The sequence below is a fragment of the Triturus cristatus genome, chromosome 7 (assembly GCF_964204655.1).
Source record: "Triturus cristatus chromosome 7, aTriCri1.1, whole genome shotgun sequence".
NCBI lineage: Eukaryota > Metazoa > Chordata > Amphibia > Caudata > Salamandridae > Triturus > Triturus cristatus.
Window position 1 is genome coordinate 1,614,044,848 of NC_140590.1, and position 135,068 is coordinate 1,614,179,915.

The 135,068-nt window shown below is 45.8% G+C and overlaps 1 protein-coding gene across 2 annotated transcripts; it reads left to right on the forward strand.

Moving 5' to 3' along the window:
* Positions 1-29,528: 29,528 nt before the first annotated feature.
* DUSP15 (dual specificity phosphatase 15) lies at positions 29,529-114,380 on the forward strand. Of its 2 annotated transcripts, XM_085619509.1 has the most exons (7): positions 29,529-30,234; positions 32,228-32,261; positions 44,563-44,645; positions 44,761-44,810; positions 68,939-69,013; positions 89,386-89,557; positions 112,746-114,380. In XM_085619509.1, exons 1-7 carry the CDS (start codon positions 30,214-30,216, stop codon positions 113,370-113,372), a joined length of 1,062 nt encoding a protein of 353 aa, XP_085475635.1. In that variant the 5' UTR covers positions 29,529-30,213; the 3' UTR covers positions 113,373-114,380. The 2 variants fall into 2 exon arrangements, with proteins under 2 accessions (XP_085475635.1, XP_085475636.1); XM_085619510.1 differs by lacking the exon at positions 68,939-69,013.
* Positions 114,381-135,068: the final 20,688 nt, after the last annotated feature.

Below are 135,068 nucleotides of genomic sequence, written 5' to 3' on the forward strand. Positions count from 1 at the left end.
TCCATCCATCCAGGCTACATCCATTCATCCACTCTACATCCATCCACCAGCCCAACCATCCCTCCATCAATCCACTGTGCTTGCCATCCATCCACTCCACCATGCATTTTTTCACTCTGCCATCCATCCTTGCATCCATCCACTCTTCCATCCATCCACTCTACCATCCATGCATCCACTCTGCCATCCATCCCTCCCTCCACATCCACTCTGCCATCCCATCCATGATCCAGCCAGACACTCGGCCATCCATTCAATCTTCCATCCTCTCTTCCATCCATTCACTAATCCTTTCACCCACTCAACCATCAACCCATCTTTTAATCTGCCATCCTTTCACCTGTCCATCCACCCATTCATCCCTTTACTCTGCCATCCATTCACATCCACCTATCCATCCATCCTTTTACTCTGCCATCCTTTCATCTGTATATCTGCCTCTCCATTCACTCACTCACTCCACTCATCCATTCATTCACTCTACCATCCTTTCACCTGTCCATCCACCTATCCATTTACTCACGTATCCATCCATCCCTTTACTCCGCCTCACTTTCACCTGTCTATCCACTTATCTGTTCACTCATCCTTTCACCCTTATTCATCTACCTACTCATCCACCATCCTTCCTTTCATCCTTCCTTCCATTCAATATTTCTTCTATCTGTTTCCCCATCTTTCGTTCTTCCTTGCTTCTGCTTGCTCTTCTGTTGACACTGACGTTGATTATGAACTTTTGTCTGCTGAGATGCAGATGGAAGAGACCCATAAGGCACCTCAACCCCGCTGTAGCTGCTAAAGCTGGGGGTTCAGGACGCCCCTGGCTGAGAAACCACATAGCAGTATTCAGCCATTTCCAAACTGCGTGAGACTCCAGGAGCCAAAACCTTCGTATACAACAGAACCTTGTCTTTATTGGCCCTTCTCGCTTTGGTCTTCCAATGCATTATGGGTCTTTTTGGTCGTTTGTTTTGGCTCCTGAGATCTAGGCTACCTGGTGGAATGTGGGAAGAGGCTCGGCGGCGACTATTCCTGCCGAAATCAGTCTTTAACTTGCATACTTATCCGGTGAGCGAGTGCTCCGGCCATTCCAGAAGTTTCTATGTCTGGAAAGGGATTGGCCAAAGGGTGTCGCGCGTGGGTGCCAGCTGCAGTAATTATACACGCACTGAAGGCTGGTTACATGTTCTTCCCTTTGCCTTACACAAAGAGGTCCTTTAATGCAAAGTTGCATAACCAGTTTGGATGAGAACAGGAAATTGCTATGTAGCAGGGCATGTTTTAACATAACATTTGCTTTATTGTGGCATAAGTATCTAAGACAAGCAGGGTTCCGGGGAAGTCCTGTCTGCGTAGAAGGCACATAGGCTCCACCTGTCTTGTCTACTGCTGCGTGTGTCTCATCGCTGTTGTGAAAATGTGTCTGTCTTTGGACTATATGTCCTCAACAAAGTCACACACTTATGATGGAAAGATGCAACTCGCCTCTGTCTTTCAGCCGCATCTTTTATACAGTTACAAATAAAGGGTGTAACCCAAATAAGCCACTGGGACCTGGGTAATGGACAGTACAGTAGAAAGAAGTGGTCCCAGCAGAAAAACTTCTAAGAGCACACACAATTAGATACCAACAGGTATTGAATTACTCATACTAGAAATTCATGTTCAATATTATTTAATCATATCAAATATCCTAAGATGTTAGCAAGCCAGCAAAACATCTGGAAATTATGTACAACATCAGTGCCCCATTCACAGGATGGAGGGGGGGGGGTACTGTTGGCCAAACTGGCATCAACATGTAACAAACTCGGCGTGAACGGATGCACTCGGTCGTGGACAAGCCACTTTTTTGTAAATAGTACTGTGATGCTTATAATTGTCACTACCTCTCCTCTCACTTTCAACCCTCACCTGATGCACACAACTCCCCCCCCTCCATCCCTTGAATGGGGCACTGCTGTTGTACATCATTTCCAGATGTTTTGCTGGCTTGCTAACATCTTAGGATGTTTGATATGATTAAATAATATTGAACATGAATTTCTAGTGTGAGTAATTCAATACCTGTTGGTATCTAATTGCGTGTGTTCTTAGAAGCTGTTCTGCTGGGACCACTTCTTTCTACAGTACTGCATCTTTTATACTGTCAGGGCAACCAGAGTGGTGAACGCCTACAAGCTGGATGTAACAGTCTAGGTCCAGGAAAGCTTGCTATCACAATGAAGTTCCAACAGTAGTGTAGGCAGTGCCGGATTACCAAATAGGCAAAGTAGGCACCGGCCAATGGGCCCTACTCCTTACAGGGGCCCCGTGACAACGGATCAAAATAATATTGATTTGATCTTGAAAGAAAATTACAATCCGGCTTTCTTAAATATTGTTTCCAAAAGATCCAAAAAAAAAGAAATGACTCTCAGAAATGAAAACTCTACATTAAAACTCTATAGAGAAAATACTGTATTAATGTAATGTCCCCATTAACAACTTAAAGTACATAAGCCAAGACATCAGAGTCACATAACAGTTTGTCTCTTAAAAGTCCATCTTCTGGCAGCTGGCAGTTTGTAAAAAAGAATCTGGTGCATTGGGTATTCAGAAATAATTTGGGAGGGGGGCCCTGAAATTTCAACTGGGGCCTTCTTAAGGTTTAATCCGGCACTGAGTGTAGGGATGTGATGACAATATCACTGCAGGTCACCAGGACACAGCATCGGATTGGGAAGGCGGGCAGTCGGGTATTGGCCGATGAGCCGGTGCCTAAGGGTCACCTGTGGGCCGGTTTTTGTTAGCTCTATCAACCGGCACACAGAGCCTTACTGTCTGTTCCCCTAATTTTATATCCGGTATATCTTCTTCCTGCGACAGTAACTTTTCCTACGCCTTCCAACTGGAAGGTGCTAGATGTAGAAAACAAAAACCATAGACAAATAATTCCCAAAAGGGGAAAAAACGTAAAAGGATAAAGAAGTAAATCCCCCTCCCTGAACCCACCCCCCAACCCGTACCATGGTGGCGGCAACATACATGTAGTGGAAGTATCTTGAGATATAATCCTCTATTCAAAATTGGAAAAGATGGAGGGCTCTAATGGAAGAAGGACAAACAGCCTATGGGAGGCCTCGTGAGAGGGCCACTTTTTTAAGGGGTGCCCGGGCCAAATTGTGATCCCAATCCGACCCTGTCAGGACACCATCTTTTCAGTGAATAGCTTTTTATTTACAAACCTGTGCAACCAAGAACTTTTGCTCCAGTTTCTTCAACACAGAGCTAACTTGTGCATCACCCTTCTGGATAGCTCCACAGGGACCACAGTCTCCACAGTTCCACAGAGACCACAGCTCCGCAGAGACCACAGCTCCACAGGGACCACTGTCTCCACAGATCCACAGAGACCACAGCTCCGCAGAGACCACAGCTCCACAGCTCCACAGAGACCACAGTCTCCACAGTTCCACAGAACCAAATGGCCTTAAGGTATCCACCCTGTGAGCTCTGAAAGCAGCCGGTGGCTGTCGCTCTAGTGGAGCGTTTGGCCAGCAGCGATTAATACCCAGTGCAGGAGGTAAAGCTTGAACCAAAGCTTTCTGGTTGTTGTGCTCCTTGCTGTGACTGTCCAGTGAAGGTTGAGTGGTGTGAGTTCAGTCTTGAATACATGGGTCTACTTTAAGCTCCTGTTGGGGTGTTTGAGCAGGTTTTGTCCCATCCTGTGCATGGATGCTGGTAGGTGAATGTGCCTGACTGGCGGTTTCAGATACACTAAGCTATGGCAAGCAGCAGTCGCGGGACAGGGCTTGGATCTGCAGTAGGGCAGAAACAAACTCTATCTTGGCCTGTACATTATTCTAACATCATGAACTATAATAAGTGGCAATAAACAATTGAGATGAGAAAATATTGAAAGAGACCAGTTTGACACCAAGCAACTGTTTTCAGGAGAGGTGCGGCGCAGTGGCCAGAGCGGCTGACTCCGGAGCACTGGGCTCTTGGTTCGATCCCCGGCACCAGTCACCGGCACCGGCTCAGCTCAGCACTATGTGATTCTGGACGACAGCTCACTTAATATGGCCACCAGCGCCTTGAGACCCCTTAGGGGTGATAAGTTTGCGCTTTCCAAAATACTGCATTTATTTTCATAGCAATAATCCCTACGACAGACATTACCTTGCTCTGTTCTATCCTGGGATTGCATGATGCCGTCAGAGGTAAGCAAACACAAGCAGATGATGTACGGAGTGCTGAAACTTTTCAGACACTCTCCCCCAGTCACAGATCTGGGTTGAATCGATCATCATTCTTTAGCTCACTTTGCCACCCCAGTTCAGACATGGCTATATGCAAATCAGTCTGACCCTGTGCTTCATGGGAACAGTACAGCCCGAACTGCCAAGCCATGTCTTCCCTGGACCAGAAACAAGCATCCTGGGACCGGTTTCGGGGTAACCCCCTGCAGCAGCCAGGCTTGCTTGAATCCAGTGGCAAAGTGAGTAAGCGACCCACGACTTGGCATACCCTACCAACTTAGGGATAACAAAGCAAACACAAGGAGACGATGGAAGGAGTGCTGAAACCTTTCAGACACTCAAGCTTGCTGGGATGCAACACTGTGGTCTTGGGCAGCTGAAGGTGGTAGTAGGCAGGTCAGTGCAGCTTGTAACTAGTGACGACATACTGGTTTTAGGTGTCTACTGCTGCTTTCTTGTATAATGGATGTTTACTAAGACATCTGTCGCCCAGTTCGGTTATGGCACTGGCATATGGGGGTATAAATATAACCGGACAATATTATAATGACATAGATATTGTTTACAAAATATTGCCCCATTGGAGTTAATAGTAGAAAATCCACACACCATGGAGCGGTGGTCTTGTATATAATATTTAAGCCACCATTATTTTTGTTAATATTTTTATATTGATTTTCTGCCATACAGCGCCAGTTGGAACTGTAACGCTGAATGGATGCAGCATGGTGAGATCCGATTGGATTGGAAAGAAGGGACGTGGGCAGAAGCAAACTCATGGAGGGAAGAGAGAGGAAGCGGCTCGTGGGCTTTTTAGACAAAAACATATTTTTGCTTTTAGACAATTTTTTATAAATATATTGGCTTAGCAGCTCCCCCAACAATATCATTTTACAAAAGCAATACTCAAACAAACCTGGGCAAAAGACTGGCAGTCAATGCCAGAACAATTGGCTTTGCTCTCTGGTGTACTTTCTTTGCCCCCTATCTTGCATGGCTCCGGGTATACAATCAAGACAAGTAACATAATGACCCTTAAATGTATCCTGAGGCTGATTGGGTGTGTGTGTGTCTTGCCCTGCCTATGGTAGGTTGGTTAACTTCAAAGCCAGGTCTTCAGATCGGAGTCGATCATGGTTCTTTCGTTTGTGAATTTGCCCGTCTCTTTTTTATGTCTAAAGAGCTTTGGTCTAGAGCAGTCATACATTTTATTTATAAAGCACAATAATGACAAATAACAAAAGTCTTAACATACAACTATCAACAAGTCGATGCTAAAATAAATTCTATCAATGCAACTGTTCATCATAGCATTTCAGAGTCAATCTGTAGATTTATATATCTACGTCTCAATGGGATTTCTTAACTTAGTTTTCTTCAGAAGGGGCATACGTATTTATTCATCAATGCAGCATAAGAACAAATGTTATTTACCTGTAAACTGTGGTTCTCCAGTATTGGTGTCTTTCGTAGATTCACATGCTTGAATATTCCCCGTCGTCGAAGTGTGAGTCCCACGGTACATTAAAAGCAATAAGTCTCATGTATATAGATACATACATAAACCATATAAGAATAAAATACATATATAAATAAACTTTATATAGTTCAAAATAACATATCAAGTCAAAAGTACCATAGGATAACATTGACACATAGGAAAGCATTGAAAACAAAGAATCTCTTTACTGACATATCCATGTCGTTTTTATAGTCCAAACTCTAGCCAATCAGGCGCAAGCACCCTCTAGAACCTTCTCCTCAGAGGCTCAGGCCCTCAGATTTTCATAGCACAAGAGTGACAAAAGAGTCTAATGAGGAGAAGAGAGCCTCTGAGGTGAGGAGGGGGGTCGCATGTGAATCTATGAAAGACACCAATACTGGAGAACCACAGTTTACAGGTAAGTAACATTTGTTCTTCTCCGGTATTGGGGTGTCTTTCATAGATTCACATGCTTGAATAGAATAGTGAGCAGTACTCTGCAGCTTGAAGAGGCCGTATCAACGTTGCATGAAATACAATGACATTGTATGATAAAAATACACAGCTGATAACAACCCAAGGAGGAGGGAAGTAACAGAGGCTCACCTTATTTGAAGAGGTTACGAAGAACTGCTTGGCCCATACCCGTATCAGCTTCATTGATTGCATCCAGGCAGTAGTGCCTTGTGAAAGTGTGCCTGCTGGACCACGTAGCTGCCCGGCAGATCTGATGAATGGGCACACCAGCGAATAAAGCAGTGGAGGAGGACATTGCTCTTGTAGAATGCGCCCTCACTCCGGAAGAAAGAGGCTTGCCAGCCTTCTGATGGCAGAAAGATATCGCTGAAGAAATCCAACGTGCAATTGTTGGTTTGGTAACAGAATGTCCCTTACAGGTTCGCCCGTAGGCAACGAACAGTTGATCAGACTGGCGAGAGGGTGCCGTTCTGCTGATGTAAAACTTGAGACACCTCTTTAAGTCCAAAGAGTGCAGACTCTGTTCCGCTGGAGATTGCGGATGAGGAAAAAATGTTTTTAAAATTACGGGTTCATTAAGATGAAAATCGGACGGCACCTTCGGCATGAAAGCTGGGTTAGTGCGGAGGATAACACAGTCCGATTTAAATTGAAGAAAAGGAGGCTGGATTGTAAAGGCGTGAATGTCACTTACTCGGCGAGAGGAAGTCAGCGCAAGCAGGAGGGCGACCTTCCAGGTTAAAAATTTGAAATCCGCTGAATGGATTGGCTCAAAGGGCGCCTTCATAAGTTGCGCCAATACGATGTTAAGACGCCACGTGGGCGGAGAACGCAGAATGGGTGGAAACATCCGGAACAATCCTTTAAAGAATTGCTGAATTACTCTAGATGAATAGAGAGAGGAAGAGCCGTCCTGGCGAAAGCGAGAAATTGCCGCTAGAAAGACTTTTAAGGTGGAGTGAGACAGTCCTGACTGTGCCAACTGCAAAAAGAAAGGCAGAATCTGTGCCGGGAGGCGTGCACTGGGTGGATGTGAACAGACGAACACCAGTGACAGAAGCGCTTCCACTTTAGCTTGTAGGTCTTCACCGTGGAAGGCGCCCGCGCCCTGGCCAGAACTTCTCTGCAGGCAGGTGGAATGTTCAAGTGAGCAAATTCAAGGTGCTCAGGTTCCAGGCAGACAATTCGAGTGAACTGGGATTCGGATGGCAGATCGGGAGTGGGGAGGGCAGATTTAAATTGAAAAGACTTACCGAACGACAACCTCGGCTCCGGAGCTCTTCTTTCGCCAACACCTACAGGAACTGGATGCTGCAACTCCCTTAACCAATCCTGGCACTGCACCCATGCTGTGAGAGCAGAGCCCTGATTGGAGGGAGCGGCCTCACTCGGCACTCCACAGGGCCCTGGAGGCCTACACTTACTCTAACCCAGCTGTGCTAGAGGTTTCAAATTGTGCACGTCTGGCTGCCGTCGCAAGACAGCTGGAAAGGGACATGCGCACTTTGAAAAGTGCATAGCCAGCCCACCCTCCTCCCTGCTGCCGTCACTAAGCAGCGGCCCCAGCCCCATCCTGACACTTTGTTCGGAGCAGGAGATAAAAAATGAAATGGTAATAAAGCGCCATTTTATTTTTCATCACGGGAGCTTTGGGGGGGAATTTAAGTGGAGCGATGTTCCTCCGCTCCAACCGAGGAGCCGCCCCTGTCTGCCTGTCGTGATTCCATCTTATGCCTCTTTCTTCAGTCGCCATACAATGTGAGTTTCTTTATCTTAGACTTGCAGGTTCTTTTTCATCACTGCTTTCTCCCTTTGCCCCTTTTATTCCAGGCATTCTCTCACTCCCTTTCCTTTTTTGCCGCTACAGATCGGGGTCAAAGTCTGATGACAAAAAATAAGCATTGTTCCTTCCTACTCATCAACAGAGCCGTTTAATAAGGGCCACACCCTACATACAGCTGGATGGTCTGGGCACGCAAGTACTGGTGCAGAAGTTCATAAATCCATATTCCAGAACTGGATCCATCAGAAACAAGTATAATTGCTCAAGAAAAATGTCAGCCATGATCTGGCCTAGAGACAGCTTTAGCATCTTACCAGCCTTATGTTTTCCAGAAAGATTGTAATAAAATTCCTGATTAATTATGCATTCATCCAGGAGGGGCTTACAAAAGCCCTCTTCAGCCCTCTGCCTGTTCAAGTCAAGTGTCTCATATACAGCACTGGGCAGTGGGCCAGACCACTTCATCCTTCGGCTGCCTGGCCCTGTGAGTGACGCCATTTTGCCTAATTACAGGTAGACTCACTGCCTCCTGAACGGAATGCATTTCAGTGCCAGGGCTGGCGTGCCCGGGCCGCTGGGCCACCCCTTTCATCTTACACGTCTCCAGTTTTCACGCTTGCCAAAGCAAGACCGACTGGCCTGGGCAATGCTTGTTCCAGTCTGCCCATGTACCAGACAGCGTAGACTACGGAAGAACGCGATGTATGAGGGCACACCTCATGCATAGGGGGGGGGGGGTACAATCATTTAGATTTTACTCATCCAAGAATACTTCACAAAGGGCGGCCAATGGGCCCTGGTATAATGTATATGAACACTATGAAAAAACATGAGCGCAGAAAGTGCCAAAGTGGGACTAAATAAAACAGAAAGAAATCGTAACCGTAGCAGACACCCCTACGGAGCCACGAAGGTGGTTTCGCTGTATTACTTTTGAAGCCTCTTTAATCTCTTTTTGGAATCACGACAGAAAACCCAAGGCTGTTTGCTCCTCTGGTGAGACCTGAGTTAAACGTGTAGGTGAGAATCCTAGGAACTTTAAAACTACTTGTACTAGTGCCTAGAGGCTTTTAAAAGAAACAGAGGTGGGACCACTGTCAGCCGTACAGTGGGGAGTGGCTTGTAGAGAAATAAGGGGGCTTATTTGCAAGCCCCTTGTGCAGCCTGTTCGTCACTTTTTTTGAAGCAGTGGAGGCGTTGTGTGCTGGTCTGTATTTACAAGGCCACGCAACGCCACCCTGCGTGGCTTTCATTGGCCTTGTAAACATGGCCCCTTTTCACGCAACACTTTGCGTGAAAGAGGCGTGCCATGGGTGCTGCTGTGAGTGTTACCACGCAGCACCCATGAATTCTGCCGCATTCCCAGATTTACAACATTTTTTAAACCTGGGAATGCGTCCGAATATTACGCAGGGGAGGCGTGAGGAGGCGCAACGAGGAGAAATGCTTATATTTTTCCAAATTTTTTCCTCTTTGTATGCGTGCTGCATTCTGAAGCACACACAGAAAGTGGAAAACACCATCAATGGTGCATGGGTGCATGCGTTGGCGCATGGCAGCCAATTGTGCACCAGCGCTGGGGAAAGCACAGGGTTGCGTCATATTATTGTAAATATGACGCATCCCTGTGCTTTCAAAATGAAGCAGCTCAGCGCAGCAAAATGGCTTGTGGCGCCAAACTGCCTCCTTTTGTTGTAAATGAGGACCTACCTTTCCAGGGAGGTTAGTGCCAATGCAAGGTCTGCTGCGCTTTGAAATAACCAATTACAGAGACATGCCTTATAAGTGACTGACTCACCAGCGCTGCCCCTTTCACCACTAAACTGCATTCCAGTGGCATATGTTAAAATCTCCTGATTTCGAGATACACCAGCCCTACTCCTGGACAAGAGCTTCTCATATGACCTAATAAACCACATTCATTTTATTTTTCTATTTGTTTTGCAGAGATTTTTTTTTTTTTTATAATCTTTAATTTCTGTTTGAACCACAGATCGTAATTGTCTCCTTCATGAATGCTGGGCTAGAGCCACAAACTGCTTCCTGAACCGGTTTAAAACAGGATTGTACAGCAAATGTCAACCTTGGCTCATAGCCAATGAAGCTGGCCTAACCCAAGTGTACCATGCTCCTCTTCTCCCGCCTCAGGGCTGCGTAATGTTCTCCTTTTGGCCTCCGCTATGCATCGTGATGTTTATATTCAATTTGCTTACTAGTAATGCCATTTTTCTGATTTTTCCTGCCTCGTCCCTGTTTTTAAATTAGAGTAAGCTCCCTATCCCTGCAGACACCTTTTAAAGTGATTTCCTTAAATTAAAGGGCATTATCTATAAGCCTGAGACCCCATATAAGGGCATGGTACCCACCAAGCAACCTGGTACGAGCCAAGCCTAAGTCCAACACTGCGAATAGGAGGGATGGAGCGAGAAAGGCCCGGGACGAGGAAAGAAAAATTGAGTAATGGATAACAAGTAAGTAAGGGTCCCCGTCCCTATATGTCAGGACATACCCAAGCAAGACAAAAGCATCAGTCAAAAGAAAAGAAAAAAGAAGTGAGAACACCAAAGTGTACTTTGATGAAAATTTCTCTTCTAGATATCGCGGATTAATCCTCAGTAATAAATGGTAAGAATTTGGGAGGTAACATCCAGCCTGTAATGTGAAACTAGAGTAGGAGGCACAGCCCATGTAGCCCTTTGACAAATGTCTGTGATGAAGGCACCTTGAACTTCAGTCCGCGAGGCGGCCATGTCTCTAGTGGAACATCCTTTTTTATGTCCATGCAGTTCATTACCTGAGAGGTTATAGGCACAGGACATGGTCGATTCACCGAGTTACTGAGGGTAGAGGAGGAGCAACGTAATCCCTTACCAGCTCAACAAGGTACTCAAAGAGATTTGGTACATTGACCATAGGAAGAAACCCTCTCCAAATGAGAAGAAACAGCTTTGCATACATCCATGGAGTACAAGGCTACCTTTGCAGGAGCAACATAACATAACATTAACATAATCTTAGGGACACATCATGGACCTAGATGAATAACCATCCTACATGGAAAAATATGAAGATAGGGTGCATGGAAAGCTATTAACGCCTACTGCCCTATCTTCCAGGCCAATGGTATGGGGCTAGAAAAATGTTTTAAATGTCATCAATTTTGCAAAACCTCCTTTAAGGGTTCAAAGTGTGTTCCATACGGAAAAGAAAGAAGGAGATGGAGCTCCCTAGGAGGAAGAAAACCCTTTACCTGGACAAGGTGAAGGAAAATCCTGGGTCAAGGAAAATCCCTTGCGAAGATGGGCCTCAGAGGATCCTACCGAATATAAACCACCCCAAGGCTCTCTAAAAGCTTGATGGCCACCCACTGAATCCTCAGAGAAGTAGGAGTCAACCCCCTAACAAATCCTTTCTCAAGGAACAGAGGACTAGAATTGGATAAAATTCCCACAGGACCACCCCTTTTTCCACACACCATTTTTGAAAGGAGGCCAAATGGTGATCTAACGCTTTGCAACTAGACAGCCATCTGGAAACCTGAACAGCGGTACCCTCAACCTCAGATAAAGACAGTTTTTGTGAGCCTGGTGCAAAGCCTAAGACCACCATTCGGCCTCCTCAGATAAACCCAGTTTTTGTGATTCCGGTGCCATGGTACAAAGCCTAAGATCACATTAGGCTTCTTCAGATAAACCCAGTTTTTGTGAGCCCGGTGCAAAGCCTAAGATCACCATTCGGCCTCCTCGGATAAACCCAGTTTTTGTGAGCCCGGTGCCATGGTACAAAGCCCAAGATCACATTAGGCTTCTTCAGATAAAGACAGTCTTTGTGAGCCCGGTGCAAAGCCTAAGATCACCATTCGGCCTCCTCGGATAAACCCAGTTTTTGTGAGCCCCGTGCCTTGGTACAAAGCCCAAGATCACATTAGGCTTCTTCAGATAAACCCCGTTTTTGCGAGCAGATAAAACCAGTTTTTGTGAGCCTGGTGCCATGGTATAAAGCCTAAGATCACCATTAGGCTTCTTCAGATAAACCCAGTTTGCAAGCCGAGTGCAAAGCTTAAGATCACCATTTGGCCTCCTCTTATAAACCCACTTTATGCGTGCCCGGTGCAAAGCCAAAGACCACCATTTGGCTTCCTCAGATAGACCCAGTTTTTGCGAGCCCGGTGAAAAGCCTAAGATCACATTTGGCCTCCTCAGATAAACCCAGTTTTTGCGAGCCCGGTGCAAAGCCTAAGATCATCTCTTGGCCTTCTCAGATCAACCCAGTTTTTGCAAGCCCGGAGTGTAGCCTAAGATCATCTCTTGGCCTCCTCAGATAAACCCAGTTTTTGCAAGCACGGAGTGTAGCCTAAGATCACCATTTGACCTCCTCAGATTAAACCCAGTTTTTGTGAGCCCGGTGCAAAGCCTAAGATCATCTCTAGGCCTCCTCAGATAAACCCAGTTTTTGCAAGCCCGGAGTGTAGCCTAAGATCACCATTTGACCTCCTCAGATTAAACCCAGTTTTTGTGAGCCCGGTGCAAAGCCTAAGATCATCTCTTGGCCTCCACAGATAAACCCAGTTTTTGTGATTCCGGTGCCATGGTACAAAGCCTAAGATCACATTAGGCTTCTCCAGATAAACCCAGATTTTGTGAGCCCGGTGCAAAGCCTAAGATCACATTTGGCCTCCTCAGATAAACCCAGTTTTTGTGAATCCGGTGCCATGGTACAAAGCCTAAGATCACATTAGGCTTCTTCAGATAAACCCAATTGATGCGAGCCCGGTGCAAAGCCTAAGATCATCTTTAGGCCTCCTCAGATAAACCCAGTTTTTGCAAGCCCGGAGTGTTGCCTAAGATCACCATTTGACCTCCTCAGATTAAACCCAGTTTTTGCATGCCCGGTGCAAAGCCTAAGATCATCTCTTGGCCTCCTCAGATAAACCCAGTTTTTGCGAGCCCGGTGCGAAGCCTAAGATCATTTCTAGGCCTCCTCAGATAAATCCAGTTTTTGCAAGCACGGAGTGTAGCCTAAGATCACCATTTGACCTCCTCAGATAAACCCAGTTTTTGCGAGCCCGGTGCGAAGCCTAAGATCACCATTTGGCCTCCTCAGATAAACCCAGTTTTTGCGAGCCCGGTGCGAAGCCTAAGATCATCTCTTGGCCTCCTCAGATGAACCCAGCTTTTGCGAGCCCGGTGCGAAGCCTAAGATCACCATTTGGCCTCCTCAGATAAACCCAGTTTTTGCGTGCCCGGTGCAAAGCCTAAGATCATCTCTTGGCCTCCTCAGATGAACCCAGCTTTTGCGAGCCCGGTGCGAAGCCTAAGATCACCATTTGGCCTCCTCAGATAAACCCAGTTTTTGCGAGCCCGGTGCAAAGCCTAAGATCATCTCTTGGCCTCCTCAGATAAACCCAGTTTTTGTGCGCCCGTTGACATGGTGCGAAGCCTAAGATCACCATTTGGTCTTTTTCTGCACCAACGGATGCATCCTCACAATAGGCACCTGCGAGATGGAAGGAGAGCGAAGAGGAGATGGGGATCCTGGAAGGGTCCACTCCTGCACAGGAGGCATATGTCTGGGCGCTGAAAAGCAATATTTCAAGTGTAAAATAGAACCACAAGGATGATCCTGGAAATCTCTTCTGTTACCTTCACTATAGAGGCTATGATACCATGGACTGGTGGGAGGGAGGGTTAGGAATTGTATATGAGTGTGACACATGTTTTTCGTTGTTTTTAAAACTCTAATAAAATGTGTTAAAAAATAAAAGGCAAACACATTAAAAGAAAAAGGGGTTAAAAGGAATACCTATTTACCTGCGCAGTAAAGGACTAGAGATGTCAAGTCATGCAACGTAAAGGTAGAGCAGATGTAATGACATGCGATGTAAAGTCACTCCTGATGTAAAGCTGCAGTGTAATGACTCCTGATGCAGAGGTCTCTGAATTGATAACTGACATTTGGCAGAACTATGTGATGAGTGACCTGGGACCAAAACCACAAGGACAAACCCACACTGGCCACAGACACAGAGCCACAAGCAGACAGGGACCAAGGACAGAAGTCCACATGCACAGAGACAGGACCACAAGCAGACAGTGCCCAGAGATGGAGGCCCACAGGCAGAGGCATGGGGGTCAGAGACATGAGACCAAAACCAAGGGCCACATGAGGACCAGAGACGCTGGGCCATGAGTAGTTGGAGCCCAGAGTAAGAACTAGATAAATATATTAGGAGGCGCACACCTATTTACACCGATATACTAACTGCTCTGATAAATAACAGGGGTGCTGCAGTGAGCCCAGAGCAAGAGACACATGGGTTGGGTCTGTGATAAGAAGCCAGAGGCACATGTTACATGCTTATGAGGCTGATGAACCCAGGGCAACAGCTGCTAGACAAAGGGTTACAGGCTACAGGCCGTTGGCTACCAGGAAACCCAGAATTATACTGTCCAGAGATAGGGACAAGGACAAAAGCAAAGAAAGCCACAGACAATACAGATAAACGCATGGCCGCTGACAAGGACTGCGGCAGTGATGGAGCGGTGTTTTTCTCTCGTGCCACTCACATTTAGCTTGACTCTTTTCCACACATGTCCCTTGCCGCAGAGTGCACTGTGGAGAATGGTCTCATTGGCCAGGACTAGAGTGTGTGTGAGCAGTGGATGGGCACTGTCTGGTGCCCCATGGTACCATAAAATATCCAGGTTTAGGGGTTCATCGATGCCACGGTGAATACGTCTCCCAAGTAGAGGACGTTAGCTGCTCTGTGCCACTCGGAGACTTCTCTGGCCTGGGTTCTATTGCCACTATGTGCTGCGTTGAAGAAGAGGGCAGGACTGTGCTAAATCGGTGTTTTAAAGTTTCACTTCTGTGCACATTGGCACAGCAACATGGCATCTGCCGGCTGTAAGGGTCAGATAGGGATGAGATTGAGTCTCACCAATCCAAGTTCCTGTCCTGTCATCAGCGCACATGTTAACCTTTTCATAAAGGCTGCACATGTTGCCAGGCTAGTTCTTAGATCCTTGGGGTTGAGAAGGGCATTTAGTGGTATTAAAGCTGAGACTGCATATGTTCCTAATGACCCGGATGCTGGGTACTGGGTCTGAGATTGAAACCTGAGCCTTTCAAGCGTTGTTGGCAGTCTGGGGAGTTTGGTCATGTAAATGTGCTTTGAAACTTCAGCTCACTGCGCCACTGGATTCAAGCTATCCTGGCTGATGAGGGGTGAAACCCCGAAACCGGTCCTATGATTGTCAAGGTTTTATTCCAAACTCCCAGGATCGGTGTGTTGCTCAAATGGGTCCACCTCTCAATCGCTCTACTCTCTCATGCTATAACAGCGCAGAGGGTAAGAATGATTAAGCGAGGGAAGGAAAGGATGGGTACAGCGGGGAGGGAGACCTACAAGTGAAAAACAAAACAAGATTTACCAACCATTCTATCTTCCTAATTTCGAAACTAGTACCTCCCTAATCACCCTTTACAATGTGATGTATACCTGTAAAGGAAAATACTTCTGGCTGTCTTGAAAGCAGACTTAAGCTGTGAGAACCACGTATGCCAGCTCCTATGCATGTGACATAATCAAGACAAAGACACACACGATCAATATCTGAACACTGCACTGCCACGAATACACACTCGCCCCTACACACACACACACACACACACACATGTATGGCTTCGTACCCACCACTATCCGTGTAACAAAGGCATCACAGTGGCGGTGGAGCTCACTCACACCATACCCCTGCTAGGAGAGAAAGCAAGAGCACCAAGGCATATACGATATAGGTAGACACAGAACAATGAAAATAACTTTTATGCAATCAGGGCATTATCTTCATGCCCAGTATTCCTTTCGGTGGATAACGTAGTTTTGTGACATAACACTCCCTGCAAATATTCCAATGCGGTATGCACGCTGCGCACCCGTGTTTCCAAAGCACACCTACAGGACTCTCAAGAGATGTACAGTTCGGCTCTCATGTACTCAGCTAAGGTTGAGGAACTTCCGTTCCCATCCGGCACCATAACCCAATTTAACACTGCGTGTGCCAATCACCTGACACTCCAACAGAGGCACAATAAAGTCTTCCCCCCTTGGATAATGGTGACACCGTCACCCTTACCGCCCTTCTCTCAGCAACTTCAGAATTTAGGCGTTCTAGTGCGTAGGCGCAGGTCGTCGTCTCAATCGTCCTTCGGCAACACTGAAATCGCAACGCTGTCGACTGCCTACGCCCCTCCTAAATGGCTTCCGGGTAGGCGCGTCATCAGTCTGCGCGCGCACCTACCCGGAAGCGATGCTTGGGTCATGTAGTTCTTTTTTTTTTTTTTTTTTTTAATTTTTATTGAACAATAAATCGGTTACAAGCATGGGCCTACAACCACCAGGGCCGGCCGCTAGGTGCAGAGAGAAACATACATTTGTCAAGGCAGCAGTCGATTCCTGGGGCCCAGCCCCGTAATGGCTCCGGATAGTCCTAAGGAAACAGGAGACTTAAGTCCAACATACACAATAACTAAAAGAAAAACAAAAGGCGAGGTATAAGGGCAAACAGTGCGGGTCAGGCTACCTCCGGGGAACTCCACTTCAGACCTTCAAGCAGCCGGCCAAAGGAAGGAGTACCGGAAGGTTGGGGGGGGGGGGGGGTCACGGGAGATGAACGTCCATATTTAGTTATTCCAAAAGGTGCAAGGAACCATCAAGGGTCAGGGGGACAAGGCGATATCGGTGTCCACCAGGGGGGGCGTACAGATACCCCCGCGATACGCGTTCCATTGCCCCCAGATTCTACCCCATGCCCCGGGTTTACCACGGGCCACATACACAGTCTTCTCCCTGAACATACACCAGTCCATATTCTCCTTCCATACGGACACGGTGGGAGGCCGCTGGGAGCCCCAAAGCTGCGCTATATCTCTCTTAGCAATCATGTTCCCCAGGGCCGCCCACCGAGTCTGAGCCGCGTTGTAATCATTGGGCTCCCACACATTCAGGACACAGCGACGCACCTCCGGCAGCAGCACCACCCCGGTGACTTGTCCCATAACCGTATGAACCCGGCGCCAGTATTCCGCCACCTCGCGGCACTCCCACAGGATATGGAGAAAGGTGGCGCTGAGCCCACAACCCCGCTTACAGAGCCCGTCATCGGAAAACCCCATCGAGACCAAGCGGGGACCCGTCACATACACCCGGTGAAGAATCTTAAGCTGTACCAGGCGGAGACGGGCTGGAACGGCGACCTCCTTGGGGGACGACAGTGCAGACTGCCAGTCCTCGTCATCCAATTCCACCCCATCCCCCGTCCAAGTCTCCCGAAGGCGCACCAAGAGGTCAGCCCGGTTATTGATTAGTTTTTTATAAATTAAAGAAATAGTACTGTCAGGGACATGACCGTCGAGTATGCGGTCCTCGAGGGGCGAGGAAACCGGGATCTTGGTCCCCTCCCCAAAGACAGAGAGCAGGGCGTGACGAACCTGGGCGTAGCGGAAGAACTCCCTGTCCGTAAGCTCGTATTCGCCCTGGAGCGCCGCGAAGGTCTTAACCGTGCCCTTAAGCCATAGGTCTCCCACTCTGCTGATACCAATCGTATCCCAATGGTCAAACCCCTTCGTAGTCCAGAGGCTGCCCAGTCGGTCGGAGGCAAACAAAGGAGTCGCACATGTTAATCGCTCACTCCAGCCCATGGCCGCATTGGCGGCCCTCCAGATCCGTACCGCAATCTTAGTAGGGCCCGTAAGGGTCCGTCCAGCCGAGCGGGAGTAAAGTGCCCTGTTATAGTTCCCGCCGGGAAGCAGGAACTTGTCCATCTCATACGCCGGATTCAAGCCAGGCGCATACGTGGCATGGTTAATGGCCGATAGCTGCGAGGCCCAATAATACCTGCGAATGTCGGGAAGCGCGATGCCCCCGTCGTACCAGGGGAGAGTAAGCTTTGCCAGAGCGATACGCGCCCGTCCGTCCCACACCAGCCTCCTCTGCAGGCTCTCCACCTCCCGAAAGTAGGCCACTGGAATGACGTCGAAGGAGTTCTGAAGCGCATAGAGGAACCTGGGAAGGGACATCATTTTAAACAGCGCGGCCCGACCCAGCGGGGACAGGGGTAGCCTGCACCACAGAGCCGTGTCCTCCCGCAAACGCCGAAGTGGAAGCAGGAGATTCTGCTCATAGCGAGCCACCGGGTCCAACGAGACGTATATCCCCAGGTACTTAAAGCCGGTCAGAGATACTTGGATCGGAAGCCGAGGCGGCAAGAGAGGAGGCCCACCGGAGATAGGATAGACGCAGGATTTAGACCAGTTGATCGTGAGACCCGAATTGCTCCCAAAGGAAGTCAGAACGTCAAAGAGAACGTTGAGCGACTGCCGCGGCGAGGTGAGATACAGGAGAATATCGTCCGCATACAGCGAGACCCGATCCTCGAAGCCCGGGGCCCACCGGATCCCTCTAATCGAGGGCTCCCAGCGGAGCCAAGCAGCGAGTGGCTCCAGGGCGAGAGCAAAGAGCAGAGGGGACAACGGGCACCCCTGCCTCATGCCCCTGCCGAGAGCGAAGGGCCGAGAGACCCGCCCATTCACAACCACCTGAGCCATGGGTCCCGTATAAAGAAGCCTCACCCAGCCAATAAATCCTTCCCCAAAGCCGAATTTAGCCAAGACAGCCCAGAGGAATGGCCACTCGATGGTGTCAAAAGCCATCGTGGCATCTAAAGAAACCAGCACGGCCGGTTCGGAGAGGAACTCCGCCCTGGCGAGGGCGCCGTGAAGACGCCGCAGGTTAAGAGCGGTGTTGCGATGCGGGATGAAGCCGCATTGATCAGGATGAATAAGATCGCAGATGACGCTCAACAAACGATTGGCAAGGACTTTAGCCAGGATTTTAGGCTCTGCGTTTAGCAGTGAAATAGGCCGGTAGGAGGTACAGCGGTCTCGCGGCTTACCTTCCTTGGGGATCACGACTATCGTGGCCAGACGCTGGTCGGCAGGAAGGGAACCCGCCGTAAGAGACTCCTGAAACATACGACGGAGGAAGGGCGCTAGTTTATCCGGGCGCAACTTATATAGTTCAATAGGCAGGCCGTTGGGACCCATAGCCTTGCCCGAGCAAAGGGATCGGATCGCAGTTGCTATTTCATCCACCGACAAGGGGGCGTCCAGCTGCTCACGGTCTTCGACGGACAGGCTGGGCAAAGCAATATCCCTCAGTAGAAGGCGAGAGTCTTCCTCATCCCTATCAGTCACCGGGGAGTACACGGCCCGGAGGTGGTCGGCGAAACACTCCACAATCTCACCAGGCTCAGTCACACACACTCCATCCGAGACACGCAGCTCCGGGACCACACGATTCACTCTCTCCTTCTTGTCCAGCCACGCAATCAACTTTCCCGCCTTGTCCCCGGCGTCATACAATCGACCCTGCTGCTCCCTATACATAGTTTTGGCAGCGTCAGTGACAAGAGACCTGTATTCAAACTGTTTCAGGCTGAGGGCATGGAGCCCGTCCGGAGTGACACCCGCCTCCAAGGCCGACTCCAGCCCCGAGATGTCAGTCTCCAGCTTCACCACTGCCTCACTTTTGAGCTTCTTAGCCACCACTATCTGGGAGAGGGCGTGTCCGCGGATTACAGTTTTAAAGGCTTCCCACAGGGACATTGCAGACGACACCGACCCCTCGTTATCAAGGAAGTATTGGTCCATAGCCTTAACCAGGCTGTCGCGAGTCGTAGGGTCTCGCAGGTACCACGGGTTAATGGGAGCGATCCGCCCTGCAGACCGCGACCCGGTGTCAAAGAGCAGCCACAGCGGAGAATGGTCGGAGATACCCCGCGCCAGGTGCCTGACCTCTCGAATCCGACCAGTCTGCGCCGCGGGCATAAGGAAATAGTCTAACCTAGAAAGACTCCCATGCGCCCCAGAGTGAAAGGTGTACTGACATTGGGTCGGATGCATTAATCTCCAACTATCCACCAGGCCGAAGGTCTCCAACAGCCCACCTAGCCATGCCTGGGCAGCGGGGAGGGCCCTTGGTGGGTATCGATCCAGATCACCCGAGACCACCGAATTAAAGTCCCCGCCCATAAGCAAAAGACTGTCCGGAAGCTCAAGCAGCATTCGACCCAAGTCCGTGAAGGTGGAGTTCTGGAGGCCCGGGGGGACGTAAACTGAAACCAGGGAAAGGGGCTGCCCCTCCCACCTCCCAATCAGACACACATAGCGCCCTCTGTCATCCGAGACTATCTTAGTGATCTCCAACGGAAGTGAGGCTCGCAGGAGAATGCCCACCCCCCTGGAACCAGTTGTGAAACCAGAATGGGCCACGAGGCGGTATCCCCCCCTGTTCATTGCATGACAAACATTACCAACCAGATGCGTCTCCTGGAGAAACACCACATCAGGAGTCAGACGACGCAAATACTGCAGTACTACGCCCCGCTTGATACGGTCCCCCAACCCATTGACGTTCCATGACATAAGCCTCAACCCGTCCCCCCCATCCCCTCCAATAGATCAAAGGTCCCCCAGCCCGCAGCACAGTTCCCGAATGTGGACAAAAATCAATACCTCGCCCTGCAAACAAAAAACACACAGCAAAACAACCCCTTCTCCCCCCCAACCCCACCCCAAGTCCAACTCCCCCCACCCTGCACCCCTGCGGGCCAAAAAACCCCCCCAACTTGCAGTGTGCCTGTCGCCCCACTAACCCCATTCTACGAAAAGACCCCGGAGGAGGAGAGGGACCCGTCCCCGCCCGCCCCCCACACGGGTCCTAGTGAAACACAATGTACAAAAGAAGTAAGACCCAGCTGAACAGTGCAAAATGGCAAAATCACGGACCAAAAGTCACTCTAAAGGGGACCCGTCACCTGCGGCGCCCGCAGAGGGCCCGGGACGGCCACCTCTGTCCGGCAGCGAGTCCAACCAGTCACTCACGGCCACAGGAGAGTCAAAAAAGGCTGTCCGATCCCCATGTTCCACTCGGAGTTTTGCAGGGTAGAGCATAGAATACTTTAGGCCCAGTTCACGGAGACGACGCTTCACCCCCTGGAATCCCATCCGCTGTTTCTGGACCAGTTGAGTGAAGTCCGGATAAAAATTAATGGTCGAGTTCTCATGACGAACCGGGCCGTGGATCCGTGAGGCCTGCAGAATCGCATCTCGGTCCCTGTAGTGGAACAGTTTGGCCACGATAGGCCTCGGGGGGGCCCCCGGCCGTGGCCGACCGCCCGGAACTCGATGGGCCCGCTCCACGGCAAAGAACTTACTTAGGCCAGCCGGGGTCAATTGTTGGAGGATGAGTTCCTCGACCACGAGGTCAACCGGGCGGTTGTCGGAGGACTCCGGTACACCTATGACGCGGATGTTGTTGCGTCGGGCCCGTCCCTCGAAGTCCTCCAGCCGCCGGGCCATATGATCATTGACCACCCTGATGTCACCAAGCGCGGCCCGCAGATCCGACACCTCCGCACCGAGGGTGGAGGTCCGTGCATCGAGAACCTGAACCCTCTCGTTAGTTTTGGAGAGATCGGCCCGGATTAAGGTGACATCAATCGCGACAGTGTCGATCTTACGGGCCAGGGCCTCGTATTGCGTGGCGATGGTTTCCCTGATGCCATCAATGGCGCCCATAATATCCTGCAGGGAAAGTTCCGTAGAGACGGTCGTGCCACCCCCGGCAGCGTCCGGGGGGAGGCCAGCAGCTCCAGGGGACCCTCTGCCCTGGGTGTAGCGGTCCATGTTGTTGCTCTGGACCGCTCCCCCGCGGAGGGAGGCCTTAGTCTTACGCCCCTCGGGGCCCCCTTTGCCCCCCATGTGATCACGGACACCCAAGGGGACCTCCGAGCAAGAGGTGTAGAGGCACCAGCAAGGAAGACCAGTGCCTCACCAAAGACCACAATATGGCGGTGTGGGGGACCCAAGGCGATAGGCACTCTAGTGGCAGGTGGAGACAAAGCCTCGTGCAGAGGCCCAGGAAACACCCCGCCACCTCAAGCGCGCTCGCCGGCCAGCCTCCTGAAGTCCAAAAGCGAAACCGAAAGTGGTAGATCGGCAACTGGCACCGCGCTGCAGCCGCTGTTGTTCAATTACGACCCGGCCCCACGGGTCACCGGCACCCCGGTCACCTCCGTCGGGTGGGTCCCAAAAGTTCAGACGACGACAACTCAGGATTCCCAGGTCCGATTCGGTTTTTGAAAAGAGATACGTGCTCAGCTGGTCTTCGTCTCCAAGATTCCATAAACCACGTCAGGATATTCTCAGGATAAATTCCGAGGAGCAGAAAGGGTCCGGGGAGCCCTGTGCTCACGCGACCATCTTGGATGCGCGCTGGGGTCATGTAGTTCTTTGACTGTGCGAAGCCCGTCTCGACTTCACGCTGCAGGCGCGTCAGCCCTAGATGAGGAAAGCGTGACAATGATGCTTGTTTTCAGTTCAGGGAGGACCTGGCTTGGCAGTTCGGGCTGGACTGTTGCTATGGGGACCAGGGTCAAGACTGATGTGCATATGGCCAGGTCTAAACTGGGGTGGCCTGGTGAGCAAAAGAATGATGGATTTAACTCAGATCTCTTGACTGGGGTGAATGTTTTGATTTGTTCTGCATTCCATCCATCAATTGTGTGTCTTTTCAAACTTCAGCAAGGTACAAAGTGACACACCTATTACAAACACAGTATGTCACAGTAAAGCCATGGTTATGACATGAAAAGAAATAATATTTTATTTACATAAAATTATAGATGAATGGTGGGAGCCTCGGGTCTGAGCTCTAGCTGTCCAAAAGCAATTGCAGAAAATAGCATTAAGGCTTCTCTCCTCAGTTCAAAGACCACTTATGATCCTGGACTCAGGGAAACATCAGCTGTGCATTTGTTAGGGTAACCTCCCTCATGGTACCTCTGAAATACAGAAGTTTGTAATTGAGACCAGTTTGTAATAGAGACCAGAGTGGGTCACAAGTGAACCACATGATGCAAGCCAAGAGCTGTGTATTAGTAGTCAAAAGAGCTAGTCAGACGAAGGGCATAAACACAGCCTGGCAGAATCACTAGTTAGGTGAGAATCACTCTTTCCTGCTGGACCATGGTTCTAATCATTCCTTGCAGATTGCACTCAACGGGTGAAACTGGGCACATTCATCTCTTAGATAAGCTAGATGAATGGTGCTGTCCCCTCAGGGTTCATCGTTGTCACATGCTCGGTTCAAGCTCTGTGCATTATTCACGTTTTTATGGGTTTTGGATGCCCGTCTTATCTTTGACCAATGACACTCAGGTCTATATCATTCTTGACTGACTCTACTCTAGTTGGAGATCAAACAGGTGTTGAAAATCATTCACTTTTGGATGTCTTCCACCTTCATGCTGAATGGCTCAGAGACAGATCCCAAGGCGCAAAGTCACTAGCTGCTCTTAAACTTCTATAAATCTTTGAAATGGTCAGAAAGTTAGAAATCTGTGTAAACAACTGGACGCCCAAGCCGTTCTGGTCTCAAAGGTAAACTCAGTTGCAAAGACTCCTCAAAAACCACCTCTTTGTTTTTTAACTATGCATCATCTGGTTCTTGCAATGCTTCCGCTAATTTCAGCGCCGGGCACCCTTACTTGGCAACAGCTGCGCTCTATCGGTTATGGTATGAGTATTTGAAAAGCGCACATCTCACCCGGGAGACAGGTAGATGTCATCATCATCAAAAACTGCTTCTTAAAACTCGGGAGACTATGCTATCCTTGCCTGGCTTTCCATAAAATAGCCTTTCTCTTGTGGCGCGTGCAACAACACCCTGTCGTATAGACTACCGTAACGCCCATTATTGTGTCCTCCAAGAGCTTCTGCTCCAGTAGATGCAAAGGGCTCACAATGCTAGTTGTAGAGCTACCGATGCCTTGAGTAGCCAATGACCCCCCAAATCAGCTACACACACATGTTAATACCCTGGATATCTGTGACTAATCAAGTTAGTTTTAAGGTCTCCTGTCTGGCTGTTAAATGTTTACATTAGTTAGCCCTACCTGTTCTAGCATCCACAGAGGTCCCATTCACCAACCTACAATCTAAGGATGAAAGATAAGGCACCTCTGAAGGGTCCACAGTCTCATCACCTGGGGTGGTCATTGCTTTTTGGTTCAAGCCCCAACTATCTGGAGCTTCTTACCACTGCATATGAGACTTCTCCAGGTCTGACTTCTTTCAAGGAAAAGTTGAAGCGAGACCGTTTGGATAATCAATTTAAGGCCAACACTGGGAGCGCAAGTTGTGGATTGCAGCTCGCGATGCGACGAGAGGGGTGAGAGCAGTCAGAGTTCTATGTGTGCAAAGAGGGTGGGGTTTCAGAATGCCATATGATGGTGCCATGGCTTCAGCCATTCCCTGTAACTATAATAATTTGAGCTGTTTAAAACATGCAAATGACCCCAAAACTGATGTTCTCATGCAGCACTGCTCCCAAAATCTGGCCTTGGTGAGGTACTGTACACTTTTAAAAAAGTCAGTCAGTCCCTGACAGGCACAACCCTTCCTACGCTGTTAATTTCTGACAGCAAAACAGAAGGCAGAGGGACTTGTAAGGTAGACACATAACCACGAACAGGGCAATCCAGTGCCCTCACCCCAAGAGTACGGGTATTAAATGGACAAAACAGCCCCACCTCTCATATGTAGTCACTTGACTTTGGATCAGGTGCAGACAGTAACCTAATCCCAGTAATTACTACTTTAAAATTGGAATTCTATGAAGTGAAAAATGAGCATTGGACCGGCACTGACTGACTGAAGATCCTCAAAGCTGAGGGAGGCAGTGTTTGGAAATGTAATCAAGATGTGCCTGGAATGAGAGGCTGTCATCCAGGTGAATCACCTGATGGTTAACCAGCTTGACAAGTGGGTCACATCTCAGGCCAATATATGACTTCCAAAGACGTGATTCCACCCCTAATCCAGAAGGGTCGACCAATCTGTCATGCGCACTGTAGACCAGTGCTGACAATCTGCATTAGCAGAATTCAGCCCCACCCTTGCGCTGTAGACAATGCGAGCCGGTGCAGTGGCAAATCAATACAATTGCGCTGAAATGCCATTTTATTTATTTGTGTTTTCGCAATGCACTCGAAGCAGGAGGGGCAACACCCCTCCGCCCCTGAGGAGGACCACCCCTGAAAATAAGCCCCAAAATGAGTGCTTGTGCCCACTAACCACTGGACAAAAAGTAACCACTGCCTCCCAACAGCCTTCCTGGAGAGGACTGGACTCGCTCACTCTGTGCTATATTAGGCTGGTGTTGAAAAATAATTTTTTCCAAGACTGCTTTTAGTTCCCAGTTCCACCCAACCCCAAAGTGTTCCTTGCCGCAACCTGTTAACCACATTACCCGTTACAAAAGTGTTTTGCTCTAAAGGCTTTTTGTAGATTAAAGTGTTAATAAATTATTTATTCACTCCTACTCTCTACTTCTCTGTTGCTATCCACTCACCACCCTTCCTGGACAGTCGCTGTTGTTTGTACTCATGTTACCATATTACTCCAACGCACCACGCACTCCAATGTTTGGATTGTGCTGAAAAACATTCAGATGATCAAACATGTACGGGTGCACATACTAGGAAACACCCTCTCTCTGTTTTTAGTTCTTCACAGGAGTGCAAGGAGGGGAGGGGCAACTGTTTCTTAAAGGGACTTTGGGACTAGCAGGATTTACACCAGAAGAATTTTAGGCACTGATTTAGGTTCTTGCTAAAATGTAACTTTTGCCAGCGGCAGTGGTGCTGGAACAATTTTCGGAGTGGGGTGCTGCCATTAATGTTACATCGCTGAAGTCACAGGGATTGTGAAAAATCCAAGCGCCACACAAACTTGTTTAGCAAATGACCATGTCCATATAGCAGGAGAGAGGCAAGGGTGTTGTATGTAGCCAGGGGTGCATTTTGGGGCACACTTTCACACATATTGTACTAAAGCATGGTGTGATAGCACACTGTCATTTACAGACCACATTTTCAATGGAAATGGTTACAAAATAAGCATTGCACATGCAGTTTTACTGATAACACTATATAGCACACAAACTATAATATGTGGAAATCGGATTTTAGCAAATATTTATCATTGCACAACAACAAGTAAAGTGGTTTGATTTATTTTGATCCTATTAAAATCTTTGTTTCCATCACACTTCAGAATTACAAAACAATGTGCTTCGTTTGTGCTTTCCTAACTGCTAAAATATCTTGAAATATGTGTAAGGTGTACAATTCAAAAGGATGACACGGACTCGACTTGCAGGTAACTTGTTCCCGTGTTTATTCTCCCTTAAGATCAAACCCCGTACCAGCGGCGTGTCCAACTTTCCTCCCAGTCTCCGCTCACAACCGTCGAGTAACGAAGGTGGAATGCTGGGCACGACGTCCTGGCAAACAGATGCACTCTGGAACATAGACTCTAGTCTTAGAACACAACATATGGTTCATTTATAGGTGTTTAAATGTTGTTGTGTGTTAGAAAAAAGACTGTCATCTTACAGCCTTTCCTTTCACGCTCCATATACACCAGGAAGATTGTCAGATAATTCACTTTACAGAAATCTTCTAACTTTGCAGAAACAGAGAGGAAAATAAAACCCAATCTCCACGTTAAAAGAATAAGCAGCAATTTATCAGAAGACATAGCATGACATTTGACCTCTGTCTTTGTACACAGCAAAAGTGACAAGATAAAAATTCTGTTTAAAAGGCATCTGTTTTGCTCCTTCACTTTTGGAACTTCAGCATGGTTATTTTGGGGTTGCTTTCGTGCCCCCCTCGCTTCCAGCTTCTATGGCCAGTGGGTGCAATAACTGCACCATTGGCAGGATGTTTGTGTTGGAATTACCAACAGTGGTATTACCACTTCCATATTACCACATAGAGCCTGATTAGAAGTTGACCCTTAATTCCAAGTGATAATTATTGATACCAAGGGTATCTGTAATGCTGGGGCCTGGCATTACAGGGCATTAAGGGTTATTCCTTCTAGGTCCATGTGGAACGAGGAAAATATGTTGAAATCAGTATTATTATAAGCCCAATTTCCACCACTTTTTACCGATTTCTGGGAAGTTTTCCAGCTGCAAATCCACCTGCTACAAGCCATAAATACCACAAAATCTGTGATTCATATTTCTGCTGAAAAAAGGGGGTTTCAGCCAGAATAGGATAGGAATTCTGGCCATCTCGTAATGATGGCCACATGATCGCATACGTGCCAGCCAATTAAAAAAGTATTGGCAAAGCCAATAGGTCTCGCCTATGAGAGCTATTGGTTTGGGCAAATTTTTGTAGCCATGATGTACAGCAGCGCGACAGCTTTACAGTGTGACTAACACTAATATTAAAAAGCGCTGTGATGCAGCCTGAGCTAATGCACTTTATTTCTTATAAAAGCGAGTTAGTGCTGGATGCATCATAGTGCTTTCTTTATTATTATAATGGTGCGCCATGCTGCATAGCATTCACGCTGATATGCAGCATGGCTTACAATCATTGCCAAAGTCGGAAATGACCTTGCTGTACAGTATGAGCAAAAGGCAATGGCATAGCAATAACCTCAGAGGTGACACCTTTGGCTTTTGCCAATGCTTGTTATGTTTTGGCACAACACCCCTGTGATTCGGGGCAAATCAGTTAATCACCCCCAAGCATGGCAAAAAATCACACAGAGAAAGCAATTGTGCCCATGTCCATATCTTAGTGAAAATACAATTGGAAACCGATAACATCTGCTCTTACAATAAAAGCGATAACATCTGCTCTCACAAACATCCGTTTCAAAGGAGAAAAGGGCTTCTTAAAAGTGTGTGTGACATGCTAAAACGTAAGTACAAATAGAAAGAGGTTCAACAAGGACAAAAGGGAAGAAGAAAAGATAAAAGTAGAGCCTCAAACACAGCGTGATCAGTGGAAGGACAGCAATCAAGCTGAATCAATCAGTACTTGGTCCATGCTCCAACTGAAAGAAGAGGAAGTGAAGCCCGCACGTGCTGACCAATTAGAAGGTAAGAAATAAGAGTAACAATAAAGCCAACGAATGTTAAGAAATTGGTGGCTGCAAGCCGCTTGTTGTATACGATATCTCTTGTAGAAGAAAGCGCGTGCGCTGTTGTAGGCGAGATCTAAAAAGAAAAGTGGGAGATTTTGAAAAACAAAGCTGGAGATTGATTTTCCCCAATAGTTTCTATTGAAGCAAAGACAATTTCTGGCTGGAAACAGACAAAACAAAGCAATTTTGAACTTCAAAAATTGGGAATATCCTGCACGAATCAAATCTATTGGCATGTATGTAATTGCAGTATGTCCGCCAGCAAACTTCCTGCCAGCTGCAGATCTATTACTTTTTTTCTGAAAATCAAACAATTTTAGGTGTCTCCCATTTCTAAATCAGGAGTTGGTCTGGTAAGTGGCCTAGGGGCTGTGCCGGCAAGAAGATTGCTGACAGCGGTGCTTAATCTGAGCCGGTGGTTTCTGGTGCTGGGTACTGTCACTTTATCGTCAACGCCGGCAGTTACGACAGCCTGCCACATGGTGGCCCTGTTTGGCTAATTTTGTAATGTACAATAATTCAATAAAGTTTAATAATTAATTCAATATACATTAAAATTACTAATTGCTGCCACTCAAAGCTGTAAGAATAGCTTGAGCAGCAGGTGCTAGTCATTTTCTATGTATCTTAAAAGTCTGAATTGTCACACTTGTAAGAGTGTGATGGTTAGTTGTGTTTGTACTGTCACTGGCAACACTGGTGAGGGCAAAGGGTGGTGCAAGCTGCGGTGGCTTTCTGACAAAGGCCCTGGCCCACTTATGGTTGTTTTTTTTTTTGTTTTACCAATTAAGCAGTGGCTGGCAGCCCTTCGCGTCGTACATGCTTCTAGACCCGTGACTTGGTAGATAACCAGGGCACCTCTGCAAGCTTTCTTTTGTAAGCAAAACGCTTTTACAGACACAGGTGAGAATAACCGGAAGTTGTGTGGTATCACCCGGCTAACTCTAGTACCACCGCTGCATCTCGTGGTAATATCGGAGATGGTGTATTTATCATACCAGCCACTCTTTAGCGCCAAACAAAGGGGCGGGGTGATTTTACCAGTGGAAATAGTGAAGGGGGGGTGGGGTGGGGGGGGGTGCTTGCATTGAACCAGGTTCTGTTTGCAGGGCCGTGCTTATGTGGTTCAGGGGTCCTAGAACAGCTGGGCCAGGGTCGCTGAAGGACACGTACCCGGGGCCCTCCAGTCCCAGACCGGTCATGATGGTTCTGACCGGAAACCGGGAGCCCAGACCTTGACATTGCTCGATTGGAGGGGGGATGCGTAATTTGTTCTGGCCCCGAAATCCCAGGTAACTTGGTAAGTGATTCGCTTCGGGCGCGCGTGGAGTGACTCTGGGAGCCCTGCAACGGGACACACCTGGGCGAAGTTGCCAAACCTCTCTCCGGATTATGAGCACATAGCTGCGGCTGGGTGGAGTTCACTTCTTTTTTTTCCCGTAAATGAAAGTTAATGACCTGCGAAGAAGGGTTCGGAAAGCCCAGAGGAGTCCACTGTGCGCGTGTGGGGCAGGAGCCCCGGGGCAGAAAGGGAGAGCTCGTAGTCTCGGAACAGAACACCTCGGCTGCTACCAAGACCCCCGCCCCCTCTTTCTGGACACGAGAACCGGGGACTGAAGGCCCTCCACCGTATCCCAGCAGCGACCCCTCCATCAGGGTGGCAGACGCTAGCCACCAGATGCACTGCCAGGGCCCCCTCCCACACCTGAGCGCCTGGCACTGGCGACCCTCTTCTAGATAACAGGGTCAGCATCTTTAGACGGGCACCAGAGCCGAGTGCTACTAGTCGCCACTGGATACCAAGGCCCGCCTCCATCTGGTTGCTAGGGCCGGGTTCACCGGACCCCCCCCCCCCCCCCCCCCACCCCACGTGCTGAAAAGACTAGCCTCAGACGATGCACCGCATGACCTTGGACCAGGCACTAGGTACCTTCCCGTGGACACCAGGACGTGCCTCGCCCCCTAGGGACGCGGACCAGGTCATGGGAGGCTGTCACTTATCCCTCTGCTCTGAGTGAAGAACCAGCAAACCCGAGAAACAACCTGGTGGGGAAGGTAACACAGCCGTGAGCTGAGCGGCGCAGGATACGAAACCAGGACCCCCTCCTCTTCATCATCATCTTCCTCCTCTTCCCTCCTCTGGGGCGTTGACCATGGGCAACGGCATGAACAAGGTAAGCTGGTATGATCGCGGACTCCCGCCAGGAGGGCATGATGGGTAGAGGTGGGCGAGCCACTAACGGCTCGAGCCAGGTCCCAGCCAGATGCTTGGCTCTGGCTGAGCTCGAGATCCCCTTGGAACCTCGAGCCCAACTAGAGGTGAGCGTTCGTGGGAAGAGCCAATGTGTGCCGGTGCCTGCAGATGCCAAACATGCAGCATGGGCAACCAGGTTCAAATTCCAGCCTCGGCTCAGCATCCTGTGAATCTCCTGTGCTGGAAAAAAAACGTGTCATATAGTTTGTGTCTGTTGTGAGGTGTTGATATGTCCTTAGGCTGAATTGCATAGTCTGACACTGAGAAATCTGGGATCCATCTGGCTTCCCAGCGTGGCCAAAATGTGTGATCCTAAGCAATTTTTTTAAATTAACCAAGCCCAATTTTTTTGTTCATTATCATATATGACAGCACCTTCAAATGTGTGAGGTGCGTGTGTGTGCTGTAAAACCTCTCTTGTGTTTGATTTAATAACCTATACTTTGACTCCATCCATAATAAGAATTTAGGGCCCATATAGGGCAGTGCTTAATTTGAGTACATGTTTTCTGGTGCTCCACGCCGGTACTAATTTACAGATCACCACAACCGCAGTTAATTAATAATTCAATCTACTTTAAAATGACTATTACATGCTGCCCAAGCCATTCTTATAGCTTTGGGGGCCTGAAATAGTCTGAATTGTCACACTTGTAGGAGTGTTATGGTTAGTAGTTGTGTTGTTACTGTCATCAGCAGCGCTGGCAGGGCAGTGGGTGGTGCAAGCCGCAGTGGGCTCCTGACGAGAGCCCTGGCACTTATGCTTTTTACAAATTAAACACTGCGTGTGGTATTGCGACCCAGAGGAGGAGCATGTGTACGGTGTTGAATTCTGACAGGATTTTGTTCTGGGAGTCTCACTCTTACAAGCTCACACCTATCAGGTAAATAGCGTTGCACTTTCAGAGAGTTTTGTGTTAGTGGCGGGCTCCGACAGTGGTTGGTGTTTTGAGGGATTGCACCAAATAGAGCTGTGTTTCGAGAGATGTAGTTTTAGCACTTTTATTGTGGTATGTGTGAGGGGGTGCGCCCTCAAGTGTAGGTCGAGCATTTCCCCCCAGGTGTAAGGAGGGGTGCACTCTAACAGTCGTTTGTGGAGTTGGACTCTCGAGGTATGTGTGGGTGCCTTTAAGATGGCACCTCCATGTAGAAGTGTTGCACCAAGTTATCACGCTGAGAGGTGTGTGTGGATGCTGTTGCACTTTAGAGGGCATGTTTATGTGTTGGGCGGCTGGGTACTCCTACAGAAGAGGTATAGTAAGGACTGCCCTCTCAGAAGAGGTTCAAAGGTGGGATGCACACTTAGAAAGGCGCATGGGAGGAGGTAGTAGCCTCACAGAGGAGGTGGGAGGTTTGTTGGGGGCAGTGCTTAATTTATAAAAAACATAAGTGCCAGAGCCCTCGTCAGGAGGCCACAGCAGTTTGCACCACACATCGCCACTGCACTTACACAACTACTAACCATCACACTGCTACACATGTGACGATTCAGACTGTTCGAGGCAGCCAAAGCTTTATGAATGGCTTGGGTGGCAGATATTAGTTGTTTTCAATGTATATTTAATTAATAAACAACTGTTTTTTCTGTCATCTTTTAATTACACAAACATCGCCACCATGTGGCAGTGGTCATAAGTGCAGGTTCTGGCAATTAAGTGCCGGTGTCGTGTCCCGGAAACCACCGGCTCAAATTAAGCACTGGTTAGGGGTGAGGGACCGATCCGTCACAGAAGACATGGAGAGGTTTGTGGGATTCGGGAGGTGGTCCTTACAGAGGAAGTGTGTCAGACTGTGGGATCGGGGGCCGATTCTTCACAGAGGAGATGGGGAGGTTTATGTTGGGTGGTAGGGTCAGGGTGATCCCCACAGAGGAAGTGTGTCTGACTACTCTGTTTTGCTTCCTTTATTTGCAGATTCTCCCCAGTCTTTACCTTGGAAGTCTTGTAGGTGAGTAGTATAAAGTTCTACTAGGTGAGTACAGAGGAACTATGATGCGAGAGTACTGGGTTATAATGATAAGAGTACTGAGGAGCTTTCATAGGAGAGTTTTGAGGATGCCAGGTAGGAGAGTACCTATGAGCTCTGATAGTAAAGAAACGAGAGGCTGTGATAGGAAAGTACCGAGGAGCACTGATAGGAGAGTACATAGAGCTCTGGTAGGGGAGTAACAAGGAGCCCTGATAGGAGAGTACCGAGGAGGACTGGTAGGAGAGTACATAGAGCTCTGGTAGGGGAGTAACAAGGAGCCCTGATAGGAGAGTACCGAGGAGGTCTGGTAGGAGTGTACAGAAAGCTCTGGTAGGGGAGTAACAAGGAGCTCTGATAGGAGAGTACCGAGGAGGACTGGTAGGAGAGTACATAGAGTTCTGGTAGGGGGAGTAACGAGGAGCTCCGATAGGAGAGTACCGAGGAGGACTGTGTAGTGACTTAGTCCAGACGTGTAGAGGATTTTTAGATGTTTATTTGTAGTTGGTTACAAGTCATCCAATTCAATCCATTACAAGATAGTCAAGACCAATCATAGACCCCACCCGGAGCAGCCAGGGTGGTGCTCAGCCCTTCTCAACTGACATCTCTGGCTCCCAACATTCTGCACTACATCATAGGATGAACATTCCACTGGCAAAGCAAGAGATGCAATGCATAACAACAAAGCCAGGATATGACATATCCCGTTTTCTTCCATATAAAACAATGAAGAAAGAAAAGAGAACAAAAAGATAGAAGAAACACAAAGAGTACATCAGAAACCCCGCAAACCATTGAGAAAACAGAACAACTAAAAGAAGAAGCGAAAACATAAGTGAAGAAAACAGAAAAGAAAGACACAAGGTGACAAAAGGTGACAATACCATCCCCTTTTCCTCACAACAACAATAACGAAAAGAGAAAATACAAAGCGACTACCTCAAGATATACCTACTGGCCAGGCATGCATAGGAAGAGACAAGTCAAAGCACAACACAATGACCTACAGACCAAAAGCAGACACTAACAAGAGTAGGAGAAACAAAAACTCCAATGCAAAAAAGACATCACGTTAAGAGAAAGACAGAGAAGAACAAGGAAAATAAAATAAAAACCAGAATCCACAGATGACACCAGTAAAATATATCAAAAGGAAAACTGAGCTGTAAAGGGAAATGATGAGACAATCTAAGATAAATCACACAAAATTCCCATTACATTAAAATCTCATTAAAATGTCAAATACAACCTGTGTAGTGTAAACAAATGAGACGAGAGGTGTTCGTGTATGGGCAACTAGTGTGGAGCTTCCACACTGTGCACTAAAGCAACATAAAAGTTAGCTTATCAGGTAGGAACCCGAGTACATGGGTAGGAACCCGTGACAGTGTGCACTGAAAAGAAAGAAATACCCTGGAGGTAATTTCTTGTGCGCTGAGCAGATGTGAATGTAACCCATGTGAGACACCTCATGAAAAGGCAAACATGATGTGCACCATAAAAATGGGAATGTAACCCATATAAGACACCTCATGTAGAGGTCAATATTGTGCACTAGTAGAAGGACAAAACCCTTGCGATACTCCTCGAGTGAAGGTACAGAGATTGTGCACTGTGTGGTAAGGTAAAAATTGTGCACTTTGTGACCGTATTATAACACTAGAGATAATAAACACTGCTCACTAGAAACAGTAAAAAAAAAAAAAGGTCAAAAACTTGACTTGTCACGCTATTAAAAGGTCACTGAGCAGTTTAAGAAAACAGAGTTAACCACAACACAGGAGGTTGAAACACTGTAAAACTGTAACCGGAATGAATCACTGTAAACTGTAATAAATGATACTTTAAAAATTGGCATACATGTAGAAACACACACATATATCATGAATACAATAGCAGGTGATTGGATTTAAAATAGAGTCACAGAATATAACAAACAGGGACAGACTGAATGGCTGGTACGTATTAAAACATAAAGTTGTGGAGATGCGTGTAAATATGTTTCAACTGTCTGGGCCTATATAGTGCCTTCCGCAAGACTTTAATTAATTAGAAGACCTTTTTAAATATAGAATATAGTATAAAATACGGTGTAAATTGACAAATATTCTGTTTGGATTAACAGCCTTGTAATACGCAGTCTGGTGGTATGAATGTTCGCTTGTTCTAAAACATGCATTAATGTCTTCAACAAAACCATACATAGTAGGTGGGACATTCAGTGGCCAAATGCAAGATGACGTGTCCTCTACGCAGGATAATGTTTGGAGGCCCCATAAATTACATCAGTGTAAATACTCTACCATTGGGGTTCCACAATCTCGCATATACTCCAAACAACATATATTCAGTCCAGGCCTTACTTCCTCCTTCTCTTTTTTACCATGGTTACATGTAAGCAAACAAAGACTAAATCTCCCAGAATGCACTGCTTTATTCAATGGAAAGACGGAATACACAGGATTCTGCACACATGGAAAGGGGTGACAACTAGGCCTGGGCGGTGAATTCCGCTCCGTTTGCAGAAACGCCGCAGAGAGGAGTTTTTTCCTTGCTCACACTCACCAACGTTAAGTTGACAAGCACAAAAAATCTAATACTAGACCAACTCCCAGCGAGATTTCTCAATGTGGGGTCAGGACCACTCGCGTTGAGAAACCATCCGTTCATGTTGAGGAAGCTGCAGTTCGAATAGAAAATCTACTTGAGCGGCAGAAAGAAGCAGCGCCCTCTTGAGCTGCGCATGGTGCCGTTCTTGCTGATTTTTCACTGCAGGGTAAACACCAACGGAGCGACCTAATGCACTCCACCGCCGCCCAGGTCTAGTGACAACAGTGCCAAGGAAAAGGGTGTTCTGCTCACACCTCGGAAAAATCCTTGGTTGACAAACGCATTGTTTAAAGATGAATCTGGAAAATGTGTTGCATCAGTAGCACTGTCCAAAAGTTAACAAAATGTAAAGGTCATTTTGAAGGGCGGTCCTGTTATCCCCAAATGCCTTTTCTGAAAATGAAAGCAATGTGGTGTTCTTTAAAATTATAATAGGCCACTAACTCTTACTAAAATCATGATGGAATTTAAATTTTCCCATGCCTGTTTTTTTTTAAGGTTTCTCCCCATATTTTACAAACAGTGCCATTAATGTAGTTCATTTAAAGCACATTGTTCTAGTAACTTTGATCAAAACATGATGTGGTTTAAAGAGGTTTTTTTCTAGGGACAGTTGGCAATATCCACTTTACTGGGTAACAGGTATTGAAGTTTTCTGCATGCACAGTAACCGGTACTGCTGTCTTCTGCATGCACAGTAACCGGTACTGCTGTCTTCTGCATGCACAGTAACCAGTACTGCTGTCTTCTGCATGCACAGTAACCGGTACTGCTGTCTTCTATATGCAAAGTAACCGGTACTGCTGTCTTCTGCATGCACAGTAACCGGTACGGCTGCATTCTGTATACTCCGTAACAGTATTTATTGCTAACTTGCACAAGTCCAATAACCGGTTAGGCCTATTTTTACCTCCCTGACATCAGATATTCACTCATCCGCATTTCATGTTCTCCCTCTCATGTACACTCTGACATTGTCTCACATACATACACAATCAGTAACTGCCTCCTACTGTTTCTCACTCTCATTCACTCTACCATCCACTGTCGCGCACTCACCCTTTTTTAATAGGACACTGTCTCACACTCATTGCCAATCACACAAGGTCACCCAGAGGCAGGGATGTTTCCATACACAGCAAAACACACAAGATGATGGACGGAATGTTGCACATTGGCAAAACATTCACCGCCAGTCACAGATCTGGCTTTAATCCATCGTTATTTTGCTCACCACGCCACCCCAGTTCAGAAATGGTCATATGCAAATCAGTCTTGACCCTGTGCCTCATGGGAACAGTCCAGCCCGAACTACCAAGCCAAGTCTTCCCTGGACCGGAATCAAGCATCCTAGGACCGGTTTCGGGGTTTCACCCCTCTTCAGCCAGGATAGCTTGACTCCAGTGGCGTAGTGAGCACGGGACCCACGTCTGGGCATACCCTTCCCACATAGGGCAAACAGCAAAACACACAAGACGATGGACAGAATGTTGCACATTGGCAAAACATTCACCCCCAGTCACAGATCTGGCTTTAATCCATCGTTATTTTGCTCACCACGCCACCCCAGTTCAGACATGGCCATATGCAAATCAGTCTTGACCCTGTGCCTCATGGGAACAGTCCAGCCCGAACTGCCAAGCCATGTCTTCCCTGGACCGGAATCAAGCATCCTAGGACCGGTTTCGGGGTTTCACCCCTCTTCAGCCAGGATAGCTTGACTCCAGTGGCGTAGTGAGTTTCTATACACACACTGCCACAGCCTCACCCTCGCACACCGCCAGCCACGCTGCCCCACGAGGTGTCATACCGTCTCTCACGCACTAACTCTCTCACTGACTCACTGTCCCTCATCCTTAGTTTTCCTGACCACCGTGGCATGGGGATCACCTTAATCCTTGATGTATACCCATCAGTAGCGCAGCAAGGGTGCCATGGGCCCCAGTCCAAGCAAGCCAAAGGGCCAGAGTAACTGATGGCAGAGGAGTAAAATACAGCAATAATCAGGAGTCAGTGGGCCCCTTACACCTCTGGGCCCCGGTGCCACTGCACCTACAGCAGCAGCATTGATAGCGACATCTCTTATGCCCATTGTGGGACATCAACTGAATGCAATTCCTTAAAAGTGGAGACCTCCTTCTAGAAGGAGTATGTGTAGCCTATTCTATAGCTCCTTCTGTGAAGAAAGCCACGTCGCACCGTATCTTGATGCCATAAGCAGGGCAGGATTGGGAATCCAAATCAGCCCTGGCAAAATTTGTCAGACCAGCCCCTGTACGCTGCATAGCAAGTGCTGTGGGCAAGCCTGACCACTCAAACAGGGGGTATTTTCAGAAATAATGGTGCTTTCTACAACATATTTGTCATTATATATTCAATTGTATTAGCTTTTAAAGCATAGTATATGATGACCTTACTGTGAACCAGGATACAAAAATCTTTACTGGGGCTCTTCAATGATTGCCTCACTATTACCCCCAACAGTGCCTCTCATCTCCCCATAGCCATCACATGTATTTTATTTTCTTTATAGCGCCTTGCATACCAGTATAGGGTGTCGGAACACTTTACATCACACACACACATACAGAGACAATGAATCATACATATGTCAATCAGTGTATAGACAATGTTACATAGGGAAAGTGGACTGCAAGGTGTAGGATTCACGTGTCATCCACACTGATAGGCATTTATTAAGATTGCTTGGTCTGGAGAATCACAAACTCAGGATTCAGAACATAACGCAGTGGTTAGAGTTGCCGTTAGTAACAAGAATGTATTTCTACCCAAACAAACCTTTTTTTAGCAACATCAGGATAATAAATGACTGAGAAAAAAACATAACTTTCTAACCTGTACTATGCAGCTTGCATGCAACTCTTTAATGGCAGTTCATAGCTCACTGTGCTAGATTACGATGGTAACTTATGAACTGCACAGCAACAAAAGAATCTCTGTGACAAAAGCAGTAACACACTGAGTTATGCACATAAAATACTGTTCTTTGATATGCATGTACATGTTCTTTGCAGCAGGCATATTAACCCTCTGTGCTACTTTATGATGGGTTAAAACTACTACAAGACAAAACTCACATCTCTCTCCAGCAGGTACATCAATCATCGGAGTTATCTTGACACTTTTATTGTTGCCTGAAAATTGCTGAGTATACAAGAAACTTTGCAGTGTTTGTAAAACTGCTGCGAAACCAGCCCCCACTAACAAAACAGGCCGCCACCCTCCCAGGCTCACGGGAAACGCCTGATGCATGGTATGGCCAGTCCGACCCAGCAGCTACAGAGCCAAACTACAGAAAAACCACACTGGAGTGTCTCTCACAGCTTTAACTATCTAGCTGACATCTGCTAATATATTCACGTCATGTGGGCTGCTCTCTGGCCTTACTACTTTCAGGTGTTCTCTATACCTGACCATTCCATCTGCTGTGCAATCATCTGTGCCAGAAGCTACTGGTGAGAAAAGGGCACACACACATCTACAGACGCATTAGATTCATGGGGCCGTATGACTGAAAGTTTTGCATATGCAAATAGCTCTTCTGCATGCCTTTAAGGAACTTTTTGCACCATTCCTTTCCATAGAAAGGCTGGTTTTGCACTTTGCATATTTTGCACTTGTGCAACTGTAAAATGCACACAGCGTGAAAAAGGCTTTCTATGTAACTGAAAGGTGCCCAAATGTCGCCCATGAATGATGCATGAGTCTGTTACTCATGCAAAACTCCTTGCATTCGAATCAGATGGATAGCACATGCGCCCAGCCACCCAGCCGTACCAGCCCCTCATGCCCTTAATAATAAGGGGCCAGCCATAGGCGCCCCATGTGCCCAACCCACCAGAATCCTGCCATGTGTATGCCATATAATCAACTAAAAGGAAGAGCCTTGTGTAAGACATGCCCTGTGTCCAGTTTATCACCTCCCTGTCTTCTTTATCTCATGTGTCTTCCCAATCAGATTTCCTCCCCTGCCTTGGGTACTCCATATGCCCAGCCAACCACAGGCCTCTCATGGGATTTCAAGTGCCAGGATCTTCTGAGCACTGACGTGAATATCATTAAGGCCCAGAAGCATGTAAGAGATGATTCAGCTTGTCCTTCTATTATTAGGAAACAGGTTGAACGAGTCACAATGAAAACAATTATTCCAAGTTTGCTGCAATTACCTGTCACACTTGCAATAACAGTCCTCGCCGCGTGCCCTGCTCTGTCTGCTTTTTAATAATATGAGAAATCCCTGCCCACTCCCTGAGAAGGCCAACACCCACTACCCCAGGCAGTGTCCTTAAAACTGGTTTTTAATGAATGCCAAGGCTGATTGCTCAGCCTCAGCACCAGCATGCTGAAAAATTAAAGTCTGTGCCAGCTAGACACAGGATGTAGCATGCACTATCAGAGGCCATGGCCGTGGCCTTGGGAGGCTCGCAACTCTCCCGGCACCGTATGGTATACTGGGGTGTTTGTTATGCCAAAAGAACAATTGATAGCCTGAATGCTGAGCAATGTCAAACATTCACCCCCAAGTCAGAGATCTGGGTTAAATCCATCGTTCTTTTGCTCACCATGCCACCCCAGTTTAGACCTGGCAATATGCAAATCAGTCTTGACCCTGCTCCCCATGGGAACAGTCCAGCCCGAACTGCCAGGCCAGATCCTCCCTGGACTGAAAACAAGCCTCCTGGGATTGGTTTCGGGGCTTCACCCTTGACCAGCCAGGCTAGCTTGACTCCAGTGGCACCGAGGGCACGGGACCCACGTCTGGCCATACCTATGCCACTCGGGGTGACAAATGCAAAAAGAACAATTGATGGACAGAATGCTGATCAATGTCAAACATTCACCATAGTACAGAGATCTGGGCCTAAATCCATTGTTATTTTACTCCACATGCCATTCCAGTATAGATAGATGCCTGTCCCATCCTTACCCCTAAAGCATTTGCCCAGGAAGACCAGTGTTGTTCTCAGCTAAACCAGGATAAGTGGATGCACCCTCCTTTGGAGTTGATCCACCTGCTGCCAATAGGAGAATCTCGGAATGGATAAACTATTCCTAGATCTAATCATCCCCGCGAATACAGGTATACAAAAAAAAAAAAGAAGTTGTCCCCATGGTACTCCCCCCATCTCAGAGCTCTTAAAAGAAACTGCAGGATGGCCAAAAGGGAATAGAGAACGGATTAGGGGGACCTCAAAAAAATAAAATATCAGGAATCAGGCTTTGCTTATTATAAAGAAATTAGATCTGCCTAGGCCTCCTATTATGAAACTAGAATTGATGAAGCTGCCAATGTCCCTAAGAAGATGTTTTAAATTATCAAAGCACTGCTGAAACCTTCCTTCAATGGACCACCCTCTGAACCTTCTAACGATAGGTGAAATGTTCTGGCATCCTTCTCCAATACCAAAATATCAGACATTTACCTCTCCTTTCAAGAGGTGGAGGAAATCCCAAACTCCATATCCCCTACTAATAGTAACCAGATTACCTCTCTCCCCCTGGCTGAATTTCCCCCTTTTACTTTGGAAAACTTTAAACCACTTTTTAGTAAAATTAAATTTGGATCCTCACTTGATATCCCCCCACCAAAAATCTTGTCCTCTGAGCAGAAATCATTTTCCCCATACTTTCAGAGTTGGACATCCTTTCTGTTTAGAAGGAATTGATCCCTCAGCCATGGAAGCACGCCATGGTTAAAGCCATCCTCAAAAACCCTAATCTTGACTCTGCATGCCGGGGATTTTTGTCTAATTTGCCTGCTTCCAGGCATTAGTAAAGTAGCAGAAAAATATGTTTATTGGCATCTGTCTGATTTTATCGAGGGCAACTCCCTCCTAGACCATACTCAAACTGGTTTTCAGCCAAAACACAGCACTGAAACTGCTATTTTGAGAGTGGTGGAGGATGCCAAAAAGAGACTAGATCAAGGAGGTACCGACTGTTATTATACTCCTTGACCTTAGCGTGGCTTTGACATCGTTGACCATACTACACTCTTCGATAAGATTCGCAAGGGTGGTGTTGTAGGAAAATACCTGATCTGGCTTAACTCTTTCCTGAAGGATAGATCCTTCCAGGTTTTTGATGAGCCTTGCTCCTCAGAGAACCTTCTGGTTACTTGTGGAATTCCGCAAGGGTCATTGCTTAGTCCCACACTGTTCAACATATATTTGCAACCTCTGGCGGGGACAGTAAATGCCTTCCGGATATCCATAGTTTTGTACGTGGATGACACCCAGCTGCTCTTCTAGCTCACCCATGACTTGGACCCAGCAGTTCCCGCTCTGGGGCCATGTCTCGAGAGTGTAGCCAGCTGGAAGAATAAATCCTGTCTCAAGTTGAGCAGAGCCAAGACCGAGCGTATGACCGTCGGGAACAATCTCCTTTTGACAACAGTCTTTGGGCAGGTCTCCACCCCCTCCTGCCACCAAAAAGGCAATAAATAGTCTGTGGGGTTTGGTTGGATAAAGCCATTTGCATGGAAACACAGGCCACCAAACTATCAACCAGTTGCTTCGGAATCTTGCGTGTGCTACTCAAGATTCTGTCCCTGCTCTCTCAGTCTTCGAAGAGGCTTGTAAAACAGGAACTGATTCGCTCCCACCTAGATTACACCAACTCGTTCTACATAGGGCCCCCCAAGGCAGTTACGCGAAAATTACAAGTTGGACAGAATGCTGCTGCCCGCATGTTGATCCCAAGGTTTCAGTAAGCCAGACAAGGTTTGGTGGATCTCCACTGGCTGCCAGTGGCTCAAAGAATTGAAATAAAACGCCCTGTGCACTGCACATAGAGCCTTACATGTGCGTGGTCCTCACATCCTATGCCAGTTTGTCATCCCCAACACCCCTAAAAGGCTACTAAGATCCCCCAACTCCCTCCCACCTGGCCACTGTTCCCATCATCAGAAAAGCCAGAAGTGGAGGACGTTTTTTTGTTTTGTTGTGGCCAAACTCTGTAAATCCCTCCCTTTAGCTATTCAGTCCGTGGACAATGAACTAAGTTTTGAAAAACGTCTTAAGACCTGGCTTTTTAAAAATTGATTCAACACAAAAAGTACTGGCACACTGTAGCAAACATTTATTATTATTCTGGAATGAGTGGAGGAAGTGTGCTTTATCACAAACCACCAATGCTCATTATATTATATAGAATCACCCCATCCAGAATGCTACACCTCTTCATCATCGAGGGTTTGTGTAGAGTTTTTCTATCTGTGGACTGACTTCACATTTCTTTCATTCTGACTTTACTGACTTATACAATTTTTAATTTTGTAGCATTCTGGATGGGGTGATTCTATATAATATAATGAGCATTGGTGGTTTGTGATAAAGCACACTTCCTCCACTCATTCCAGAATAATAATAAATGTTTGCTACAGTGTGCCAGTACTTTTTGTGTTGAATGGAGGGCGTTCTGGCACGTTTTCCCTCTCTGGCTCCTCTTTGACTGAATTTTTAAGAATTGAACCTTCACATGGCACCTCTAGTCTTTGTTTAACAGTTCCTTCTCAACTAGCGCTGGGATGCTCACATTTTCAATGTATATGTTAACATCAGTAAATCCTTTGTTGAATTAAATGACCGACTCACTAAAAGTAATACCCTACTAACATGCTTGGCTTCTTTGAAGATGCAATCCTGTCTTAAAACATGTGAAACTAAGTGGCACCAACAACTTATTGCAAGACTCTTAATTCAAACAGAATTATCTAAGTATGTAAATTGTATACCTTGCATTGCATTGTAGCACAGTTTATCTTCAAAAGGGTCATAAAAGCTACTTGTATCCTGTGGAAGGCATTATAAGATTCTACATTGATGAAATGTTAATTGACCCATTTCCGCTACTCTGTGAGCCACCTCCACAACTCTGTGTTGTAATACGTATTGTCCTTTCTGTTTACCCCTCTTATTTCCATTTTGTGACTTCACTTTAAATCCAATTCACCAGATATTGGGCCCGATTCACAGAACTAACTCAATACAAAATCCTAAACTTACTTTTGGTATTCACAGAAGTTAGGATTTTGTCTTAAGTTTGTCTTAAGACAAAATTAAGACAGACTTAAGACAGACTTAAGACAGACTTAAGACAGACTTAAGACAGACGTAAGACAGACCTAAGACAGACCTAAGACAGACTTAAGTTAGGATTTTGTCTTAAGTCTGTCTTACGTCTGTCTTATGTTTGTCTTAAAACAAACTTAAGACAAAATCCTAACTTCTGTGAATACCAAAAGTAGTAAGTTTAGGATTTTGTCTTAAGTTAGTTCTGTGAATTGGCCCCATTGTCCTCCTGCTATTTAGGTATTTATTGCTATAATTGCCTATGTGGAGTTATAAAAATATTTTTTTACTAAATAAATTCTTTGTCATCTTGTAAAACATATCAACTACCTCGATCCTAAACACATGTATTTTTTTTAGGTATACTGTCGGCCTTTTATCTAAAGAGTATGGTTGTCTGTTACAGCTTCCTAGTGCTTCTGTCTGTGCTAGAACATCTGGCTGGAGTAGCCCTCCTTTATAGCAGTCATCTTTGCTTCTTCTTTGTCCAAACCAATACAGAGCCATGTGTGAACAAGGCCACGGTGGACATCCATTTGAAGGGAATGTGGTGATTTCCAAGCAGCCTTTCCCTATAAATGTAAATGACTGTTCTTACCCAGACCTACCAGCCTTTCACAGAAGTTAGCCTCTAGTAACATTTTTCATTTCCTCTATGGGACAGTAACGACAACTTCACAATTTTTCATTTATTCTCCCAAACGCCTTAAAGGCAATTTATCACATATTTTGGCTGTCTCCATAGTGTTATATAGGGCTGAACATATTGCAGAACAGTACATTGGGGGTCCATTATCACCTGTCCCTGGGGGTTAGTTAATGTTTGACAGGTTTCTCTGCCACAAATGTGGTTGAGAACCCTGTCCACCAAACCTACGTTCTTCCTCCTCTCAGGCAAACAGATGTGTTTCGGCTGGTGGAGCCCAGCAGGCTCTGTAAGCAGAACCCTTAGACCAGGGTTCTCCAAAGGCGGTTCTGGGGGGCCGGATCCATGCCAAATTTTATCATATCCCCATTTAGATAAATTAAGTTATCTTAAAAATCTGGCATGGATCCACCCGTCCAGGACTGACTTTGGAGAACACTGCCTTACATTGACGGCCCTACAAATTTCGGGTCGTCGTCCTAAATAACGCAGATCATCCACCCTATATAGGGTGGATATTCTGCTATACTGTTTATCCTATCCGGGACTGCTAGAAAAAGAAAGGCTATCATGAACAGAAAAAAGATAAAAATGACCCCCAAATCATGGGAGGAAATTTCCAGAACATGCCGTGCCATTTTCTCATGCTTTTCGAAACACACTCCCAGTCTGGGAGCTTCTTTTTGAAAAAGAGAAAGGTTTGCCGAGGAGCTACATGGAACACGGTGGCCGCTCAGCAAATGTAGAGTGCCTTCAGAGGAGCCAGAATGGAGGTTGTATCTATGAAGGCACAGAGTTCACTGCCAGGCAGGTGAGGTCACTGAATATTTTGGGCTGTAGCCTGCCACAGCTGTGGAGTACATGCCTCCCCTGGCAGAACGGAGAACAGCGCAACAGACCTTAGCTGACCTCTTCTGTTTCATATCCACAGATTCGAAGGACTGGACGCAGCTCAGGCGGAATGGAATCACACACATCATCTCTGTCCTGGGGAAGCCCCAGCCTCTACTCCAGGTATGCGCCCTTGTATCCCCTGTATGACTAAGACTGAATCTCATCTCAAAGATGTTCTGTCAGCATCTTTTTACCACACAACCTTATCACATGTCACTTTTTCTTTCATTTCCAGGAGTTTACATACCTCTTTATTCCTCTGCCAGACTCACCTGAGATCAGCATGTGAGTACAGTTGCAAGTCATGTGTCAGTATCTGATTGTGGAAAAGAATGGGAATTAGAACACTGCAATGTGGAGCACTCCATTGAATACAATGGAGTTCTCCATGCTTCTACGGGCCTGTAAAGGTCTGCAGAGCAACATTCCAAAGTTGTTTGAACAAAGGCCTCTTGGAGACGGAGGGGACTTCAATCCCCTCAGCCTCTGTTTTATTTGTTAAGACATTCTGCCCTCTAGTGGCATAATGTTCTAATAGCCTTATAGCCCTTCGTAGCTGGGATATACAGGCTATTAAAGTCCCGCTCCCTTGTTAAAGACCCTCGCCGAACGCTGGAGCGGGCCTTTAATAGTCGGTATAGCCCGCTACGGCAGGCTATACCGGCTATATTAGTACATTGGAATGTTGGGAGCTCCATTGAAGACAATGGAGTGCTCCGGGCTTCTAATGGCCGGTAGAAGCCCGGAGTTCCAACATTCCAATGTTTGTTCACAGCTGTTGCTGTGAACAAAACCCTTATGGGGCCCGAGGGGATTTGAATTCCTTCAGGCTCAGTGAGGCTTTTGTTTTATTTATTAGAACATTCTGCCCTCTAGTAGTCGAATGTTCTAATAGCCTTATAGCCTGCCATAGAAGGCCTATACCGGCCATTAAAGGCCCTCTCCCTTGTTAAAGGCCCTCGCCTTGGGCCTTTAACGCTACAGCTGGTCTTTAATCGCCGGTATAGACTGCTACGGTGGGCTATAAGGCTGTAGGGGATAATGGACACAGCTGATTCTGAGGAGGAAAGAGAGACATAACCAGAGGCAATAACTGACATAGATACCATATCACAGGTGTATAAATTATACATGGAGGGTCTAGTGATATGGTTTATAGATAGAGGAAGATGCATGGATAATAATGAAAAGAATATGCAGATTATGAGCTATATAGCTAGGGAACTGACAAATAACTATAGCCGTTGTGAATGTACATATGCTTTTTATAGTAAATTGTATGTATTTGACAGCTTTTGTGTTGTATATATTATGACTTCCACTTCTGGGCACTATTGAGGCCTTCTCCCTGTGTCCTTGGCCAGTCAGTGTTCTCTAGGCAGTATCTGTGGTTGGTATCGTCATCTACAATCAGCGTCCCATGGTGTCAGGAGTTGTACTACTGAATATCAACACCAACAATATCGAGATAGGAGAATATCAAGAGACAAAATATTGAAAAGTAAATGCATATAAGGAAGTATAGATTTACTAATCCTAATTCCATATCTACTTACCTTGAAGATATATATTCAGAGTAGGTACATTCATGTGGAGTCAGGAACAGAGAGTCAAAACTTACCTGTCGACATTTTTTGAAATATTTTGTCCTTGATGTTCTATGCCACTGACATTGTGAGTTCGATATTTAGGGTGCGTACCGGTCTCATGTACTATGACATTTCAACTGGATTACCAAGTTACTCCCACTGTACACTTAACTATGCAAGTAGCCAAATCACACTTCAGCTTGTGATGGAGAGTGACATATAGATACTTTATGGCATAAGTTAATAACTTAATAAACATGTTTATGTTTTTCTGTCAAAAAGAGATTATTCAGTGTGCTGGCCCCTTGGTGGCTGAGAATCTTTAAAATACAAGTTCGCAAGTCAAGTTACAAAAAACCCAGAATCGTAAAGTAGGCAGGGAAAACCCTCTATGTCAAAGATTAAGCTTTTAGGGTGCCCAAGTGCTAGTTCTCAAATTAAAAAAGTTTCAGTATCCAAAATTGGGGCACCTGGATATACTTTTTTGGTGTCCAGATCACTAAAACCAGCTCAGAAGGGATCAGGCATAGAGACAACTGGTGTCAAAGTTAATGCAGGTGGACTAGTGGTGCTGAGGTTAGTCTAGCCTCCACAGTTAGGCCATCAGGAGAATCAGAGTGTGTGGGGGCCTCTCTCAGAACTGACTCTCACAGTCAGGATGTTCAGTGGGCAGGGGCACCTGTGGGATTTGTTACCATGAATCAGTGGTAAATTTGTAAAAAACATAAGTGCGAGGTCTCTTGTTAGGAGGCAGCTTGTACCAGCCCATTTCTCGTGTTAGCATCGCCTAAAACAGAACAAACTACTAACTATGAAAGTGGTGAGGAAGTGGGGGGTAATGGCCAGAGCTGCTGACTTCGGAGCTGCGGAACCAGGTTTGAGTCTCATCTTGTGATTCTGGGCAAATCCCTTAATCTCGCAGTGCCTACCATCAATGAATGGGTCCTTAACTGGTGCTCAAAAGCGCTGGTGTTCATGATTAAGTGCTGGTGCTGAGCACCGGAACCCATGGCTCAAATTAAGCACTGCCCTGAATGCATCCATCAGCTTACCAGTTGGAAGTGGGATTGAGACATAGGATCTAACCACAGTTAGTGAAACCTCCAGAACTGCTAAGGCTCCAGTGAGGTGTAAAGTGGTCCCAGAATCAAATAAACCGACAGCAGTTGACAGGTGAATACCTCAAGACCTAGGTTATGGAGGAATAAACCTACGTGTATGCCTCGGAGGGCTCTCCAACTACACTGAAGATCAAATAATGACACACAAGAATATTGTATCCACTACATCAAACTTACCACTGCTTTTCTAAGGCAAATCTAGGTAACATTATGTGGAGTTTAGGAGTAAATATATATTAACGTTCACAATGTAATAGTAGACTTTGTAGTGGATGTGTTTGTTTCCTAAGCTGAAATTTTAGACTGAGATATAGTGATGTACAGCTGTCTTGGAGGCTTGCAGCGTGGTGCCAGCCCCCACATATTCAGACTGCGTATGAAGCTGGTCAGGGATAACGCTGGTTCGCCGCACCCATAATCCTGGAATTTCCATTGCAGGTCCTTAATGACTCCGTGTTATCCATTTAGTTATGGCCAGCTAAACTGCAGGGACCTCAGGGCTCCTGGGTTGCTAACTTCGTCAAGATGACCTCCTCGCAGTTTTCAGTTCACTCCTCCTTTCTCTTGTAAGTGGACAGGTGCCTGGTCTTCTCCACACTGGGCAGTACAGCTTCCATTTTCTCCAGGGCAGATCGAATCAGCGCCGTTTCCCACATCCTAGGCCTGGTTGTGGCCTTGAGGGGAAACAGAAACACACAAAGCCCTGGCTGTTAATGGTATACTCGATGGGCTGGCACACAGAGCTTCCTCCAGAAAGACAGGTGAAATATCAACTTAGGGGCATCAGTATTCAATTCAGGATTACCAAATAGGCAAAGTAGGCACCGGCCTATGGGCCCCACTCCTTTTTGGGTCCCCGCCACAACGGATCAAAATAATATTGATCTTAAAAGTAAATTTACCATCAAGCTTTCTTAAATTTTGTTTCCAAAAGACAGAAAAAAAGAATCACCTCAAAGAAACGAAAACTGTACATTAAAGACTCTATAGAGAAAATACTGTATTAATGTAATGTCCCCATGAACAACTTAAAGTACATAAACCAGAGACATCAGATTCACATAACAGTTTGTCTCTTAAAAGCTAATCTTCTGGCAGCTGTCAAGTTTGTAAAAAAATCCAGTGCATTGGGTATTAGGAGATAATTTGCGAGGGGGGGGCCTGATATTTCGACTGCTTAGGCCGGGCCTCCACAGGGTTTAATCCGGCACTGTCAGTATTCATCTTCCGGTGGGGTACCAGTGGTAACGCAGGTCAAACTAAGAATCAAGCTATCTTTGAAATTTCAGCTCTCCCCCAGTCTGGAATAAGTGCATCGTCCTTGGCATTTTCCCCATGGGGCCATCCCTGGCTTTTACAGAGCAGGGAACAGAACTGCGACCACATCATCAAAGCATGTGTACTGGAAGTCAGAGGCCCTACTCTGTGCAGCGGGACAACAAACAGTGGGGAGTGATGCCCGTGTACTGTTGTTAGGAATGATGTTCTGAGCTGACATTGTGTGGATTTAACTACGGACACCTTCATGGTCCCAGGGCCAAGCCCCAGGAACAGCAAGCAGGCTGCCAGATTCACAAGCACAACACACCAACATGTAGAGCACAGCTTTCCAAACTTTTCATCTTGGTGACACACTTTTTGGAGAGACATCATTTTGGGACACAGTAAGGCAGTGTAGCGAGCGAGCGTGGCGAGCGAGCCCGAACCGCCCAAGAGAGCTTCGGAGGGGCTCTCCCCCCGGAGAAAAGTTTGAAAACAAAGTGGACAAATGGTGCATTTTCAAGCAAATTTGAGAACACAGCAAGGTTAATAAAGCAATAGTGAGTCTGTTCTAACAAAGACAGTGACTGGCAAAACTAGGTGTAAGGTTAGGTTTGTGCCTGAAGCAAGAATATAATCATGCACACATTGACACATGCCCCAGGGATTTAGGGAACAAAAAGGGCGGGTGCACGCACTGCCAACCCTTCCAACCATGCACAAAGTCCGCCTGCTGCCTTGCTGAATATGAGTTATACAAAAATCCGTTCAGGAAGGGGAAATTGTGAGTGGTAAAACAATCATGCAACTTATCAGCTGGTCTCTGCGCATTAAACTCAGATGGGACCGCTCTCCGTTTCTAAGTGCTGTAATAAACAGGCAATATAATTACCAATGTTTTGGAAGTAGGGAATGGTGAGTAAATCTTGCTGTAATTCTGACTGATGTTTTCAGTCACAGAAAGACACTGCACCAAGAATGTCCTGAAAACCTGACTTCACCCCATTTCCTAGTGAGATTTCTAAGTGAAGCAGGATAAAGTGCTATGAATTTTCCTGATTAACCATGGACCATTCTCTTGTGGGAAACCTGTAACAATGTCGAGTGAGTGACAGAGTAACACGACTAAACAGCATTATGTACAGTTGAATACCACATTCTTCATAAGTCATAGCGCTTCTTTCCAATAAAAAGTCTTATTATAGTAATAATAGTTCCTTCCAGCATGCAGGACCCCCTAACAATGCCAGCAAGGGCGTACAATAGAAGATACATTGAATGGTTCATTGCATGAGAAAAAGAGAAATGTACAAACAATCTACTAATATCTCCTTAATAAAGGTCTGTACAAGTTTTCTTATTTTAAAATGGGAGCAACAATGTTAAACTATTAATGGCTCACAATAAACTATCACATCTGAAATCATAAAAACTGAATTCCATCCCCTGGCGATGCTCGCAAACAAAACAAACTCACCATAGTGACCTGGCTGTCAACCGAAGCCTTCACTTAAGAATACTCCAGAAAACAGAGGGGTATTACAAGACAGCCCCACAAGCTCTACCCCTGACATCCTCATCCAAATCCAAGAGGAAAAATGCTTCTTTGGTACACAACTTAAGACCAAAGGATTGACATCACCCAAGCAGGCAAATAACATAAAATGCATTCTGAAAAATGATATGGGCGAAACCAATAAAACTGATGGCAACATTCAGAACATGAACATACACTAGTAATGCACTTACAGGAGAAGGAAAGTACTCTATGAACCAAAGATGTTATCGCGTTAATCGTTCTAAAAGCACCAACATGTCGAAAGTTACAAAAAAGGCCACACATTTGTGGGGGAGGGGGCAGGGCTAGAGCAAAAAAAACGGTGCCCTCTCTCTATCTCTCTCTCTCTCTGTCTCCCTCTGTGTCACTCACTCTGTCTGTCTCCCTCTCTCTCTAACTGTCTCCCTCCCTCTCTCTCCCTCCCTCTCTTTCTCTCTGTCTCCCTCTGTCTCCCTACCTCCCTCTGTCTCCCTCTATCTGTCTCCCTCACTCTGTCTCCCTCCCTCTGTCGCCCTCCTCCCTCTGTCTGTCTCCCTCTGTCTGTCTCCCTCCCTTTGTCTGTCGCCATCTGTCTCCCGCTCTCTGTCTCCCTCTCTCTGTCTCCCTCTGTTTCCGTCCCTCTGTCTTTCTCCCTCTGTCTCCCTCCCTCTCCCTCTGTCTGTCTCCCTCTGGCTCACTCACTCTGTCTCCCTCTCTCTGTCTCCTTCTCTCTCTGTCTCCCTCCCTCTCTGTCTCCCTCCCTCGCTCTCCCTCTTTCTGTCTCCTTCTATCTGTCTCCCCCTCCCTCTCTCTGTCTACCCCGGACTCCATCCCTCTGTCTCCCTTCCTCTGTCTTCCTTACTCTCTGTCTCCCACGGTTTCCCTCTCTCTCTGTCTCCCTTCCTCTGTCTGTCTCCGTCTTTCTCCCTCTGTCTGTCTCCCTCCCTCTGTCTCCCTCCCTCCCTCTGTCTGTCTCCCTCACTCTGTCGCCCTCCTCCCTCTGTCTGTCTCCCTCCCTCAGTCTGTCTCCCTCTGTCTGTTGCCATCTGTCCCCCACTCTCTGTCTCCCTCTGTCTGTCTCCCTCTGTTTCCGTCCCTCTGTTTCCGTCCCTCTGTCTCCCTCCTTCTGTCTCCCTCCCTCTCCCTCTCTCCCTCCCTCTGTCTCCCTCTGTCTCCCTCTGCCTGTCTCCCTCTGTCTCTCTTCTCTGTCGCTCTCCCTCTGTATCTCTCCCTCTGTCTCCCTCTCTGTCTCCCTCTCTGTCTCCCTCTCTGTCTCCCCCACGCTGTCTCCCTCTCTCTCTGTCTCCCTCTCCCTCTGTCTCTCTCCTCTGTCTCTCTCCCTCTGTATCTCTCTCTCCGTCTCTCCCTCTCTGTCTCCCTCTCTCTGTCTCCCTCTCTCTGTCTCCCTCTCTCTCTGTCTCCCTCTCTCTGTGTCCCTCCCTCTGTCTGTCTCCCTCTCCTTCCCTCTGTCTTACCTGACTCCCTCCCTCTGTCTCCCTCTTCCTTCCTCCCTCTGTCTCCCTCTCTCTGTCTCCCTCTGCCTCCCTCCCTCTGTCTCCCTCTGCCTCCCTCACCCGCTGTCTCCCTCTCTCTCTCCCTCTGTCTCCCTCCGTCTCCCTCTCTGTCTCTCTGCCTCTCTGTCTGTCTCAGTCTCTGCCTCTATCTGTCTGTCCCTGTCCCTGCCTCTATCTGTCTGTCTGTCCCTGTCTCTGTCTGTCCCTGTCTGTCACTGTCTCCCTCCCTCTGTCTCCCTCTCCGTCTCTCTGTCTCTGTCTGTCTCTGCCTCTATCTGTCTGCCCCTGTCTCTGTCTGTCTCTGTCTCTATTTCTGTCTGTCTGTCTCCCTCCCTCTCTCTGTATCCCTCCCTGTCTCTCTATCTGTCTCTCTCGCTCCCTCTCTCTCTCTCTGTCTCCCTCTGTCTCACTCACTCTGTCTGTCTCCCTCTCTCTCTCTCTGTCTCCCTCTTTCTGCCTCCCTCTGTCTCCCTCCCTCTCTCCCCCTCTGTCTGTCTCCGTCTGTCTCCCTCTTGTCTGTCTCCCTCCATCTGTCTCCCTCTATCTGTCTCCCTCCCTCTGTCTCCATCCCTCTGTCGCCCTCCTCCCTCTGTCTCCCTCCCTCTGTCTCCCTCCCTCTGTCTGTCGCCCTCTGTCTCCGTCCCTCTGTTTCTTTCCCTCTGTTTCCTTCCCTCTGTTTCCTTCCCTCTGTCTACGTCCCTCTGTCTCTCTCTCTGTCTCTCTCTCTCTCCCTCTGTCCCCCTCTGTCTGTATCCCTCTCTCTCTGTCTCCCTCTCTCTCTGTCTCCCTCTCTCTCTTTCCCTCTCCCTCCCTCTGTCTCCCTCCCTCTGTCTGTCTCCCTCCCCTTCCCACTGTCTCCCCCTGACTCCCTCCCTCTGTCTCCCTCTGCCTCCCTCCCTCTGTCTCCCTCTCTCTGTCTCCCTCTCTCTGTCTCCCTCTCTCTCTGTCTCCCTCCCTCTCCCTTCCCTCTGTCACCCTCTGCCTCCCTCTCTCTCTCCCACTGTCTCCCTCTCCCTCTCTTTGCCTCTCTGTCTCTGTCTGTCTCAGTCTCTGCCTCTATCTGTCTGTCCCTGTCCCTGCCTCTATCTGTCTGTCTGTCTCTGACTCTGTCTGTCCCTGTCTCCCTCCCTCTGTCTCCCTCTCTGTCTCTGTCTGTCTCTGCCTCTATCTGTCTGCCCCTGTCCCTGTCTCTGTCTGTCTCTGTTTCTGTCTGTCTCTGTCTCCCTCCCTCTCTCTGTCTCCCTCCCTGTCTTTCTCTGTCTCCCTCCCTCCCTCTCTCTCTCTCTCTCCCTCTCGCTCCCTTTCTCTCTCTCTCTCTGTCTCCCTCTGTCTCACTCCCTTTCTCTCTCTCGTTCTTCCTCTCTCTGCCTCCCTCTGTCTCCCTCTGTCTCCTTCCCTCTGTCTCCGTCTGTCTCCCTCTTGTCTGTCTCCCTCCGTCTATCTCCCTCTTGTCTGTCTCCCTCCATCTGTCTCCCTCTATCTGTCTCCCTCCCTCCCTCTGTCTCCATCCCTCTGTCACCCTCCTCCCTCTGTCTCCCTCCCTCTGTCTCCCTCCCTCTGTCTGTCGCCCTCTGTCTGTCGCCCTCTGTCTCCGTCCCTCTGTCTCCCTCCCTCTGTCTCCCTCCCTCTGTCTCCCTCTCTCTCTGTCTCCTCTGTCTCCCTCCCTCTCTCTCCCTCTGTCTGTCTCTGTCTGTCTCCCTCTTGTCTATCTCCCTCCATCTGTCTCCCTCCATCTGTCTCCCTCTATCTGTCTCCCTCTATCTGTCTCCCTCTATCTGTCTCCATCCCTCTGTCGCCCACCTCCCTCTATCTGTCTCCCTCTGTCTGTCTCCCTCCCTCTGTCTCTCTCCCTCTGTCTGCCGCCCTCTGTCTGTCACCCTCTGTCTCCCTCTCTCTGTCTCCCTCTCTCTGTCTCCGTCCCTCTGTTTTCTTTCCTCTGTCTCCATCCCTCTGTCTGCCTCCCTCTGTCTCCCTCCCTCTGTCTCCCTCTCTCTCTCTCTCTCCCTCTGTCTCCCTCTGCCTGTCTCCCTCTGGCTCACTCACTCTGTCTCCCTCTCTCTGTCTCCTTCTCTCAGTGTCTCCCTCTCTCTCTGTCTCCCCCCTTTGTCTCCCTCCCTGTCTCCCTCTGTCTCCCTCTCCCTCGCTCTGTCTACCCCGGACTCCATCCCTCTGTCTCCCTCCCTCTGTCTCCCTTTCTCTCTGTCTCCCACGGTTTCCCTCTCTCTCTGTCTCCCTTCCTCTGTCTGTCTCCATCTGTCTCCCTCTGTCTGTCTCCCTCCCTCTGTCTCCCTCTGTCTCCCTTCCTCCCTCTGTCTGTCTCCCTCCCTCTGTCGCCCTCCTCCCTGTCAGTCTCCCTCTGTCTGTCGCCCTCTGTCTCCCTCTCTCTGTCTCCCTCCCTCTGTCTCCCTCTGTCTGTCTCTGTTTCCACCTTCTGTCCCCCTCCCTCTGGTTCCCTCCCTCTGTCGCCCTCCACCCTCTGTCTGTCTCCCTCTCTCTGTCGCCCTCTGTCTGTCGCCCTCTGCCTCTCTCTCTGTCTCCCTCTCTCTGTCTCTCTCTGTCTCCCTCCTTCTGTCTCCCTCCCTCTGTCTCCCTCCCTCCGTCTCCCTCTGTCTGTCACCCTCTGTCACCTCACCCCAGCTTTCAGGGCACACACACAGCCGCACCCGAGCACTTCACAGGTCTTTAAAAGACCATTTACTTGTTAACGAGGCTTTGTTGTGAATCACCCGGCCCCCATAGAGCAGAGTGTCTAGGAATGCCTCTTAATTAGCAGCAGTTATGTGCTAAGTGCCCGCGACACACCGAAAGCTCTGATGTAGAGCAATCACTATTTTGTGCAGCATTAACCTCTATCTCCACAGGACAGCGTTCGCTCTCCACCAGTCTTCCAGCTACAGATCATGGGCCAGATGTACGACCGTGAGTGTTTGCGACTCGTAATTTTCATTTTTTGCAACTCGCAAATTACAAGTAGCAAACACTGATGTACAACAGTGTCTGAGACACTGTTTGCGAAATTCCCAAATGGGTCGCAAAGGACCTGCCTTATTAATGTTCATGAGGCAGAATATCAAATAAGAATATTGTGGAACGCTAATATTGAGGACACAAATGGAGGGACAAAATATTGACAGGTAAGTGTGTAAAGATTTATTATAGTTAACTCCACATCTAGGTTGCTTGACGACATATATATCTTTAAGCTACCTAGATGTGGGGTTAAGAATAGTGAATCCATGCTTCCCTATATGCAGTTACCCTTTGAAATGTTTTGTGCCCTGATGTTTAGTGTGCCACGATATTCTTATACTTGATATTCAAGAGTACAATCCTGGTGTGTAAGGCCAGCAGGACTTTTGTCTGCTAGAGGTACAGATAAAAAAGCCTTTACCCTTAAAACCGTAATCTTCTGGAACCAAACATAATTCTGCCAACAGGCTGGAGAGAGGGGCTAGTGTGCTCCTTCAAACCTCCGAACATCAGTAAAACCATGGAACATCTGCAGTGGATTCACAGCACGTATAGTCCACTGCAGGAAAATCACAGAGCAAACTGGGAAAAGCGTAACAGGGGCACCGTCTCCCTTGCAACGGAAGAGCAGGGGACCAAATTTTACACCTTAGACATATAGTACAATTGGCAACTTTGACCCTTGACCTCGAACATTCAGTTTATCCACATCAATGATTCATCCCTACCCCTCCATTTAATGCTGCCACCGCGGCTGCATTCACTACTGTGGAAAATGTGTAATATTTTACTTGGCATAAGCCACAGCCATTTTGGCTGTGGTGTCCATTTAAGTTTCCTTTGTAATTCTTCTGTCTTTTCACTTTGCCTGTGCTATCTATTTTAGTTGATTTCCTGACTCAGCCAAAAGCAATGTACGTGCTGAGAGTTTGTAGTTGTCAGGTAGATGGTAACTGTCAATCATTTACTGCTGCTGTTGGAAACCGGGCAACCGGGTTAGCGGTCATCAGGTTCCCAGCACAGTGGTAGCTTGGCTCGAGCGGTTGGGGGTCAGGCACCGTGTTAAGCGTACGTCACACCCTCACAATAACCATGTGTTCATCCGTTCCAAAAACGACACTACACCGTAAAAATTATGGAAGACAAGATGAAAATATATATGTCTTTATCTTATTTTCTCTTAGTTGCAGGCTTCACCTCATAAATACAATACAATAGGATTTTCCTTCAAAAGAGCAGGTCAAATAAACAATACTACTTCCGAATTTCAACAAATAGGTTCAGGTCAACATTAAGCAAGGAATAAATAGAGGTGCAATAAATACAGACGGCAAATAAATACAGTCAGACAATAAATACAGTGCAAGAATAAATTAGTGGAAGACAATAAGTAAAGCACCTTCAATAATTAAGGTAAAGCAATCAATGACAATTACAGATCAGATCACTTTCATGAGGTCACTTGGTCTTACTTTGCCCATACACAGCTTGTGGTCATTTGGATGGCATGGGGGTGTCCCACCTAGATTGATCAAGGCTGGGGCTTAAGCTGAGGCAACCTAAAGATCTGGCCCTCCAAACTACACAGCCCTTTACAGAGGTCACTGTACCAGTCTCAGTTCACCCCTGGCACTCCCAGGCTGGTCCTAACACCCCTCTAACCTCTAGGATGGTCTTTAGGGCTCCACGGGGCCTTAGACGCCCCCTCTACCACTTACTGTCCCTTCCACGACGATCGGCTCCGCTCGGCGCCGTGTCGACGCCGTGAGGCGGCTCCGGATCGATGTCGCTGGGCGGCCTCGACTCGATGTCGCTGGGCGGTCTCGACTCGATGTTGCTGGGCGGTCTCGACTCGATGTCGCTGGGCGGTCTCGACTCGATGTCGCTGGGCGGTCTCGACTCGATGTCGCTGGGCGGTCTCGACTCGATGTCGCTGGGCGGTCTCGACTCGATGTCGCCTTCCGGCGTCGCAGGGACACGGTCTCCCCACTTCCGGGTGTCTCCGGAGTGTGATCTCCACTCCCGACCTCCGGCGCGCTTCACCTCAGTTTCCGGCGACTCCGGTGGGCGGACTTCACTCCCCCGTCGACGCCTCACCTCGACCTCAGGTGACTCCTTACTCGACCTCCGGTGCCTCTCCACGACCTCCGTCGGCGCCCTCACTCGACCTCCGACGGCTCCAGGTACGACGTCTGCTTTCTGTCAGCGCCGCTTCTCTACCTCAGGCCCCAGGTCTCCAGGCTTCTCGACGTCAGGACTCCAGGAGGACACCGCCGAACAGGTCAGAAGCTTGCTGTTCTTCCTCTTTAAGGCCTGTTCCAAATGTTCAGATCCTTACGATGGTTCTTCTGGTCTTGGTCCCACACAGGGCTTTAGGCTGGACTTGGTCAGTAGGGACTAGCATCAAGGGTGGGTTTCTGGACCCCACTCCAAGCACTGGTTTCCACCTCTGCTGCCTTACTCCGACCTCCTTCTATCTCTGTCCTCTCTCCTCTCCAGTCAGATGCCAACTGCCACTCTTAGATGGCCTCCCAACATTCTAAAACTGCCTCCCACTATCACAGGATTCTAGAATGTTCCAGGAGGTTCTAGAAACCTCCAGGGAGTTCTGGTTATGTCTCAGGTGACAATGGATGGCCACCATTTTGTGTCTCAGGCCCTCAGACAGAAGTTCCAGGGGTAGGGAAAATGGCTCCCTGACCCTGCATCAACACTAACAAGTCTGGTGGTTCCCAAAAAGGAAAAAAATTATAACAGGGTTTGAGGCAGAAGTGGGACAAAATAAATAATGACGAGGAGGGACCACCCAAAGGGCTGACAGGTCTAACACGCGTCCCCCCCAGCTGAAAGTGGGGAGAGCTACCCAACCCCTTGGGAGTTCTCAATCACTAAGGCGGAAATACCTTGAGAGACCGTCTGCATTGGCGTGGTCCACTCCAGGCCGATGTTCCACCTGAAAGTCCATTCCCTGTAGGGAGATAGACCACCTTAGCAACTTGGGATTCTCCCCCTTCATCTGCATCAGCCACCGAAGGGGTCTGTGATCGGTCTGAACTAGGAAGTGCGAGCCAAACAGGTATGGCCGCAACTTCTTCAGAGCCCATACCACTGCAAAGGCTTCCCGCTCTATTGCACTCCACTTCTGTTCCCTGGGAAGTAGACTCCGGGATAGGAAGACCACGGGTTGATCCAGACCCTCTTCATTGAGTTGCGATAACACTGCCCCAATGCCATGTTCCGATGCATCCGTCTGGACAATGAACTCCTTGGAAAAGTCTGGGGCCCTTAAGACCAGGGCCTCGCACATGGCTTGCTTCAGTTTCACAAAGGCCTGCTGACAAGCCTCCGTCCAGACTACCCGTCGAGGTTGCTTCTTGGACGTAAGCTCCGTGAGGGGGGCCACAATGGTACCATACCCCTTCACGAAACGGCGGTAATATCCGGTGAGGCCCAGAAAAGCTCGGACCTCAGTCTGAGTCTTGGGGGGTTCCCAGGCCATGATGGCCTCGATTTTCGCCTGGAGGGGTTGCACCGCTCCCCTACCCACCAAGTGTCCAAGGTACACTACCGACCCCTGCCCGATCTGGCATTTACTGGCCTTAATCGTTAAACCAGCGTGCTTCAGGGCCTGGAGAACAGCTTGCAGGTGACGCAAGTGATCCTCCCAGCTGTTACTGAAGACGGCAATGTCGTCCAGATAAGCAGCAGAGAAACTCTCCATTCCAGCGAGGATCCGGTTCACCAGACGCTGAAACGTGGCAGGTGCATTCTTGAGCCCAAAGGGCATCACGCAGAACTGGTAGTGGCCCTTGGGCGTGGAGAAGGCTGACCTTTCCTTAGCTCCATCAGTCAGAGAGATCTGCCAGTACCCGGAAGTAAGGTCAAAGGTACTCAGATATTGGGCAGCTCCCAGCCGGTCAATCAGTTCATCCGCCCTCGGAATCGGATGAGCATCAGTCTTGGTTACTGAGTTCAGTCCCCGGTAGTCCACACAGAACCTCAGTTCCGGTTGGGCACCCGGTGGTACAGCTTTTGGTACTAATACCACCGGACTGGACCAGGGGCTGCTGGAAGGTTCAATCACTCCTAGCTCCAGCATCTTAGTGACTTCACTGTGAATGCTGGCCTTCACCTTGTCTGTCATCCAGTAGATCTTTGACTTCACAGGTGGGCTGTCTCCTGTGTCCACATCATGGACGATCAGGTGAGTCCTACCCGGAACAAGGGAGAACAACGAAGAGTACTGCCCCAGGACCTGGCGGCAGTCCTCCTGCTGTTCAGGAGTTAGGGACGGGGAGAGAATCACTCCCTCCACCAACCCATCCTTCTCTTGAGACGCAAATAAGTCGGGGAGAGGCTTGCTTTCCACGTCCTCTGCTCCGTCAGTCACCATCAGCAATATGACTTCGGGCCTCTCATGGTGGGGTTTGAGGCGGTTGGCATGCAGCACCCGTAGGGGCTGGCGAGGGGTCTTCAGATCCACCAAGTAGGTAGCCTTACCCTTCTTCTCCAACACCTCAAAGGGTCCTGACCAGCGATCCTGGAGGGCGCTAAGCTCTCCTGGTTCGATCACCCACACCTTCTGGCCAGGCTCCAATTCCACCGGATGAGCATTGTGGTCATACCACGCCTTCATCACTGCTTGGCTGGCTTCCAAGTTGCCAGAAGCTTGCTTCCACAACTTAGCCATTTGGCTCCGGAAGGCCAGCATGTAGCTCACCACGTCCTGGGGAAGCTTTCTGGGAGTTCTTTCCCATCCGTCTCTCACCAGGCCGAGAGGTCCACGCACAGGGTGCCCATACAAAAGCTCGAAGGGGCTGAAGCCCACTCCCTTCTGTGGCACTTCCCTGTAAGAAAACAATAGACAGGGTAGGAGGACGTCCCATTTCCTCCGCAGGCTTTCAGGCAGACTTCTGATCATGCCTTTCAAGGTTTTATTGAACCTCTCCACCAGACCATTGGTCTGGGGATGGTAAGGGGTGGTGAACCGGTAGGTCACTCCACACTCCTTCCACATGGCCCGCATGTATGCTGACATGAAGTTGGTCCCCCTGTCAGACACAACTTCCTTGGGAAAACCCACTCGGGTAAAGATTCCCATCAGGGCCCTAGCCACAACAGGTGCAGTAATGGTCCTCAGAGGTATAGCCTCTGGGTACCGTGTGGCATGATCCACCAGAACCAGGATAAACCTGTGACCAGCTGTAGTAGGCGGATCTAACGGACCCACAATGTCAATGCCCACCCTTTCAAAGGGGGTGCTAACGACAGGAAGTGGTTCCAGGGGAGCTTTCAGCTTCACCCCCGTTTTCCCACTGGCTTGACAAGACACACACGTCCGGCAGTAGGTGTCGGACGACACTTTCATTTGAGGCCAATAAAAGTGTGGGACAAGCCGGGTAAAGGTCTTGTCTTGCCCCAGGTGTCCTGCCAAGGGGATCTCATGAGCCAATTCCAGGAAAAAGGCTCGATAACGTTCAGGGACAACCAAGGCCCGTGACGATCCGTGCATGGGTGCCTTGGGTTCACTGTAGAGGAGGCCATCCTCCCAGTAAATGTTGTAGTTCCCCTCAACGTTCCCTGCTGCCTGGGCTTCGGCCTGTCGCCTCAGTCCCTCAAGGGTAGGACACTCCCTCTGGCCCTTGCAGAATTCCTCCCTGGTCGGCCCTCCCTCCACGTGCCACTCGGCCGGGATGGGTAGGTTCTCCAGTTCGGTAACATCCCCCTCCGCGGACTCCTGGTCCACCACCTCCGGTGGCCTATCCGTCACACAGGGCGCGGATGCCGAGGCAGGCTCCTCCTGCCCTCGGTTCTTCCCTTGGTCGGCAGCCGGCTGTGCCTTTGTTCCAGGCTCCCGCCTAAACGAACTCCCCCTCCGGGTAGTCGCAGACCCTGTGCTGACACAGGCCCAGTCAGGTGTACCCAGCATCTCAGCATGAGTCCGGTATTCCACCTCCTTCCAAGCATTATGCTCCATGTCATTCCCCAGCAGACAATCGACTGGCACGGCAGGGCTTACGGCAACTCGAAGCAACCCTGCAACCCCTTCCCATTCAAATGGAACCTCGGCCACCGGATAGTGGCCCATTCTGCCGTCAGCCATCGCGGCAGGGTGGAGTACATTGGGAATCACCTGCTCTGGAGACACCAGTTGGCTACGTACCATAGTCATACTGGCTCCTGTGTCTCTCCTCCCCTCCCCTCTTTGGCCGTTGATGGTGACCCACTGCCCATACTTTGTGGTATTTGCGGGCACCTGGATCTTAGGAACCATCTCCCGTTCTCCCAGGGACACTAAAGTGACACCCGCCCACTCCCTTCCCTTATCTAAAGGCATCTCCTCCCCGAGCACTACACTAGCTACTCCGGGGGCCTTTCCTCCGATGGGAGGGGGTGGTCTTTTCGGGCACTTCACATCTCCCTTATAGTGTCCGACACCACCGCACTCGAAGCAATGGACAACCCTTGGCTGCTGACTCTGGCCAGGATTAGGGTTTCTGGGTGGGTTAGCCCTAGGGGTGAATCCCGTTCCCTTCCCTTGGAAACTATTTTGGGGGCCTTTAGAGAACTCCGTTTTCTTTTCCCCTCCCTCTTTCTTCTGGGGGGCGCCCTGTCCGGTCTTTTGAGAGTCCCCTCCAGTCCCCCTTGTGGACACCTGGGTACTAGCCCAAATGTCCGCCTCCTCAGCAATCTTCCGGGGATTGGTCAGCTTGCTATCCACCAGGTGTTGACGCAGTTCGGGGAAACATTTTTCGAGCAGGTGTTCCTTCAACATCAAATCAAACAACCCCTCGTAGTCCCTCACCTCGCTGCCCTGTATCCAACCCTCTAATGCCTTCTTTGCATAGTCCAGGAAATCCACCCAATTCTGTGTGCCCAGTTTGTGGCTACCCCGGAACTTCTGTCTGTACTTCTCGGGTGTTAGTCCAAACTTCCTCACGAGCGCCACTTTCATGGTGGGGTAGTGGGTCTGCTCATCCTGCTCCAGGGCCAATAATGTATCCCTGCCAGCTGGAGGCATGTATTTATACAATCCCCCTCCCCAATATTTCTCTGGAACCCCATGGGCTCTTAAAGAGACCTCATAGGCCGCTAGCCACTTGGCGATGTCATCTCCTGCACTATAGCTGGCTACTATGTCTTTTGGCAGATAGGGTTTGGGTTCCCTGGTGATTTCTCTGCCTTCGCTGCCACCATTAGGAACAGTGTGTGCCCCGACCCGTAGGATCTGGAGTTCTATCTCCCTGAGCCTCAACTCGTGAGCCATCCTCTGTTCCTCCTTTTCTTTCTCCAGCTTCGCCAACTCCCAGGTGAGCTGTCTTTTCTCCCTCCGGTCAGTTAATTCTGCTTCTAATAAGCCGTTGCTAGAGACACTGCTGCCCTTCCCTGAAAGTGTTCTGGGCCCCGCTAATAGGTTCCCCACCTCAGATTGGTACAAACCAGCCCCCTCGCTGTCAGTCTCTCCATCCCTGTCCTCCTTCTCAACCTTACTTTCTCGTCGTGCCTCCCCCCAAGCCCTCAAGCTGGTCTGGAGCTCACCCTTCTTTGCACCTTGGGGACAAAACACCCCCTCTCGCTGACAAAACTCTCTGAGTTGGGCCACAGTGTAAGTTTCCACATCCTCCAACACAAACTCCATTTTGCCCACTCAGGATAGAAGACAGTTGCTTACAGAAGCTATGCAGGGGGGTACCTTTTGTAATACCTCCTCCCACCACCAGAAGTAAATTTTGAAAAAACAAAACTCAAAATTAGGAAGTCCGCTTGGAGAAAACTCCCGGTGTAGGCCTATGGACTACCCAAAGTTATTGTCGAGTAGACGCAAGCACAGCTCTATCCCACCGCTGAACACCAATTTTATGTTGGAAACCGGGCAACCGGGTTAGCGGTCATCAGGTTCCCAGCACAGTGGTAGCTTGGCTCGAGCGGTTGGGGGTCAGGCACCGTGTTAAGCGTACGTCACACCCTCACAATAACCATGCGTTCATCCGTTCCAAAAACGACACTACACTGTAAAAATTATGGAATACAAGATGAAAATATATATGTCTTTATCTTATTTTCTCTTAGTTGCAGGCTTCACCTCATAAATACAATACAATAGGATTTTCCTTCAAAAGAGCAGGTCAAATAAACAATACTACTTCGGAATTTCAACAAATAGGTTCAGGTCAACATTAAGCAAGGAATAAATAGAGGTGCAATAAATACAGACGGCAAATAAATACAGTCAGACAATAAATACAGTGCAAGAATAAATTAGTGGAAGACAATAAGTAAAGCACCTTCAATAATTAAGGTAAAGCAATCAATGACAATTACAGATCAGATCACTTTCATGAGGTCACTTGGTCTTACTTTGCCCATACACAGCTTGTGGTCATTTGGATGGCATGGGGGTGTCCCACCTAGATTGATCAAGGCTGGGGCTTAAGCTGAGGCAACCTAAAGATCTGGCCCTCCAAACTACACAGCCCTTTACAGAGGTCACTGTACCAGTCTCAGTTCACCCCTGGCACTCCCAGGCTGGTCCAAACACCCCTCTAACCCCTAGGATGGTCTTTAGGGCTCCACGGGGCCTTAGACGCCCCCTATACCACTTACTGTCCCTTCCACGACGATCGGCTCCGCTCGGCGCGTGTCGACGCCGTGAGGCGGCTCCGGATCGATGTCGCTGGGCGGCCTCGACTCGATGTCGCTGGGCGGTCTCGACTCGATGTCGCTGGGCGGTCTCGACTCGATGTCGCTGGGCGGTCTCGACTCGATGTCGCTGGGCGATGTCGCCTTCCGGCGTCGCAGGGACACGGTCTCCCCGCTTCCGGGTGTCTCCGGAGTGCGATCTCCACTCCCGACCTCCGGCGCGCTTCACCTCAGTTTCCGGCGACTCCGGTGGGCGGACTTCACTCCCCCGTCGACGCCTCACCTCGACCTCAGGTGAGTCCTTACTCGACCTCCGGTGCCTCTCCACGACCTCCGTCGGCGCCCTCACTCGACCTCCGACGGCTCCGGGTACGACGTCTGCTTTCTGTCAGCGCCGCTTCTCTACCTCAGGCCCCAGGTCTCCAGGCTTCTCGGCGTCAGGACTCCAGGAGGACACCGCCGAACAGGTCAGAAGCTTGCTGTTCTTCCTCTTTAAGGCCTGTTCCAAATGTTCAGATCCTTACGATGGTTCTTCTGGTCTTGGTCCCACACAGGGCTTTAGGCTGGGCTTGGTCAGTAGGGACTAGCATCAAGGGTGGGTTTCTGGACCCCACTCCAAGCACTGGTTTCCACCTCTGCTGCCTTACTCCGACCTCCTTCTATCTCTGTCCTCTCTCCTCTCCAGTCAGATGCCAACTGCCACTCTTAGATGGCCTCCCAACATTCTAAAACTGCCTCCCACTATCACAGGATTCTAGAATGTTCCAGGAGGTTCTAGAAACCTCCAGGGAGTTCTGGTTATGTCTCAGGTGACAATGGATGGCCACCATTCTGTGTCTCAGGCCCTCAGACAGAAGTTCCAGGGGTAGGGAAAATGGCTCCCTGACCCTGCATCAACACTAACAAGTCTGGTGGTTCCCAAAAAGGAAAAAAATTATAACAGGGTTTGAGGCAGAAGTGGGACAAAATAAATAATGATGAGGAGGGACCACCCAAAGGGCTGACAGGTCTAACAGCTGCCATAAGCACTCCTGCTGCCGTTCCCACTTTGCTGACCAAGTGGTTATTCATCTGCCCTTGTTTGCTGAAAACTATTTCTAAAACTCGTTCTTCCTATATCTGTTCACATGCTTACAATGCACAAAACCTGTATAAAAGGGCACTGGTTTGTGAAGCTAGTGTACTACCTCAGGCAGCACTTGAGAGTGCTGTGTGGATGTGGTCCCACTCATGAGTGATTCATAAACTTGTTATTTATTCCCAACTCCAGTGCTGATCTCTATTTTGTTGGTCTTTGAACCTGTGGACAAAAGAGTGATCCTGCACCAGTGTACCCCTGAAAAGGTACATTTCCACACTACTTCCTGCTCTGTGTTTTTTAACAACACACACCCTGGTGTCCTTAGTGGGGGCATTGCTAATCTTTTCCACCCTTCCTGGATGGATCAAGCTCGACCTATTGGCTTTTCCACTATAGCCTTAGAGTCCGTATTAGCGGACTCTACCGGCCATTAAAGGCCTGCTTCAGCATTCTTCGGCATGGGCTTTTAATAAGGGAGCTGGCCTTTAATAGACGGTAGAGCCCATTAAGGAGGGCTCTAAGGCTATTAGAACATTCTGCCCCTAGAGGGAAGAATGTTCTTATCTGTAAAACAAAGGCCTAATGGAGCCACGGGGTGTTGAAACCCCATGGGATCCGTGAGGCGTTTGTTCACAGCAACAGCTGTGAACAAACATTGAAATGTTGGAACTCCGGGCTTCTACCCGCTATTAGAAGCCCGGAGTACTCCAATGTCTTTAATGAAGCGCTCAACATTCCAAAGTTCTAATGCTTGTGAGAGACTGTTTTTCACCTGACCTCCTGGGTGAGCGACGGGCCTACTCTCCTTGGTCCACATGGCACATAGTCCTCCAAAAACATGGTCTGTCAGATTAGGAACACTCACGTCTGCTCCTAGTTGATACCCCTTACATATATGTCAACACTGGGGAAAGGTGGGGAAGTAATCAATAGAACAGGAGTTTGGTAATTTCCCCAATAAATTGCACTGGTGTGGAGGAAATCTGAAGAAGGAGAAAGCTGAAATATTATAATATTTTGTTTAAAAAAAGGAAGTCTCTGCCTAAACCAGGAGTGTTGCAATGTATGATTTTCAGAAGTGGTTGCATACAGTTCAAACTTGCAATGACAAACTCATGCACTCTCTAAAAGTTATTTTTTCTGTCAAACGTATAGGTGCGACTCCGGCTGCATTTTAATTATTGCCACAATTCCATGTTAAAAGAGTTAATTAGAACATTGAAATGTTGGGAGCTCCATTGAAGACAGTTAAGCGGCACAGGGCCAATAAAGGTTGCTGTAAGCCTTGTGCGCCAGTAATCCTGTGTAGGTCAATGCATATCACGTCACAAGATGTCTCCCCATCCTTTCTGTCTTGGTGAGATCTAGCTATCCTAGGTCGAAACATCGTCGACACAGATAATAAACAAACTTAGATAGCATACAGCCTGAGAGGGCTTATGGACTACCTGAAAGAAGCTCACGTTTTATTCTTTCTGTATTGATTTGTATTGTGGTTGTTTGTTCACTGGAGTCATTCTGTATATATTGATTTGCATAATTCATTTATATGAATGATTATGATAAAGACTCACTAAAAATGAATATGGTTGTTTATAATTTGATAATTGAATAATAGCATTAGATGCCGTGTGTTAACTTGGCACGTTCATCATCTATTGATGTTTGAATGATACTTATGAGTGCCTTTGTTTACCTGAAGCATTTATTGAAAGGCCTTAAGGGTTTATGGGCAGCTCATGTTGCAGCATTTGTGTCCGTCATTTTGTAAGCACACACATACAAAATGACGCCACAGCCTTGTCATAGTGCTTTTTTAAATACATTATTTTTAGTCATGGTGCAGAGCAGACACACTGATGTACAGCATTGCTACAAATCATTGCCAAAGCCAATTGTTCTCACAGGCAAGACCTATTGGCTTTGCCAATGCTCGTTTTTATTTTATTTTGTCCTGTGCGTGTGTCTACCAATGTCTAGGTTTCTTGCTTTCAATGTAATCCGTGCGCGGTAAATTCCTCCTTCTTTGCCCACTCTACCGCCTCTCTTGTGTCCTGACTCAAAACCTGGTCCCATAATGAACTGCATAACATTGTGCTGTGCATCTCTTCACGCCTCCACTGTTGTGATGCTGCTCCACCTATCTACCCTTTAATTCCTTAGAGAAAGCATCCTTAAACCTACTTTACTGCTTCTCTTCAAGATTGGGACTACTTGGGCAAGGCTGAACGGTGGAGATCTAGATCTTTGCCATCAGGTCACCTCTACAGCCGGCATATGATTCTGTTCTTTCTGCCAGCAAATACTACTTTCAAACACCAATCACCTCCCTTTCCTTGCACCTCCAAGGTCTCTTTCCCATGTTGAATCAGCTCCTTCCTCTTCCAGAACTCTTTTCTCAATCTTCTCTTTTTATTTCTGATTCTGATAACATTTTGTCTTATACAATCAATCTCTACTTTCATAGTGAATATTTCCTTTCCCTCTGTCTCCACTATGTCTGACTCCAAAACCCTTTTTGTCCCTGTGTGGGTCCAACTTACTGCTTCTCCATCAGATCCAGCCCTGGCCTATCTCCTTCTTCAGCTTGTCGCTCTATACCCTACCAATTTAGGCTTGGCTACGCCTGTGATAAGGTGGAAGACTCCCTTCCTCGCTTCACCGCGCATTGCCTATGCATGGCTCTCAAACTGCTCTTTCCTATTTTTCGTCCTATCTGTCTATTCGTATAGATATTGTGCTCATTCTTTATGTCTTCTTTTCCTCTTCTTTGTGGGGCACCATAAGTTCCAATCCTCGGTCCTTTCTCTTCTATATCTAAACCTCTCCTCTCTCATTACTTTTCAGTCTCGCCTACTGTTTCAATGTTGACATTTCCCAGATTTCCTTTTTCTTCTCTTCCTTCATTTCTACCCTTCATGACTCTCTCTTCCTGCTTATCAGCTTTAAACTCCCCGACGTCCTCTCAAGCGCTACATCTCTGCCCATCTAAAACTGAGGTGCCTTCGCCCTCCTCGATCGACCTTAAACTTGCACACCTTTCTCTCTCCTCCTCAGCTCAGAATCTTCTCCCAGCACATTCCCACCGCCTGCCGCTCATATCACTTTTTAGTATACAACCTTCACAACATCTGCCCGCTGTTGACGTTTTACGCCACCAAACCTCTTATGCTTACCTCTATCCCATCTCGCATTGACTACTGCTCTTTTCTATTCGTGGCTCTTCTTGCCTCTTCACTTGCTCCTATTTAATCCGGTCTTAACTCTGCCATTCGTCTTCTCTTTAAACTCCCCCCTGCTATTTGGCTTTCCCCCCTCACCTCACCTCTCCTCTTGTCTCTGGCTTTTTTTCCCCTCATCCACAATTTTATGACTATTGTAAGTCTTTCAATATTTATATGGGATGGACCCCAGAAATCTTTCTTCCCTCTTACAAGACCCCCATACATTTGCGTTCAATGAGCTTGGCTTCCCGGTTTTATCTGCCCCACCCCCCATGTTCCCTGATTCAAATCCTTTTATCTCCCAGCTCCTATACTATGCTATTCTCTCCCCCCTCTGTGTTTATTACACTCTCTTTGAACATCTTCCAATACTCTTTAAAATCATATATTCTTCATAATGTGTTCTCTGACAGTTTCAGTCAAACCTCAGCATAGCTAGTTTGACTGTTCTTGTGCACCCATGTGCCATTAATTTTTATTTACCATTATTGCTGTTGAAGCCATTAGTCTCAGCACTGCATTCAGTCATAAGTGCTATACAAATAAAATAAAAATAAATTGCAAATGATACATTTGCATGCCCCACTATATGACGTTTCACAAGTACTGGTCCATCATTTGTCGGTGATTCGGGCTTTGAATTCTGAATTTACTAATATTGTCATTAAAAAGCCTGAATCTCCCATTACGAAAGGATGGAACAAAGGAAAGTATCTGAGGCAAATAAAGTCAGGATGAATTATCAAAAAAGACATTTTGTATTCCCGCAATAGTCATACTTTAGTGTGTCATATAGATTACTACCCATTGCTTCCACTTTCATTTCATGTGAATGGCACATTAGTTGGAGATTCAGTTTGTATCTTGAATGTGAAACATTTAAAACATTTAATTTTTTTGCTTTTGCATAAATAATTATGGTGGCAAATTGATTTTATCTACATAAGCAACACGCCTCATCTTTGTGCCAGGATATTAATTTAAATTAAGTTATACTTCCAGTTTGGCCAGTTGTGAGATTACAACATATTGGGTTTCACTTAAAGAATACGTAACAGACTGTGTATGATGATTTACACATCAAGTAGGTTAACTGCGTATTATCAGAGATTAGCGCTAACATAAAGGATTTTTATATTAATCTATATTGCTAATTGTGGCTCAAACATGACAAGTAATATTGATAAAGAATGGTGGTCGCAAAATATGTCGCAACAAACACTTTGTCAGAATATTGATAACAGAAATATAATATAAATATCGTGGCTTACGTATCCTCTACAAATATATCACTCCATTGTGTATAGATTTTCTATTAATGACTCCATTGTGGTGCTATCTTTGTAAACAATATTTAGGACACACAAATTTAGACAGATGATGTTTATGCCATGATATAGTGGTACCATACCTGGAAAATGCAATTAGAGGAACAGTAAATGGAGAAATAACCAATTGTTTATATTTTTCTTTTCAGACAGAAACATTTTAAAGAATGTGTGACCTTTATACACTTCTGTCGAATGAAGGGTGGGAACTGTCTCGTCCACTGGTAAAATATGTTCAATTTGTATTTGTTAGATTTTCATCGAGTTGTTGTCAAACCTCGAAGTCTTTTTTGGGTTAAAATAATCATTGAGTGAGTGACAGGGAGGAGAATGGAGACATGAAGGTGCATATTGATAATGGTCCTATGCTCGATAATCCTGGTGTGAGTATTAGGTAGCAAGAGGAGTCACATTTGAACTTAGGACCTCCACTGCTATTGGGAATACCTATCTTCCCAATAGCAGTGGAGGTCCTAAGTTCAAATGTGACTCCTCTTGGTGCCAAGCCCTTATTGGTTATGATGAATGTTGAGTGGAGGGCGGCTTGGCATTTACCCTCTATAGCTCCAAGTTGTGAAGAGTGAGTATTAGGTAGATCATCATGATGGAGATGGGTCAAGGTGATGGGGCAGAAGTCGATGTTGAGGTAGATGAACATGATGGACATGGGTCAAGGTGATGGGGAAGAAGTCGATGTTGAGGTAGATGAACATGATGGACATGGGTCAAGGTGATGGGGAAGAAGTCGATGTTGAGGTAGATGATCATGATAGAGATGGGTCAAGGTGATGGGGCAAGGTGATGGGGCAGAAGTCGATGTTGAGGTGCAAATTAACAAGTTGAGGTGCACATTGACAACTGCAGTGGGGTTGAGAAGGATATTACAGCCTATGATGTTGATGAACATACGATGGGTACACAATATCAAGTTGGTATCATGGTGAATGTTGATGATGGTACGGTGACTGATCTTGTAACTTAGGGGAGTAAATGAGACTGTATTTTTCTGGCAATGTGTATGGTGACAGTAAGGTGCGCGGTGATCACAGTGAGGGTCGATGGTTAAGTTGAGGTTGAGGTTGCTAATAAGGTGGACGATGATGATAAGATGCATGTTGTAATGCTAAAGTGGAAGTTGATCGAAAACGTCATTGTTGATGATGATGAAATAAATGTGGCTGAAGAAATGATGGTGGCCAATCATGTAGTAGATGTTGGTGATGACAAAGAGATATATGACTATTGACTGGTAGGTGCTATGAAGATAATTTGAGAATGTTTATGAAAGTTGACAGGTTTTGACAAAGGGGAGTCAGTAGTGAGATAATGGTGGAAAGGACAATGAGGTGATGAATGATGATGAAGAGGAATGTTCATGATATTGAAACTAGGTGTGCCCAACTTTCAAGAGAGTTTAGTTGTGGTGTGCCCTATACTAATAGCCACTTCAAAGAACAGGGGGACCCTACTCACAAAGGAACCAGGGTATTAGTTATATATGAAGAAACAGTGGTTCCAGTGGATAATAAGAAAAGATGATTTAAGCAATGAATCTGCACAATCGCGATGAGTGTGTAAGGACTGATAATGTCAGGGGGCAAAATTAAATCTCTACACAGTGTATTCAAGATGATATTTTATAAAAAACAGCAAATAGTATATACACTTCTTTAAATCAAAAGCGCAAAACTTTGTGCATGGTGTCCCCATGTGAAAAATGGAACCAAGAAGTGACTATACATTGTGAAACAAACAACATTTTTAGTACAGGGTTTCCATTAATTTATAAAGAACGTCCATTTAAATGCATTTTAACAACAGTCCACATATACAATGATGCAGGATGGGTAATAGTCCGTCCTATGTACTGGTCGACGGCGTTTCAACCCTTCTGCGAATGTAGGGTCTCTTCAGGACTAACGGTGTAGGGACATCTAAAATAAATTAATAGGAATTAGCAAAAGGCCCATATACCGGCACAGATGCAAGTAACTATAAGAAGGACTTAAATATACAGTAGTTACCTGGATTATAAAAAGGGTGCAGCCTTAGTGAAGGTGTGGTGCCTTACTGAAAAGTGAAGAATGAATAAAAGAACTCACGTGAGGACCCAGCCGGGTTTTTCAATGGTGTGTTCAAGGAGAGGAAAACAGGGAATGTTATTGCTGTGTGAATATATGGTGGCAAGTGATTTAAATACTGGGCGCAATATCGATGGTATTCGACGTATATGATAAAGATACCTCACGTGGTGGAGGGCTGGCTCTACGATGACAAGAGTAGGTCAATGATATCTTCAAAAATGTTGCTACCGCTGTGGCGCTCTGTTTTTCATTAATGAGCTCCAATCAATATTGCCACATATTCACAATTGGTGGAATCGCAATAGGATAACTGTAAAAGCTAAAGAATTGTGTAAGGGAGAGCAGTTGAAATAGAGGGGAATTAGGGCTGACACAGACGCCTGAAGCTCGTTATTACTTACTTTGGCCAATGCGAGCGGACGAGTCTCCGCGACTAACGCGGTTATTCCCTGGATCTGGGTTTGTTCCTGGTGCGATGACCACGAGTAAATGCACTGCCGTGTTAATGTACACGGAGTCCCGCCTTTTCCGCTTATCGGTCGGCAGATAGAGCAGCGGAGCGCCGAAATTACGAGCGATCCGTTGATCAGTGTGACACGGGAATGGAAACTGAAAACAGACTAATTCCTTTATGGAGGTGATACAGGACGATGGTAAAAATGTAATGATTGGATTTCCTGACGTGAATTAGTGATCTAATTAATATATTAGTCTATGCATATAGTAAGGAAGAGAAACATGCAACGATAAGCATTTCACAGCTCTGCCTGATCAGAACATAATTAAGGTGTGTACACAGTGCTTCCACGCGCCTTAATAGGTATGTTTGGGTTATAATTATGCCCCTTTTCTTCCTTCACTTAGTCCTTTCCTTTTTATCTCTCCTCCTTTGGAATCTTCCTCCTTCCTTTCCCCCCTGCTCTCTGTCCTCCGTTGGTACTTCCCTTCTGTTGGCCGAGAGGCTGCTTTAGAATGTTGGGAACGTTCCTAGTGCAGAACACTAGAGACGAACTGCATAACGCTGTGGAGGTGGAATAAAGAAGATCATACTTACTTCAGTGTGCTGTCCTCTTTTCAACACTGGCGACGAGGATGGGATTTACGCATTGCACACGATAGACTTCTGTTTTCAACCTTATGTCTGTCATATATCCTCGTATAGAGGATATTTGCTCACATTCTATGGACCCTCATTACTACAGGGTGCAAACAGTAATAAAAATAATGTTATACATGCTTTAATACAGGTATCAGTATGAAGGATACCTGGATAGGGACTGGTTTGTTTAACATGGGCTACATATATGTGGTATCTGAACTATTATGTTGGTGGTATATACAGAATAATGGTGTGTAACTGTTAGTAGGAGCATTTGGTTGCAGAAACGTTCTAGGGTAGGGTATGAGACAGATGGTACTCAATTCATTCATTGGTCTCAGTGTAAGGTAGTGACAAAGCCTCTCCATTCCTCAGCGGAATTTAGGCCCTGTTCGATTGAATTAATCCTATCTATCCATCTGCATTCAGTGCGTTGCAATATGTTTGTGATATCACCTCCTCTCTCTGTTAGCCAGGCGATGTCAATCACCTGCCATTTGAAATCGTTGACAGTATGATTTTTCTCAATGTCGTGAGAGACCAGGGGAACATTGGGAACTGATCTCCGAATGCGGCTTCGATGCTGGCCAATCCTTGCTTTGATAGGTTGTTGAGTCTGGCCTAAGTATGGGAGGCTACAAGGGCACCAGATACAGTACACAACATTTTTTGTATTGCAATTAGAAAAACTTTCTAAAGTGTATTTGAGATTGCCATGTTCAAAGGTGGAGGTGTTGAATGTGAACTCACAAGACACGCAATTGCCACATTTATGGTGTCCTTTAATTTTGGGTAAACCCCATGCATTAATGAGAGTATTGGGTGAGTTCACTTTTTTATCAGTGGCAGATCTTACAAGATGGTCTTTTATATTTTTCCCTCTTTTATAGGCAAAAAGTGGTGTGTCAAAAGCCGGATCTATACTCCTGATAATATTCCAGTTGCTTATTATGAGGTTACGTACTTGATTTGTATGTGTTCCAAAAGTGGTGACGCATACTATTTTGTCCATGTCTGGTTTCTCTTTGGTCTTCAATAGTTCTTCCCTTGGACAATACCAGGCCCATTTGAGTGATCTTTTTACAAGTCTGTTTGGGTATCCTATATTGACTAGTTTGACTTTGAGTATCTCTGCTTCTCTCATATAGTCTGCTTTATGAGTACAGTTGCGGCGGATTCTGAGAAACTGCCCGAATGGCAGACCATCTCTCAAGGCTCGTGGATGGTGGCTACGATATGATAGCAGCGTGTTCCTTTCTGTGATCTTTCTATGAAGGGAGGTATAAAGTGCCCCATTTTCATGATTAATATTGAGATCTAGGAATGCTATGGAGGATGAATGAACAATGGATGTAAATGTAAGATGTGTTTGAACAGTGTTGGTACCATGTTTTGGTTTTCACTTTGCCTCCTCGATCTAAAAAAAGCTGACCAGGGTGATTGTCAGTGCGACTGGGGCCTGCCTGAGCGTCTGAGTCGTCTGACCCTCCAGAAGATTCAGAGAATGTAACTGGTTGGTTCCTTCGAAATCTCCCCCAGGTATTCTGTCTATTTTGATTTCCAATGGTTGAGTAATAGTCCTCTCTGAGATAAGGGTATGCCCTTTCTTTTGAATAATGTTTTATGTCTTTGGACACCTTGTCTGCTTTTTTCTTCAGCTCGAATGTATTGAAGTCTTCAATGGTTTTATTAAGTTTGTCTAGTAGTGTTTTTGCTTCAGTTATGGCGTCTCCACTTAGGAGTTCTTTTTCAAGTTCTTCAATCTCTTTTAGTTCTGCTTTTGCGTGTTCTAACGCTGTCTCAACGCCTAACACCATCCAGTGGCGTGAACAGGTGGTGGAGATATTACTGAATTTTCCCTTAAATTTAGGATCTTCTCTGAAGATTCCTGGAACGTTTCTGATTTGTAGCCCCTGTGGAATTATGCCTGCTTTCAGGTATTCTGGTAGCATCCGAGCATGAATCTCAGTTCTAACATGCTTCTTTTTTTCCTTTTCTAGTTTCTCCAGCAACTGTTGCCTAGGGTTAGTGTTTTTGCTAGAATATGTGGAAAAAAGGGAGGGTCCACTGGTTATCTTAGCAATATAATCTTCTGTGTAGAGAGGAGCTTCGTCCTCCGACATTATAGCCTTAAATGGATTGAAACCCTATTTAAAATAGGGAATGAAGGAAAAATCTGGTTAAACGATAGATCCCTCGCGGTGTAGCCACCGCTCAAAAAGTCACTACAAAGAACAGGGGAACCCTACTCACAAAGGAACCAAGGTATTAATTATATATGAAGAAACAGTGGTTCCAGTGGATAATAAGAAAAGATGATTTAAGCAATGAATCTGCACAATCGCGATGAGTGTGTAAGGACTGATTATGTCAGGGGGCAAAATTAAATCTCTACACAGTGTATTCAAGATGATATTTTATAAAAAACAGCAAATAGTATATACACTTCTTTAAATCCAAAGCGCAAAACTTTGTGCATGGTGTCCCCAAGTGAAAAATGGAACCAAAAAGTGACTATACATTGTGAAACAAACAACATTTTTAGTACAGGGTTTCCATAAATTTATAAAGAACGGCCATTTAAATGCATTTTAACAACAGTCCACATATACAATGATGCAGGCTGGGTAATATTCCGTCCTATGTACTGGTCGACGGCGTTTCGACCCTTCTAAAATAAATTAATAGGAATTAGCAAAAGGCCCATATACCGGCACAGATGCAAGAAACTATAAGAAGGACTAAAATATACAGTAGTTACCTGGATTATAAAAAGGGCGCAGCCTTAGTGAAGGTGTGGTGCCTTAGTGAAAAGTGAAGAATGAAGAAAAGAACTCACGTGAGGACCCAGCCGGGTTCTTCAATGGTGTGTTCAAGGAGAGGAAAACAGGGAATGTTATTGCTACTAATAGCCAGCACAATTATGTTATAATGTTGATAGACAAGGGATGCTTTCAGGTAGATTTCCAAAGACAGTGGAGGAGGGAGGTGAAGATAATTGGGAGGTTAATGGTTGTAAAGGGGTTGGTGAAGATGGTAATGTTGGCATTTGGCAGCACAGCCAAAACAGTGAACATTTACGACAAACTTGGGCCACCTGCACTTATTAAGTTACAAAGTAAGTACTGCCTATGTATCATGAGAAAGCATTGTGGTACCTTGTGAGAAAGTGCCATCTTTCTTGCATGGTATGCCCCCACTTTTTGCTGAATTGCTGAATGTACTTTGACTGAGTGTGCCCTGGACTCCTGCTAATCAGGTGCCCAGGGCCTATGTTCCTTCCCTAAAACCTAAAACCCAATTTGGCAAACCCTGGCCACATGTCAGCCCCTGGTAAATGGTACCCTAGGTACCCAGGGCCTTGTGACCAGGGAAGGCCTCTAAGGGCTGCAGCACTTATTGTGCCACCCTTAGAGGCCCTGTACGCTAACACAAACACACTGCCCTTGCAGGCTGAGTGTCTGGGTACAAGACAAAACAGGTGAACACAGGGGTGCCGCTCGCAGGCTTGCCACTGACTCACTCTCACCTGGGCTCGTGCTGTTGAACAACGGAGGCTCTCCTGAGGACATTGACGAGGACGCTGTGGCCGCTGTGCCGAGAGGGGGTGATTTTATCCTTGTATAGCTCAGTCCGGGACTGCGAGGACCAGGCTGCTTGGCGGTGTTAGCAGCTGCCTCCTCTTCCCGGCCCCTCCCCCTCAACACCTATCAGCCATAAAGTAGTATTCCCTATTCACGCGCAAGCGGGACGCGCGCGGGGCGTAGCCCGGGGCTAAGCCTGGGCAAAGGGTGGGCCCTCTTAGGCCCTCAGAGGCCGAGTGAGGCCGGGCTGGGCTCGGTTATTGACCTGTTGATACCTGTAGCGCCTGCACACGCGTGCGCCTAATGCTGAAGAACCAATATGTCTAACACTTCTATTAACGCCGTAGTGGAGAAGACGGGAGCTACGACAGCTGGCCCATTGGACACTTACTTTAAAAAGGTCCATCATGAGGAGGAAAAGGACAATAACATGGACAAACGGAGGACTGAGCGTCGACGCTCTATAGAAAGCTTGAAGCTTAGGACTCCTGATAACTCTAATTTGCAGGTCCCTTCCCGGATAGCCGATAGCTGTGGTGCCATAGTAGACCCTCTTGTATCGCCGTGTGATTCTCGCTTGTTAAGGGACCCTGCTCCTACCCCATCTGCTTCTAAAGAGCAGGTTATCCAAGTGAACCTTGCTATTGGACATTCTGGTCCTCCTTTAGTTATAAATAAATGTACGCCATTACTTGGTAAACAGGATAAGAAGTTTACTAAGCCGTTTAAAGCAGTTAAGATTCATGGGCCTCCCCCGACTAAGAGAAGATGTAAGAAAGGGGGAGTCTCAGTCAAATCTAAGTATAATCATTCTGAATTTGGGAAACATGCACTGAAAGCCTTAAACCTAACTAAAGGGATAGCAGTCGAAGCAACTATTACTCCTAAACTACCTCTTCCAATGTCATCAGTTGCCCCTGAACTTGAATCGCCCCCTATAACATCAGGCTTTTTTCCTGTCGACCCTTCGTCATCACCTTCCCTTTCGGTTGCCTGCCAGGATGTTTTGGGTCAGGTGATTAAGAAGACCCTCATTTCACCACTTATTGAAGGCTTACTAAGAGTCGAGAAAAGACTTGCGGACTTAGAAGCCACAATAAGTAAGAAAATCGAACTGACAACAGGGCAGGGGAAACAGGGTGTTGGTAGTGGCATAGATTCCACAGCAGTGGTACCTAACTGCCATCCTCATTTTTCCCAGGCTACAGATGAGCCGTCTAATCAGCTAGCTGTGACTCAGTTTGTGTCTGTGCCATCGTCGACTGGGGGCACCCAGAGAGCGCCCATTCAGGATGACATAGAGGGAGGGGGGATTAACCTTGACACAACCACTTTGCGGGACAATAGGGAAAGTTCCAGTACTGATAAGCCTGTAACAAATTACACGCCACAAGTTGATCTGCCCCCCGAAGCTGTGCCCTTGGTGGTTGTTTTGACGGGGGTCCCACCTCTAACGGTTAACAAAAGAGAAGGGTATACCGAGCTAAAAAATAAAACCATGTTCTGGCTTAGTAGTTATAGACCTATTGAGGAGAACATTAACGGTGAGATTTTACATGTGAGACGTCTCCCATGGTTGGGTGGTAAGACGAAAAACATCGTGGGAGACATCGTGGTGGTAAATTTTAGAGACCCACGTGTAGTTAAGTATATTCTGGACTGGCCTCCTGAAATAGGTAGCAATGGCATTATTCCACGTGCGTTAACTTACTTTTACCCCAGATCATCGGTGTTCCCCCCCTCTGGTATAACTAAGCAAGCCTCACTGTTCTCCATTCCACCAGGTACATTTATACCCAACCATTTGCCACGCACCTCACACACCACCTATGCTGCTGACCCTTTAAGGTGGAACTATATTCCTCCTAGATTTACTAGGAACTACAACAGAGGATGTGGCAATGTGAAGCCTTCCACTCCTTTAGTGACAACGAATCGGTTCGAAGCCCTCTCTAGCCTGGCTGACTGTGATTGAAGGTTAAAGCCTCCCCAGGGCCGAGGGGGGCGATTAGGTTCACTTAGCCCCAAGGATGCTACTCGGGAGAGGTGTTTGGAAGACCCCGGAGCTGCTCCTGTAACATCAGGACTACCTACTATAATCGGTGCTGCTAGTGGCGGGATTGTACCCACCCCCCTTTCCGTTCCTCTGAACCATAGTGCTGTAGATTACAGGATGACAGACCCCCCAGTCCAACTAGAACCTATAGGTGCCCAAATCATGTTGGATTTGGATATGCACGTGGGGACTCCCTCCGATCTGCATTTAATAGATAATAAAATCTTACACCTAGTTTCATGGAATGTGGCGGGTCTGCAAAGAAAGTTGGACTTACCTGAATGGAATCTCTTCATCGACCAATTCGATGTATGTTTATTCCAAGAAACATGGAGCGTTTCCCCATTATATAAATCAGGATATACCACTTTTTCCATATCAGCTCAGAGTAATGGTAGGGGTAGACCAGCAGGGGGTCTGCATGTATGGATCAAGACGGCCCTGAATTGGAAAGTAACTACTTACGACTCCGGGTGTTGTGACATCCAACATATTTCATTTGAGGGGGTAAACAGCAGGATAGATCTAATTAATGTTTACGCAAGAGGGATTACAGGGGATTTAAATTCTAGTACTATATCTATTTTAGATCAGGCATTGGCTATCTGCCCCCCCTCCTCTAAAATTATAGTGGGAGGGGATTTTAACTGTACTTTCGAACCTCTAGAAGGTGATGATCCCCTGGGTATAGAGGAGGTGGACTCTAGATGGTCAATTCCGACCTTGTCTTTGGCCCCAATCAAAAGATGGTCATCTAAGGTTATACAGATTAATTCCCTTATTGTGGAATATAACCTTAGAGCTCTTAATGGTAGGACTCTTTCTGACCCTGACGGTGCGATGACCTTTAATAGGTTAAGCAGCCCGTCAAGAATTGATTACATCTTATTAGATGTGACACTGTGGTGTGATTTAGTAGATATGGAGGTGACTCCTTCACAGGACAGTGATCATAACCCTTTATGCATGTCGATAAGATGGGGGCAGCGGAATAACACCCGGAGGTTATCACACCTGAGGTCCACTAAGGAGGTGACACCTTTTCAGGGAAACCGTAGACTGAAATGGGAGAAGGTCCAATCACAGGCTCACAACTTGACTAAGATCAGGGCGCATGTTGAAGACCGGAGTACAGAATTGATGGTGCTTGATCAGGATATAGCGTCTGTACAGGGTACGCTTTTTGCTCAGGCGTATAATAACTTAACAGAGAAAGTTGGGGAATTTTTCCTTTTAAAAGGAAACAATAAGGGCAAGAGAGGTGGTAGGGATAATAACACTGCTATAGCAAGCAACCCTTGGTACACGGCCCACTGTAAGGATATAAGAAATGAGATCAGAATTGCCTTGCGTCAAAAGAACCAATCCCGGGTTAGTGTAGCCAGGAAAGAATACGCAAGGGCTTTGGAGCAAGCAAAACGTGAGTGGGAAGAACAACGCTGGCAAGACCTCAAGACAGCTTCTAAAGGAAAGAATTCTTCGCTGTTTTGGGATCTGATTAACAAAGCCAGGTTGACTAGCTCTCGACCTTTAGATAGTCACATAACAGGCCAGCAATGGCAATCCCATTTTTCCTCCATTTATGGTGGGTCAGAAACGCCCCTCTCTCCTTCTGTTCATGCCCTCAGCGTCCCTCCCATGCGCCCGGTCAGGGAACCCTTTTTGCCCTCTGAGGTGGTGCTAGCCATCAGTCACCTCACCCCAAAGAAAGCAGCAGGCCCAGACGGGATCCCTGGAGACCTCCTTATGGAGGCCCCAGAGCTATGGGCCAAACTTATTGCAAAAATAATGAACCTCATCTCTCACGGATACCCTGTTCCAGATTCGTGGAAGGGAGCGGAGGTAATCACGGTCTTTAAGAAGGGTGCCAGAGACGACCCTGCCAACTATAGACCAATCAGGTTGATTGATGTGCTACAGAAGGTGGTTGGCAGGGTAATTATATCAAGGGTTGGCACCTGGATGGAAGAGATGCATGTGTTGTCCCATTTGCAAGCGGGGTTCCGCCAAAAGGTGGGCACGATGGACCAGGTCTTTCGCTTCTTTGCGATCTATTGGAAGTCGGTCACCATCAACAAAGGAAGCTTATACCTGGCTTTCATAGATCTCAGGATGGCCTTCGACCTGGTCCCACGTAAGAAGCTTTGGGAAGTTTTGGAGAACATGGGGTTCCCTGGTCCCCTCTTGAGTTTAATTGTGCATCTCCATGAGGGGAACTATGCCAGGATCAGGTGGGGTACTCAAGGTGAATTAACTGAGAAGATTCCCGTGAAGAGGGGGGTACGCCAGGGATGTGTTATGGCTCCAACGCTGTTCTCGCTTTTTGTGAACGGAGTGGTGGATTACTTGAGAGAAGAACCAGCTGATGCTCCATCCCTGGCAGGTGAAAAAATCCCCACACTCCTCTTCGCGGACGACACTATTTTGATCTCTAAGTCCCCGTCTGGCCTACAAAAGCTCTTGAATCGCTTTAGCGCATTTTGCACTGATAGAGGTCTTACCATCAACACTCTAAAAACTAAGCTCATGGCATTAGCTCCATCACCCAGATTTAGAAATAATCTTTTACTTAATGGAGAGCCCTTGGAGTTGGTAGACTCCTATGATTATTTGGGCATTAGGGTCAATAATCGCATGAGCTGGAAGGATCACTTGGCTAAAATGATGTTAAATTATAAAAGAACTTCTGGGGCGGTTATGAGAGAACACCGGAAATCTAAGAGCAAGCCCATTTTACCGCTCCTAACTATCTATGAAGGCCAAGTTCTTCCATCCGCCCTATATGGCTCAGAATTATGGGGGTTTGAAAATACTGTAGAGCTGGACAGAGCTGAAAATAAGTTTTTGAGAGATGCGGTAGCCCTTCCAGTCTCTACCCCCTTAATTCCTCTTCGGGCTGACATGGGTAGGCGCCCTCTTAAGGACCTAGTGCGCTTACGCCCGTTACTTTTTTGGGTTCGTATGCGTAGGACAAGGGAGCTTCAGGATTATGCCGCCGCCCTAGACGAATTAATTCAGCTTAATTCCAATAATAAGATTAAGTGGCTGAGCAACCTGAAGCGGTTGGTAGTTCTCTTGGGTTTGAGTGACTCCTGGGAAAGCCAATCACCCCCACCCAAGATGGTGATTAAACAGCTATATTGGGATCTAGTCCAGCAGGAGACATTCTCTAGTAGTTCTGTGGGCTCCCTTACTGAGCGATTCTTGTCCTTCAAATGGATTAGGAGCTTTGAACCATTCTTGGACTACATCGAGCTGCCTTTGGATAGAGCTCTTTACTTGAAGGTTAGGTTCGGGATCCTCCCAGTAAATGATTTTACCTCGGGGTGGAAAAAGCATGTTGGTAAAGTGAATCCATGTCCGGGCTGTGCAGCCCCTACAGAGTCCGTGGCACATTTCTTCTTTGCTTGCCCAGCTTATAGGGTTGCCAGGAGGATCTGGTTAAAGCCGTTATGTAGGAGTTTGGGCCTTAGATGTCATAAAATGGCCCTGCGGATACTCAGCACTGATACTTCTTCGATTGCTATGGTCTGTGGTGTTGCAAAATTTTTGGGCAGTGCTTGGCGATCCCGCATGAGGCGTTGTAAAACCTACCCTGGTCCACCTACTAGCTAAAAGTACTTGGTTAGGATTTCCACTATGTTGATATGTGACTTGTGTTCATCTTTTAGTGGGGTATTGATCAATTGTTGCTTTTATTGAATTTTATTCTTGGTATTTTATATTGTATTGTGCTGCTATATTGCTCTTTTATGATGAAATTTCATCGAATAAAGAATATTTGATATTTGACAAAACAGAGAGTCAACATGGCACACGTCCCTGTGTGCCATGCCCACAACCTACACTGCCCTGGCATACATCAGCCACCCCTCTAGCTGGGTGCCCTATGCCATTGGTGTGGGCACAGGAGCATGAGCCCTGTGCCCACACACTACCCAGGTCCATTCCTGGGTACTGTAAGTGCAGTGCTGCCATTTAAGAGTATATGGTGCTGGGAGCTCGTCAAACATGAACTCCACAGCACCATGGTGGCAACACTGAAGACTGAGAAGTTTGGTATCAAACCTCTCAGCACATTAAACCTGCACTGATGCCAGTGTGGGATTTAATGTACCAAGCACTACAGAGGGCATCTTAGAGATGCCCCCTGAAACCTAACCTACAATCCACGTCTTGTCTGAGAGGCTGCCTAGGCTGCCACACAGCAGACATGTTGCTGGACCCCTGGGTGGAGACACCCGCTCTCCTGGGCCTACAACAATGCACATCCTGGGCGAGGTGCTAGGTCTCCTCCCCCAGGATGGGCAAGAGGTAGCTTCAAAGGCATGCCGCCTTTGTGAGCTTCTCCAGGCCACTTGCTGTACTCAGCAACTGGCCCCCACCAGTTCTGACCCCCACTCTGGCGGGAAGACTGGCCGGAAACTCCAAGTAAGGACAGGGGATGTGCCAGCCCTGCCAACCCCACCCCTCAGGTGGGGGAGACCAGGTGAAGCACATCTCCGGGCCCCAGCCCTACCGGCCTGTCGACCCTCGAACCTGCTCCTGCTAAATCCCGGCACCTCCTGTGGCCAGCAAGCTCACAAACCCCGGAGGACCTGGCTACCTTGTGACTCTGAGCACCTGGGACTCCCACGAGCAGTGACTCTGCTCAAAGCAAGTATCTAACCCCTGGCACCAGCCCGGAACCGCGAACCCTGCACACTCTGCACCCGTCAAGCCTGGCCTGTGCTGGAGTGGACAAAGACCGGCGACTGTGACACCGAATCTGGCACCCAAGGACCCACCTCAACGCTCCTGACGTCGCCTGCGGCCTCAGAACCAGGGACCCCCTCCCCACCACAATCAACAGAGGGTAAGATTTCCCGACACCAAAAGGCACCCCTGCACCCGGCGCCCTGCAGCCCCCTGTGCCCGACTCCTGGGTACCTATCTATCCTCCAACTACACAACTTACCTCTCAAAGTGGTGGTGGCACCTGAAGAATCTTTGTCCCCGAGCTTGCAGCCTTTGTTCGTCCTTGAGCTTTCCCATTGCAATCCATTGAGCGCACGAAGGCTCAAAAGCACCCTCCACCCTGGCCCTGGCAGTGTAACTTCTACTCCTACCTACTTCCCCATTTGCCCTGAGCAAGTGACCAAGAGCCCAGCTCACACAGCCGCGTGGCCTGCTAGTCAGCAGCCACCAACCAAGGCCCCCCTGCCTCCCATAGGATAACATTGGGCCTAACTCACTCTGCACCTGTGCCGCTGAGGGTGTAACAACTGTACTTACCTGACCCTGGGAGACCCCTGAGTCTGTGACCAGGACCTTAACTCTGCCAGTCGAGTACTTACCCAAAAGCCGATAACTCACTTTTCTTCCATAGCGTAACATTGACTGGCTTCTTCTGAAATTTCTTCTGTGTGGAGTTTCTAAACTTTAAAATATTCACCTAAAAACAACCGAGTAACGAAAACGGAAATACTCACCTGCTATTGGGAGAGATCCCAGTGCTGGATCTTGGTGCCCAGCACTGACCCTGAAAAGTACTCCCAACCGTACTTACCACTAACTCAATTTTCTCCCATAGGAAACCATTGACTGTTTTTCTGTGAAATGTCTTCTAAGTGTCGATTTTTGCAAACTACAAATATTCTTTAAAAATCGTACCAACTGTGAAAACGTAATTACTTACCTGTTTTAGATAGATGTCCCAGTACTGAGCCTAGGAGCCCAGCACTGGATTACAAAAGTAACGAGAACATACTTTACCCGTAACTCGAATTTTCTTCCATAGGAAACTATTGACTGTTTTTCTGTGAAATTTCTTCTAAGTGTCGGTTTTGCAAACTTATAAATATTCCTTATAGAATCACCTGTATAACTTAAAGGCAGTTTCTCAACTGCTTACAGGTGATACAATAGTGCTGGATCCAGAATCCAACACGGACCTAGAAAAAGTAACCATAACCGCACTTACCTGCTAAGTGAATTTCCTTTCATAGGATAACATTGGTAATTTGATCAGAAAAAGTTTCTAAGTGTCAACTTTGAAAATAGCAAAATATTGCTTAAAAGTCACAACCGTAACTAAAAAGTATTTATTCACTTGTTTCCAAGAACTGTTCCAGGACTCCTGAGAGGAATCAATTGCATATAACCTAAAATTCCCATTGAGCTAAATGTATTATTGTGTTTGAAATTGTGTTGCCTATTGCAACAAACTGTAACTATTGCATACAAAGTCAATTGTCTTTTGCAAAGTATATAACTAAAGCATCTCATTCTGAGAAAGTATATTTTGATACCTATTGTTGGTTCTAAAATAAAACAACCATATATTTTTTTATACAAACCATTGGCCTAGAGTTCAGTTCTTGAGTGTGTGAGACCATTTGCTGACTGAGTGTGTACAACAAATGCTTTACACTGTCCTCTGATACTGCCTTACTGCTCGACCAAGCTACCACTTTAGAGAGTAAGGTTATATCTAACTTTAGCCTCTGCCAAACCTCTGGGGACTGTGGACTCTGTACACACTGTACCTATTTGGGAACAGTATATACAGAGCCACTTTCCTACATACCTTTGCTCCAAGTGACTAAAAGAACTGTATTTGATGTGCAAAACAATCAATCCAGTGCAATGCAATTACAAATCTTTACAGAGTTTTGCAGATAGAGACGTCTGCGATAACAGCTCTACAGTTATTATTGAGCCAACTAGTGCACGAAACTTTTTTGAAAGGATAAATCAGATGGTTGTATTTGAAGAAGAGGCAAAAACGTTCCCAAAAAAGTACACGCCTCTAATTTTGATTCTTTAAAGTTTCATGCAGATTGGTGGGTGGAATTTATGCAACTATGGAGAGAGGATTTTCTGGGCTCCAGACAAAATTACATTTGTGCTCTCCTAGGATAGCTTGATGCAACCCGGTACCCCTTGTAGTGATGCTCTACTGTGGTCCCCTACATCACCAACAACCTCCTTTTTGCAACACCATCCCTGGGTTCATTGGCATTAAAATCGCTGTTTGCACGTTTTGCTGAACATCCACCTAAAACAACTGGATATATTAATGTCAAATCTAGCATGCAGACCTAGGCCAAAGTTTTTTGTATACTTTTTTAACTCGCTGTAATTATGACTGGCGGTTTTTAAATTAGCCTAAAAATAATTTAACATTTTTGGAGAGCTGTGAGAGCCACCCTTGCAAATCAGGTTTCTAATCTAAATATGGAAATCATAGAAACTTAGGAGATCATAAACATACAGTTATTGACTTGCTAGTCAAGAAATCCAACTCAACAGTTGAAGCAGTCACTGTACTGCTACAAAAGACTACAATCATCACAGGGGCTGGGTGGCCACAAATCACAACCAGGAAAGACCAGAGCCTAGAGTAAAGGGGTAGACAATGCCCTTTATTTTGGGCAAAAATGGCAGAAAAACAATCCCACTACTCACTAGTTAGGAAAGCCAAATCACAAATAGAAATGTAATTTTTTATATAGACCCTGCTGCCCTGGGAGACCCGGTAACATGCCCAATGAGATTTTTCACTGCAAAACATAAGCTTTCTTTAAGAATCCCCCTCAAAACTGCCAACTACAAAACCTCTAACATCTTCAAGTCATTAAATAAATCATAATAATGAAAAATACATATAATTCAAAAGACCAAATCTGTTGCTTAACAATGCCACCTAGACATTTATTTCATCTAGCATCATTCAAAAGGGAGCATTGGTCAAGTCTCAAACTTTTATCCAGAAAGTTTGCTTTATCACAATGCTTCACTAGTTTCTGTACTTACCAGACCCTGCCCTTCCCTTCCCATACACATCAGGCACCCCTATTGTAGGTCTAGGGTACCCCCTGGACAGGGTGCAGTGCATGTGAAAGGTGGGACATGTACCAAGGTGGGTACCATGTCCTGACAGTGAAATAATCTCCAGTTTTCACTGCTGAAAGGCCATCTTGCCCATTATAATAGAATGGAAAGGCTGTGTAATATGTTTTCCAGCCTATCTTCCCAAAGGCTTAAGATGGAAAGGTGAAGTTTAGTATGCCTGAACTCACCCTGAAATAACACATCTTTTTATAAAGATGGTTTTTGCATTATGTGTTTGTAAGCCACTGTTTCAGAAGTGGCTCGGCTTTTGTGCTTTAAACATTTATGTGTGTCTCTGCCTGGTTGTGGATTGACTGGCTGGATTTGAAAGCGATAGGGTCTGGCGAATGTCTTGACCCAGGGGAGGAGGTGAGACAGCACAGGCTGACCTGCATCTGGAGTGTGTACGGGGAGGAGTAGGCCTTGAGGTGAAGAGGCCTGGGCTGGTGCTATAAAAACAATTGTCCCATCTCCTGCTGAGTGATTGACAATCCAGACGCCCACTAATCAAAGGAAGAAGGTGTCACTGGTAGGGAGGCACCCAGAACTGGTTTGTGCAGGGGTCAGTGGCCCCTGTAACACAAAGACTTCAAAGCCATTGAGGGGTATAACTATGAGAGCTGAAGCCCCTGAACTTTGGGGAATGGCTTGATCAAGTGTGAACAAGACTGGAGCTACTTCGTGGATCAAAAGGAACCTTTGCCAAGGAAGAAGCAACTGAAGAGACTGATAGATAGGACTGCTCTTGCTGTGTGATCTGGGGCTGGCCTGCAGTTTGCTGTTCCAACTATGGAAAGGCTGTAGGGACTTTGCTGTGTGCTGTGTCCCCCTGCTTGAAGGACTTTGCTGTGTGCTGTGTCCTGAAGTAACTATCCCCAAGGGCCCGAGGTGAGCTGGCTCCCTGTCTGGAAACATAGGAACACAAAAGTTTCCAGAGAAGACTCTCAGATACGCTGTGGGTGCGTGTGCTCTGTCTAGCCTGAGACCTTCGCGAATTGAGCCCTGTGATCTTGGGCACCTGGAGTTCCAAACGAGACTCAGAGACGCGGTGTGTGTGTGCTCTGTCTAGCCTGAGTCCTTCGAGAGGATCGTCCTGTGAACGTGTGTACCGGGGAGCCAAATAAGTCTCAGCGACGCAGTATGCATGTGCTTGGGGGCAGGCTGAGACCTTCGTGTGGATTGGCCCGTGATCGTGCACACCGGAAGAGCAAGTGTGTCTCAGTGATGCTGTGTGATTGTGCTGTTTCCAGCCTGAGACCCTCACTGGAGTTACCCTGTGATCGGGGGCACCTGAAGATAAAGTGTGTCTCAGCGACGCTGTGTGCGTGTACTTCCTACTGCCTGAGACCTGCGCAAGAGGTGCCCTGTGATCGGGGGCACCGGAAGATAAGGTGTGTCTCAGCGACACTGTGTGCGTGTACTTTCTGCTGGCTGAGACCTGCGCAAGTTGTGCCCTGTGATCGTGGGCACCAGAAGATCAATTGTATCTCAGCAACGCTGCGTGCGTGTGCCGTGCGCAGCCTGAGACCCTTGTGAGGAGTTGTCTGGTTATCGTGCACCCGGAGTTCCTGTGAGTCTCATTGACAATGAGTGCGGGTGTAGTGGGCAGCCTGGGATCATCCCATTGCCCGGAAATTCAGAGAAATTGCATCGGAGGCCCAAGTCGCTGGACGAGGAGAGGAGAGTGGGTTCGCGCCCCCAGGTAACGTGTGTCCACTCCTGGGGCAGGGCGCGGGCTTGGAGGGAGACGCTCTCGGCCTCGCTATCTGTCCTGCAGTGCAAGCCTCTGCTTCTGCTTGGATTGAGGCCTGTGTGCCAAAGGAGTGGCAGCACCGGGGCCTGAGTGCGGAGCTGCATCTACTGTGTTCTATCTTACCCATGTGGGGGGGCCAACTGTGGCCGGAGACTAACCGCAAACCAGCCCGAGTGGCGGAGAGGCCGCCGGAGGTACCGTGAACCATGCCGGAGTAACTTACGTATTGCATTACTTTTGCATAATGGAGTATCTGATGATTGTATAACGCATTGCTTGATTTCTGCACAGTGGACTGCCTGTTTTGTCATATTGCCCATTGCGTTAGTTTGCCTAACGATAGGTGGGTTACACTTTGCCCTAGGTTTGCATAACGAACTGCCTGATAGATGTGGTACGCCTTGTCTTAGTCCTGCATCACGATTTGCTGGATTGTCGTATTACACATTGCATTAGTGTTGCATACCGCACTGCCGGATATATGTGTTCCGCATTGCATTAGTTTCGCATAACGAATTGCCTGATACCTGTATTACACGTTGCATTGCTTTTTCCTAACAGAGTACCTGAAAGGGGACTGTACGCATTGCATTACGGGGCATAGCAGTTTACCACGTTGTTGCTTTACGCATTGCATTACAGTCACAGTACAAATCACCAGATAGCCGTATTACGATCTGCATTATTCTTATGTTGTGAAGTACCTGATTCTTGCATAACGAACTGCATATTACGACATTGGGATTACGTAGGATTGTTTAGTTTAGCTCAATAATAATAGGCCAGGGGGAGCATTGCCACAACACATATGTTGGTTTAGTATTGTGTCTTGCATCGTATTTCTTTTTATAAACATATACTTGTTTTTCTATGAAACTCGTGTGGAGTCTATTTGTGGTGTCATCATTGGATTGCTGTGAGCATAATTGCAAATACTTTACACATTGGCCTTGAAGATAAGCCTGGCTGCTCGTGCCAAGCTACCAAGGGGGTGGAGTGGGGGTTATCTGTAGAGGCGACCTGTCTTTTCCCTAACGTTGGGGCTCGGGGGTCCCTGTTTGGCCTACGGTACCTACCTCAGCCAACCAGGGATCCTGGGAATTCTAACAGGACCAGATTCGAAATCCATTTTCTAAATGTTCTCTTCTTGATTGCTAACACAGCTGCATTCAGAAGGAAGAACATTTTGGTAAATTGACTTGGTAGTATTTCGCTTGATTTTTAAGAGTTACTTCTCAGCCTTGATGCCATTCAACACATGTTTTAGAGATACAGTAAATAAAAATGAGATTAAGATACCTGGAATAAATGTGCTACTGATTAAAGTTTGTCTACCCATTATTAACTCGACACAGGCTATTAAATATCTAATATATTTTCTATAAACGAAAAAATACATTGCGTTGAGGACATTTTAATCTTACCATAGGCACAATGCTAGACAGAAACAATATAGCAAAACTCACTGGCACAAAACATAAAGTGACTTCATTGAGGCTTCCTAAAGACAAAGGCTTAATCAATATAGAGATTCTGCCCCCAATAGATGGAGTGTTCCACTGGTTTTATCCTTGACCCATATCTCTATGTGGCTGACTTGAGCCTTGTGGAAAGGAAGAGCACAGGAAAGTGAAAATGTACCTCTTTAATAGATCTCTATGGAGGTAACTCCATCTCTTCTCTTTTTGTGTCACACTGTTTAATTTTGAACGTTCCGCCCTCGGTGGAGTGTTCAACTAGTTGTATAGCCCTTCTGCTTCGGACTATACTGGTCATTAAAGGGCCTTTCCCTCTTTATAGGCCCTCACCTTCGGTTTGAGCTTCTAACTTTGACAGGGGGCCTTTAACAATTGGTGTGGCCTTCAGCAGAAGGCTACAATGGTTTAATATCATTATTTCACAATAAACACAGTTGATAGAAGGACTACAAGTGAAAAGGAGCCTTATTCTGAGTACTTCAGTAATCCCGAAGTGGCTGGTAACAGGACTAAGAAGGTGTTGACTAACATGCAACTGGTGGTATAATTCAGGGCAGCAAGAACCAGAATTGTGTTGGGTGGTTGTGGGCAATTTTGGATGCGAAGAGGGGATGCTGGTAAAGTTTATGGAGCGATGGAAATTTCACAGCTTTTCTTCTTTCCTCAGCCTTGCCGGTATTTCGCGAAGCCCCACCATTGTGGCAGCGTACATCATGACAGTGACGGGGCTGGGCTCACAGCAGGTGCTGGATGCAGTCAAGGTGCTACGACCAGGAATCAACCCAAATGAGGGCTTCAGGAGACAGCTGGAAGATTACAGCCATCGGGCTGCAAAAGAGGTAAACTCACTCCACTAAGGGCCTGATTACGAGTTTGGCGGATGGGTTACTCCATCACAAATGTGACTGATATCCTGTCTGCCGTATTACGAGTTCCATTATATCCAATGAAATATAATGGAACTTGTAATAGGGCAGACAGGATATCCGTCATTTTTATGATGGAGTAACCCGTCCGGCAAGCTCGTAATTAGGCCCTAAGTGTAGACCCAGCAGCAGGCACATCACTGTGTGGTGGTCTGAATCTTGGCGCCATCACATGACATGACGTTGTCATTCCTCTCGCATGTTGTATATCTTCTCTCTTGCCCATTCCTTGATTCTCTTTCTCATTGTAATACTGTGCTCTCTTCCTTCCTGCTTCTCAAGACCTGAGATCATTTTCGCCAGTGACTATTGGGGGCAATAGGTACTTCAGTACTCCTGGCACTTTCCTAGCGCAGGTCTCACGGGTCATGAAGGCAGCAGCCCGAACAGAAAATAAAGAGGGCTCTTTAGTTTCCACTCCTTGTCAATCTCCTACCTATAAGCAGCAAACAGGAAGTGAAGTACTGGGTTTTTCAGAACCCAGCGGTGCCAGGGAACACACCCTAAAACTTCGAGTCCTTCCTGTTTCAGACTACAGAAACACAGAGTCTTCTTGGTGAAGTCAAAGATCGTATTTATTGGCTGCAGCCAGTGACAGGTATCCTAGAAGTACAACACGGTGTATATTCTCAGGAGACTGCTCAACCTTACAAAGCCAGCCTTCTCTTTTTATACAAAATATTATGCTTTAGGCAAACATTCTTTATTTTACAGTTGACTATTCACATATTTTCACTACAAAGAAAAAGCAGAGTCATGATGACAAGCCCATATTTCAGTTTGTCCAGCCCTCAATCAATTACCCGGCAAGGCTCAGTACTTTCATCAGATATCGACGGACCCCCAATAAAAACGGGCACCTCCTCCTCGTAAAGCAAGTCATAGAAGGAAGAAACAGGGAAAGGTGTGTGTAAGATTAGGCATGGTTTGTGTGTGATGAAAGGTTTTATGACATGTTGTGCCTTGATACTAATCTCATTCGGCCACTGGGAAAGGAACCGGCCGAACAGGTTTGGCTTCAGGCAGTGGAGTCAGCTTGCCCAGGTCACGGAGGAGTCAGCAAAGGTGCATGTGTCCTTCAGACTCGTTTTTGGCCTTAGTCATTGGCCTATGTGAGGGCAATCACAAAATGGCTGCCGTTCAAATGGAAACCGAGGGTTCAGGACGGAAACTCTGATTTCAGGGTGATTTCGTCACCCGAATATGACGAAAATGCTTGTGCATAGTATTCTAATCATTCTCGGTCTGCTGATACCAAAATCGTCATGATACGATGATGTTTATAACACGGGTCCAGAATTTTCAGTACCACAGAAGCTGTTGAGTATCTAAAGTAAGGAAAAAGAGACCAACCATGTAATGGCACTGGAGTTCAAAGTTTGCGTAATGCCACTTCTATTATCCTGGAGATATGGTGAATTGATGCCTGCTACTGCGAAACAAACTAGGCCAATCCATTCTTCTGTATGAAAGCAGAGTTTGAGTACCACATTCACACATCACCAACAAAAGCACCACTTTAAATCAGTATTGACTAAAACATCCATATAATGGCTTAGTGAGCAGTTAGGCCAGACTCATATATAATCTGGAAACGTCTTCTAGTGGTAGTTTGGCTGAAAGATGCCTGGACCACTCTCATTAAAGTAACCTTCTTTAAACCATATCGCCTTCGTGCAAAGCTGGACTGGTGCAATGCATTAATGACCAGAACAACAAAGAGGAATTTAACCAAACTTCAGATTATATATCACTCTGCTTCAGAGTAGCTTCTAAAGTTGCCTCTGAGAGCATATCATTCCCTTCTAGAAGATCCACGCATTGACTGTCAGTGCAGGATAGTGTGAAGTTCAAAGTCGTAAGTTCGACACATACAGCAATTTATGTCAGTGCCCCAGATTACTTTAAACTCCTTACTTATGAGCCTTGCATATCATCATGATTCAGTGGCAAGCATATCTGGTGTCACCAAAGAACTGGGTCAGGCCACTGAGCCTTCACGAGTCGGGCAAGATAGATACACAATGGCCTTCCCAACCGCAGGAGGATGACTGAACAGCTTCCTCCATTTAGAAGAACCTTAAAGACACAAATATTGTGAGAGGAAGGATTATTGTCTTCCAACTTATACAAAGTGCCTGGGGGCCAAAGGGTGTTTGAGCGCAACACAAAAGCATGATGATGAAGGACACTTATCACTCCAGCACCAAATTTGCATTAATTACAATCATCTCGATTGGGTCAACACCTTATTTTAGATCACTTTCCAGTCTGATGGGCTCATTTATGAGGCCCCTTTTGCGCCACTTTTGCGCCACCAGGACGTCACTTTTTTGACGTTCCGGTGGCACAATGTGCTGCGGCATATTTACAAGGCCACATGAAGCCACTTTATGTGGCTTTTCATGGCCTTGTAAATATGTGCCCCTTTCATGCAGAACAGTGCGTTAAAGGCCATTCCATAGGTGTTCGCACGCAACACCCTTTGAATTTGAAGAATTCCCAGATTTACTAGAAATTGTAAACCTGGGAATGCATCAGAACCTAATCTGCCTTCCTGCACAAAATCAATCAACCCCTCAACGCAGGCACCCTTGCACCAAGGTGCAAAGGTGCCTGCTTTGGCGCATGACAGCCCATTGTGCGCCAGCGCAGGGAAAAAGGACAGGAAGGCACTGTATCTCATAGAGATGGCATATTCCTGCCCTTTCAGTTTGACACAGGGCAGCACAGCAAGATTCCTTTCGGCGCTGCCCTGTACTGAAACCTCATAAATGAGGCCCTGCATTTTTAGTCTTCTCCAAACCACCTGAACTTTCTTGGCTCACTTTACAACAGGACAAAACCTCAACAGGACACTGCCTGCTGGCGCTGCTGACCTCTCTGAACCGTTGTCACTAAAGGACAATATGGTTCTGTTAAAGCTTGAGATCTGGCCTTTCTAGCTGAGTGGATTTTCTGTCAGTCTCTGACTCTAGGTCTAGCCCCTTACCTGCCCCTTTTGCAGCCCCTCATGGACTGCACATCTTAATGGGACCATTTACCTGCTGGCAGCTCCACTGGCACAACTGCCACCGTCCACAATGCTGATTATGCACAGCTAAACTTCTCTATGGTTCAGTATACACCGCTGTAAGGTGGGAACAAGGCCAATAGCTTTTCAGCAACAGATTTAAAATAAAATTGAAAAAGTGGTTTTCTCAACAATATGACTTTCTTAAAGAACAGACAGGCAGCCTTAGATCAGCAGTCACAGTTTCACACAGAAAAGGTTCAGAACACTACAAAGTTCCAATTATTGACAGTTTGAATTTTAAAGGCAAAGTATAAGCCACAGTTAACAAGAATTCTGGACAAGACTAGACATGAGCGCAATCGGAGTTTCCCTGCCTGCAAAAGCGTGGGTAGGGAAACAACAACTACCGGGTGGGAGCAGACACATTTTCCCTCCCCACACTCTCAGGCTGAGAAACAGTATCCTGGGGGATAGGGGTCACCAGGACTTTAGGAGGCTTGAGGATGTGGGTTGTGGGCCCCCTCCCCTTTCTGTGACATGTCAGGCCCATGGGTAGGGGTCCCCCGGGCTGAAATCAGCTCAGGGAGGAGGGCCTCATGAACTCTTGCTCCACAAATTACAATATAAATTGTCCCCTGTGACCTGGCCAACCCCGGGGGGTCATTTAAAAGTAAGAGAATATGGTGGGCGAATTTTTCTTTCATTTCTTTTTCTTTTTTTGCTGCAATTGCGTAGGCGTACTCTGGGACCGTAGAAAAAAAACCTGATTAAAAAAATAAATATTGGCCATGGTGGAAACAGTCCCCTTGGGACCCCGCCCCCTCACAATGGCTAGTGGGGCGGGGTATACCTAACCTGTTCCCTAATACCTTTTTTTTTAAAACGTATTTTCAAGACATGAGGTCTAAGTCCTCAGAGTCCTGTAATGGCTGCTGCAACATTTTCTTTCATTATTTTCATGAGATGCTTGCTCCCGCTTGACCTTCATTCTCGCGGGAGCAAGATGGCCCTAGGGGAAAAAAACCCTAGGCCAAGAAGAACGCTCTTTTTTTAAGTTGAGCTCGCGGGACTCGACTGAGAATCCCTAGAATACACCGTCCACATATATAAATATATTTTAACTTTCATTTCACAAAAACTACTGAACAGATTTACACCAAAACACAAAAAGCCCACTTTCTGGACCAAGATATAGCTTCTTGCTTAATTTAGTGTAATTCTGTTCAGCCCTTGTGGCTGTAGGCCTTTTCAAAAATCCCTATAGAAATTACATGGGGATTTTGCATTTTGGGACACCCCTTTTTCTTGGCCCCTGCTTGACAGATCACCTGTACACTTTGTATGGAGACACTAAGCAAGAAAGAGCACTTTTTCGGAAAGGTTTATGAAAATTCGCCCAACTGCACCAAAGTTATGAGCAAACCAAAAAGGAATTTCTTATGGAAACGCAGTCATAATTATAACTACCCAGTGGCAACCACTGAAGATGAACTGATAGCATTTGCATCTAGGGCGTTAACAGGACTAGACACCAATTACAGAACAGTTGAGAGTGAGGCACCAGATGGTTACTAGCCAATAAGCCATCCAAGATTTTATCTGTGAAGAGTGCTTGTATTGCAGTTTTAGCCTTGTGTGAAAGTTTATGCTCAAAACAGCAGGTCTGAGTTGGTTCTGGTGACAAGCTAATGATGAAGGCCGTATGCCTCATTGGTTCTCTGGGAAAAGTTATATTGGATGCTATATATCTGAGCTATTTCTTATGAAAAGATAAGAAATAGATAGTTGGCCTATCCTATTTATTGATGCAACAATGGGATGGCATTGTCCATAGTGTATCATTGATTATCATTTTAATATGGCCAATAAGTTGCTTCTACACATTGCAACCATGTTAGACCTTTTTAACAACAATATGCTGTGTGTAATATCATTGCAGGGAGCCCACCCGCTGCTATGTTTAATTGCATTTTTACTGCAAGTATATCACTTGGGGGAATGTTTTATTTTTTCTACTTTTATTCTTCTAATTTAACTTGCTTGTGCTTCTCCTACTTTTGTGTTTTATTGTGGAGGGATAAGAGGGTGAATTCAAGAATGAGTTAGTGGGTGGATGACTGAATGCATGATGACAAGGATGAGCGTCAGAGTGCACCTATGATGATGCACCGAGTGCCCAAAGTCAACAGTAACTGAAGAGGCACTATCAGTTAGAAGTCAAACCTATTGACATTGCCAATGCTTGTTTGTACTTTGTTGCTATTAATCAATAAAAGTGTGTCACATGTTAGAATACATAGGGGTATATTTACTAAACTTTTGTGCAACGTTTGCATCACAAAAGTGATGCAAATTGACGCACAATCTTATTTTTCCCAATTTACATTGCAGCACAAAACTTGTGCTGGAAATTCACTTTAAAGGAACGGAAAACAGCGCATAGCACTGCTTTGCGTTACTTAGCACAAAGGGAGAGTTCCATGGGTGGTGCATGGGCGTTCTCATGAAGCCACCCATGGTGTTTGACACAGAAACCTATCTACTAAAAAAAGTAGATATGATTTTGCGTAAAAAAAGAACGCCCATTTTAAATAGGCGCTATCAAGGAGAAATGCTTTTATTTCACCTTTCTTTTCCGACTTTGCATGTGTGCTGCACTATACAGCACTTCTACAAAGTGGGAAGAGTTTTAAAGCTAATCTAAGCATAGTATTTTGTACTGGAAGGGTACTCTTCCAGTACAAAACCTGTGCTAGACTCATGCGGACACACTTGCACTCTGGTGCAAAGGTGTGTGCGTGGCGCACTGTTGCCTGATTGTGCACCGGCACTAGGAAAAAGGGAGGAAGTGCCATGTAGATATCGCACTTTTCTGCTCTCTCCTTCTCACACAGCTCAGCATTTTTGGCTCCTGCGCGAGAATTTGCTAAATGGACTGCCTAGAGTCTGTAACACGTACTCTAAAGTTCTGTAATTTCTGCATGAAGGAAATAAGGGTAGGCACTTTACTATGTTACTTCTTGACAGAGACGGCTGGGCCAGTGTTAGTAACAGACAAGGCTAAAAATGAAAGGATGCGCTGTTCAATGGAATTCCTGAGTTCTTAAAATGTTGCTAGTAATTAATTAAATTATCGTGAAGGACAAGGAAGCCAGCTCATCGGTAAGATATCTGAATTGTAGAACATTTTCAATATTGGCAACAGCTTTTTAGAAACTCTACACAGTGCAGTTTACATAATACAGTGTAACTTTAGTTCAAAATGGAACAAATGTTTTATGAATCTTGTTTTTCAATAATCATTATTGTACTGAGTGATGTGAATTTTAGCGTGCAATTACTGGTAATGTAATGAACATGTTTCTGCTTTTGTTTATCTTTTGTTTATCTAGTACCACATAAGGTGCTAGCATGTGATTACTAACATACAGTTACTAGTATGTTACTACTAGCATGTAACCAATATAAACATGTGAGTGAAAGTACATGAAACTGGTTTGAGCACAAGAGTCTCATCATGTAATTACTGGCATGTAACTATTGAAATGACTAGTACTAGTAGGCATTTACTAACGCACAACTACTACCATGTGATCATTGTTTCACATATAACTACCTTCTCATTTCATCCACCAGAAATGGGTGTGCTGGTGCAAACCTGCAATCTCACACAATGCCTCCATGTGTCACACATATTGTTACTTTTCACACGATCAGCCAGTGAATAACCGATATTACAGTGACCATGGCGTGAGCTGGAAAGTGGAAACCCCTCCATAGAGCTGGTTTCCAGAATGTTTGTAAAGGCTGTACACAGTGGAGTCCATTATAGGTTTTCCAACCTCCTCAAGGACATTGAAAGTTGATTTATAAGCCTTTGTAGTTTGTGAAAGGGTAGGAGTGACCGCTGAGGGAGTGGGGCACTCAAAGTACAGCCCCAGCTCCAAAATCCTCCTGTCATGGCTGCTCAGGCAGTGAAGGGCTCAGTAACCCCCGAACACTCACCAGCCCTGTTCCCTTAAAGGCCCCTCAATCTCTCTCACATATTGACATTGGTAGGTCTACGCTACAGACATCTTTACCTGTTGGCAAGACCTAGCGTTTACTATACAGCACATATACATAGAGTGGGATTTTAGTCAACCCCTTGCACATGATTGCCTGGCTGTGTTGTCTATCTCACTTCCCTGATTCTGATTCGATGGTTTTCCTCTTTATTATTGTGTTTGTCCCACCCAGGAGCATTTAAGCCTCACAGCATTTTAGATTGGCTCATGCATCCTTCCATGCTGCCATCAACTCTGTGCGCATGAGGGACTGTCTTGTCTCCTTTCCACTCTCCTCCCCCTCCCCCTGTCTTTTGATCCTATACCTCTCTTTTTTGCCTCCATCTCATGTGACTAGATGTCGGCGGTTGGCGCTTTGATCTTTTAGGTGCCAGATTTTTCTAAAAAGTTTACGAATTCATAACTCTGGTTCTACTGATTGGGTGTTTGTCATTTTGGTGTCAAATAATGTATTAAATTCAAATGCTGCACAAATACTTTACACATTGCCTCTAAGTTAATCCTGGTTGCTTTTGTGCCAAGCTACCAGAGGGTTAAGCACATGTTAATTTAGAGACTATTGTGGTTCACCGTTATCCAGCGTCCTGCTGCCTCCCCAATTGAGGGTGGCATCAGAATTTTTTTTTGTGTACAGCCACTGCGGCTATCTTTGAACAGGATTTATGAAAATCAAAAATGCATTCAAGGATAGCAGCCACAATAGTGTGCGCATCCACGGCAGCCATCTATAGAGTTATTTGGTAAAACATTACTAAATACTTCTAAATACATTCAAAGATTGCAGTCGTGGATGCATCCCGTGGTCATCTTTTATTAAATTTTGTTATGTTTCAAACCCTGGTCCAAGATGGCTGCTGTAGAAGCAAGCACATTTGCAGGGGCTATCTAGGCAAAAAAGAAAGTCCGAGCCCTTGGTTTCACTTCCAAGACCTATCAGCTTTGCCAGTGCTTGTTTTCAAGATCAGCCGGTCTGCTTAGGCCTTATTGAAATGAAAAGGCCTGCAAGAAGGCCAGTCATATCAGATTGGAGGAGGGCGAGCCACTGAAAGCTGGAGCTAGGCTCGAGCAAGATTCCCAGCTCTGGCTCGGCTCGAGGTCCTTTTGGATTCTGGAGCCCAAGATGATCCGAGCTTTCGTGTGGCTTCTGCCAGCCACCCACCCTGTAACGTCATACTCTAAGAATGAAAACAAAAGCATTAATCATTGCTGCAAAATAGAATTATAAAAGCGATACCCAGCTTGTGGCTGAATTGCACAATAAACTAGAAAAACTGGGGTCAATCCCGGCTTTCCCAGTACTTGCCATTAGAAGACAACCAGTTTCAGCACCAACAGTTGTAAGAGACTTCTACACTCGGGCATATGCCAATAATCAAGAGCTATATAAACATGTGCTCGCAAAAGAAAAACTTTTTACTTGCAACAATATTGAATTTGGTTGTTGTGTTCGGTGAAAATTGCTAGTAAGCTTGAGCAAATTGTATGCTCAAAGTGTAAATTGAGATCTACGCTTCCTATATTTTCGCAAGTATGAGGAAAGGGGACTTCTTCAGGAAGAGAGCAGCCCGATTTCAGAGTTAAAGGCTATCCGAGCCGTTTAAAAAAAACAAAAAAACCTAAAGCAGTTCATATGTTTGGGCACACCGCCATCTATTGATAGTTTTGGGTTTTGCAGCATGTCGTATGAATGTCTCATTAGCAATCCTTTGAGGGTTTTTGACCACTACTGCAACAGGTAAGATTTTTAGATCGAGACTAAGCAACGCATGCGCTGTCTGCAAGACATGCTGTATTCAGTCTATGGGCTTTCAACATGCCCAGCGCTTTTGGTTGGTTGTTTGGCCTGTCTCTCGAAATGCCTTTGCTCTGGTTGGTGAATAGTGTTCATCTGTCCCAACTTTGGGTGCTTGGTTCCCTCCCATCGGAATTCACTGAGTGTTCCTTTTTGGGCATCGCTGGCCATCTGTCGCCTCCTCGCTCACACCTCCTCCCTCCCATCATTGCTGCTGTCCTTCCTGCGCCGCTACTTGTTACATGATGCTTGTTTCTCTAGTGATGCCTGATTCTCGACATCTCAGCTGCTTCAAGCGGCCCACGCTATGAGACACGGCACAGGGGCATTTTCCACTCTGTGCTTCTGACAAGACCAAGGCCGGTCACAGTACGAGCTGCCCTCTATCTAATATAGTGACTTTCTTCACCCCACCTGTGTGTGTGTGTATAATGTATGAATGTATAAATACATAAATTGGTGTGTACGTATGTGTGTATGTATTTGTATGGCACAAGCACATGTTTTCAAGAGCTCTACTGACTTTGCCCATTTTAAGTGTGATTGCTACAAGTCACCCTTTTCAGTCTGTGAGTAGGTTTTCTTTTCTCCCCTCGCTATCTGCTGCTCTTATGGCTATTCATGTTGAAGCCTGCAGTTTTTGCCAGGGCGAAATTTAAAAACGATAGTCTTTTCATGAATGCCAGTAAAATGCAACCCCTCCATCCCCTGCTGTGCATGGGACCCCAAGGGTGCTGCAGATTAGAGTGGATGTGCTAATCAATGGCCTGTTTGAGGGGACGCCCTGTACCTTTGTGGTTTTTCCTAATCCATTTAGCTCTCACCAGGAGGTCACAGCTGCACAGATTGTGCGTTTCCTGTTGTTCAGCTCTGTGGGGCCCAGTGCATTTTTTTCTGCCATTTGTTTCTTTTCAAAGGGAGGGTCCGGAAAGCTAGGAGGGCTGGAAGGAAAGCTTGGGAGCTCTTCAGGCTTGAGCCCAGTGTTTCTTTCTGTTGGTACTCCTGGGGGCTTTTATGTCTTTCTAAAAACATGCCACCATCAGGCTGCCGGCTCTACAACTTGTGATGACTAGTTTTTCAGGGGGTGGTTGACCTCACTACAGTGTTTATCACAGCAATGCTCGCCTTAAGCAGCACTATACCAGTCTTGTCTTGGCTTCCTGTTTCCCATAACTCCTATTTTGTTACTAAAGTTTTTCAAAACTTTCAAATAACAAAATTCTTGCAACTTTTTGCATGTTTAGGGCCTATTGTTGTTACACTCTGCTTTTCTGCCAGCATTTATTGTATTCACATTTGAGGAAGGGTCCTGTGAGATCCAAAGGTGAATACATACATCTATAACATACATAATCTGTATCTGAGATGCTGTAGCACTATGAATGAATGAATGAAGAGGCATTTCTAGAGCGCATAGCTACCCGGGGGCATCCCAGCGCTAGTAGCAGTGCAGCTTCAACCACGGGCAGTATTAGGGGAACAGATACATTTTTAGCTGCTTTTGAAAGGTCAGGTAATTAGGCTGGAGGCGAATACCAAGAGGCAGAAGATTCCACAGTTTAGCGGCATTGTACGAGAAGTGACACCCTCTGCTTCATGTTTTTCTTATTTTTTGGAACTACCGCCAATTGTTTATTATCTAACCTTAAAGACCTATTAGAGCGATAGGTTTGGATAATGGTGCTGATGATGGGTGGGCCTTTACCTGAGAGAACTTTGTGTGTAATACACAAAGCCTTGAACTGGATTCTCTCTTGAATGGGCAGCCAATGACGCAATGCAAGTGCAGGCTTAGCTGAAAGGCGCTTGGAAGTATTCATAAGCACACGTGCTGCACAGTTTTGCACTACCTGCAATTGTTTGGTGGTGGTGAGTGGGGCTCCCAGATATAAAGCTTTAGCATAGTCAAGGCGTGACAGAATCAATGCTTGGACCAGCAGTCTTCTAGCAGTGAAGGGAAGCAAGGGAAGGATCTTTCTTAACACTCTTAAAATCCCAAAGCAGCAGGCTGCAACCTTGCGTGCTTGCTCTTTAAAATCAAGATTGCGGTCCAGCCATACACCCAGACTGTTCGTTTGTTCTTTTGGGACAGGTGGTGCCCCCAGACAGCTAGGCCAGAATGAGCCTAGGCTCAACGCAGTCGAGTTACCTAAGAGCATCAGCTCAGTCTTAGCTCTATTAAGTTTTAGGCAAGAGTAGTCCATCCAACTCAACACCTTTTCAAGGCATAAAGCTAGACCTGAGCCTGAATCATCCTGTTGATTAAGCGACACCACCAACTGGGTATCATCAGCGCAGGTGATGATCTGAATGCCAAAAGGTGTTACTACATCTGCCAGGGAACTCATATAGACATTAAATAGATTGGGGCTGAGGGAAGATCCCTGGGGAACCCCACATCTAAGGGGCATTCACTTTGAGGTGAATTCCTCTTCAAAGACTACAAAAGATCTGTCCTCTAAAAAGGATTGTAGCCATTTTAACACTGTTCCTGCAACTCCTGCCTTCGGAGTCTTTGGATTAGCAGATGATGGTTCACCGTGTCGAAGGCTGCGCTGAAATCTAATAAAATAAGAACAGCGCAGCCATCTCCATCCAAAATGTTTCTTAATTCTTCCACCACTGTCAAGAATGCAGTTTCTGTGCCTTGCAGTGGTCTGAACCGGTCTGTGAGGGATGAAGATGATTATTACTTTCCAAAAAGGATGAGAGACTATGGTTTCCGTGCTTCTCAGCTAATTTACCAATTCCTGGTAATAGTGAGATAGGGTGATAGTTTGCCAACATGTCGGGATCCAGGTTGGTTTTTTTAGGCGTGCTCTAACCATTGCCTGTTTCCATTGGGGGGGCACTAATCCCTATGCCAACGAAGCATTTATCACATTTAAGATTACTGGGGATACAGTCTCAGAAATTAAGTTTAAAATGTTAGGGGGGCAACGTCTGATGGTGCTCCAGATTTAAGAGGACTAAGAAGCCCTTGAAGGGAGGTCAAACTCAATGATGCGTTGCACCAGTCTGATCTGTGCCAGTTTGTACCCTGCGCAAGTCTGTACCCATGATACTTCACATCTATGCTGTAGCGCAATGTGTTGTACCAGTCTTCGCTACGCTAGTCAGTACCTGTGATACTTCAGAAAGGGTTCCCAGCTGTCTTCAATGGCTGACTGAGACACGTATGGTCAATATGCCACCTGTGACATAAGCACGTGGGATTTTTGTGGGTATGATGTATGTGTATATTTTTCGATGAGTTAAAGGGCATATGGTCGGTTAGGCAATTAATTCCTCTTACCATAATTCAGGCTTTATGAAATGCGTTTCATTATTGTGATGTATTGAAATCTTACATTCTTGTTTGTGATTTATATCCCATACGGTTCCTCTATATAGAGCCCTTACAGATTCTTTCTAATTAGTGCCAAGAAGCCACATCAGCTTTGAGCACTACTCTTTACACTACTCCTCCCGACAAAAAACACAAAATATATGTTTATAGCTTCGTTTGGGGTGAGGGCAGGTGTCCTGCCACAGATTCCCCTTCTAACAAAAAAAGCTTTTTTTCCTAACGCCCCATAGCATCACTTAAGGGCATTGGTGAAGCCATTAGATCCCTCCCCCCTTCTTTTTCTTTCACTCCTCCTCAGTTTTGACCTCTCGTCCTACCTTTTATCTCTTCATGATCTACTCCTGCCTTTACGTGCTCTCCCTCCATCTCACTGCTTCTCTAGGTATCCTGTTCTCCATTTGCTTGTTCTATTTCATCTTCTTTCCCTCCTACTCCCCCTTCTTGTCATCCTTTTTGTCTTTGTCCACCCTTCTCCACATCTTTTACTTTGCCATCTCACTTCTCCTTTTTCTCTCTTCACCACTGTCTCATCTCTTAATTCCCCACCTTGTACTCAGTAAAGGAAACCCCTTAACCCCTGATTCCACTCACTGAGGCCTGTAGCCTTGTGTGGCAGAGAAGCAACGAGGTGAGATGTAGTAATGTCATTACAAACCACTTTCTTTTTTTCTGTAATTTGCAAGTTTGTCACAAAGTCAGTTGTTGTGGCAGGGGGGTAGAGTACTAAAAAACAGGTAGCTGGATGTTACTTAGGTGATGGGGCTTAACACTGTTTTTGGTCATAATTGGGAAACTCTCTAAAAATAGGGATGCAAGCCGGCCATTTTGGCGTCTCTGGATGCGACAATGGCGTTTGACACTCTAGAATGGCCGTATCTTTGGGCGGCACTCGCGAAATTTGGTTTTGGCCCTGGGTTTATCGGTTGGGTGAAGTTGTTGTATGATGAACCATTGGCTCAGGTGGTAGTGAATGGCAGAGTGTCGACACCCTTTGTGTTGGGAAGAGGCACGCGGCAGGGTTGTCCGTTGTCGCCTCTTCTCTTCGCACTCGCCTTGGAGCCTCTGGCTGCCTGGCTCCGATGGGAGCCCTCATTGCGGGGCATTCAGTGGACGCCTGAATTTGAGGACCGCATCTCTCTTTACGCGGATGACATTCTCCTGTACCTCACATCTCCCCGGCAGTCATTACTTGTATTAGTCGATGTTCTAAACTCATTTGGTCGTAACTCCGGCTTGGTCATTAACTGGACTAAGTCATGCGTCTACGTTCTCTCGGGTGATGCTCCTCTCCTCCCGCGTGGCTGCCCTATCCAGATTTCGCAATCGGGGTTTAAATATTTGGGAGTCTTCATAACATTAGACCCTGTGGCCCGTTATAAGCAGAACTTGCTCCCCCCACTTCAGCGACTAAAGGCCGACGTTTTGGGTTGGCGACGGATTCCGCTTTCGCCGCTCGGACGTGCGGCGTTGTTTAAAATGATGTCACTACCACGATTCCTGTATGCACTACAAAACACGCTTGACGTTATACCGGCCCGCTATTTCCGTGAGGTGGAGAGTTTGCAGAGGCAATTGTTCTGGGACGGGCGATCGCGAATCGCTCTCACAAAATTGACACTCCCTTGGTATGATGGGGGTATTGCACTCCCCGATATCAAGCGATATTATTGGGCGTCCCAACTGGCGGCGGTGAATCACGGGATGTACGGACCGGCCCTGAACCCGGCGTTTGCGATGGATAAAATGTTATTGCCTGGTGGGGATTACAATAGGGCACTTTATTCGAAGTCTCCTGGTGTGCAGTTGACAGGCCCAACAAAGATAGCAGTACGTGTGTGGCATGCTGCGAATGCTGCGATGGGATGGAAGGACCGCCTGACTCGAGCGACCCCGCTGTATGCTTCAGAAAGGCTGGGCTGTTTGTGGAAAACAAATGGATTTGAGAAATGGGATATGATTGGCATGTGTAAGGTGAGTGATTTTTGGGTGAAAGGGAAGTTTAAAACGTTTGACATGCTGAAAGTGGAATATAAGCTGAACGATAGGGAGTACTTCCGGTATGCTCAGGTTGTGTTCGGTTTTTCCTGATGCTACTGCTATCCCGGAATATTCCCCATTGGAGGACAGGGTGCTAGATGGCTACGTGCCTGACAGCACAATCTCCTTGATTTATAAAAAGCTTATCAACGACCGGGCGGACCTGTTGACCCACCTGAGGGAGGTCTGGGTAGCTGACGGTTTGGTATTAGACGATGAGGACTGGGTATCGGCGGTGGCCTCCCCGAGGGAGGTGGCAATTCCGGCTCGCCTTCGGCTCGTGCAATTGAAGATACTCCATAGAGTGTATATCACTGGACCCCGCCTGATGCGCATGGGTCTCTCCGTGGATGGTCTGTGTAAGCGAGGCTATGGTTTGCTGGGTACTTTCCTTCACGTCATATGGGAATGTCCTGAGGTGGCTCGCTTTTGGAGTCGGGTGCATGCGGTAATGGAAGAGGTCACACACGTCGCTCTGTTACCAGAAGCTAGAAGGTGTCTGCTGAACGTGTGGGAGCCAAATGATTATGGTGTCGCGCAGACGCAGTGGGCGACTGGGGATTATGGTGGCTAAACGCGACATCGCGCAGTTATGGGGTTCTCAGAGGTCACCCACGATCTCGGTATGGAAGGAGAATATGGACTGGTGCATGTTTAGAGAAAAGACGGTGTATGTGGCGAGAGGCAAGCCCAGGAAATGGTCTAAGGTGTGGGGTCCGTGGAATTCTTATCGCGGAGACATCTGCGCCCCTCCTCTTGCGATAGTATTGGATGTTCCTTTGTCCCCCTAGCTGAACATTCCTCACTTGCTATGTCATGAGTATGTTACAGTTTGACTTTTTCTCCACTCCCGGGGCCCCCCCCCCTCCTCTGTCGCAGACCATTCATGATTACTAGATGATGGGGACTTTCCTACCCCGGGGAGCGCGTCCTGATACGTATAATTCTTATTGCCTTGTTCGTGTGAAATGTTTATAAGTTTTAAATTAAAAATTGAAACTGTTTTTATACTGGTATTCAGATACAACTGCTGCCTTCCCTTAGAGTGCGGACGGACTAACGGGATCTTTTGATTGACATGTCTGTATAACGATGAACTAACTCGTCTCGTACTACTTGGCGGCCGGCCCAGGTGGTTGTAGGCCCATGTCTGTAACTCTTTGAAGTCAAATAAAGGTTTCTTTAAAAAAAAATAAAAAATAGGGATGCACCCTTTGTTGATCCACTTTTCAGTGATGAGCTTGGGGTGTGTGTGTGTGTGTGTGTGTGTGAGTGTAAGTGAGGAGACTCGAACAGTACATTTCTGCAAACTAAAGTAGGCCCTAGGCAGCCTTTGCAGCGACTGGTAGTGGGTTGAGTTCAGCCGGGGTGCGTTTTCAGTTTCTGCCTGAAGGACCAGTAATTTGCATCCTAGCACTTCTAAAGAGAGTGAATCCCAGGTCTGAGTCCCTGTTTATACGTTTTGGAAATGTGGGATATAGCATTTTCACCTCCCACTATTTCATCTGTACACAACGTTTCTAATTCTGGGTGTTCATTTGATGACATAGTGTATTATTCTTGGTGTTGTAGTCTTGGTTTGACTAATTGTATAGATGCATCTGCTAGCTATAATATGTAGCACAGCCCCGACTGGAATTGTGGAGTTATGACAACAAGGTTTAAGGCGCAAACCCTAATTTCTTATTAAATTACTGAGTTAGTCGCAATATGGGTTGTTTGAGCTGCAGGATATCTAAATAATAACCTGTTGATTTGCAGAGCACTACTTTAATTCTAGGCAGTTGATTTTATGATGTTTTGGCATAGCAACCTGGAGTTGGAGGGAGTTGGCATACTTGACATGGGAATTTATAGTCTTTCCCCACTAGTACAGATTCTTATTCGGGGGGGGGGGGGGGTGCAAGGCTCCCAGTCATCTTCCCATGCCATTTTTTAAGCATGGGTAGTTTAAGTGTTGCACCAAGAATCACAGGGTATTGCACTGAGACAGGCAATCAAACATGGATCCCCAGTTCAAGAGTCAGCAGCCCTGACCATAAGGCCACATCCTATGCCTGCCACTCTACACTCTCTCTGCATTCACCATCTCGTCCATGTGTAGGAAGCAAGGAGTATTTGTGAGAGGGGCAGATTGCGAGCCATGGGAGTCAGATTTCATTCCGCCAGACTACAACATAGTTTAAAGACATTAGCTAAGCCAACAGCTCTGGCTAAACACTTATAAGGTTCCAAAGGCGAGACCTATTGACTATTCCAATGCTTGTTTGTCTTATCTCTATCTGCCCTTGCTCCAGAACTATGGTGATTGCCCTCTTTCTGCTTGGGTCTTGTAGAATACTTCAAGGTAGTTTATGACCCTTTCTTTGTAGAATTTTAAATAATCTTTTCTGTGAATAATCATAATGGCTTAAGTCTGTTCTACAAACAACTTTAGCTATGTTATAGGCTCGTGTAATTAGAATAAATAAATAAATATGTTGCTAGACCTGTCAGCCTTAGTGTGGTTTTCCCACACAGATGTTTTACCCGCTCTCCTCTAGATTTGCTACATTTATTTTTGTTGGCGTTAGGATTCTGTGCACTTTACCACTAACCAGTGCTAAAGTGCTCACTCCCCTAAACATGGGAAAATTGGCTTACACCCAAATGATAAATGGCACATTTTATGTATTATTCAGGGTTTTAAGTGGAATGAAAAACTGGGGTCTATAAAAGGGGCGTGGCTGATCTAATTAAGTGTGTGGCTAAAAACACATAAGCGAAATATCTTCGCTTAACATAGTGTGCCGCCTGACTGGTATTTTGCTGCTACTGTCATTCCATTCAGGTATATAATACAACAGGTAACATTACACCTACAACAAGCTAGGACTATTCGCTTTGTCAATTTGTGTTAGTTGCTTAAGACAAATAAGCAACAACTATGGCTTTGTTTGTATGTAATATTGAAAATGCTTCCGTTCTGAAACGGTGAGTCTGTGATAGTACTATAGTGTCTCTCTTTGACTTTACAGTGAAGGTTTGGTACTGCTGCAGAGTTAATATATATTTTTTTCACTCTGATGGTGAGGGCAAAAATGGAGAGCCGATACGGACCCATCTTAGCTCCTTTTTTTAGAACTGCCGGTGCTGAGCCGGCCCACTTAAAGCCCTGGTATTATAATTTACTAGTAAATTGGTATACCATATACCCAAGGTCAGTCAATTAAATGCTACTAGTGAGCCTGCAGCACTTATTGTGCCATCCACTTAAGTATCCCCCCAAAACATGTCTCAGGCCTGCCATTACAGCCTGTGGGCAGTTTTGAACTACCAATTCGACCTGGCAAAATAAACCCCTTCCTACTCCCTTTTTAATATATCTGCCACCCCTAAAGGAGGCCCTAAACAGCACATAGAGCAGGGTGCATTGTGTTTAAATAGTTGAACATGTACTTCTAAGTTGTATAGATCCTAGCAGTGAAAAACTCCCACATTTATTTTTCACAACTGTGAGGCCTACCTACCCCATAGAATAACATAGGATTACCTTATTACATTTAGTAAGTGATAAGGTTTGTTTGGGAGCAGGTAGAAATGTAATATTTGGTGTCTAGGGAATTGTAATTTTAAATCCTCTGTAATGGCAAAGTCAGATTTTAAGTCACAATTCTGTAAATGCCACTTTTAGGAAGTTTAAATTTTCTTCTCCTAACCATTTAGTGCCTGCACCTTGTATCCTGAGTCACACATCTAGGTATGATCGGCAGTTGGCTTTTGTGTATTCCTTCCAGCCAGCCACACAATAGGGAAATTGGGTGTTGGCAGGATTGGCCATCTTAGCAGGATAGAGGGTGGAGTTGTGCCCAGCCCCACTTATGCTTCAAAGCAGCTGCCTCAGCATGCACGCAAATAACTTTACACTAGCCTTTTGTGAACACAGACACAGTGGAGTCTGGGCAAGGAGGCAGGAAATTCCAGACCCATTTGTGAGGGGAAATTTCCAGAAGTTTCATCTACGTTAAAGCTGACATTGGGTATAAAAATGGCACTCTCAGACCCACACTTCAGTTAACTTCTGGACCTTTTAGAGGCCTGCCCTGCTGCCTGTGGCCTTCTGTTTAGTTCAGAGAACTGTCCTGCTCCACCAAGAGGACTGCTCTGTTTTCTGAAACATGCCTTGTTCATTCAGAAGACTGCCCTGCTGCTTGAGACATGCTTTTCTGTTTGAACCCAGGACTACCAGAGTGACTTCAAGGGCTAGTTGACTGTCCTTCTGATTAAAGCCACAGGGACGGGACAAAAAAGGCTCCAACCATCTTAAATTCGCACCTGGACCCAGGCTGAGTGAGTCCTGACCCTCCAAGTGGTGCGCCTCCAGCCCTGGACCCTTGGAAGTGGTGCTAAAGGGGCCCAGGTAGCCCAAATCTAAAACTTGGGACTTTGAAAATGTTCTGCCAAAAAGTGCTGTGAGAACTGCGAGGAGACCAGGATTTACCAACTCGACGGTCCGCCCAAGGTGCATTACCGGTAGGCCTGACTTTGCGGTAGCTCCCACTATGTTCTTCTCCACAGCAGCAAATCCTGTTCAGCAGAACCTATTCAAAAGGGTTTCCTGCCTCTTCGAGTACTCATCAGTTACAGCCTGCAGCTTGTCCTGCTGGAGATTTTTTACCCAAACAAGAGATAAGTTTGCATGTAGAAATCTTCACTGGAACTTTGTCCAGCAGCTCCCTGGCGACGCCCCCTCCTCCTCAGACACCACTGGCTGCCTTGCCTCTCTGAACTTTACCTTCTCAGACATTTTTTCTCAAAATGTATTTCAAGGCTGAAGGTAAGTTGAGACCTGGCCCAATCCACCTTGTGTTTCCAAATCATGCACCATAACTTTCGACTTTGGCCTAGCCTTGCATGACTAGATTTTGTGATTTGAGGTTTAAGGTGCTAGATTTTACTAAAAACATAAAAAATTCATAATTCCGGTACCACTGATTGGATTTTTGTCATTATGGTGTCAAATAACGTATTCAATTTTACTCTATTTTTCTAAATTGGTGTGGGATTTTTCTTGTATGTGTTTTGTTTTCACTTAAAAACTGCTCAAGTGCTGCATACATATTTTACACATTGCCTCTAAGATAAGCCTGCCTACTTTTGTGCCAAGCTAACAGAGGGTTAAGCACAGGTTAATTTAGTGACATTTGTGGTTCACCCTCACAGGGATTGTGGCTGTTGCTTGAGAAGGTCTCACCCCTCCCTCAACCAACACAACAATATAAAAATATAATAGCTATTTGGGGTCTGTATGCCATATCAAATACACAATATTTCAGCCCATTTCAGCTATTGTCTCTTCTGCAGTTTGAGTGGTGGCATTTTGCCAGAATACATATACATATGCTGCTTAAAAACAACATTAGTGCCAGGTCTGGGTAGCCAATACTTTACTTTGCCGCTTTTCCATTTCAATTCCTATATTATTTTTAGCCATATTAGTGTGTTTAAACTATGTACTGAAGTTACAGTATTTAAAAGCCAATAGTACCTGTTTTTGCACCAATAAGAATCACATTTTGCTGTGCTGTGCTGTGCTGTGCATTAAAACTGAAAAAGGCTCTATGCCTGTTATAAGTATACCAGCCTGTCAGGATACACCCTGGGCAAAAGGAGAGGAAACTCCTCATAGTCAATGCCCCAAATCATCTCTTCAACTAACTGAGGAATCCCACCTACTCGTATAGTCTCCTTTCTTCCCATCGAGTCAATTTCTACAACAGCCACAGGATAAGGCTTGCTGTCTCCATGGACACAGGTTATCACAACAGTTTCCACAGGCTGCCACTGGTGAGGTTTCACTTTTTCATGACTGATCACAGAATGACGACAGCCTGAGTCGATCAGAACTTTCGTAAGGGCTTGATTGACCTGTATAAACATGTGGTATCTATCTGGACTAGCCCCATCCAATAAAATCCAACCTCGGGAATATCCAACTTCCATAGGCTCAGGTATTGATGCCTTCAGAGGGCAAGGTCCGGGCAATATGGCTCCACTTTGCAAATTGATAACGTTGTGGTCCTTGGCCTACATCTCTATTAAAGGGACGGGATTGTGGTCTAACCTCTGGTGATGGTCTAGGACGTTGGTGACTAAAACCTCCAACGTAAAGAATCATGGGTCGGCATCCGTGATTGAGATATCTTAACATCAAGGGGCCGTGATTGAGACACCCTAAAATCAAGAGCCCTGTGATAGGCACATGCCAAGTCTGTAGCACTACTCACTGTGACTTTCGGATGCTGTTTAATGCAAGCAAGATTGGGGTTCGGGAGAGCATTTAGATATTGTTCCAAAAATATTTTATCGAGGACTTCTTCCATTGTTAAGGAAGTTAGCTACAATTGACGATTACCCAAATCGTGGACTCGATAGAACAGAGCTCTGGGATTGTCCTGGGAGTGCCACTTTTCCCTCCGGAATTCTGACCGATAGTTCTCACTATCATAACGCAGACGTTCCAAGATTAACCTTTCATCTCATGATACAGTGTTATATCAGCAGAATTTGCGTCTTTATTAGGCCGTTTGCAACTCCCCTGATAGAAGGAGTGCAATATACTGTCTCCAGCGCTTAGGAAGCCAGATTGCCATTCTAGCCACTTTCCCAAAGTTGGGAAAACAGAAATCTGAATATTCACTAATGGTGTCGGCCAACTTGTGTATCGCAGTATCCTGTACTGTCTGATTATTAGCCATCACGCCTGCCTGGGCTTGAAGGGCTTCTTGTAAATTCTTTCCCGGTCCTTTTGTGCAGCAGTAGCCTGTCCCTCTACAACTAGTTGTAGGTGATGCTGACCCTCAGCAGTTGCTTAATCACATTGTCCAATGTAACTGGGTGGGCCATCTTCTTGTCCTGTAAGAGATACTTATCACCCTCCTGACACCACTGTTACAGGACAAGAGGTACAAAGCCAGACCAATTAGCTGTAGTATGCCGTTATTTGCCACATGTCTATGATAGTCAGAATAGGTAAGTATAAACACAGTCCATTCCACACAGTCTCTTGTCTTATAGGCTTCCTCCTTAGGACTTTCTACGGTCTTCTCCCTCACTGGCAAAATGGCACCCTCGGGAAAACAGAAGCCCAAGGCCATTAGCATCTAATTAACTCTATCATCATGAGCCCATCACCGTTACACATCTCAGTGTATATCTCAAAGCATATCTGTATCAATGTGACACTTCGTACATCTTCTGTATCACTTATCAGTATCTTAAGAAACAAAAGGAAAGATCCCTCAACCGCTTGCCATCCACTCCAAGTGTAAGGACACGCAAGTAAAAGTTCCCCAATAGATTTCTTCCAAGAGGTCCCTGTCGAGTACCACAAAAGGGCACTCCCAACCCCACCAAGTAAGCGTGTACAGCAAGCCAGTATCTAAGGGTGAGTGGGCTTGTTCTCACTACTTGCCTAAAGCCATGACCCCTTGATGGAGTCACGGATGCCTCGTCTGACTCGTCTTCCCTCTGGTGTGCTTGAACAATGCTGGTTGGGTACCGTCCGGCCACACTCGCAACACCATTGCTTCTCCAGGTCTGGTCTACACTTAGCGCCGCTCTCATCTGCACTCCGCGTCCTCCACCTCTTCTCTACTCCTCTGGCCATCAGTCTCTTGCTTTAACACCGCCGGCCTTCCTTCAACGTTGCACATGCCAGTCACTTCAGCCTCCGACCTATCAGAAGTCTGGTGCACAGAAAGGAGCAGATCCCGCACAACTAGAATGCTAGTCAGTGCGTCCATAGTGCCTCTGGAGTCCCCGCCATCAGTCCGCACGTGAGAAACGCCACACCATCACTCCAGTATGCCAAGACCAGATCTATTCGGTTTGCCAATGCTTGTTTTATATAGTGCTTTAAGCTACATTACTGCCATTTCTAAGCACTGTAACAAATGTTTTTATTATCAAATATGTGTGCTTGGAATTTTAGATTGATTGAGATTCTAACTTGCGACCTACAGATTACATAAACCATGTCTCAGTAGCAGAGCATTAAATTAGTGCTCCAGCCTACATTATGTGTTAGACCTGACAGTCCAACTCTCCCGTCTGCCACTGCCCTCAGCAAATGGCACTTTCTAAAGGCACATGAAAGCTGCAAAATGTTTTTCACATTTTTAGTGGGAGATATGTCGTAGAAATGTGTGGGCAAAATCTGAAAGTATGTTGAAACTGTAAATATTCATAAAATGTATCAGCTGTCATTCAATGCGCTCAGTAGTCCAAACCACAAACATTGTGTTAATCTCATGATTACTAATTTGCACGGGTGCGGATGTAGGATTTGTTATAAATTACCAAGGTTTCTACCAATATATGGACATGATTTAGCATGATATGAGGTGATAGAAATGTGTGTGAGCATCTCTTGAAAGGGACAGCTTGATAGTGGATAGAGATCTGTCGGGCTGGGGTGATTACAAAATAAACCTGCTGCTAACTACAACTGACTGCTATCTTTATGTGGTCATTCAGCTACCTTTATAACACTTTCCAAGATTACTTCCTGAAATACTGTGTGTGTTAAAGGTTTCCAGTCCTTGTAAAAAAGTCTGTCTACGCACAGGCTTTTAATGGTGCATAATGTGCAAGTTGCATGGACAAATGGCTTCACGTTTGTGTAATTCCACATTTTAAAAACATTTTGCCTCCACTGACAATATATTTTTTACCTCAATATGACTATGTTCATGTCCTGAAATGTACTTTTAACCAATGGGTATTGACATATCTGAGTCATACTCTCATTCCCTCAAGAGGTTCCCTATCACAGCCTTGTGTTTGTCTTTCCTTTACAGGTTGCCAGACACCTCAGGGAGCGATATGGAGAAAACCCTTTTGATGATAAAAAGCACATAATGGCTCTGTTGCTGCCAAAAGAGACGCAGAGCACAGAAGGGACAGGCACAGCCCTGCAAGAAGAAGTGCATGAGCCCAGTCCCAATGAAGCTGCAGGAAGCAAGCTGCATGGACATGAAATCACAGTAGAAAGGGAAAGTGACTTCCAGGAGTCAGAGCTCAGATCTCAGGGTGTAGCAGGTACAAGAACTGACCAGCAGGAACCTGAAGATGCAGAAGGAACAGTTAACAACATGCAGGAACCACGACAGACAGCTGGAGGTAGAACAAACACCAGTCTGCAGGAACTGCTGCATGGAAGAGATCAGTCAACGGGAAAAAGTGTGGAGGGCGCGAAACAGCTAGCAGGAACAGGAGGTCTCCTGCAGGGCCCGGTGTGTAGATGTGAGGAGGGTGCAGGAAGTCACCCACAGACACCTGTGCGAAGAGCAGTGGACATGGAAGGACAGGTGCACAGAAGCAGTCAAACACCGCAGGAGCCCCTGCAGGGAGGTCATAGAAATAGTCACTCCACTGTGTTACGGATGAAGCAGGGCTGCTTCTGCATCCCCAGCTGCTTAAAGTGATGCTGACATGGGCGCCATTTGTACGATGTGAAGCATGATGGGAAAAAGGCTCCATGTTGTGGCCCAGGGGACTGCACACCCAAGACATAATAAAGCACCAAGATGGAAGGCTTTACCATAGAGAGTGGAATCCATACACACGCCCGCATGGTTTAACCATAGAGAGGGCTGTCGGTGGACAGATCTGCAAGGTTTAACCATAGAGAGTGATAGGTGCACAGTGGAAGTATGTGTTTTATCATGGAGGAAGGATTTATCTTCTGGTGACAGACTGATAATCTTTGATGGGAACAACAAATGGCTCACACCTGTTGGCCGTCTATACAGCAGTGTGGTCTCTATGGCTTTTTTGTACTGGTTCCCTTTAAGCAGGGGTGACTGTGGAAGTCCAGCTGCAGCAGAATGTCACCCTGGGCTGTGGAGAGCCCTGGGCAGCAGCCACCAGAGAGGGTCATAAACAAAATCCGACCATCATAGCCTTCCCATGATAACTGGAGAACTCAGGCTCCGAGCAGTGAAAGTCACAGTGGCTGATCCACAGAATGGCTCACTGCACACGTTTGGAATGGAGTTTTAAACATAATGCAGCCACCACATGTTTGTACGAAATGGGAGAACCATGTGATGTGGGAATCTATATTAAACAGTCTTGTGGTGTGCCTCTGCCTTGCCTTGCTTATTCTGATTAAAAGAAGGGGTGCTGCACAGCAGGCCAAGGGTACATTTTCACTTCAAGCTTCAGCCAGAAAATCAGGGCTATTCACCTCAATGTTACATTTCTGGCAGCTTTGATAGCTTTGTGATACAAATGACCCAGAAGTGGAGAATGCATCATCTGAACTCAAGACATCAAAGCAAGCCAAAGGCTCTGGGCCGGCCTCCCTTGGACATTTGCACAAGGTTAACACAGGACAAACTGGGGAAGAGACACTGGGCGGGCTTTTATCAACCAGAGGAGGTGTAGAAATGTGCTGTGTGTGGCTCAATAAACCTTTTTTTAACCTTTAATGTATTATTACATTGCAGGCAATACCACGTGACCTTGCAGTAACTATCAGCAGTTGTAGTTCTGCAGATAATGAGTTAAAGACTGTAGAATGTAAACTGAGAGACAAAATATAATAGAATCTCATATCTAATAACCTAAATAATCAATCAACTACTAAGTGGAAATACAAAATAATAATATTAGAATTGTGTTGTAACTAATAGAACCCCACCCAATACACACATAAAACAGTTGAAAATTAATAGCAATTTTCTAAACTAGATCAAGGTTATGGAACAAAGTTTTAAAATTTAAAGTTAGTTAAAAAGGCTAAGGGGACAACAGTGTTGGGGGTAGGGAACAAGTTACACAAGGGGACCTCTCACAACCAAACAGAGAAAGAAGGATCATGGTGTAGGCAGGAAATAAACTCATTTAAAACAATAGGTGGCTGAGATGGTCTGGGAGGACCCCCCAAATCAAATCAAGGGAAAGAAAGAAGTTAAGGGAGGGAAAAGATGCATCAGATGGAAAAAGGATACAAGAAGAGGAAAACTACAGTTCAGATGATAAAGCTAGAGAACAGCAGTAAAAAAGTGAGGCATCACAGAGTGTAAAGACGTGCGAAGAGGAAGGGGTAAAGGATGTATGTAAACCTTGCAATTGGTAAAAAACATCTGGAAAGTTGAAGAACAAACCAGTGTCAATCTTGCTTCTACATCTCACCTCTGCTATTGAAGAGCTAAATATGGCGATAATGGCTCGGGAAATGGAATTACCTTTCTGGGCCATTACCGTCATCTTTAATGTCGGGTTCTAAATGACTCAAATAAACTTCAAACAGAGAGGCATAGTGGCATTCCTGCCACATGGGGCTGTGATGTTGTCTTGCAATGTATCTGAACATTGCTGTCCACCAACCTCAAGTCTTCACTCTGCACTGAACAAAAGATCTAGGGAGCGGTCAAGAACAGCAGCGCTGTCCTTATCAAGGATATCGGCAAAATAGAAATGCCACCCATGTTGATGGAACAGAGACCTCTTGACTTCCTCTTGAAGACAATGTGAATGTAGAGTTCATGAAGCCAAGAGGCAGAGAAGTCCAAGGCATAATTCGTCTGTCAGTCCGTTACAAAGGTCAGTAGATAAAGGGTTCGGTGTATGCTATCAAGAGTTGAGACAGGAGAAACTGAAACTACAATTATAAGATTTGTGGCTTTGTGGACTATCAAGCTGAGGTCAAGGTTTAGTCAACTGAGCTTTTGATTCCTAAGAGGATTGCATCATCACACTGAATTAATGCATCTTTTAGCTTAAATGACCAACTTTATATCTTGTAGGGTACACAGAAATTTCCTACAGTTACTGTCATTACTTTTGAGACACTGCATATGCGTTTTTCCTTTTAAATTATGATTGTGAACAGAGAAGAGATTTTACCCAGGAGAAGGGTCTCCATGGACAGACAAGAAGGGCATTAAGAGACAGAGCAGCACCCATGCACACCTGTAACGTGTTACCGCAGACAGCGCTGTCCTTATGCAGGGCTGAAGGGTTTTACCATAGGCAGAGAGTTGTACACAGGGTGCTGGAACAATTTTTCAGAGTTGAGCTGCTGGTACATATGATATGTCACTGAAGTCATAGGGATTGTGAAAAATGCAAGTGGCACACAAAGATCACATTTTAGAAATAAGCCTCGCCCATTCACCAGGAGAATGGTGAGGGTGTGCTATGTAGTCAGTGGTGTATTTTGAAGCACACTGTGGCAAATATATCATTAATGCATGGCGTGGTGGCACATCGTCAATAACAAACACTGCATTTTCCATTAAAATTGCCACAAAATATACACTGACATGCAATTTACTGATAAAACTATATAGCACACAAAACGATAATGCATGGAAATAGTTTTTCAACAAATATTTACTATTTGCACATCACCAAATAAAGTTATTTGATTTGTTTTGATCCTATTAAAATCTTTGTTTCTATCACACTCCAGAATTAAAACAATGTGCTTCATTTGGGCTTACCTAACAGCTGGCATATTTTGAAATATTTGTACAGCTATTTTACTGGTTTTTAAATGTCTGTTACAAAAAACCCGATATCCTGCATACTTCTGTTGCAAACTCCGTGCACCCCAGCGAGCCTGCCAGATAGTTCACTTTACAAAATCGTCTAAATTTTCACTCATAGAAATACAGGTAAACACCAATCTGCATATTAAAAAAATAAGCAGTAAATTGCCAGAAGAGATAGCCTGCCATTTCACCTCCATCTTTCAACACACAGCAAATGTAACAAAAAAACCTAAAAACTTTAAGGGCAACTTCATTGCTCATTAAACCTCTGATCTCCGGAATGGTTATTTTGGGGGTGCTGCAACACCCCCCATACCAATACTTCCAGCATGGTTTGTGTGATGGAACCACGCATGCATTTCCAATGCATGCCAGTTCCACGCAGTCTCAACAACGCAAGTCTTAACCAAAAATGCCTTGACAAAGAATTATGCGTTGTCAAAGACATATCCATGGTTAAGAGTTGACAGGTAAGTTTTAAACCCCCCCGACCCCTGCCCCCGCCCTGAGTCCTCAAACTACCCCCTCCCACCTGAAAACAAAACCCTTGCTCCCCCCAGCCCTAGAAACTTCCCTGCCTCCAGTCCTAAAAACGACCCCGCCCTCCCCTAAGCCTTAAAAACTACCCCAACCTCCCCCTGAGCTCTAAAACCTACCCTGCCCACCCCTAATCCCTAAAAACTACCCAACACCCCTTGAGCCATAAAAACTACCCTGCCCCCTGTGAGAAGTTGGCCTGGTATATGCTGTCCACTAATTATAGTGGGCAGCTTGCACCAGTCCAAACAACCTTTACTGATGATTAGGTTTAAGACAACCTTTATTGAAAGCTATGCTAGTGGTAGCTATGGAGAGCAGCCTTCAGGCTAAATCTCGAAGGAATGTAAAGCAGCTTGGTTTACCAGATTATAACCTCTTGAATGACCAAATGAAAGGAGAACCACACAAGGTATATATATAAAATATATGTATTTATTACTAAACACTCTCTACTAACCTCTTTATGAAATTAGAGCGCAAGGCACACAATATTACAGTTCTAAAACGACAGTAAATAGCACCATATACAATGGGCCCCAGGGGGAGACCAAACCATATATTAAGAAAGTGGTATAAGAACCACGACTTGACTAGACACAGTGCCTAGAGCACGTAGAATCGCTGGGACCCCAAGGAACCACCCAAGGTAGTGACACAGGGGACACGTGCAGTGTGAGAACACAGTCGCGAGCTGCGTACAATCCTATGGGAAAGTCGCGGTTGGAATTTTTGAAATTAAGGACACTTAGGAGAGGACTTGGAGCAAACCCTTATAGACTTAGAAGGTTCTAAGGCCAGCACCCACGTGAGCACCGGAGTACTCGTGTTACCTAACCCAGGGAAGCCGGGTGCATAGGTGTCAAATGGTGTTTGGAATCTTTGCTGTCTTCAATGGAGAGTTGCTGCAAAATTCTGCTGCCGTGGAAAGGAAAAGTGTCCGGTGTGATCGAAGCCTGGATTGAAAATGTGAAGAACCTGAAAGCAGAGGGGACAGAGTCTGGGTCACTTGCCAGTGACCAGGGGCGCGGTAGACGAATGCCCACCGATGTTGGGTGTTTCAGGTGCGATGAGGTGAAGCTTGACTCCACTGCCACGGGGATCAGGAGGCGTCGACGACAACCACAGTCTGCAGGCGAACTGTCCCACGAAGGATGTCGAGTACTGGGGGGTCGGTGTCCGGATTGGAGACCAACAAGCCTTGGCAACGGCAACCCATGCGGTGAATGTAAAACGGCTTCGGTGTGGACCAGCAAGGTCCTGTGGACTCCCCAAGCGATGGAGAGTCAGGGCACATCAGGAGCAACCAGGTAAGCTCATTGACAGTTAAAGTACCCTTCTCAGGGACCCACAAGTCGACGGACAAGGGATCGCGAAGGGACCTCAAGAGGAATCACTAAATACCAGCCCACGGGTCACTCTAGGAGTGTAGGCCAGTAATCTTCGGTGGAATCATTGCTCGGGGTCTGGACTACAAGTACCCCAAAGAACAGTCTCAGGGATCGCCAAGAAGCATATGCTGCTGCAAATGTGCCCGGTGACCAGGGGTTCGGGTTGCACGGTCCCCACGAGGGCTTTGGATCTCAGGATTGCTGAGAGCACGGATCGGCCTCGGGGAAGCTTGGAAACCCACCTCCTGTGTTGAAAAGTCCTAGGATCCTTTAGGAACTGCGTAGTTGCAAACCGGACAGATGCGTCTTTGGCGCCTGCCTGGGGAGTAAGTCCTTTACTCCAAGGGAGATTCTTCGGTCATCCAACGTCATGTAGATAGTAGAAGTTCTGGGATTCTATGGCAGAGTTTCGTCCAGGTAAATCTAAAGTCCTGTAGTCAGGGGTTCCTACTTTATACCCAAGGAAGGGGTGGGACAAACTCTGGGGACCCACCTATGGGAGGGTCAGGACAGAGGGGTGGTTACACCCATATCCTTTTTCCAGTTTCGTGCCAGAGCAGGGGCTGGTAGCCCCTGCAACCGGTTTGAGCTGGACTATGCACAGGTACACCAAATGTGCCCTCAGTGCAGACATCAAAGCACTCTTGGAGTGCACCCATCCAGCCCCAACACACTAAAGCCTGTCTGGGAGGCGGTCACACCTCCCTGTGACAGAAAACCTATTGTCCAGGCCTCCCCTGACAGAGTTTCGTCCAGCAGCAGGAGGGCAGACTCGTGTCTGTGGCTGGCAGCATCCATCTTGTGATGCCAGGGTCTGTGAAGCTGGTACCGGGTGTACCGGTGCTGTCATGTTTCTCCTTCTGGTAGGGTGGAATCATATCTCCCACACCAGCTACTGGTGTAGAGGTATGATTCCAAGGAGTTTGACACCAAACACGACAGCCATTCCGAGCAGCCATTCCAAAGTTAGCATTTACCGTGAGGTTATAATGTACTTAAGAGTATATGGTTTGGCTGCATCACAAAGAACCCCAGAATAAAGGTTCTGAAGGCTGCAGAGGGGCTCTGCTCATGCATGGGCACCCTCTCTCATAAAACCCAGCACCCTGCCTTCAGGATTGATAAGGCCTGCCATAGGGGTGACTGATATGTTTATATGTGCAGTGATATGGATAGATATAGGGAACCTATATCTGAGTAAGGGGTGCATACACCACCTTACACAGGCTGCTGTAGCAGACCTGTTGTGTCATTTTAAATGGTCTCCCAGGGGTGCCATAATACATGCTGCAGTCCCTGAGAGGCCTCTGGGGTACCTATCCCTAGCTACATAGGATACCATATACTAGGGACTTATAAGGGTACCCCAGAATCCAATCTGTGGAGTACCTAAAGTACATGCACTCAATTTAGAGAGGAAGCAGCTAGGCTAGGGTCCTGGATAGCAGGGTCCCAGCCAGACTAAAGTCGAAAAACAGTGAAACATCAGCAAAAAGTGGGGGTAACCATAAGAAGCAGATCCTACTCTCCTACACCCCCTAAGCCCTAAAAAGTATTACAATCCCTGCCCTGAGCCCTTGCTGGAGCAGAGTTTTCTTTTAGAAAATTCTAGGGCTTTTGAAGCTCTGGCATGTCTATGCGTTTTATTAATTTATTAATAATTAACAATTAACTATTTGTCTTTATGCAAGTGTGATTCTATTAATCAACCCGTTTGTCCTAACATAAAGAAAGTTACACGAGGGTTAGCTTATTTGTGCTGTTTCTGTCCTAATAATAACGTGCAAGTTTTCATGTTTAAACGTTGCTGTGTGCTATTTATTTTGAGCACAAAACGCTGTCTGAATTAATGCTTTTTATGTCGCAAAGCTAGATAAATACATACACATAAGGGTATTAGTGGGGTTAACATTGTTTAATCATTATGCTGTAGTAACGTTTATTTTGTCTCTTTAATTAAGATGGTCTATTGTGGCCTATGAAGGCCTTAGCCGAGCTGACAGTATTTCGAAGCCTGGCTGTGGCATATTCTGTGATGTGGCAAGAGAGACCCCTGCTGGAAAAAGGTCGAAGACAACTGACCGTGGTCCTTGTTGTATTTTTCCATGAGGACATCAGCAGTTTGGAGGATCTCCAAAAGAAATGGAACGTCCTTGGCAAACAAAGGAGCTTCAGAAACAGACAATGAACTGTGGCCTGGCTGCCGAGGGAAGTTGTATAAGTTGGATACTTTGATAGTTTCTTGGTTCCTGTTCCGTAGTTCACGTCTTGTGACTTTTCCTGAGCGAAGATTTTCAGATGTAGCAATGATACATCTCTTCCTTCTCGTTCTGCTCAGTGATACAGTTTATCTTGCCAACTTTATGTGTGTTTCCATTGTATTTTTCATTATAAGAATTGTTAGCTTAGGGAGGGTTTTTGCCACTTGCCATTTTACCTTTGCCGCGTGAACTTGCGTTGCTGAGGATCGATGCTGAGGACTTTATCTTGAGAGACTTACCGAGAGACTGGTCCTGACCCGTTCTGACACTTAGTTAGAATAGGTAACTATGAGAAATGATTTATTCTGATTGATTTACTTTGACTAATTTTAGATAAAGCAATATAACTTTTAAACATGGTGTTGAATATTCTTTCTTGTCAATTATTGTGTACATTTTGATCATTGTTGTATAGATTGTATAGAGTATGTTCAAGGATAACCACTATAATCAGGTCCTATCGTCCTAGATATAGATGCAGGGTTTTCATCTCACAGGTCTAATGCTGGTAGAGTATTTGAGCGTATGTTAGTGAAATGGGCCCTAGCGTATGATGAATGTATGTGCGTGTAACTGTGAAATTACTCTATCTGTGGAAGTGGGTTTATTTTAGGTACCCTGATCTCTATCAATTTCTCTGGTAGCAGAGGATGGTTATAGATGGTTGTCTTGATCTGATAAGATAAGATTGCTTGTATATTAGCTTATTGATTATTGATTCATTTTTGATGATATTGGTATATGTACTAATACTATATGTTGGAGTCGTCATGTTGAGTTATATGTAGTGCTTCTGGAATTTGGAAGCTGTTGTAGCAGTTCCGTAGTAGGGCAGAGGGAAGTATATGCTGCTCTCGGGAAAGACGGGATTGTAAGGAATTACGTGTGACAATTGAAGTTGCGCGTTCACATTGTCTGGGTTCGGAATCAGTGACATCGTCGTATGTTACTATTAGATATTTCTGGTATATAAGGAGTGTGTATCGTAGTGAAGGTTATCTGTGAAACTCTGGTCTTAAGTCCCAGGGATCCGTAAGGATTGCCGTTAAAGCTTATTGCGGGAGGAGTAATAGGTATTCTCTGAGCTTGTTTGAGGAACTGGGCAGAGGTAAGCTGCTTAGTTGTTGTGAGTTATAATTCTGTAATAGGACAGATTGTGCGCTGTTCTCGGGAAGCAGGATTCTGTGTGCATGTACTATATTTTTCTTGTATGAATGTGCGTGAATGCATATACATTTATTGATTGTAAGACTCTTTGGATACGTCCTAGAGGAAACAGTTATGAGATGTATGTAAGTTTGTTGATTCTTGAGAAATAGACTCTCTTTTACTATTCTGTGGTTAGCGAGGCAGACAATGGAGATGTTTTAATGTTGTAACTAATAGATTTTGTAGAAATCTTGACACGAAGTCTACTGAGAGTTTTTTGTAAAGGAGGGGTAGACGAGTGACAGAGACAGGAGACAGAGACTGCAGCGACTGTTGACGTCAGAAGGTCCGCGCTCTGATTGGATAGTGGATCAGAAAAGAGTCGCGCAGGGATTGGAAGAGCTGTTTAGTGACGTAGACGCTCCAGGATTGGTGCGTTAGTGTGAGTCGCGCTGCTATTGGTTGAGAAACCTCGTATTGTATATTTATAATACGGAAAGAGTAGAGAGTTTAGTAAGCGCTAAAATGTATTACCAAGAAGAGAAAAAGAAGAAAACCTTCTTTGGAAAAGTTAAGAAATGGTTTAGCAAGGATAAAGAGGTTAAAACGAGAGAGGGTGAGTTGCTACCTCCAGCGAAAACACCTGCATCCTTTATGGTTGCGAAATATGGATTACATACCTGTATATGGTTGCAGAATTGGGTTAGGTATACTAAAGAAGATGGTGTTCTAGCATTTCCAGAACATGGTTCATTTAATTTGGCCGTGTTGAGAAATTTACGGGAAAAGATGGTACGTCTGGACCCGAAGCCAAGACCTACACAGTTCGAGGCTTTAGTGGAATGGGAAGAGGAAGTTCATGACCGAGAAAAGCAAAGATCTGGAGGGTATTACAGATACATGTTTGGGAGGAGACATGATCGTGAAACACATCATGATCGGATGAAAAGATGGCGAGATGCTAGTATGACAGAGGGATTATATCCAATGAGAACAGTTGAAGTTTCTGCTCCTTCTGTAGAAAGGGTTCCTGAGTCAGATATGAGAAGATATGGAGAGTATGAAGATGAGGTCTTAAATGACATGATTTACAAGAGACCACCTCCATATAGACCAGAACCAGATGAGAGTACACCAGTTGTTTCTCCGATAAGAGATACAATTGAATAAGAAAAAATGACACCTGAATCAAGAAGTAGTAGTTCTTTCAGGGAGAGAGAAAATCGAAGTAGTGAGGAAAATGCCAGAAAATTAGCAAAAACGACAACAGAACTGACTGAGAAAATTAGGGAGTTAACGAAGAATCTGGAAGCTGTTACGGTGCCTGTAACAATAGGTCCAGTTATGCCTGTGTTTGACAAACAGAGAGCAGGTGAGAAAGGACTAGTGATTCCATATGTTGGGAATAATCTGACAAATTCAGTTGGTCCTTCAGGAGATTCAAATAAAAGAGCAGAAAGAAGTGACCTGAGACAAACAAGACATGACACATGTAGTGAACTATTGGATGTTAGTGAACCCAGTTGTTCAGGGATGCCAATTTTAGAACCGCAGAAAAAAGTGGTTCCAGTGAGAAAAACTGCTGAAATAACAGTTGATGATTTGAATGATTGGATGAAGGTTCTTCAGAAAAAGGATAAGGATTCACAAGTTATTGATGTGGTTAAGTTACGTATAGAGTTAGAAGAGCTTGTGACGGGAACAGTTCCAACAGAAATTCTGAAGAGTCATCATGATGGTGAATTAATGTTCATGTGCAAAAGCATAACATGGAGAGCAAGAAATACACATGATAGACTAAGAGCGATAGCAAATGAGCAAGGAGTTGACATTGATAAAGTAAAGGTTTTGCAGAAAACTTACAGGATGGATTTCACAGAAAAAGACATTGAAAATTTGAATACTTCTGGTAGAACAGGACAGATTAAAGAAATGGTGGCATTATTGCGAAGATGGGGTGATGTAGAAAAGTGGAAGGATAGGTGGTATAAGAAAAGAGAGGAATCTGAAGATAGAACAACTTATTCAGCATTTCCAGTGAGAGAAAAGGAGAAACCAGTGGAGCATTATCCCATGAGAGAAATACCTGGAGGAGGATATGTACATGTTCCATGGACCAGACAGGATATTTTATCATTTACGAATGATTTCCCTCGATTGAGAGAAAAGCCCGTCGAGTGGTATAGGCAGGTAGATAGGTTTGTGAAATTGTCAAAAGTGCTGTGGGTTGACCTGAATAGTCTGTTTGATATAATTGTTCCAGCAGACTTGTGGACTGAGTGAAAAATAGTTGTGAGTTGGCCTACTGAGGAATATCCAAGAGATCCGAGAACAGGGGCACCAGATCCAGAAGTGATGAGGAAGTATGATCAGGTGATGGTATACCTGAAGAGTAAAGTTCCTCCAAAAGAGACAGACTGGGTTAAGATAGATCGAACACAACAGGAAGCAAAAGAATCAGTTCATGCTTTTTACGAAAGGTTGATACTGGCTTTTAAACAATTCAGTGGAGATGAACACCTGGGTGACAAGGATTTGAGTCATTTTGTATACAGATTTGTATATGGTTTAAGACCTGAAATTGGTGAGAGAATTCGTGAACACACAGTGGATTGGCAGAGTAAAAAAGTAGATGAGATTCTGAGACATGCAAAATACTTCAGTGATGAAATTGAAGCAAAACTAAGAAAGCTGAAAGAGAAAGCAATGTGGGCACAAGTGAAAGTTGCAGAAAGACAGGAAGCACAGTTAGTGGAACAGGCGAATAATCCAGGAAATAATGCAGGAAATAGACCCAGATATGCAGGAAAAGGGAAAGGAAGTCTTGAGGAAGCGAAAAAAAAGTTCCCTTGTCACAACTGTGGCCAGCTGGGACATTGGAGATCTGAATGTCCTAATCCACCATTAGTGAATAATGAGGGTAAATCCTTAAATCAACAGGTGCAGAATGAAGGGAATAACCAGCAGCAACAGCAACAGAAAGTTGTGAGACAGCAGAGTCAGGAGCCAAAACCGCCCTTGCCGCAGAATAGAGGGGTACAAAAGTACAATCAGGACTCGGGATTCTTCAATGATGAGCAGGTAAACAAACCAAGACGCTCTAACAAAGTACAGCAGTACTTGTTAAAGAGTGAAGGGAGTGAGTCTGAGGGTGATTATTGACGGTGCCGAAGAGAGGAGGAAGAGTGCATACTTGGTGCAACTCTAGAAATAGACCAGGCAGGACCATTTGTGGATGGGAAAATAAATGAGGAGAGTGTTACTTTTTTTGGTAGACACAGGTGCGACAAGATCAACTGTCAGGTCAACAGATGTTAGAAATCTTCCTCTCTCGGATGAAGCAATCCAAGTAGTTGGTGTAGCCAATACACAAATCAGAACACGTCTTACTGAACCAGTAAGAGTACAGATAGGGAAATTTTCAGACATGCACAGATTTATTGTCTGTGATACGAGTCCAGTGAACTTGTTAGGTAGGGACTTATTGTGTAAAATGAACTGCACAATTTTTTGTACACCAGATGGAATAGCTTTTGAAACACCAGATGATGATGTTTTGTACCGAATGACTCTAGAAAATAGAGAAAATGAATTAATTGGTGCATTTGCTGTGTTCAATCCGGAGGATTTGCCTCAAGAGCTGAGAGACACAGTGAAAAGAGCAGTTTGGGATTTTACAGGAGAGGATGTGGGATTGATGAATAATGTAGATCCAGTGAAAATTGCAGTGAAAGAGGGAATTACATATCCTAACATTCCTCAGTACAAAATGACACCAGAAATAATTGAAGGGATAACTCCTATAATTGAGAAAATGATTCAGCAGGGAGTTCTAAGAGAACTACTGAGTAGTCCGTGTAATTCACCGATAATGGGACTGAAAAAGCCCAATGGCAAATTTAGGATCGTGCAGGATCTGAGAAAAGTTAATCAAATTGTGGTGGCATGTTGTCCTATTGTGCCAAATCCATCAGTGATTCTGTATCAAATTCCACATGATGCTGAGTGGTATACAGTGATTGATTTGTGTCATGCGTTCTTTTCAATTCCATTGCATCATGACAGCCAGACGATTTTTGCATTTAGGTTTGGCCAGCGTATTTTAGCATGGTGTCGAATCCCACAGGGGTATACGGAGAGTCCTTCGATATTCAATCAGTTATTGAAGAAATCGTTGGAGAGTTTGATTATGCCCGAAAACTCAGTGTTAGTGCAGTACATTGATGACCTACTGGTGGCATCAAAAACACGTGAAGCTTGTGAAGTAGATACCATAGCTTTACTGAATCATCTGGCAGATGGAGGGTTAAAGGTATCTCCAGCCAAATTGCAATTTTGCAAGAAAGAGGTTCATTATCTTGGACACAATATTGAAAAAGGTCTGAGAAAAGTGACTACTGACAGGATCAGAATAATCAGAGAAATGAAAGCTCCGAAAACCCAGAGAGAAGTGAGAATGTTCCTGGGTATGGTGGGATATTGTCGTCAGTGGATAATTAATTTTTCTCTGATAGCAAAACCACTGATTAAGCTGACGAAAAGTGAAATGAAAGATCCATTAGATCTGGATGCAGAACAATTGGCAGCATTTGAAGAGCTCAAAAGTAAAATGTGTGAGGCTCCAGCTTTGGGTATGCCTGACTATGAAAAAGAGTTTGAATTGTACTGCAGTGAGAGAAATGGATGTGCACTTTCAGTGTTAATCCAGAAACATGGACAATTGAGAAGGCCTATTGCATACTTCTCATCGACACTTGACCCTGTAGCTGTGGGTTTACCAGGTTGTCTAAAATCTGTGGCTGCGACATGCAGAAGCCTGGAACAGAGTGAGGGGATCATAATGGGGTATCCTGTAAGGGTATTCGTACCTCACAATGTGGCAATTCTTTTGACAAGAAGCAGAACTCAGCATATGTCACATAGTCGGCTGACTAAGTACGAAAAAGTGAATCTGGGAGCTTCAAATGTGACTCTTGAGAGATGTGTGAATGTGAATCCAGCAACACTCTTGCCGGATATTGAAAATGTGGGTATAAAGATGGAAGATGATCATGATTGTTTGGATGTGCTTGAGTATTGTACAAAACCGAGACCAGACATAAGGGATATTCCCTTACCTGAGAATGACCATGTGTTGTTTGTGGATGGATCATGCTTGAGGAATGATGATGGTGTGCTATGTGCAGCATATGCAGTGTGCAAAGTTTCAGAGGTCATGGAAGCATCACCATTGAAAGGAGTGAAATCTGCGCAAGTTGCTGAATTAGTGGCATTGACAAAAGCTTGTGAGATTGGGAAAGATTTGAGAACAGCCGTGTTGACTGATAGTCAGTATGGATTTGGAGTGGTGCATGACTTTGGCCAGTTGTGGCTGCAAAGAGGTTTCTTGACATCGGGTGGAACCCCGATAAAGAATGCTGAATTGATTGGAAAATTACTTGAGGCGATACAGCTGCCTGAGGAGTTAGCTGTTGTAAAATGTGCTGCCCATGGTCCAGGGGATGATTTTATTACTGTTGGTAACAGGTACGCTAATGATGTTGCGCAGTATTGCGCTAAAACAAATCAGTCAATTAATCGGGATAGAATGGAAGAAATGTCTTTTCTTTCTGTGATGTTTACTAATGTCCTAGAAACGTGGGATGAAGTAAAGCAGTTACAAGATGAGGCAGGAGAAGAAGAGAAACAAGATTGGGTTAAAGCAGGATGTGCTCCAAGAGAAACAGACCATGTTTGGGTCTACAGAGATGGCAGACCAGTGATGCCTAACTCTATCTTGTCGTCAATGGCAAGGATGTATCATGGCCAGGGACATCTGGGGAGGGATGCGATGGTAAGGTCATTCAAGCAGACCTGGTACAATGCAAAGTTCAGGACAATTGCAGAGAGCATCTGTCAAAGGTGTTTAATTTGTCAGCAATTTAACACTGGGAAAAAGACAGTGGTGAGTCTAGGGACAATTGGCAGAGAAGGAGGTCCTTTTACAAGAATGCAGATTGATTTCATTGAAATGCCCCAAGTAAACAGACTGAGGTATGTTTTAGTGGTAGTCTGTTTGTTTTCAAGGTGGGTGGAAGCTTACCCGACTAGAAGAAATGATGGATTAACAGTGGCAAAATTACTGTTGAGAGAGTTGATTCCTAGGTACGGGTTTCCAGTTACAGTTGAGTCTGACAGAGGTAGGCACTTTCAGAATGAACTCATAGGTTTAATTTGTGAAGCATTGAAAATACAGCAGAAGCTACATTGTGCATACCGACCAGAGGCTTCTGGTGTGGTCGAGCAGATCAATGGCACAATCAAGAATAGAATTGGAAAGATGTGTTTAGCCACTGGCATGAAATGGCCAGATGTGTTACCTCTGGTTCTGATGACAATGAGATCTACTCCAGATAGAACTACTGGTTTGAGCCCGCATGAAATAATCATGGGACGTGCTATGCGCCATGCATTCGTGCCTGTCAATAAGTTGGTGTCAATAACTGATGACATGATTTTGGATTACTGTAAAGGCCTGGCTGACGCAGTTCATTCTGTGTTTCACCAGGTTGGAGAAGAAGCTACCACACTTGAGAAGAAGCAAGCCCATGATCTGAGTCCAGGAGATTGGGTGAGGATAAAAGTTCACAGGAGAAGAAATTGCTTGATTCCAAGGTGGGGAAGGCCAAGACAAGTTATTCTGACTACAACGACTGCAGTAAAGTGTGCTGGAGTGAAGCACTGGGTACATGCAAGTCATACTCTGAGAGTTCCAAGTCCGAGAGAGGGAACTGGTAAAGAGTATTTTGAAGAGTCAGATTCCAGTGATGATGAAGATACTGAAGATACGGAATCAGTGAGAAAAGAAGCACAGAGAGCTTCAAGAGAATCACTGCGAGTATCGGAGAAAAGATCAGATTCTGTTAAAGAGCCTGAAGTTTCAAGTAGCAGTGGAGGGAAAAGAAAAGAAAAAATAAATCACACAGAGATTACTCCTGAATCAGAAGAGGAGGAGATTGAAGAACCACTTGAGATTATTCTTGAAGAAACAGGGTCAGAAGAAGATAGAGAGGGACAGATTGCGGAAGACCCCCGAGGAGGTGTAGGGAACATTGATGAGGAGCTAGGTGAAGGGACAAGTAGACAGCAAGAAGATTGCGTGTCGGAGACCCGAGGAGGGACAGAAGTAGGGAAGTCTCAAACAGTGGTGAAGAAATCTGTGGAGAAGAAGAAAACTGCTGGGAAACGGAAACAAGAGGCACTTGAAACAGATGATGAGGATGAACAAACAGAGGGTCGAGTTCTGAGAAAGAGAACTTCGATTGGAGAGAAGAGTGTTAAAGAATTAAGGCCGAAAAAGGTTGTGAAAGGAGATCGTTGGCCTAACAACCGAGTTAAAAGAGTGAGATACAGAGTAATAAGAGCAAATTCATCGAAAGCTGAACAAGTAAATGAAATATCAAGTCAAACTTCAAAGGCTGAAGGAGAAGAATCAAAGAAATCAAAAGAACCAGTAGAAATAAGAAGAGTTAAAAGACCCAACCAAAAGTACAGATCACCGGAATGGTCTTATGTGACACTGTCTGAAGAAGGAGAAGAAGAAACAGTGACTCGAGATAATCCGGAAGTGGTCTTGAGAAAAGTGGTTGAGGAAGATACTGGTGAAATTCTGAAAGTACTCTTGACTGACATTGGAGAAGAGTCGAGTACTGAGGATTCCGACGTTGGAGATCTGATACAATTTGATGTTGAAGAAATTGAAGTGAAGAATGACAAATATCCGAACTGAGTGAAAGAAGGATTCACTTGGATCAAGTGAACGAGGAGATCATTTGGATAAACTGAAAGTTGAAGAATTGCTGAAGAATTGAAGAAATTCAAACAGTAGTGGAGTAGTAGAGGCTAAACTAAAATGGCTAACATAGAGGATAATGGAAATAGATGTGCCTTCTTTAAGAGGTGGTGTAGAATGTGCTGCTGTTGTACTGGATTATTAATGCTTCTATGGGGTGTTTTAGTTTTATTAGTTACTTTTAGAGTAGAGTTTGGAATGAATATAGAGAATGTGACAAATGTAGAGAAAAATTCACAAAAAGTAGTTCCAATTAGAAGTAGTAGTTACATACACAAAGATAGGTCAATTAATAATTTTTCTAGTAATGTTTTTTCTAAACTGTTATATGAATATGTGAAGACAATGGAAGTAAGGGATTGCTATGTCTGCATGCAATTACCTGCATCTGTCTCAGAGGGTGTTACTTATCATCATTTACCAGCTACATATGGTATTTCTTGTAGTATTTTAAGTAGTGTTTTTTATTTGTTAGGGAAAATAGATTATAAGATGTCTAACAGAGATAGTATTTTTGGGCACTTGCCAATGAACAAAGAGCTGAATCCAGCTAAAGAAGCTAACACTTTTGGTGAGATTTTTATTGAAGAAAAAGGACTAACATTAGATTACATTTTTAAGAATAATTTAACTTGCAGTTTGAAAGAAGAGGAGAGAGCTTTCCTGGATATGGTAGAAGAAAGGAGAGTGAACATGCATGAGAAAGGGGGAAAATATGAAGTGAGTGAGACAATTTGGGACATTGAGATGGGAAAAGAATTGAAGAATGGGGCTAGTCCAACTTTAGCTCTAGATGCACCGCAGAAGGGTAAACTATGCATTACCAGAAGGAAATCCCAATATGATACATATTTTGTGGGAACTAGTGAGTGCCATGATACATACTTCATTGCGACAGGTTGGGGTTTCAGAGGTGGAGAAGATACGATTTTTCCAGGAGTGTACTATGTTTGTGGGAACAAGGCTTATTACAGGTTGCCTGACCATTGGTATGGTACATGTTATGTGGGCCTGGTTTTTCCTAAAATTTTTCATACAGATAAAATAAGAGATGTAGAAGATATTAACTTATTAACACGTTTTAAGAGAGAAACTTGGTCTGAAATTGTGGGTGATATTTTTGGGGTTTTGATTCCAGCAGTGGGAATTTCTTTAAATGCTTATGGAATTCGGAAACTGTCCACAGTGGTTGATCGTTTATCGACAAATACCGCAGGAGGGTTTCTTTTGGTGAATACGGAATTAAGTGCCGTACGTGCCATGTCTATGCAAAATCGACTTGCCCTTGATATTCTATTGGCCAAGGAGGGTGGAGTCTGTGGAATTTTGAAAGTTCAACATTGTTGCACTTACATTCCTGACGAAAGTAAAGACCTGAAGGTCTATATCAAAAATATTACTGATTTACATGAAGAATTAGTACCACTTGAAGCTGGGAGTTTGTGGACTAAAATAGCTAATAAAATGATAGCTGTTAAAGATTTTATTGCAAAAGTAGGTAGTACTAGAATATTGTTTCCCTTGTCTTGTATAATTGTGGCTTTGTTAATAATAAGATTAGTGTGTGTGTGTTGTAAAAACAGGGGAGGGAGAAAGAAATTGAATAAGGAAAAGAAAAATAAGAAGTTGAAAAGAGAACCTCAAGAAATTGAACTAGAAGAATTGAGGGAGAGTGTTTATTTAGAGACAAAGAGAGATGATGGAAGAGTGACTAGTGTTTAATGTTGTGTAAGGGGAAAAGACATTTCTGATTTTCCTAAAATGGGACTAAATTTTCACTAATTTTTTTTTTTTGGGTTTATTTGGTGATAAAATCACCAAAGGGGGGATTGCTGGAGCAGAGTTTTCTTTTAGAAAATTCTAGGGCTTTTGAAGCTCTGGCATGTCTATGTGTTTTATTAATTTATTAATAATTAACAATTAACTATTTGTCTTTATGCAAGTGTGATTCTATTAATCAACCCGTTTGTCCTAACATAAAGAAAGTTACACGAGGGTTAGCTTATTTGTGCTGTTTCTGTCCTAATAATAACGTGCAAGTTTTCATGTTTAAACGTTGCTGTGTGCTATTTATTTTGAGCACAAAACGCTGTCTGAATTAATGCTTTTTATGTCGCAAAGCTAGATAAATACATACACATAGGGGTATTAGTGGGGTTAACACTGTTTAATCATTATGCTGTAGTAACGTTTATTTTGTCTCTTTAATTAAGATGGTCTATTGTGGCCTATGAAGGCCTTAGCCGAGCTGACAGTATTTCGAAGCCTGGCTGTGGCATATTCTGTGATGTGGCAAGAGAGACCCCTGCTGGAAAAAGGTCGAAGACAACTGACCGTGGTCCTTGTTGTATTTTTCCATGAGGACATCAGCAGTTTGGAGGATCTCCAAAAGAAATGGAACGTCCTTGGCAAACAAAGGAGCTTCAGAAACAGACAATGAACTGTGGCCTGGCTGCCGAGGGAAGTTGTACAAGTTGGATACTTTGATAGTTTCTTGGTTCCTGTTCCGTAGTTCACGTCTTGTGACTTTTCCTGAGCGAAGATTTTCAGATGTAGCAATGATACATCTCTTCCTTCTCGTTCTGCTCAGTGATACAGTTTATCTTGCCAACTTTATGTGTGTTTCCATTGTATTTTTCATTATAAGAATTGTTAGCTTAGGGAGGGTTTTTGCCACTTGCCATTTTACCTTTGCCGCGTGAACTTGCGTTGCTGAGGATCGATGCTGAGGACTTTATCTTGAGAGACTTACCGAGAGACTGGTCCTGACCCGTTCTGACACTTAGTTAGAATAGGTAACTATGAGAAATGATTTATTCTGATTGATTTACTTTGACTAATTTTAGATAAAGCAATATAACTTTTAAACATGGTGTTGAATATTCTTTCTTGTCAATTATTGTGTACATTTTGATCATTGTTGTATAGATTGTATAGAGTATGTTCAAGGATAACCACTATAATCAGGTCCTATCGTCCTAGATATAGATGCAGGGTTTTCATCTCACAGGTCTAATGCTGGTAGAGTATTTGAGCGTATGTTAGTGAAATGGGCCCTAGCGTATGATGAATGTATGTGCGTGTAACTGTGAAATTACTCTATCTGTGGAAGTGGGTTTATTTTAGGTACCCTGATCTCTATCAATTTCTCTGGTAGCAGAGGATGGTTATAGATGGTTGTCTTGATCTGATAAGATAAGATTGCTTGTATATTAGCTTATTGATTATTGATTCATTTTTGATGATATTGGTATATGTACTAATACTATATGTTGGAGTCGTCATGTTGAGTTATATGTAGTGCTTCTGGAATTTGGAAGCTGTTGTAGCAGTTCCGTAGTAGGGCAGAGGGAAGTATATGCTGCTCTCGGGAAAGACGGGATTGTAAGGAATTACGTGTGACAATTGAAGTTGCGCGTTCACATTGTCTGGGTTCGGAATCAGTGACATCGTCGTATGTTACTATTAGATATTTCTGGTATATAAGGAGTGTGTATCGTAGTGAAGGTTATCTGTGAAACTCTGGTCTTAAGTCCCAGGGATCCGTAAGGATTGCCGTTAAAGCTTATTGCGGGAGGAGTAATAGGTATTCTCTGAGCTTGTTTGAGGAACTGGGCAGAGGTAAGCTGCTTAGTTGTTGTGAGTTATAATTCTGTAATAGGACAGATTGTGCGCTGTTCTCGGGAAGCAGGATTCTGTGTGCATGTACTATATTTTTCTTGTATGAATGTGCGTGAATGCATATACATTTATTGATTGTAAGACTCTTTGGATACGTCCTAGAGGAAACAGTTATGAGATGTATGTAAGTTTGTTGATTCTTGAGAAATAGACTCTCTTTTACTATTCTGTGGTTAGCGAGGCAGACAATGGAGATGTTTTAATGTTGTAACTAATAGATTTTGTAGAAATCTTGACACGAAGTCTACTGAGAGTTTTTTGTAAAGGAGGGGTAGACGAGTGACAGAGACAGGAGACAGAGACTGCAGCGACTGTTGACGTCAGAAGGTCCGCGCTCTGATTGGATAGTGGATCAGAAAAGAGTCGCGCAGGGATTGGAAGAGCTGTTTAGTGACGTAGACGCTCCAGGATTAGTGCGTTAGTGTGAGTCGCGCTGCTATTGGTTGAGAAACCTCGTATTGTATATTTATAATACGGAAAGAGTAGAGAGTTTAGTAAGCGCTAAAATGTATTACCAAGAAGAGAAAAAGAAGAAAACCTTCTTTGGAAAAGTTAAGAAATGGTTTAGCAAGGATAAAGAGGTTAAAACGAGAGAGGGTGAGTTGCTACCTCCAGCGAAAACACCTGCATCCTTTATGGTTGCGAAATATGGATTACATACCTGTATATGGTTGCAGAATTGGGTTAGGTATACTAAAGAAGATGGTGTTCTAGCATTTCCAGAACATGGTTCATTTAATTTGGCCGTGTTGAGAAATATACGGGAAAAGATGGTACGTCTGGACCCGAAGCCAAGACCTACACAGTTCGAGGCTTTAGTGGAATGGGAAGAGGAAGTTCATGACCGAGAAAAGCAAAGATCTGGAGGGTATTACAGATACATGTTTGGGAGGAGACATGATCGTGAAACACATCATGATCGGATGAAAAGATGGCGAGATGCTAGTATGACAGAGGGATTATATCCAATGAGAACAGTTGAAGTTTCTGCTCCTTCTGTAGAAAGGGTTCCTGAGTCAGATATGAGAAGATATGGAGAGTATGAAGATGAGGTCTTAAATGACATGATTTACAAGAGACCACCTCCATATAGACCAGAACCAGATGAGAGTACACCAGTTGTTTCTCCGATAAGAGATACAATTGAAAAAGAAAAAATGACACCTGAATCAAGAAGTAGTAGTTCTTTCAGGGAGAGAGAAAATCGAAGTAGTGAGGAAAATGCCAGAAAATTAGCAAAAACGACAACAGAACTGACTGAGAAAATTAGGGAGTTAACGAAGAATCTGGAAGCTGTTACGGTGCCTGTAACAATAGGTCCAGTTATGCCTGTGTTTGACAAACAGAGAGCAGGTGAGAAAGGACTAGTGATTCCATATGTTGGGAATAATCTGACAAATTCAGTTGGTCCTTCAGGAGATTCAAATAAAAGAGCAGAAAGAAGTGACCTGAGACAAACAAGACATGACACATGTAGTGAACTATTGGATGTTAGTGAACCCAGTTGTTCAGGGATGCCAATTTTAGAACCGCAGAAAAAAGTGGTTCCAGTGAGAAAAACTGCTGAAATAACAGTTGATGATTTGAATGATTGGATGAAGGTTCTTCAGAAAAAGGATAAGGATTCACAAGTTATTGATGTGGTTAAGTTACGTATAGAGTTAGAAGAGCTTGTGACGGGAACAGTTCCAACAGAAATTCTGAAGAGTCATCATGATGGTGAATTAATGTTCATGTGCAAAAGCATAACATGGAGAGCAAGAAATAC

Coding starts and splice junctions, on each gene's coding strand:
- DUSP15 (XM_085619509.1), top strand. CDS start 30,214: ATGGGCAACGGCATGAACAAG. Junction 32,262..44,562: donor TTACCTTGGAAGTCTTGTAG/GTGAGTAGTATA, acceptor TCATATCCACAG/ATTCGAAGGACTGGACGCAG. Junction 44,646..44,760: donor AGCCCCAGCCTCTACTCCAG/GTATGCGCCCTT, acceptor TTTCATTTCCAG/GAGTTTACATACCTCTTTAT.